At 36.2% G+C, this 101,112-nt stretch overlaps 18 protein-coding genes and 1 non-coding gene across 32 annotated transcripts; 3 read left to right on the top strand and 16 right to left on the bottom strand.

Annotated features, from left to right (window-relative positions):
• The first annotated feature begins 242 nt into the window (after positions 1-242).
• LOC131020782 (mitochondrial adenine nucleotide transporter ADNT1-like) lies at positions 243-4,852 on the top strand. 2 transcript variants are annotated; one of them, XM_057949801.1, is made up of 8 exons: positions 243-756; positions 1,337-1,385; positions 1,643-1,806; positions 2,847-2,884; positions 3,212-3,324; positions 3,420-3,533; positions 4,028-4,372; positions 4,459-4,852. In XM_057949801.1, exons 1-8 carry the CDS (start codon positions 599-601, stop codon positions 4,540-4,542), a joined length of 1,065 nt encoding a protein of 354 aa, XP_057805784.1. In that variant the 5' UTR covers positions 243-598; the 3' UTR covers positions 4,543-4,852. The 2 variants fall into 2 exon arrangements, with proteins under 2 accessions (XP_057805784.1, XP_057805785.1); XM_057949802.1 differs by lacking the exon at positions 243-756 and adding an exon at positions 1,459-1,557 and having other exon boundaries at positions 1,342-1,385.
• Positions 4,853-5,502: 650 nt separating this feature from the next.
• On the bottom strand, positions 5,503-7,752 carry LOC131020784 (uncharacterized). Of its 2 annotated transcripts, none has more exons than XM_057949804.1 (2): positions 7,113-7,752; positions 5,503-5,751 (listed from the first exon to the last, which is right to left on the bottom strand). In XM_057949804.1, exons 1-2 carry the CDS (start codon positions 7,412-7,414, stop codon positions 5,688-5,690), a joined length of 366 nt encoding a protein of 121 aa, XP_057805787.1. In that variant the 5' UTR covers positions 7,415-7,752; the 3' UTR covers positions 5,503-5,687. The 2 variants fall into 2 exon arrangements, with proteins under 2 accessions (XP_057805787.1, XP_057805788.1); XM_057949805.1 differs by having other exon boundaries at positions 5,503-5,738.
• Positions 7,753-8,824: 1,072 nt separating this feature from the next.
• LOC131020780 (mitochondrial carrier protein MTM1-like) lies at positions 8,825-12,041 on the bottom strand. 2 transcript variants are annotated; one of them, XM_057949798.1, is made up of 10 exons: positions 11,545-12,041; positions 11,101-11,172; positions 10,860-10,967; positions 10,290-10,349; positions 10,019-10,189; positions 9,819-9,918; positions 9,605-9,696; positions 9,378-9,527; positions 9,193-9,251; positions 8,825-9,094 (listed from the first exon to the last, which is right to left on the bottom strand). In XM_057949798.1, the coding sequence occupies exons 1-10, from the start codon at positions 11,770-11,772 to the stop codon at positions 8,959-8,961; spliced, it is 1,176 nt and encodes a 391-aa protein (XP_057805781.1). In that variant the 5' UTR covers positions 11,773-12,041; the 3' UTR covers positions 8,825-8,958. The 2 variants fall into 2 exon arrangements, with proteins under 2 accessions (XP_057805781.1, XP_057805782.1); XM_057949799.1 differs by having other exon boundaries at positions 11,101-11,167.
• Positions 12,042-13,023: 982 nt separating this feature from the next.
• Positions 13,024-14,259, bottom strand: LOC131020779 (pathogenesis-related genes transcriptional activator PTI6-like). The gene has a single exon (XM_057949797.1). The coding sequence runs from the start codon at positions 14,087-14,089 to the stop codon at positions 13,250-13,252; it is 840 nt and encodes a 279-aa protein (XP_057805780.1). The 5' UTR covers positions 14,090-14,259; the 3' UTR covers positions 13,024-13,249.
• A 1,292-nt stretch (positions 14,260-15,551) lies between these two features.
• On the bottom strand, positions 15,552-18,901 carry LOC131020777 (ubiquitin-conjugating enzyme E2 28-like). Of its 2 annotated transcripts, none has more exons than XM_057949793.1 (5): positions 18,679-18,901; positions 18,497-18,593; positions 17,763-17,890; positions 16,958-17,062; positions 15,552-15,890 (listed from the first exon to the last, which is right to left on the bottom strand). In XM_057949793.1, exons 2-5 carry the CDS (start codon positions 18,564-18,566, stop codon positions 15,747-15,749), a joined length of 447 nt encoding a protein of 148 aa, XP_057805776.1. In that variant the 5' UTR covers positions 18,567-18,593; positions 18,679-18,901; the 3' UTR covers positions 15,552-15,746. The 2 variants fall into 2 exon arrangements, with proteins under 2 accessions (XP_057805776.1, XP_057805775.1); XM_057949792.1 differs by having other exon boundaries at positions 18,497-18,589; positions 18,679-18,828.
• A 1,348-nt stretch (positions 18,902-20,249) lies between these two features.
• LOC131020778 (ubiquitin-conjugating enzyme E2 28-like) lies at positions 20,250-23,409 on the bottom strand. Of its 3 annotated transcripts, none has more exons than XM_057949794.1 (5): positions 23,160-23,409; positions 22,977-23,069; positions 22,234-22,361; positions 21,407-21,511; positions 20,250-20,568 (listed from the first exon to the last, which is right to left on the bottom strand). In XM_057949794.1, exons 2-5 carry the CDS (start codon positions 23,044-23,046, stop codon positions 20,425-20,427), a joined length of 447 nt encoding a protein of 148 aa, XP_057805777.1. In that variant the 5' UTR covers positions 23,047-23,069; positions 23,160-23,409; the 3' UTR covers positions 20,250-20,424. The 3 variants fall into 3 exon arrangements, with proteins under 3 accessions (XP_057805777.1, XP_057805778.1, XP_057805779.1); XM_057949795.1 differs by having other exon boundaries at positions 23,164-23,356; XM_057949796.1 differs by having other exon boundaries at positions 22,977-23,074; positions 23,161-23,289.
• A 2,174-nt stretch (positions 23,410-25,583) lies between these two features.
• Positions 25,584-27,622, bottom strand: LOC131020776 (NDR1/HIN1-like protein 6). The gene is made up of 3 exons (XM_057949791.1): positions 27,477-27,622; positions 26,593-27,315; positions 25,584-25,946 (listed from the first exon to the last, which is right to left on the bottom strand). The coding sequence occupies exons 1-3, from the start codon at positions 27,506-27,508 to the stop codon at positions 25,931-25,933; spliced, it is 771 nt and encodes a 256-aa protein (XP_057805774.1). The 5' UTR covers positions 27,509-27,622; the 3' UTR covers positions 25,584-25,930.
• Positions 27,623-28,734: 1,112 nt separating this feature from the next.
• Positions 28,735-32,722, bottom strand: LOC131020775 (common plant regulatory factor 1-like). 5 transcript variants are annotated; one of them, XM_057949786.1, is made up of 13 exons: positions 32,523-32,689; positions 32,311-32,419; positions 31,585-31,695; positions 31,395-31,439; positions 31,176-31,274; positions 31,028-31,108; positions 30,706-30,869; positions 30,518-30,566; positions 30,407-30,455; positions 29,901-30,118; positions 29,535-29,621; positions 29,226-29,351; positions 28,735-29,137 (listed from the first exon to the last, which is right to left on the bottom strand). In XM_057949786.1, the coding sequence occupies exons 3-13, from the start codon at positions 31,648-31,650 to the stop codon at positions 28,931-28,933; spliced, it is 1,191 nt and encodes a 396-aa protein (XP_057805769.1). In that variant the 5' UTR covers positions 31,651-31,695; positions 32,311-32,419; positions 32,523-32,689; the 3' UTR covers positions 28,735-28,930. The 5 variants fall into 5 exon arrangements, with proteins under 5 accessions (XP_057805769.1, XP_057805770.1, XP_057805773.1 ...); XM_057949787.1 differs by lacking the exon at positions 32,311-32,419 and having other exon boundaries at positions 31,585-31,750; positions 32,523-32,722; XM_057949790.1 differs by lacking the exon at positions 32,311-32,419 and having other exon boundaries at positions 29,901-30,115; positions 31,585-31,750; positions 32,523-32,722.
• Positions 32,723-38,522: 5,800 nt separating this feature from the next.
• Positions 38,523-39,901, bottom strand: LOC131020773 (uncharacterized). Its single transcript, XM_057949784.1, has one exon. The coding sequence runs from the start codon at positions 39,501-39,503 to the stop codon at positions 38,646-38,648; it is 858 nt and encodes a 285-aa protein (XP_057805767.1). The 5' UTR covers positions 39,504-39,901; the 3' UTR covers positions 38,523-38,645.
• A 1,532-nt stretch (positions 39,902-41,433) lies between these two features.
• LOC131020774 (eukaryotic translation initiation factor 1A) lies at positions 41,434-42,766 on the bottom strand. Its single transcript, XM_057949785.1, has 2 exons — positions 42,351-42,766; positions 41,434-41,844 (listed from the first exon to the last, which is right to left on the bottom strand). Exons 1-2 carry the CDS (start codon positions 42,603-42,605, stop codon positions 41,662-41,664), a joined length of 438 nt encoding a protein of 145 aa, XP_057805768.1. The 5' UTR covers positions 42,606-42,766; the 3' UTR covers positions 41,434-41,661.
• A 1,222-nt stretch (positions 42,767-43,988) lies between these two features.
• On the bottom strand, positions 43,989-48,198 carry LOC131020772 (BTB/POZ domain-containing protein POB1-like). 2 transcript variants are annotated; one of them, XM_057949783.1, is made up of 6 exons: positions 47,719-48,198; positions 46,926-47,048; positions 46,162-46,283; positions 46,014-46,077; positions 45,407-45,686; positions 43,989-45,121 (listed from the first exon to the last, which is right to left on the bottom strand). In XM_057949783.1, the coding sequence occupies exons 1-6, from the start codon at positions 47,978-47,980 to the stop codon at positions 44,290-44,292; spliced, it is 1,683 nt and encodes a 560-aa protein (XP_057805766.1). In that variant the 5' UTR covers positions 47,981-48,198; the 3' UTR covers positions 43,989-44,289. The 2 variants fall into 2 exon arrangements, with proteins under 2 accessions (XP_057805766.1, XP_057805764.1); XM_057949781.1 differs by having other exon boundaries at positions 46,926-47,069; positions 47,719-48,149.
• A 5,059-nt stretch (positions 48,199-53,257) lies between these two features.
• LOC131020771 (F-box/kelch-repeat protein At3g61590-like) lies at positions 53,258-55,720 on the bottom strand. Of its 3 annotated transcripts, none has more exons than XM_057949779.1 (2): positions 55,314-55,720; positions 53,258-54,739 (listed from the first exon to the last, which is right to left on the bottom strand). In XM_057949779.1, the coding sequence occupies exon 2, from the start codon at positions 54,565-54,567 to the stop codon at positions 53,299-53,301; it is 1,269 nt and encodes a 422-aa protein (XP_057805762.1). In that variant the 5' UTR covers positions 54,568-54,739; positions 55,314-55,720; the 3' UTR covers positions 53,258-53,298. The 3 variants fall into 3 exon arrangements, with proteins under 3 accessions (XP_057805762.1, XP_057805761.1, XP_057805763.1); XM_057949778.1 differs by having other exon boundaries at positions 53,258-54,585; positions 55,314-55,719; XM_057949780.1 differs by lacking the exon at positions 55,314-55,720 and adding an exon at positions 54,740-55,307 and having other exon boundaries at positions 53,258-54,585.
• A 1,991-nt stretch (positions 55,721-57,711) lies between these two features.
• LOC131023638 (uncharacterized) lies at positions 57,712-58,533 on the bottom strand. Its single transcript, XM_057953183.1, has one exon. The coding sequence runs from the start codon at positions 58,531-58,533 to the stop codon at positions 57,712-57,714; it is 822 nt and encodes a 273-aa protein (XP_057809166.1).
• Positions 58,534-64,267: 5,734 nt separating this feature from the next.
• Positions 64,268-68,849, bottom strand: LOC131020763 (BAG family molecular chaperone regulator 6). The gene is made up of 3 exons (XM_057949771.1): positions 68,574-68,849; positions 66,111-67,939; positions 64,268-65,725 (listed from the first exon to the last, which is right to left on the bottom strand). The coding sequence occupies exons 2-3, from the start codon at positions 67,824-67,826 to the stop codon at positions 64,397-64,399; spliced, it is 3,045 nt and encodes a 1,014-aa protein (XP_057805754.1). The 5' UTR covers positions 67,827-67,939; positions 68,574-68,849; the 3' UTR covers positions 64,268-64,396.
• Positions 68,850-69,744: 895 nt separating this feature from the next.
• Positions 69,745-73,079, top strand: LOC131020766 (UDP-D-xylose:L-fucose alpha-1,3-D-xylosyltransferase MGP4-like). The gene is made up of 4 exons (XM_057949773.1): positions 69,745-70,433; positions 71,125-71,286; positions 71,664-71,879; positions 72,525-73,079. Exons 1-4 carry the CDS (start codon positions 69,924-69,926, stop codon positions 72,732-72,734), a joined length of 1,098 nt encoding a protein of 365 aa, XP_057805756.1. The 5' UTR covers positions 69,745-69,923; the 3' UTR covers positions 72,735-73,079.
• A 1,613-nt stretch (positions 73,080-74,692) lies between these two features.
• On the bottom strand, positions 74,693-74,764 carry TRNAG-UCC (transfer RNA glycine (anticodon UCC)). The gene has a single exon. It is a non-coding gene; the product is annotated as a tRNA-Gly (tRNA).
• Positions 74,765-75,464: 700 nt separating this feature from the next.
• On the top strand, positions 75,465-78,563 carry LOC131020767 (protein ABIL1). The gene is made up of 9 exons (XM_057949774.1): positions 75,465-75,960; positions 76,535-76,617; positions 76,912-77,062; positions 77,132-77,231; positions 77,308-77,397; positions 77,498-77,582; positions 77,690-77,742; positions 77,838-77,914; positions 78,157-78,563. Exons 1-9 carry the CDS (start codon positions 75,868-75,870, stop codon positions 78,307-78,309), a joined length of 885 nt encoding a protein of 294 aa, XP_057805757.1. The 5' UTR covers positions 75,465-75,867; the 3' UTR covers positions 78,310-78,563.
• A 1,434-nt stretch (positions 78,564-79,997) lies between these two features.
• LOC131020762 (uncharacterized) lies at positions 79,998-86,744 on the bottom strand. The gene is made up of 14 exons (XM_057949770.1): positions 85,976-86,744; positions 85,653-85,739; positions 84,947-85,050; positions 84,452-84,502; positions 83,947-84,118; positions 83,352-83,660; positions 82,896-83,099; positions 82,292-82,771; positions 81,991-82,191; positions 81,699-81,887; positions 81,263-81,426; positions 80,971-81,123; positions 80,793-80,871; positions 79,998-80,704 (listed from the first exon to the last, which is right to left on the bottom strand). The coding sequence occupies exons 1-14, from the start codon at positions 86,417-86,419 to the stop codon at positions 80,267-80,269; spliced, it is 3,075 nt and encodes a 1,024-aa protein (XP_057805753.1). The 5' UTR covers positions 86,420-86,744; the 3' UTR covers positions 79,998-80,266.
• Positions 86,745-94,889: 8,145 nt separating this feature from the next.
• LOC131020765 (delta(8)-fatty-acid desaturase) lies at positions 94,890-97,670 on the bottom strand. Its single transcript, XM_057949772.1, has one exon. The coding sequence runs from the start codon at positions 96,511-96,513 to the stop codon at positions 95,158-95,160; it is 1,356 nt and encodes a 451-aa protein (XP_057805755.1). The 5' UTR covers positions 96,514-97,670; the 3' UTR covers positions 94,890-95,157.
• Between the last annotated feature and the right edge of the window lie 3,442 nt (positions 97,671-101,112).

Genomic DNA, 101,112 nt, shown 5'->3' with positions numbered 1-101,112 from the left:
CTCAAACTCAAATACAATATTATCGAGTATCACAAGAGTCGAACTTGAACACTCGAATATTTAAATGAGCTAAGCTCGAACCTAATAATATTTGACTTGACTCGACTCGTTTACGGCCCTAGACTCTAGGGGTGAATAAATAATAAAATACTAACAAGATACTTTTATAAATATTTATTGTTTACGAAAAAAAAAACATCGCCTATTTTTAATTTTTTTTTATTATCTACAAAATGCGAGGCAAAGCCAAAAACGGCCTCCAATGTTTTAGGGTACAACCAATAAAGCGAGGGTACAATCGCAGCGAATGAGAGCTCTATAACTGTAATAAATTATCGTTAAAAATCAGGTGAGAAAGTCGAGCAAAAGAAGCTCACTCTTTTTTTCATTTCACACAAACGCCGTCACTCCACACACAAAAACACACTCACTGCGTGCCGCATTCGCCTTCGCCCCCCAACCTCCCGTCTCTCCGCCCCCACAGCCCGCCGGCGCCGCGTCAAGGCGTGTGGATTGCTGTTTTCCAATTGATCGTCGACCTAGGGTTTTTCTCAGTGTTTTTCTGATTTTTATTTTGAAATTTTATTTCGGGGATTTGATGGCGTCGGAGGATGTGAAGACGAGTGAATCGGCGGTGTCGAAGATTGTTAATTTGGCGGAGGAGGCGAAGCTCGCGAAGGAGGAAATCAAGCCTACTAAGTATCAAGTTTATAGTATCTGCAAATCTCTCATCGCTGGTGGCGTCGCTGGAGGAGTGTGAGTAATCTATTTGCTTTCGATTGTTTATGACTGTGGATTTTTATACGTGGTTATAAATTTTTAATTTTAGTTTTTTTTTTTTCCCCTTGTGGATGTAGGTTTTGATTATATGTTTGATTGATTCAATGAATGTCGTTTCAGAATTGTTTCTCTCATGTTTTGGTATGAAATGATTTATTTATTTTTTTCCTTCTATATTTAGATTGCTGATCCTCGGCAGCGATTTTGAAGAAACTCTGTGATTTAGAGTTTCTGTTTGTTGCTCTTTATGCTTGACATGAAAGTTTCTATTTGGATTCATACGGCAGAAAATTGATACCATTAGTTCACTAAAGTGTGCTCGAACCAATTTTTGTTTGTCTTTCACCTTTTTTTGATGTACTGAAACTTTAATGATGCTCTCTTCTACTTTGGAGGAGTATATTTGAGGTGGAGCGGGAATAGAATATATGTGGAGTAATCTTCATAATCCATATAGAACGACTGATAATAGCTTTTTTGGAAGAAGTAATTCTAGCTCTTTTCTTACTGATGCAAAACATCTTTTGGTATATGACTTGATGCATGTCTATTGCAGGTCGCGAACCGCTGTAGCTCCGTTGGAACGTCTGAAAATTCTGCTTCAGGTAAGTGATGATAAGTTTAGAAGCTCTTTTATAATCTTGGATTCTAATTGGTTGTGTTGATTTAAAATTATAGTTGCAAGTATGACGACGTGGTATATACATGGGTTGTGATTTGATGTACTCATGGGTTGATAAATATATTTTGAGGACATACTCATGGGTTGGTAACTTGGTATGATTTGGCTTTATGTGACACTTTAATTTATATTAATAGAGGAATATCTGGATGATGTATTTTTGTTCTCTCCCTATGTCAGGTTCAAAATTCACAGAATATAAAGTACAATGGTACTATTCAAGGGTTGAAGTACATATGGAGAACTGAGGGATTTAGGGGCTTGTTCAAAGGGAATGGCACTAATTGTGCTCGAATTGTCCCAAATTCAGCTGTAAAATTCTTCAGCTATGAGCAAGCATCCAAGTATGCTCCTGCGATATCACATAATATTCATAATCTGATTTCATATCTTCCTATTATTGTATGCCTTAGATGATTGTGATTATATTTTGTTTTTGTGCCTATTGAAGAATTAGTCACGTCATTTATTTTTTATTTTTTATTTTTTATTGATATATATGTTCTGTTTTATGTAATTAGAAAATGTGAAGCTTATTATCTGGAGAAAGTATCTCATGACACATTCTTATTAAAGGAAAAATAAAATCTGATGAGATCATTCGTCAATTGAAGTACTTCGGTCAACTAAATTCTTAAAATTCTTTCCTTGTTTCGAAGCAGAAGATGCCATAATAACTGGTTTTCCACCTGTTTCTTTCTGGTTTATGTGATTATTGCACTGCTGGAAAGTGTTATCTGATTGTTTCCAAATATAAAAATCTTTCTTTTAACTCTATACGATAATGTGCATTGGAATTTTGACATGTTTATATGCTGACCTGGTGTTTCACATTAATCAAGGAACTTCTACTTTCTGAAATGCATATTAACATTAGAAAGATAACCATGATGCTGTGGAGCAACGGCTCAATAGTAGGAGAGTTAAGATTTGTGAAAGAAAATGCTTTATATATATATATTCAGACATAGGATTGTCTCCTACCATATCTGATTATTGGCGTCACCAACTTGATTTTATCGCTAGTGTGATCATTGACCGATTTTGCTCTCTGTATCATATTCTCATACTTGTATCTATTGAGCTGCTCTTGGTGTTTAACAGTTGTTTGTAACATTTTAATGCCTTGTAGCATGGTCAACATGTCCTTTTGGCTATGGTGATATTCATTTTTTAATCTTTAGTAGCTGCCTAGGTGGCATGTCTAATCCCCAGGAAAGAGTTCAGAACTTTAGTTTTCTAGTATCTTTATATTGGTTGTCTTGCTAATGAGATACAGTTGGGGCTAATCTGAACATTGGTCATTGGTAGCTATTTCTCACAGAATGTGTTTTCTTTTCCTTCTTGTCACCCTTTAAGTTTTTTATTTTCCTTTTGGTTGCAGGGGTATATTATATTTATATCAGCAACAAACTGGAAATGGTAAGTTCATTGTTCTTGTGCTACTTTTTATAACTTTGCTTTCTCTTGTCAGCCAATGATTGACATTGTAATTCTGGATACCAAACTTTGACAACCTTAGGAACATTGAGCCTAAATGAATATGTTAATATAGAATGGTGTATCCAACAAATCTCATAAAAATATTTGTGTATCTTTTTTAATTTAATTATTTGTACCTTTTCCTTTGGGGGTAATACTAGCTATTTTTTAAAACTTTACCTTTTCCTCGGTGTTCTCAAGTATCAAATGAGAAACATGAGGGCTGTATGAATGTTTGAATAATAACATGTGAAATTGATCTTATAGAGGATGCTCAGCTGACTCCTGTGTTACGCCTGGGTGCTGGAGCTTGTGCTGGAATAATCGCCATGTCTGCCACATACCCAATGGACATGGTTCGAGGCAGGATTACGGTTCAGGTATCATGGGGCCTCAGTCTCTTTAGATGAAAAAGAAGTATAGTAATCTTGGTTGTAATTTAAGTATGATAACCTTTTATTTTTCTCTGCTGCAGACAGAAACGTCTCCTTACCAATACAGGGGAATGTTTCATGCATTATCCACTGTGCTTCGAGAGGAAGGCTTTCGTGCCCTATACAAGGGTTGGCTTCCTTCTGTCATTGGAGTTGTAAGTGCTGAAACAATTAACAAATTTTCTTGTGGTTTAGAATAAAAGTAGTTTTACCTTGGCAGATTGGTTGTCAAGGAGACAATAAAGAGTTCGTCCATTTTCAAAGAAGAAAAAGTTTGTGAAAAACTAATATCTCACTGTCTCACGATTTAAAATTGCTTCTTGCAACTGATTGCTAATTAAATTAAATGCTGAAAGCTACTTCGATGCCTGATAGCAATCTGAAAGTTTTATTTTGTCCTTGGATTTTCGAAATAAGTCAGCAGTTGTTTAATCGGTAATTACTACTCTATATTGGTTCTGTTTAAATTCTCTTTAACTACTTTTTTTTTAATTCATACTTAATTCACTTTGTGACTGAATCTGTTTGATCATTGTTGCTTGTGAACAACACCCACATCTTTGAAGAAAAAAAAACTTGCTTTTCAGCTTAACATGATCTCATTTTGGATCTTCTTTCGGTTCTAGAGTGCTGATATATTTGGTCGCAGGTTCCGTATGTGGGTCTCAACTTTGCTGTGTATGAATCCCTCAAAGATTGGTTAATCAAATCTAAAGCCTTTGGGCTTGTTGAGGATAACGAATTGGGTGTTGCGACAAGGCTCGCCTGTGGGGCTGCAGCCGGCACAGTCGGACAAACTGTTGCCTACCCACTCGATGTCATCCGTAGGAGAATGCAGATGGTTGGATGGAACAACGCTTCCTCAATCGTCACCGGTGACGGGAGAAGCAAGGCGTCCCTCGAATACACAGGTATGGTCGATGCTTTCAGGAAAACCGTGAGGCACGAAGGCTTCAGAGCATTGTACAAGGGCCTGGTCCCCAATTCAGTGAAGGTCAGTCTCCATACACGAACTCTCTCCCATTCTTCTGTCACCTAAGAATATCAACACGATGCTAAAACTCAGAAAACGTTTATCAGGTTGTCCCATCGATAGCTATTGCATTTGTGACGTACGAACAAGTGAAAGTGTTGCTCGGGGTAGAGATTAGGATATCCGATTGATTCATCTTCGCGGAGTGGTGTGACGTCTCACTCTGTTATTTTTGGCTGAGGGGAGGAGGAATTAGTGTTAGAACCCTCTTCTGCCGAGAGCGAGGGAAGCCGCGTGCCGTTCTAACCTTTCTGTGTTCATAGTTTGCTCAGTAGAAATGCTGTCTGAATAAGATTAGTGCAGAAGAATGATGCCAATAATAGCTTCTCTCTTTATGTTTCTGGTTTTATACTGTCGCGGGTGAATCCTTTTGTTTTTGTCTCAATGCTATATGTTGAGGTTATTAGCTGATTGAAAATATTTGGGGTTTTTTCTCTTTAATATGGATTTTTACCCTTTTCGCATTTCCGTTTGAAACAAACATATACTACTATATTAGGGTTAATTGTCCGTAAAATACCGAATTTTCGTTGAATTATAGTTTTTGTACACAAATTTTAAATGGTAGCGTCGTAATTATCGGAATTTCATGAAATTCTGGTTTTGCATATATAAATTTTAAAAGATAGCGTGGTAATTACTGAATTTTTTATCATATTCTGATTTTGTATATAAACTTTAAAATGTAGCGTGAAGATAAATTATCGAACTATTAATTTAATTTGATTTTGGTACCAATTGAGATTTCGGTCAAATTTAATGCTCATATAATTAGTTATAATTGATGTGACATAATCGGCGAGGCAATAAAACGATGTATATGATGGCACATTGCAATTATTATTCAAAAATTGTGTAAATTTAGATTATTCGACTAGCCATGTCAGTAAAAAATTTAGTCGGAGTGTCAATTGGTAGCAAAATTAGATTAGATCAATAGTTCGATAATTACTGTGTTACTTTTTAAAAATTTATATGCAAAATCAGAATTTGATTAAAGTTCAGTTCATTAATATCATACTACCTTTTAAATTTTATACTCTACTTTTTGAATTTATATACAAGATTATAATTTAATAGAAGATTAGTAATTATCACGTTCATACTACATTTTAAAATTTATATGCAAAATTAAAATTTGATAAAAGTTCAATATTTCACATGCAATTAGCCCAGGTATACTATGATGATAGATTGAGGAATAATACATTACATAACACTAAATAATGCCAAAAATAGATTGTAGGCGATGATGCATATAGTATGATATATCGATCTATCTACATGTGTTTCTATGTCGTTTACGCATCACAATCTTCTGCTGTGCCTGAAAACAAAAACTACCCGATTTGATGAACTTATTATAACAACAGAGCTAAAATCTTCTATTTATCTATCATTCAATGATGGATTAATCATAGTAATATATCATAGAAATTGTTATTATTATTTTTTTATTTTTTATATTTTTATTTTTGACTTGGGGGAGTTGGGGAGGAGGAGCAGTGGGGTTTGAATCCGGGACCTCACTGTTTAAAGACAGGAGGTCGCATCGCTTGGTGTCCCTTTGAGGACTATTATTACATTATTACTATAAGAAAAGTTATTTCATAGTCTATTACTCCCTCCGTCCACAATTTAAAGCCCTACTTCTCCTTAAATTTTTGTCCACAATTTAAAGCCCTATTCTGCTTTTTGTACCTTTTTACCCTCTCTCTTTATTTAAAATTACTACCATTTGCCACTAATGGACCCACCTTACAACACCTTTATTATTTTTATATTCTATATTTATTACACTTTATCACTAGTGGACCCACCACACAACACCTTTAACACTTTAGTCAACTACTTTATCACTTTAGTCAACTACCCTTTAATTTTATCCACATCACCATTTTCAGCTTTCTTAATCTCCGTGCCCACATCAAAGTGGGGCTTTAAATTGTGGACGGAGGGAGTACAAACTAGTGACATACCATCGCGATTCACGAAACAGTCGCTATTTTACAGTAGTACTTGACCCATTCGATATAGTTATGTATTGCATAATGATTTAATTAAAGAAATGCTTTCTTTTCAAGATGGATGAATCAAATTTAAGAAATGCTTTCTTAAACAACGAAAAACTTAGTTGAACTTTTGCAATTTCATTCTCCAACTCCTTCGACACAAACAATGAATGCATGTAACATATACGCTAAGATAATTTTGAAGCAGCAGAATTTCGAATTATTTTTCTGTTGCTAATTTCATCTTCGTGTTCTAACACAACGAATGCGTGTTGTGTTGTGTATATCAATTAATGATGCTTTATGAATGTGTAAATAAGGATTTAAGATGCTCTTAGTTATGTATTGCATAATGATTTAATTAAAGAAATGCTTTCTTTTCAAGATGGATGAATCAAATTTAAGAAATGCTTTCTTAAACAACGAAAAACTTAGTTGAATTTTTGCAATTTCATTCTCCAACTCCTTCGACACAAACAATGAATGCATGTAACATATATGCTAAGATAATTTTGAAGCAGCAGAATTTCGGATTATTTTTTTGTTGCCAATTTCATCTTCGTGTTCTAACACAACGAATGCGTGTTGTGGTGTGTATATCAATTAATGATGCTTTATGAATGTGTAAATAAGGATTTAAGATGCTCTTAATAATAAAAAAAGGATTTAAGATAGAAGTAATTAAGCACCTGCAGTCTCTGATCTTAGCTTGAACCTTCGACGTCTGCTGCCGTTCAAGAGCACGGCTGAATCCGCTCACTTGCTGGCTTCTCGCGGGGAAATCCGATCTAGATCCACTGTTTTTACCTCTGATTCCACTCTCTCTCTCCTCCAGATTCAGGCGCTGCTCGTCGCGATCAGATGGTGAGAGAGAAGAGAGGATCAGAGCAATATTGATCGCGGCGAGAATACTTTCGCTGTTCGTCTCCAAATCTTCATCGCTCTTCGCCCGCTCCTCGTCGCACTCTTCGTCCACTTCTCTCTCCGCCATCTCTTTCCTCAGGAAATACGCCAACAACTTGGATATTTATAGCAGCACCAGCTCGTTTGAAGTTTTTTAGGCGCTTTCACCCGATGATCACAACGAAGAGATGAATTTCTAGGGCTCATTAATCATGAACGTTTTCAGGAAAATGAACAGAGAAGATGTGTAGATATTTTCACCTTTGATCAACGCTGTTGCGGTGGAAAATGGACTAATTGTTAATGGCGGTTGATGAAGTATTTGTGGTGTTAGTCAATAGTCAATTATCTTTTTTATACGCATGGTTTCCGAATTATTAGTTATATACTAATATAGTATTTGATTAAGTTCTTAATTATAATTGCTAATTGGATTCGAAATTCAAAATGCGATTTACTATAATTAATTTGTTTCTTTGTAGGATCTGCACCACATAATCATGGAATCTTAAATGCTGATCAATTTAAGGTTGGATATCCTTGCAAAATAGGAAATTCAGAAAATTAGTCGAATTTGAAATAGCCATAATTAACATAATAATTAATAATAAGTTGGTAACATAAAAATTACTGCTATTAATCAGAAGATAAATCGCCTGATTACGGTTGGTGAATGCACCTAGGCTTGTTAAGTAATTGGCGGTAATTAGTATTTATTGAAAAAAAAAATCGTGTACGTGTGTTGGCAAAGCGGTAAGGGGTTAATGTCTAAAGTATTTAAATTTCTTTATTTAATACTGTTAATTTACAAAAAAAAAGTACTATTTTCTTTTGCGCGAATTTGAATTTAAATAAAAAAGGATTAATTGCATATAAATTACTTTCTCTAAATTTCTTTATTTAATATTGTTAATTTATAAAAAAAGAAAGAAAAGAAAAAAAAACACTAATACTTTTTTATTGCGCGAATTTGAATTTAAATAAAAAAAAGAATTAATTACATATAAATTACTTTCTCTGTCCAATAATAAAACTATAAGAGGAAGTGACACAAATTTTAAGATAATAAAACTATAAGAGGAAGTGATAGAGATAGATTTTAAAACGAAGTTATTGAATGTATTGAGAATGGTAAAAATGTGTTATAATTAGTGTTATCTTATTTCAATTAGTATTGGAATAGTAAAAGTAGGAATAAATAAAGTATTAATATGTAATAATCCAAAAATAGAATATAATTTTTTTTTATGGATAAAAAAAACTATCATAGACAGAGTCAGAGAGAGTACTAAACTTTCGACAAATTCTCATTTTGTATACAAACTTTAGATTTATATTAAAATTACTTAATTATTTGTATATTTTTTTTCTTATTTGCATATTCGTCTATTTTTCAGAGTGGTGACATAGCATAAATATACTCATTTGACATAAATACGAACAAATTTAAATGTATCACAACACAAACACATTAGAGGGATATAATACACAAAGCCAATTTTGTAAAACAAGGCATCTCATTTATTGTAGTAACAATATCAGCAGTTGTTCCTTTATTCAAACAATTCCCATCTTCAACGAGACATGAAACATGGCCAAATTCTGCCTATTTTGAACTATATAGGTGTAGGGTTACTTCTCTTTTGACTGTGTATAAAGCAAGGCATACTTGACAACTTCATAAAAGGAAACCACAATCCCAACTGAAGGCCCTGCTCGTCCTACTCGAGGCCCAGCGCCTGCGAACAATCCTCTAACGCCTCCGTCCCTGTGTGCGTGTGCGTGCGTGTTAACGGAGAAGACGAAGGAAACAATAGTTTCACACACTCAGAAATCAGAAATTCAGAAAAGAGTAGTGATGCATACCTCCAAATTTCAGCCAATGTTTTTCGTATAGTCATGTTGAGGACTCGCGTCGGATCTTTCTGGAAAAAGCAAGAGAGGAGAAATCATATATATATATATATAATGAACCAAGGATGTGCCACTAAAAGCAGTATTTGTACTTAGCAAATTTCATGTAAAGGTGATGAAAAAAGAGACCACCTCACCTCAATTTGCTGGCGGGTCCTTGCAACGTCTAGAGGAGATGTGGCAGCCGCAGCGAGGCTTCCTGCCACGAAACCAGCACCAAAATTGGCACCCAGGACACAGGAGGCACTAGCTTCCTCACCTATACTGCTCAAAAATTTCCTCCGGAGCTTTTCATGAAGCGGCAAAAGTGTAAGAGACGAGAAACCTAAGTAAATCCAAGCAGAGACAGAGTAGAAGATCTTACTGGCTCTAGAGATGACCAGCAGACAGCAGAAAATGGAACATCACGAGCAAGTTGCACACTGAGGCCAGTCCATAATATGCGGTAGCTTTGAACTGAAGAGAAAAGTTATAATTACATATTTACATATATGTCGCCTTGATTGTGTGTAGAGCTTACAAGCAATCCACACAAGAATATAAAGCAAAATAAGCATTAAGGCAAAAAGCAACCGTACAAGCTTGACGACTATTAGCAGTCCTGAATGGAGAGACAGCACCCGTCAAAGTTTTCCAGACTCCAGGAGGCTTCACATCAGCTTGCATGTGTTTGAATGCCTGTAATTCAAATTTTCAATTAAACAGAACATTTAATGCCCAACCGGAGATTAAGAGTAACCGAATAACAATTCTGCTCAGAATAAATTGTATGTATTACCTGCATGCGTGTTCTTGCAAGCTCGATAGGATAGCAAGTAACGCAAGCTACCGAGCGTGCTAAGGATCCAGCGAGTAGGGGAACATATGGCGTCATGGTTGGAGCATTGTGTGATGCAAGCTCTTCCATGTGGTTGCGTAAAATATCATATAGTGGCATATAGATTCCCACCTGAAACAATGCCGTAAGGATTTTGAAGAAAGGGACTAATAAGGGTTTCCACAAAGATGTGGATGCAAACACTCGCATAACATCTAAGAGAAAAACTTACTGAGGGAATCGCCAATGCTAGACTAGCATTAGTTCCTCTCCACAATCTTGAGAATCCTTCCTGGAATGTTCCCCTTTGGTTAGTTATGTATACAAAGATGACGACGTGCAAAGAGTGCCCAAGATAACATGCAAAAATTATAATAACAATATATATAACATGCTCACAACTAGCTTCACAGCAACAACACTTCAGCTTTTCTCAATAGATATCAAAATTAACAACAATAACAATATATAAATGAATGAATATATTTACTACCTATATTGCTATACAGAGAAAGGGAATAAAAGTCTAGGTTGCTGACGGACCAGTGTAGCTTCCTCTCGTCAACTTCATACATCAACAGTTCTACTCTACCCAACTGGATTAGAAACTATGTTAATTATTTCTTAGATGCCAAAAATGTATTCTTCATCATCCCATTCACTCAAAGCCCATAATTGCAAAAAAAAAAGCCAGAAAGAAGAATATCAAAGAAGAAGATTCTAAATATACTATTTAAGAATCCAAACCACCTATGAAGGATATACGAGAGGAATCAATACATTTCCAACACAAATTACCAACCTGCCGAATCACTTTGTATAATACATCCAATGTCCCTCTATAGCGCGTGCAATCTGGAGTGCACTTTGGTTGAGTGCCTGATGGCACAAACCTCCTGTCTTGCAGCATCTGGATATATCGAACGCAAGTCAAATATAAAGTTCATGCCAAGATATGAAAATTTTTGGACATTAAATGAAGGAAGAAACAACGGTGTCACAAAAACATAAAAGAAAGAAAATGATACAATCCGGCAGATTACCGTGTTTGCAGAGCATTCCGTCTCACATAATCCACCATACGGAACTCCAGCTGCTTGAGCTTGCAGCCTTGTCTAGATTAAAACGCCAAAATCAATCAAGCGCCCGCAACGACGAAAGACCAAATAACAAAGAGAAAAACAGCAAAACCTCACATTTATATGAAATGTTTATGCAGTCATGGCAATGGCATATTAGCTAATTCTGCAATTCATAAGAAAATCTGAACATAGCAAGTTACAATAACTAACATCACTCAATTACAGCAATATTCCTTGAAAGATTACTACTTAAGCATTAAGGAGTAATCTAGGCTACCATACACCAATAGCAAATGCATCATAAATTCCAAAAAAAAAAAAAAATTGCATACTTGAGTTATCTTGAAATAAATTGAAGACGTAGATTGATTCAAATTAAACACAAGGGCGAGCCCAAACCCAGACCTTAGCAACATCGAGAGGGTTGACGATGGCGGTGGAAATGACGGCGGCGCCGGCGCCGGCTAATGCCCTTTCCCCAAAACTCAAATCCACGTCAGAAATATTGGAATTCCTCGACGGCTCCCGCGCGAAGGACTCCTCTTTGGGCATGTTTTTATCTAATTCCACCTTTCTTGTAGCCGTTGCCATTCCTATCCATGAAGGCAGGCCTTGTCTCGGCGAGCCCACCATATATTTGTGAAATTGTGTGACCGGAAACTTCCAATAATTTGGGAAAGATTTAAAAGGATCAAGAAATTAAGGAAGTAGCTAGCTGCTTTTCCTAATTAGTGATGACGAGGGTTATTTGATTTCAATTGAATTTTAGGAAGTTGAAGAAGAAGAAGAAGAAGAAGAAGAAAGGTGGGGAAATAGAATACGTGCGTCATTGATGGCGTCGAAATGAGGGCGCCAAAAACTCGGAGAGGAAAGCCCACTCGCCGATTAATTGAGACTATTTTAAAAAAAAAATTATTAGAGTCTACGTATTTATAAATTATAATTGTCAATTACCTATAAATATGAATTTACTTAAATATTGATTTTTAACATTATTTTCTTGATCACAAAGTACATAACTTTCTAATTTTTTAAAATTTGGCTTCGATTAGAATTTATCTAGATGCAAGTTCGTAGGGAAAAATGGTTCTAAAATTAAATTTTCCAAGAAAAAAGATAGTATTACAGTTTAATTGTCTACAATTATACCATTTAGTTGCGGTTTATATTGCTAGAACTATAGTGCTAAGTGCTAACATGAATTCCAAAAAACTAAGCTAAAATATGAATGTATTTTATATATTTATAGATAATATTAACTCTATTTATAGAAGTAAATTAAGATGACTTTCTGATTTTTTGTTTTCCATGGTAATTTACACTGAAAAAACCCACGTTCATATATATGAAAGCTAATTCAATATTTAATGCTATTGTAGGGGCTCAAAAAAAAAAAATCCTATTGTCGTAGATAGAATAAATTCACGTGGTCAATTTTTTGGAATAAGAATCCGAGTTACGTGAGTATTATTCTACGAATCCGTCCCTATCCAGCAGACCGGAAAGATACAATACAATACGATATTCGTGAGTATTATTCTACGAATCTTGAGTCATTTTTTTTGGACACGAGAATTAAAGAATTGAAGATTAATTTTTTAAATGTGTATATAATAAAGTAGAAAAATGATTAGATAAGTGTGTATGTAATAAAATAAAAAAATGACAAAAGTAGAAAATACACAATTAATTAAGGTAAGTTTAATTAGAACCCCTTATTTTTTTCCCTAATTCTTACTATATATAGAAATGGCTCAAAATTCGTGGGACGGCCAAAAAAAAAAAATTGACTCAAGATTCATGGATGGAGGGAGTAAATTTCCATAAATTAGAGAAGTAAAAGTTGTGCAACGAAAATAAAAAATAAAAAATCTTACACATTCGAACGTAATTAAGTGTTACATTATTGTAGAAGATGAGTACATGATGGTACAACAAATATACACTTGAAACATATCGCAAAAAAAAAAAAAAAAAAAAAGACATTGGTGAAAACCAAATTATTATTAAAATTCCAAATTTGCATGCATTAAGAAAATATGAACACTAAAACATACACGTACAATAAAAATAATTACATATATATGTACCCAAAATAATTAAATTGGACTTACCATGCTAGTAGTTCATTGAGGTCCCACGCAAAATCATCACCCAAATCAATGTCAACACAACTAAAATCATCATCCAATACTTGCTCCCTCAACCTAATTTCATCACAAATTAATTGTGACCTAAAATCCAAATCATCATTCAACATATATTCATCGCCCAACGATAAAAAATCATCGCTGCTGAATAAATCCTCCTCCTTCGGATCAACGGATTCGAATCGCGAGCACGATAATTTCGCGTCGTCGTGTTTAGAATCTCCGAAATCAAACCGAACTAATTCGCACGCATCGCCATAATCTTCGGCCGGCGCCGCCGCATCCGTCGACGGCGGAGTGAAATTAGTCACGGCATTCGCGCCCCGTATTTGAATCGCCGCCGCGTCGTAGATCATCGCCGCCTCCTCCGCGGTGTCGTAGGTCCCCAGCCAAACCCTCGCCCCGTGCCTCGCTGGATCCCGGATCTCCGCCGCCCATCGCCCCCACGGCCGCCGCCTGACTCCGCGGAACTTCTTCTCTCTCCTCTCCGTCTCCGTCGCCGGCGGCGGCCGCCTCTTCTTCTTCTCCTCCTCCTCCTCCGCGTCACTTTTCATCGTAAGAGAATTCTCCTTCTCAAACCTAACCTCGTTTACGTGCTTTTTCACTCGACGGAAATATGGATTTTCAAGCTCGTCGTTGGATGAATCGGTGGCGTCGCAGTCGGTGACGGAGATCCTGACTAAACGCGGCGTTTCGCGGCGGCTGCATGGCTTGCTCGACGGCGGCGACGGCGAGCAGAATTTGGTTGTGAGAGTTTTGTGGATAGTGTATTTGATCGGCTCTGTGATTTTCGATTTCATAATAAATATTTTTTTCTTAATTTTCTCGCATCACATGAAAAATGATAATTAGAAGAAGAATTTGTGTGAAATTTTAGTGCAAAAATATTAGGTGAATTGAGTAAATATATGAGTGGGAATGAAAGGAACACGAAAGTTGAGAGGAATCCCCAATTAAATGGGAAAGTAAGGTTTAATTAAATACTTTATTGAGTCATATTTGTTTAAAGTAGGGGTGGGAGTCATAAAAGTTTATTTTTTAATTTCATAAATTTTAAGTTCGAAATTTCACAACGATTCCACAAAATAATAAAATTTGACTATTTTATAAGTAAAAAAATAATAATAATTACGGTCTTAACTCTTATTAGCTGCGCCCTGTTTATAAATATCATTTATATGGGAATAAATCTTATCTTAAAGTAATGAATTTGCTATAGAAAGTTATATACTAGTAAGTTTATAGCCCATTTTAACGTCATTATTCCAAAATTAATTTTAGACAACAATGCTATTGTCTAAATCGATCTTAAAAAATAAATTAAATGAAATAATAGGTGCTTGCACTCCAAGTTTCTAAATAGCGTTGAAAATATCAACATGCATTGACAAATATCCCATTTTGACTAAATGTCTTATTCTTGATCATGTAAGCATAGTTTAGTCAAGTTAGAAAAACAATTTTAATACATCATTTTTTTATTTAAATAAGAAATTTAACGAGAAAACCTTTTTCCATATATTTTCTTTACATGCATCCGTGTCCTCCTTTTCACCAACATTTCTACAAAAAATGAATAAATCATTAAAGCTAGTAACATTTTGAAGTAGAACGAGGTTTTAGAGAATTGTATATTTTAACTATTTCTTTTGAAGAATAAATCATAAAAATGCGCATTATATAATTACAAAAAAATTACAACTAATAAGAAATTCATGTTTGCATGTAAAAATCTGACGAAGTAATTCAGCTTTCCGACTCCAAATTCTCAATTATGATCCAAATTAAATATTTCTACAAAATTTCCTTTTGTCCTAATATTAATAAAGTAATTTTTTAAGACAAAAACTCCCGTGCGCGCCATAAAAGTAATAATTTTTGTGCTTAAAAAGAACAATTGTAAAAGAAAGAGTTGCTATGAATAAAAGTGAATTATACAAAAAAGTAACAATATTTTAATTAAAAGTAACAAATAATATGATTAAAAATTTAAATGCGATAATTGCACTTCGTGACACAATTTTTAAAATTTCTATTTATCCAATCCAAAAATAAGTGAGAATTACAAAAGTGATATTAATAAATGTGACAATATTAATGAATAAATCATTAATATTCAATATTAATGGTTGGGCTTTCAAGCAGATTGGGCCACAAACCATGCGACCCATTTCATATGCAGATTGGGCTTTCAAGCAGACACAAAAGCATTGAAATTGGTGTAATTCAAAGCGCAAAACAAGACTGCAAAATTATCTAAAATGAAATCAAAACAAGAATTGATGATAATAAACCAAATCCAGTGTCTCTCTGGATAGATATTCAATATCAACAGTTCAAACGCATGATTTTGCAGCAGTTTTCAAGACTCTTATACATCAGTCAGTTGCAGGAACAGAGAGAAACAACACATCATTTTTTACATAATAATAATGCAAATCTAAATTCTTGAGGGCATTAACCCATGGCATACTTCTGAGTCCAGCTCCGAGCAGTTTGCTCGTACTTGGCCCTATCCGTCTTGTACATATGAGCGATCTCAGGCACCAACGGGTCGTCGGGGTTCGGATCCGTCAAGAGTGAGCAGATTGAGAGCAACACCTGTTATAACCAATCACAATTGAAGCAGACAACATAGTATAAGAAACAAAGTGTAAGAGTGCTGATTAAGGAGGCGTTTGGCTAAGCTTATTTAGAGGAGACGTTTCAAGAGCTTATAAGCTAGAGAGAAAATTCTAATTGGAGAGGTGAAACTGAAAGGGTATATGATGAAAATAACATATCATTGTTATTGGGGTATAAGATTATGAAAAAAAAAAGTTGGAATTGGGGGACTTAGTTTTTGGGAGCTTATAACATGTTTAGAGCATCCGCAATGGGCTTACTTGATAGCCTACTTGATAGTGGAGGATCACATTGAGTAAGTAGTGCTGCATTGAGGTTACTTGATTTTTTTAGTTTTTAAAGAGGAGAAGAGAATTAAAAAAAAAAATACATCACTCGTGTATACAGTATACTCGAATGATCGAGTAGGCCTCGAGTAAGGCCCCCCGCAACGCTCTACTCGAGTAGGCGCTCGAGTAGATGCGTTGCAGATGCTCTTAGAAGCTTATTTTGCCAAACACTTTTCAAGAGTTCATTCAGTAGAGGCATACGGGAAAATTGGTTAGACAAACATTGAGATAGGAATTCAAGTAAATCTTACACATTTGATTGAATGAGATGAATTCAAGTCTAGTTCTTGCATGTCAAATCTTTGTGCATAAGTTATTTTTTTTCTCTTGGAAGTTGGAACCATAAAATTCACATTCTAGCTTGACTTTTTCTCTTACTAATTTCGTCTTCTAGGCAAGATATCATCGGGCCAAGAGAGTTTCTTAATCCTTTGCACTTCGTTCCAGTAAAGAAGACACATAACAAATAGCAGAAGCCACATAAAATTTGTCATTTTCGAGAAAGTCATTTTTCCATTTTGCAAGCGCACATATCTTGGGACACAACTGCTTCAACAACTTGGTGACTGGGGTGGGAGGGGTTGGGGTGGTGTAGGGGACGGGAGAGGAATGTCCTATCAAGAAGCTAAGAATGTTCTTATAAGTTGTATACGTGAATTTTTTTTTTTATACTAAATGACACAAGAAAAAGCACCGAAGGAATACAAAAGTGACCTTAGATATTGTCAAGGCGGGGCTCCACTGCTCCTTCAAAATGTCGAGGCATATGCTACCATTGCTGTTAATGTTTGGGTGAAAAACCTTTGTCCTGAATGCAACCTGCAAAAGTTCACCCATAAGAATAATGAGGAGACACGTCGGCTACACTCTCAAGCATGAAGTTGCTGGGAACGTTAGAAGAGAAGCCAACTAGAAGCCTTTGTAACAAATTCAATAAACAATTTGGGGAGCTCTTCGGTACTAATTCAGTTTTCAGCTTTATTTAGCACTGTATGCATTGATCTACATAATACATACAATACAGACAGTACATTACGAAAAAATTTCGAGCAGTGCAGACAAAAACTGAGGGGATGCTTGGAACAAGAATGAGATGAATACGACAGTGGTAGGGAATGGAAGAGGGTATGGGTGTCAAAACTATCCCCAAATTATTTAAATCAAACTTTTTCATGAAAATATTCAAATCAAGAATATTATACTGTAGAGAAACAACGACCAGATACGCTCAAGAGTCGGGAGAGTTGAGAACAAAAGTGAGATTCGCATCAGAATATGATAGCATCAAACTCTAAAGCTCAAAACACACAAAGTATTAGACACAAAATCATCACCATTAGGGAACATACGAAAAAATGGCTCGTTGCAAATTTGCAATACAGCGGTCAGAAAACTAACGGCTACTTGAGAATTCCATGGTAAGCAACCAAACTAAAATTCAAAAATCAAGATCAAAGACACGGAGAATTTTCATATAATAATGATTTAACAATTTCAGAAAGAATCTAACAAGCCACACCTTCGGAGGCTTGAAAGGGTAATCGGGGGGGAAATGAATAGTGACTAAAAACACTCCTCCCGCATACGGACTATCCTGTGGACCCATTATCGTTGCCTGCCAGTGAAACATGTCTTCACCAACAGGTCCTGTTACAATACCAAATGAGTATGATTTCCAACTAGCAACCACAATAGTTAAATAAAGAAAAGGTACTTTATAAAAACACGACTCGACATCAAATGATTTATGAATGGCTTCACAAAGTTGCAAGTTCGATATGATCTGAAAACAGCATAGCTCCAATTAAAGTGTCTTAGAAATTTTGCAGCAACCTTGCTATCATTAAAACACCTAAAATTCTAGTCTTCCCCACCCCCCACCCCCTTACCTTCTTAGCAGTTGGGTTGGCCTTCTCAACTTCCACTCAACATCAATGATTACAGTTAGCAAAGATTTTTCAGAAAATGGTCAAAAACAACAAAATTAGCCAACCCCACAAGGCATCGTGCCATCTAAAGATTATTTATCGCAAGATTTTTACGAGACAAAATGCATAAAACATCCAAAGTAACCTTGGAAGCCCAGATGAAAAAAATGTCATTTTCTTGCACATATACATTCGAATGTCATGGATCCACCCTTAGAATTCTCAATCAGCAAAAAAAAAAAATCAATAACCAACAGAAAACGCATATAGACTCGCCAAATAAATCTAAATTAAAATTAAGGAAAACCAAAATTGAGAGAAAGACCTGCGCTGCAAGAAGTTGGGGGATCCTTCTGCAAATCCTTGAGCTCCTTCAAGATCCGTTTGGAAGCCATCGAAGAAAAATCCGATCTTTTGACTATCTTCGAGAAACCCAGAAAGAAAAATAAAATCAAATTGAGAGATGTAAACAAGGCAAAAACGCGCAGCGTTTGGTGAGAATTTTACCTGCCGAGGGAGAAGAGAGAGAGGCGAAGACTTGCTCAGTTGATTCGCCTTTTTGCTTCTTGTTCAGCTGCCGCTTCTTGATCTTGACGCGATGAAACTGATTTTGAAGAATATAAAATTAAAATATAAAATTAAAATATAAGTGCAAGATTTTACTATACTTTTTTTCCTTCAAATGATTGGACTCTTTTCATTTGATATCGGGTTGTCTTGTTTCCCCTCCAATAATTTGTTAATACACTTCACAAAATCTAAAATAAATAAAAAAGAATGTAAAATATGACATATTTTATTTAGTTTGTTGTTATTTCAATAAAATTAAATTTTATTGAAAAGGATTAAGCTTTTACATAAGATGATTTCGTCCACTTGAGATATATTGACATTGTCATTGTACCATATTAATTTATTGTCTCGCCTTCAAATTTTTATATTTTTACTTATTAGTTATTATGTTTTAGTTTAATTTTGTGATTATTAGTTATGCAATCCAATTATACTATATAATAATTATTATCATTCAATTTCACTTTTATTAATTAATTACAGGTTGATAAATTTAAAGTCATGATATGTAGTAATCTTTTAAATTTTAAAATTTCTTAATTCATAATATTATACTCCCTTTGTCTCCCTATTATTGTCCCACTTATTATTTTAGGTTGTCTAATTATTATTGTCCCATTTCCATAAAAAGTAATAATTAATTCTTTATAAGGTGTGAGTCATACCACTTTTAATTAATTTACAATTTTTTAAAAAAAATCATGTGCCCAAATGTTTTGGGACAACAAAATGGAAGGAGTAATGAATATTATTTTTATGAAAAATATACTATTAAAATTAGTGATATAATAATAGGAGACGATACACACATAAAATTGTGGAATGATTTTTCAGAAAAAGAGAATAAATTATTTTACCCATCTCCGCAAAAAGCATGTTTTTCGGGTCAATTTTTGTTGCTATGTTATAAAATGAAAAGCAAAAAAATAAAAATAAAAAATAAACGACAAGTGAGTATTGATAAATAAAAGTAATAATTTTTATACTAAAAAATAACAATAGTAAAAAAGAAAGTTGCTATGAATAAAAGTAGATTATACAAAAAAGTAACAAAATTTTAATTAAAAGTAGCAAATATTATGATTAAAAATTTAATAGCTACTTCCCCTCAAAAAATAAAATAAAATTACTAGCTACAATTGCACTTAGTGAAACAATTTTTAAAATTTCTATTTATCCAATCCAAAAATAAGTGACAATTACAAAAGTGATATTAATAAATATGACAATATTAATGAATAAAAGTGATAGTTTATACATACAAAAATAAATAGATTGGATTCGGATACGATTTTAGGTCAAGGTCAAGTCGGACTTGAGTCTGAGTCGAGTCCGATCCGTGCGATCCTTTTTAGTAAACGTTCCAAAATTCGGGCCATAAACCATACTAACCCATTTCATATGCAGATTGGGCTTTCAAGAAAACACAAAAGCATTGAAATTGGAGTAAATTCAAAGCAAAAAATAAGACTGCAAATTTACCTAAAATGAAATCAAAACAAGAATTGATAATAAACCAAATCCAGTGTCTCTCTGGATAGATATTCCATACCAACAGTTCAAACGCATGATTTTGCAGCAGTTTTCAAGACTCTTATACATCAGTCCGTTGCAGGAACAGAGAGAAACAACACATCATTTTTTACATAATAATAATGCAAATCTAAATTCTTGAGGGCATCAACCCATGGCATACTTCTGAGTCCAGCTCCGAGCAGTTTGCTCGTACTTGGCCCTATCCGTCTTGTACATATGAGCGATCTCAGGCACCAACGGGTCGTCGGGGTTCGGATCCGTCAGGAGCGAGCAGATTGAGAGCAACACCTGTCACCACAGACAACATAGTATACGAAACAAAGTATGAGGTGTTTGGCTAAGCTTATTTTAGAGAACTTATAAGACACGTTGCAAGAGGTTATAAGCTAGAGAGAGAAAATCCTGATTGGAGAGAGATGAAAGTGAAAGGGCGTATGATGAAAATTTCACTTATAACATGTTTAGAAGCTTATTTTGCCAAACACTTTTCAAGAGCTTATAAGCTCAACCAAACACCCTCTAAGTCGGAAATTTCATTCAGTAGAGGCATACGGGAACGCTGGTTAGACAAACATCTGTGTCTCTTAGAAGTGGGATAGGAATTCAAGTAAATCTTACACTTTTTTTTTTCTTTAAGGGGAAGTAAATCTTACACATTTAATTGAATGAGATTAATTCAAGTCTAGTTCTTGTGCACAAGTTATTTTATTCTCTTGGAAGTTGGAACCATAAAATTCACATTCTAGCTTGTTCTTTTTTCTCTTACTAATTTCGTCTTCTAGGCAAGATATCGTTGGGCCAAGAGAGTTTCCTAATCCTTTGCATTTTGTTCCAGTAAAGAAGACACACAACAAATAGCAGAAGCCACATAAATTTGTTATTTTCGAGAAAGTCATTTTTCCATTTTGCAAGCGCAAATAAGGAAGGCGTGCCATCTTGGGACGCAGCAACTGCTTCAACAACTTGGTGAGTGGGGTGGGAGGGGTGGGAGGGGTTGGGGTGGGGCAGGGGAGGGAGAGGAATGTCCTATCAAGATGCTAAGAATGTTCTTATAAGTTGTATACGTGAATATATATTTTTATACTAAATGACACGAGAAAAAGCACCGACGGAATACAAAAGTAACCTTAGATATTGTCAAGGCGGGGCTCCACTGCTCCTTCAAAATGTCGAGGCATATGCTACCATTGCTGTTAATGTTTGGGTGAAAAACCTTTGTCCTGAATGCAACCTGCAAAAGTTCACCCATAAGAATAATGAGGCAAGTCGGCTACACTCTCAAGCATGAAATTGCTCGGAACGTTACAAGAGAATCCAACTATAAGCATTTGTCACAAATTCAATACACAATTCGGGGAGCTCTTCGTTACTAATTTAATTTCCTGCTTTATTTAGCACTGTATGCAGTGATCTACATAATACATAGAATATAGACAGAACATTACGAGAAACTGTCAAGCAGTGGAGACAAAAACTGAGAGGGATGCTTGGAACGCGAATGAGATGAATATGATGGTGGTAGGGAATGGAAAAGGGTATGGGTTTCAAACTATCCCCAAATTCTTTAAATCAAATTTTTCCTGAAAAGATTCAAATCAAGAACATTATATTGTAGAGAAACAACAACCAGACACGCTCAAGAGTCGGGAGAGTTGAGAACATAATTGAGATCCTCGTCAGATTATGATAGCATCAAACTCTAATCTCAAAATACACAAAGTATTAGTCTATTAGACACATAAAATAATCACCATTAAGGGACATAAGAAAAAATGGCTCGTTGCAATACAGCGGTCAGAAAACTAATGGCCAGTAAAGTATACCATACAGACAATTACTTGAGAATTTCATGGTAAGCAACCGAACTAAAATTCAAAAATCAAGAACAAAGACATGGAGAATTTTCATATAATGATGATTTAACAATTTCAGAAAGAATCTAACAAGCCACACCTTCGGAGGCTTGAAAGGATAATCGGGGGGGAAATGAATAGTGACTAAAAACACTCCTCCCGCATACGGACTATCCTGTGGACCCATTATCGTTGCCTGCCAGTGAAACATGTCTTCACCAACAGGTCCTGTTACAACACCAAATGAGAATGATTTCCAACTAGCAACCACAATAGTTAAATAAAGAAAAGGTACTTCATAAAAACACGACTCTGACATCAAATGATTTATGAATGGCTTCACAAAGTTGCAAGTTAGATATGATCTGAAAACAGCATAGCTCCAATTCAAGTATCTTAGAACTTTAGCAGCAACCTTGCTATCATTAAAACACCTAAAAATCTACTCTTTTTCCCCCCTTTTACCTTCTTAGCAGTTGGGCTGGCCTTCTCAACTTCCACTCAACATCAATGATTACAGTTAGCAAAGATTTTTCAGAAAATGGTCAAAAACAACAAAATTAGCCAACCCCACAAGACATCGTGCCATCTAAAGATTATTTATGACAAGATTTTTACAAGACAAAATGCATAAAACATCTAAAGTAATAAACCATGGAAGCCCAGATGAGAAAAATGTCATTTTCTTGCACATATACATTCGAATGTCATGGATCAACCCTTAGAATTCTCGATCAGCCAAAAAAAAAAAAAAATCAATAACCAACAAAAAGAAAAAACGCATATAGACACACAAAACAAAGCTAAATTAAAATTAAGGAAAACCAAAATTGAGAGAAAGACCTGCGCTGCAAGAAGTCGGGGGATCCTTCTGCAAATCCTTGAGCTCCTTCAAGATCCGTTTGGAAGCCATCGAAGAAAAATCCGATCTTTTGACTATTCTTCGAGAAACCCAGAAATAAAAATAAAATCAAATTGAGAGATGTAAACAAGGCAAAAACGCGCAGCGGTTGGTGAGAATTTTACTTGCCCAGAGAGAAGAGAGAGAGGCGAAGACTTGCTCAGTTGATTCGCCTTTTTGCTTCTTGTTCAGCTGCCGCTTCTTGATCTTGACGCGATGAAACTGATTTTGAAGAATATAGCACTCAATATTAATTAATTATTAATATAAAATTAAAATATAAGTGCAAGATTTTACTACTGCTTTTTTCCTTCAAATGATTGGACTGTTTTCTGTTTTCATGTGATATCGGCTTGTCTTATTCCCCCTCCAATAATTTATTAATACAATTCACAAAATCTAAAATAAATAAAAAAGAAGGTAAAATATTAAATATGACATATTTTATTTAGTTTGTTATGATTTCAATTAAATTAAATTTTATTTTAAAGGATTAAGCTTTTGCATAAGATGATTTCTTCCACTTGAGATATACTGACATTGTACCATATTAATTTAGTGTCTCGCCTTCAAATTTTTATATTTTTAATTATTATGTTTTAGTTTAATTTTGTAATTATTTGTTACAGTTTATACAATCCATTATTCTAATTATCATTTAATTTTATTTTTATTAATTAATTATAGGTTGATAAATTTAAAGTCATGATACGGAGTGATCTTTTAAATTTTAAAATTTTAAATTGTGTGTCTAAAAGTTTTGGGACAATAATAATGGAACGGAAGGAATAATGAATTTTATTTTTATGAAAAATATACTATTAAAATTAGTGATATAATAATAGGAGACGATACACACACACATAAAATTGTGGGATAATTTTTTCAGAAAAAGAGAATGAATTATTTTACCCATCTCTGCAAAAAGCATGTTTTTCGGGTCTTTTTTTGTTGCTATGTTATAAAATGAAAAGCACAAAAATAAAAAATAAAAATAAAAACTTGTTTTAGACGATGTTTGCCGACGACGACAAGTGAGTTCGTAGCCACTCGAGTGATGACTCGTCTTCTTCCCTTATCCATCGATGCGATTTAAAACTTAAATAGAAAATAAAAAACAATATTTTTTCTATCAGAAAAGGAAAATGACAAAAAAAAAAAGGAAAAGTGTGGGTATATTAGATATTAACCAAATTGACTATTTTTATTACAATTTTAAATTATGAACGGCGCATATGTTGGAAATTAGTTTTGAGATTGATTTGCCAATTTTTTTTAATAACGATGATATTTAGTTTACTAAAATTAAATAAGATTAAAAATAAATTCATATTTAGTATAGGGATTATGGCAAAAAAATACACGAACTTTGAAGAAAATTGTAATTTTTACCTAAACTTTCAATTAAGTCAAAATATACATGAATTTATATTTTTGTTGCAATTTTCACCTAAGTTCGACTTTCAACGAAATTAGAGCTTAATTGACAATAGAAACCTCACCTGATCTTGGTCTAACGTCTGATGATGATGAGTATTTAGAAACTCGGAGGTCTAAGAAATAAAAATTTAATATATTTGACTTAATTTCGAATGTCAATTAAGCTTCAATTTTGTTGAAAGTCAAACTTAGGTGAAAATTGCAATAAATATAAATTTATGTATTTTTTGACTTAATTGAAACTTCGGGTGAAAATTGTAACTTTTTTCCAAATTCATGTATTTTTTGACAATAACCCCTTTATTATATTAATACATATAATAATTATATATATAGGTGACAAACTACAAAGCCCACACACGCATCTTCCCAACAAATTAAAATATATAGATACGAGCATTATTGACGGTTAAATCACACAAATTAAAATTACACATAAAAAGTTATTGTCAATCACCAATTCATCTAAATATCTTTGGCACGACTCATTGACTAATTATTACTCCCTCCGTCCACGAAATGAGTACCCATTTGTGGACGGCACGGGTTTTAAGAAATGTATGGAGTGTAGTGTGAATAGTTTAAGGGTCCCACTTTTTTGGTGTATTAATTAAAGAGATGTGTGGGGTACACTTGCCAAAAAGAGAAATGGGTACTCATTTCGTGGACGGACGAAAAAGGAAATATGGATACTCATTTCGTGGACAGAGGGAGTATTTTTTTTGACTTGGACTCATTGACTAAATTATTAAAGAGATTCAAAGAATCTGTATCTCAATATCAATTGCAAAATCAGATTGGAGAATATAAATGAAATATACTCCATATACATATAGATAGGAGCGTTTAAAAATAGTGTTAAAATTTTTAAAAAAATTGTCAAAGTTCGTACTTTATTTTTCATTTTACCCTTAATTTAAGTCTCAAAAATAAATCATTCAATCCACACAAAATATTTCCCACCTTCACCAATAACCACAACGTGAATGTCATGCCAATCTCAAATTCCATAAATCAATATATATATAAATTCCAAATAATGAAGGCTTCAAATTTACACAACTCGAAAGGTTGGCCTCTCATTTTAGCCCACCAATTGGATGTTCATATAATAACTCTCACCTTTTATTTATTAAACAAAAGGCAGCCCATCAATTTTCTTGGACAACCCAAGCAACCCACAACCGGAAACAACTCACTCATATTATGCAAATAATAATACTATTAGAATTAATTTAATTTTTCAACCCACTATCACATCAAATTACACAATTCAATTATATACACACACACACACATTATCTTGCTAGCCACGAACATTAATAACTAACAATCAACTTAATTGGTAATAATTAACAACGTTATCAACATGATTAACCAAGATTTAATTAGTGCGCTCTAATCCTGTCTCTGATAAGCTCTCATCTCCTCCCATTTGTGAATCATACACATTTATTCAATTTATGAACACCCTGCATCAATCAAGAAATCAAATTACACCCAAATCACCATTAATTATGCAATTATTCAACATCAATTACTCTCACCGTCATGATCACTACTTAGTTAAACCCATATAAAATCCTAGTATAATTTTCAATTTTACTAATTTAATGACAATGAAGTATGTTTCTCATTAATTCAATTAAGTTTATCATTAATTCAATTAATAAGTCAGGAGTTCGAGTTCGTGAGTGTGGGGATTATAATTAACTTAAAAAAATTTGCTTTAATTATTAGAATAGAAACTGCACTTTTGAAATCATATGATCAATAATAAAAGGAAAATTCATTACAAATTATTTCTTCCATCCATAAAAAAATATATATATTTTTTTGTCATTTTGGATCGTTCACAAAAAATAGTTATTTGTTTGCCATGCGAGACGTTCACAAAAATTACACGATGAGCTCATTTCTCAATACAATTAATTATCACTAATCAATTATTTTTATTTAAAACATATGTATGTCTTCTTTTAGAACTATTTTTTTGTAAATAATATAAACTATTTTTTATGGACGGAGGAAGTATAACATAAACTCGAGAGTAATCAATCACAATTAACCTAATTAATTATCACTAATCAATAACAAGAACCGGAGAAACAAACATACCAATTAAACACCTTTATTCTGCACTTAGGCTGCATGGAACCACCACCTCTCGGCCTCACTCCGCCGCACACAACCACCACCTCCACCGGCGCCGTCGCCCACCGCCCGTGCCTCACTCCGACCCCACTCCTCATCTCAGCATTCACCACCAAATTCCCGCTCCTGAACCCCTTCCTCAGCACCTCCGCGCTCCGGCCATCGACGACCTCCCCCTCAACCTTCACCGCCAGCTTCAACGTCGTCACGCCGCCCCTCTCCTGGCTGAATCCGGCCACCCGCCGCTCGCCAAGGCTGACGTCGCCGCCGACGGCGCTCAGCGCAACGGAACTCCTCCCGTAGACGACTCCGAGATTCCGATTAGGGTTCCTGATCTCGACCTCCACGGTGGACGCCGCGTCCAGCACCGGCTCCCCGCCGGAGGCCGTGCCGACGTTGAAATCGGAGAATCTCACCGATTTCAGGCGGATTTGGGGAAGCCGCGGCTGTAGCCAGAGGTAGAAGGTGAATGCGGCGGAGGCGGAGACGAGGATTAGGATCACGGCGGCGATGCAGAAGCAGCAGCAGCAGATGCGGCAGCACGCCCTCCGCCGCCGCTTCAACGGCGGCGGAGGATGCTGCTGGAGGTGGATTTGAGCGCTGGGGTCTCTGTAGCCCGGTGGCCTTCGGAGAGGCAGCGGCGGCGGCGGCGGCTTCTCGGCCGACATTGTTGATCTCGATTTCAAACTACGATAAATTTGATAATGAATCGCGAAAGCTTAATTATGTATCGAGGTATTTAATTAACACTATGATTAGTGAATGAATTCAGTGGGATTTAAAGCAGATTATGAATTAAAGAGACATAATTAATGAAGAAATAATTGCAGATTATGAATTAAACACACCTGGGATTTGGATTTGGATTTGGTTGCAGCATTAATTTTGATATGGATATATATGGAAACTGAAATGCGGGAGTTTAGATGTTTTTTAGGCTTATTAGATTTTCAAGAATCAAATAAAATAGCAAATATTTTTGGGGCTTAATTTATGGGCTTTTGAAGATTGAGATTTATAGTGGATTCGTGTATGTGTGTGCGTGAGAGAGAGAGTGGCGGCAAAATACTTCAACTAACTGATTTACCAGAAAAGAGGTGGCTATCGAGTTTAGTAAATAATGGTTGCGTCTTCTTTTTTGATCTTCGTTAAATAATAAGCTTCATCTCTTATCTAATCTATTAATGTTATAATTAAAAAAAGGTATATTAGTCTGTAAATACACTTTTTTTTTTTTTTTGCATTTTATCTAAAATTTAACATGATATTTATTTTTTGCGCAGAAATACATGAACTTAACTCTTATCTAAAAGAGAAGTTCACCATAATATAATACTCCCTCCGTCTCACAAATAGCTTTCTCTTTGGGGACGACACAAGTTTTAAGGAAAAATTATAAAGTGTATTGATAGTGGAGAAAAAAGTGTTATAATTATTATTGAAAGTTTTGAAAATTTGTTATAATTAGTATTGAGAGTGGTGAAAAGTGAAAAGTAAAAATAAATAAATTATTATTAATGGTGGGATAGTTGTCCAAAAATGAAAAGAAAGAATGAAAAAGTTATTTGGGGACGTCCCAAAAAGCAAAAAATAGGAAGTTATTTGTGGGACGGATGAAGTATTATCCATCATTAAAGTGAAAATAATTTTCCGACATTTAACACAAAAGAGAAGTTCACCATAATATTATCCAATCATTGAAGTGAAAATAAGAAAGGAAAAATAGTGAACTTCTCTCGTGTCAAATGTTGAAAAAAAAAAAAGACATAGCCCCGTTTGATAGGGGATATAAGCCCTATATTACTTGTTTATCTCTTCTTATTGTGTGTTTGATAGAATAAATACTTAATCACTCAAGCCCGCATTTAGGGCAAGGCGCCCACCCCTAGTTTTATAATCAAGATTGTACAGTGTTATTATCTACAAAAAAAAAATTAATAATAATAATAAATCCGAACTTTCATATTTTTTTTTCTTCAAAAAGCCACTGTACAGATTTTCTGGCAAACTCATAATATGCTATAGTTTTAGTACTGAAAAAGTTGAGTATAGATTCAATCCCCAAGTAACAAATATGACATCAAAATAAACCAAAAGACAAATAAATCCCCAAAAATGTAAAACAACTGCTATTGCATGAGACATTAATGAACTCAAATTTGCATTTCTCTCCAAAACTAATCATTAGTGTGAAAAATATATTTATGGGGTTTCTCACATTTCTCATATCAAAAACTAATCCTGTGCTTGCAAAGATACCTAAACCACAAGATCAGCTGATAATCAAGATAAGAAAGGTAGATCAACCGGCAGCGACAGCATCGAGCAGCTGATGAAGCTTTGCTGCTCGGCTTCTCTGCTCGTACGAATCACCATCCTCATCCCTTCTCTCCGTAGCACCATTGCTTTCAACTCTTGCGAGTAGGTTCACTGTGTCGACTGGTTTTGGCCTCACACCGTCAATCTTGAGGAAGTCTACTTCTCCCGGTCGAGCATCTTTTAGCTTCTCCTGCAAAAATCAATACGTTTTCCATGAGGTTCGGGTTGGCCATGATAGGGTAAAACTCGAGGATCAGCTAAGAGAGGAAACATCATACCATTAGTGTGCCGTTTTCAAGCTCTAGTTTCTTGGAGAACTTCATGAATTCATCTAACTCGGATTTCAGAGTCATATTCTCAGTAATTAGTGTCTGAACTTTGGTGGCTAGTTCCTCGGCCTCGGCCTAGATCAAAGAAAACACATTTTTGGAGAAGATGACTTCAATATTCAAAGAGACAGTCTCGTATTATAAATAAATCATGAAAACTAAATATATGTCGAATGACCTAACTATCCATACGTCGGTTTAACCATGCCTCAAGATTATTTTCATCCATACAATAAACTCCAAGTCATAGACTCATACCTGTTTTCTCAATCTCGATCTTCTAGCAGATTCTCGATTCGACTGTTTCCTCTTCTCCCATTTCAGCTCCGGTTGATTCGGTGTACCCTGATAGAGACACTAGTGAGGAACCAACTTGTGGATGACAGTCATAAAAATTAAACAATCTGAGGCTAAATTTATGCTATGTATTTTTAAGCCAATTCAGTGAGTGGTTCCAATAAACTTTCAATGATAACCATAGCAGTTTAGACTGGTTAAGCATCAGTGTTGCGATTGCCAGTTTCAGAAGATCAGCATACTCCCAATAAATTTCACTAACTAATATTGAGTACGAACAAGCACAGACGACGAGGGAGAGAGATTGATCATAGAAAATGGTGAGACCTGCAACTGGGCTTCATTTGCAATAATTGATGACTGCGGATTACAAGCTGCTACCGGCTTCACGTCCAGGATAGAAGAACCCTTCAGTTCCGGAACAGTACTTGCGTTTTCCTTTGCTTTTGCTGGTGTATATGCTGGATGAGACGTCTCTTCCGTACTTCCATAACCTCGACCAACATCAGCACTGCCCTTTTTCTGGTCCTTGTCACCTTTTGCTGCTGAAAGGTTGAATTATTTTACAACAATATGAAACAAACAGACACTGCAACTACTTCATTGAAACCGCAGCAATAAAACATTCGTTTAAAAACACCACCACCGATTTCTGTCAGACAAGACATCCAAAAGTTTCAGAAGATTGAACATGCTTGACTAAATAATGGGGACACTAACAGAAAAGTGCTGCTTGTGTAACAATTTCTCTTGCCTAGGAAGGCATAAGATATAAACTTCAACAATACAAATAAAACCTGAGATGGTTAAAGAAGATGATAACAGAAGCTTACCGCTCTTGGGAGATCCTGCTCGGCTTCTCTTCACGCCACTCTGACCAGCCTAAAATAATGACAACATATTAAGAGAATTCTTCAAACAACAGGCACCATATTGATTCTTACCTCTGCTGTAACTTCGTTTGTTCCATCACTGGAATCGTCAGTCACCTCACTGTCATAAAGAACAAGGTAAAATAAATCGATAAGCAGGCTTGCGTTTTAACATCTTTTAAACAATTACCCACCGCAAAGTCTATACCAGTTCTAACACGATAAAGAGAAATATCTTTTTAGCTAAAGCATCAACAAACCTTTCCGACAGTCTACGATCTGGTCCATGTCCACCACCATCAGCATTTCCATTCTCGATTGGAACTGCAAGCCCCTGAGAATCTTTCGACTTCTTCTTCACAATGCCTCCATCGGTGTTTCCTGATGACTCAGCTGGTGTAGCCATGCTAAACGAAGTACCAGCCTATATACCCATCCATTTTATAAATTACAACATTTTCTCTTTTGGATAGAAAAAGAAACTTAAAATGATTGAAATAAACAGCAGCAGCAGTCAGCAAACTACAAGCTTGAGTTTTACAAGGATGCCGCAGATCTAGTCTAAACATACGCGAAACTTACCGTCGAAACTCCAGGATGCCCATAAGCACCTTCATGAGAATAGTATCCTGGGTATGAAGCCCCATAAGGAGGTACCATATACTGAAAATAAAACAAATTAGTACGTAAAGGAAATCGAATAGGCTTTTACTTGGCATTAGGAGAGTACCTGTGGAGGCACCATCCACATATAAGGTGTAGGGATATGAGGAGAAGCAACAGCTGAGTTAAGATATGGTGGCACAGCGAATTGGGGACCATAGTAAGCCTGAAGATTAATTCACCAATAATTAAACATCAATAAACCCTCACATATGATGAAAGAAAGCTTTTGACCAATTATATTGCTGGCTACATGAATTAAAGGTTTGTAGGGAGATCTCATTACTTGCATCATCGCCCAGTCGGGATACACAGGAGCAGCACCCTGGTCCTGAAACAACATAAGAAATAAACCATAAAGGCTCAGCATTGATAGTTCAGTCTTGAAATGTGCACTAGTAATGAGCATAGTATACAATTTATTTTCGTAACAGATAAAAGAAAACAGATTCCGAGGGTAGTTATTCCATACTCACGTTCGCTGGTGACGATGGTTGTTCAACTTCAATTTTACAAGGCTTCCCTTCTTCACTATTTCCCATGATAATTACCAGTTGCAGACCAAATCAACAGCAATTGAAGAACACCTTTTTAATTTGAAACAAAGTCAGTATGAAATTCAATGTTCAAGCAAGTGAAAACCTGCACACAAGGCAAAATACATATAAAATTATATAGTGCTCAGAATATTAATATCATCTTAAGATAACTTCAATTGGCTAGGCCAGAAGCTAAAAGATTCGTTCTTAATAACATGAAATCCAAAAATAGTTAAAAAGCTACTACCTTTTTCATTGCCATCAAAATAATGAAGATATACAGAAGTTTTAAAATGTTTTCAAAGTTCAATTTTAGATTTATTGGATAAATAAACTGTTTTTAGATTAAATCCTTTTTTCTTCCAATACCTTATAAACAAATTAAGCGATGATATGATCTTCTACAATCTACACACAATATTTGTAAACTTCCTTCTAACTAATCCTCAACATAATCCATAAATGAGTTTTGTGCATTAGGCCCTTCTTCACTTATGATGAGTAATAGAGGAAGCAAGGGCATTATAGTCCTTTCACTATTTCCTTCAAGCTCTGGCAACAGTAAAAAAATTCCAACATGAAAAACCTTCAAAAAATTTGTCGAATCCATCCTCAAGAAAAATTGAAACCCGAAAAGATAAATTGAGAACTTTAAGAACTTACAAATCTGTTTATTGACTGCTCTAGACATATAAACTCTCTCTCTCTCTCATATATACATATTTGTTCTCTGCATCCAACAAATTCAACAATCCCCAGAAAAAACCATAACCTGAACAAACGATTTACTAAAATTTACAATTAAAACAAGCAAGAGAGAGAGAAGGAAGTAAATTTTTGAGTTTCCAAAAATCCATAGTCAGAGCTTGACGTACCTCGGAAAATTTTAGGACGGTATAGAGAAAAGGAGAAATCTATTGAACAAAGCTGAAGGCTCTAAACTGCATTCCTCTGTCTGAACATAGAGAGTGGGTGGATGGATGGGTGAGAGGAGGTTGCAGTGAGGGGAGGTTTTAGTGAGAGAAAGTTTGGGGGAAAGAAGAAGAAGAATAAGAAGGATTTGAGCGCCAAAGGCAAGACTCCACGCCACTCGACACGTGTACTTGTAATTGTAGAACACGTGCCAACTAATTTGACTTTGACCCCACTATATGCAACCAACGTCATAATTACCACATTAATAAACTTTAATTCTTTAAATATTCTTTAAGTGAGTTCGTGTCTCGATACAATTATAGAATAATTTGGAATTGAAACAATTGTTTGAGAGCCAAGTGTAAGAATAATAATTTAAACAAACCAAATAGATACTATTAGAAGACTACAAAGTACAAAAATTAAAGATGTACTACGTCTCCGTCCCAAAAATAAATTCTTATCTTTTTTTGGGGTGGTCTTTAAATACTCCCTCCGTCCCGCTCCAAATGTCTCTTTTTTTTTTGGCATAGAGATTAAAAAAATGTGTATAAAGTAGATAAAGTGAGTATAAAATAAATAAAATGAGTTGACGGAAATTATTTAAATATTAAGTATATAGAGAGAGTGTATTGCCAAAAAAAAATAAAAATGAGACATTTGGAGTGGGACAATCCAAAATAGAAAATGAGACATTTGGAGTGGGACGGAGGGAGTAACATTCTATTCATTTTAGGACACTATCACATTATTAATAATATTCCATTTATTCATACTTTTCACCACTCTAAATATTAATTATAACACATTTTCATTATTTTCAATATTATTTACAATACTTTTTCACTATTTTTAGTATACTCAACAACTTTATTTTAAAACTCGTGCTATTCCTTCCTAGAAAATTAGAGAAAGTATATGTTAATCATTCGGTTTTATTAATACAATTATTAAGAAAATTATGTCATTATCGACTATCAGTTATTGTAATATTAAAAAAATAGTTTTTTTTTTTTTTTTGCAAAATATAGCATAATAATAACACATGTATATAAGCGATTATGAATTTGAATCTTTTCTATATGTATGTAGGGTAGGGTTAATATAAAAACCCCTCTTAAGATGAAAACTATGAACCAATTTAAAGCCATTGATTTAAATAAAATAGAGGGTTGAAATTAAACTACAGATGCACAATTTCGATTGCATAGATGCACAGTTTCAATTGCATAGATGCATAATTTTGATTTGCTTGAGTATTTTGCATTGTTGGTTTCAATTGCATAAATTGCATATTTTTTAAGTGTACAGTAAAATATAATAGATGCACAGTTTCTTTTGTTGACTAAATCCTAAGCATTAGATCTAATATTTAAAAGGTCAAGATTAGATTCCTAGTTCTCATTTTAACAGAGGTTTTTATTAGAACATCTTCCTATGTATGTATGTATGTATATATATATAGGGACCCCTATATATATATAATACTATGTTAATTTAGTCATTTACATAATTTGTGTAGTATAAATATTTTTTAAGAAGTCTTAGAATTTTGTGGGGTGAGTGGTGAGACGGCATGTATCATGCAGCATTTAAGAAAAATGTTTTGTTGGTATTTAAAAAAGTACACTCGATCAAGTTGAATCTTCAACGGAATATTAAAATTATGTATTCAATTAAAAAGTAATTTCAATTGAAATTCATTATAGTCAAATTTAAGAGATTTTTAACGTTTCAGTTGAGAAATTATTGCCACTTGGATGGTTTGCTGTTAAAATGATTTATCAGTTAAACCCCTGGGTGATATTTATCAGTTAAAATGATGAAGATAGAATTGTATAATATATTATATTTTTAATTATTGATTTGTCTTGTTGGTCAAGTTAGTTTGTTTCCTTTTAGATGTTTAGGGTTTTATTATAAATAGGAGTTTTATTTATGTTTTAGGGGAGTCGAATTGAGAGTTAAAATGTAGAGGGTGAGATTGTTCCCTTCTCGCTGTGTTCTTCCGGTATTCATGAGTGAATCAACGGATTAACCCTTATTGTACGTATTCCGGCATACAATGGTTATCAACGGAGTTCGTAATATCAAATATATTTCACGCTTCTACCTACATCAGTTGGTATCCAGAGCCTTGCTACGCTCCTACGCGATGTCTCCCCGTCAATCAACCGTTCAGAATGTTCAAGATTATCTCCAGCGTGACGACGACCTTCTGTCTCAACAATTCAAGGAATTACGTGCACAGAATCGAGAGATCTTTGACTTCCTACACGGTCAATATGATCGACCCTATGCCGAACATCATCAAGGACGTTTCCGATTCGAGGACGAATCGTTTCAAGGATGGAGAGAATGATGAAGATAGAATTGTATAATATATTATATCTTTAATTATTGATTTGTCTTGTTGGTCAAGTTAGTTTGTTTCCTTTTAGATGTTTAGGGTTTTATTATAAATAGGAGTTTTATTTATGTTTTAGGGGAGTCGAATTGAGAGTTAAAATGTAGAGGGTGGAATTGTTCCCTTTTCGCGGTGTTCTTCCGGTATTCATGAGTGAATCAACGGATTAACCCTTATTGTACGTATTCCGGTATACAATGGTTATCAACGGAGTTCGTATATTTATCAATATCAAATATATTTCACGCTTCTACCTGCATCAGTTGGTATCCAGAGCCTTGCTACGCTCCTACGCGATGTCTCCCCGTCAATCAACCGTTCAGAATGTTCAAGATTATCTCCATCGTGACGACGATCTTCTGTCTCAACAATTCAAGGAATTACGAGCACAGAATCGAGAGATCTTTGACTTCCTACACGGTCAATATGATCGACCCTATGCAGAACATCATCAAGGACGTTTTCGATTCGAGGACGAATCGTTTCAAGGATGGAGAGAATGATGAAGATAGAATTGTATAATATATTATATCTTTAATTATTGATTTGTCTTGTTGGTCAAGTTAGTTTGTTTCCTTTTAGATGTTTAGGGTTTTATTATAAATAGGAGTTTTATTTATGTTTTAGGGGAGTCGAATTGAGAGTTAAAATGTAGAGGGTGGAATTGTTCCCTTTTCGCGGTGTTCTTCCGGTATTCATGAGTGAATCAACGGATTAACCCTTATTGTACGTATTCCGGTATACAATGGTTATCAACGGAGTTCGTATATTTATCAATATCAAATATATTTCACGCTTCTACCTGCATCATTAAAACACTTATATTAATGCTTAAATTGTGCTCTATTCAACAAAGGCACTTTATCAGTTGCAAGATAAATATTCAAAAATTAATAGAACAAAACCCGATATTTGGGGGCTAAGGAAAATGAATTTGACCTATAATTGATACCATAATCTTTTATGCAAATTAATTAATTAAACCCCAGCACCAGTCATATAGGCGACGTGTATGTTTTTGGGAAAAATTAACTGGATTTCATGAAGCCTTTGAAGTCCAGACGGGACCCACCCGAGAAAGTGCGATTGGTGGAAACTTCGATTGGAATAATGGTTGTGCAATTTATTATTATTATTATTATTATTATTATTATTATTATTATTATTATTATTATTATTATTATTATTTAAAAATGTTATAGGTTATTATTATGAAATTTAAATGGTGGGAAAAAAATTGCTGTATAATTGCTATGAATTAATGTTTATGGAATTACAAAATTGAGGGAATTATTCAAAGATTATGATGAGAAAGTCCCATTGGCTCATTCCATGCCGCGCACAAGAAGCTATTAGTTGTCCACGTGTCGCACCACAAGCATCACAACGTGGCAATTCCTGGTTGACCATGTTGGCATGTTTAGTGCCGTCGGATCTGCCTTTAATTATTTAAGTTTAGTTCAATTATATAATTCTAATTTTTAACATTAATTATAATTATGTAGTTTTAATTAGAAAACTGTATGTATTCACATTAATTAATTAGCATCTTTAATTCAAAAAAAATAAAAAATTAGCATGTTTGCTGTTGGGCTTATCCATGTTTGGGCTTTGTGATTGGGCCGCACAAAGATTTTTTGGGCCATTGTTGGGCTTATGCGACAGTTGGAATACAAAAACATGTGAACTCTCTCTCACTGTAAAGTCTTCCCTAATTAGAGTTTCTTAAAATTTATTTAGAATTAATTAAGTTTTAACATAAATTAATCAGAGCTAACATCATTCTAATATCTCTTATAAGTATTTGTTTCAAAGAAAACATCCACGGTGCAAACTTCAGTCTATAAGTAGCTAAATCTAGCATTCAAATCCATAGCTCTCCCTACCCAACTAAAAGAAAAAAAAATTACTATATAATATCTCATCTCATAGTGTCTAAAAAATGAGTCAATAGAGTGAGTATTACTCCATTCGTCCCACGAATCTTGACACGTTTGGTTTCGACACGGGAATTAAGGAGTTGTAGATTAGTGTTTTAAGTGTGTAGTTAATAAAGTATAAAAGTGATAAAATAGGAGAGAAAATGTAATAAAAATGATAAAGTAGGAGATAGAATGTAATAATTATTACATTTTTTGGAAATGTGTCAAGATTCGTGGGACGACCCAAAAAGAAAAACGTGTCAAGATTTGTGGGACAGAGGGTATATTAGACAAAATTCAAAAAATAAGCCTAAAAGACAAAACACAATCCACATTGGCCCAAACTATATATAGATATGACACATGATTTATGGCAGGATTGGGTTTGGATAGATGAAGCAGTATGAGCCTCAAATTGATGTTGAAATAATCAAGGCCAAACCTTTTCTTTGAGATTGTGTTTTGTAATTATATTAGTATATTAGCTTTGCTTGGAAAGATTAGTCACATTAATTAGAGAAAAGTTTATATATTTAGTGTGCAAAAAGGTAATGTAAGTAAAACACTTTATGTAGTAAAAATATTGATCAATTATATGATTAGTTTAGCATAATATCTTGTTTGCATCATTAAATGTTGTGACAATCTTAAACAGGAACTATATTTGGATTAAGCTCCAAATTTGAGCACTTCTCTCTCCCACCAAAAAATAATACTATTATTCTAAAATCTGATCAAAATCAATTAATTTTGTCTCAGTGTGGAACGTGACTCTTGTGCAGCATCATTTTCACTAAGAAATTAAAGCTATGACCTATGCTGTCTGAAACTATGCAATGTCTCTGGTTTCAAATTAATCCCTTATTTTCCAAACTTTATTATTGCCATCAATCAAGCAAATTGCTATTCACATGGAACAAGACAAATATATATATATGCATATTTTTATCACTGACAGCCTAACTTGGTCCAACAACTATAAACCTTACCTTTCCAAATCAGAAAAATACAATATCTCCTTACCGACAATCACACAAAATAGAGCACAAACATTTGCACCAAAACTTAATTATGTTGTAATTAACAAACTATCATGCAACAATAGTATAGTTAATGAAGATGGATATTACCAAATGCCATATATAGCACACAAAATGGGACTAAGTTATTGTCGATGTACTAAACGACATAGTTGGATGACACTTCAGCGCTAATCACGATATCATTAATTCGTCGAAAATTGGTTGAAAATTCGTATATTAAGGCACAATTAGCCCTTGTAATAAACTAGCTAGCTAGCATACAACAATAGTATAATGAAGATAGATATTCCCAAAATCCATAGCACACAAAATGGGACTAAACGACATAGTTGGATGACACCAAGGGTAAAAAATCATATATTAAAGCAAAATTAGCCATTGTAATAAACTAGCTAGCACACAACAATAGTATAATGAAGATGCATATTCCCACAAGCCACACAAAACGGGACGAGTTACTGTCGACGTACTAAACGATATAGTTGGACGACACTTCAGCGCTAGTCACGACGACATTAATTCACCAAAAGTTTGTGTATATTTAAGTGCAATTAATTAACCCTCTTGCAACAAACTAGCATACAACAATAGTATAATGAAGATAGATATTGGCACATGAAAACACTAACATAGGATACAATACATCATCCAAGAAAAACACCATATTTCACCATTTCACATGAACCCAATTAACAAAATTTGATTAATATCTCAAGGAAGATAACTATTTTCAAGAACTGGCTGTGTCCTAATACCTGAAGCAAAAGGCATTCTGCTCCTCCCAATCCACATAGTCTCCAACCCTACACACCTCTCAGCTTCTTGCTCCATTTTCTTGATCTTCTTCCTGTTCAACCTCTTCCATCCCACCACCACCAAAACCACCCCCACCAACCCCAAAGCTCCCCCCCCAACCCCCACCACCCACCATTTATAACCCCTCTTCGCCTTCCTAGGCACGACGAGGGAGAAGTGGCCCTGCGCCCTCACCACGCAGGAGCTCCCCCTCGTCGTGCCTTCAAGCTCCAACCTCCCATCCCTGTCGAACCTAACGCACCTCGTGGCCCCGCCCACGCCTCCGTAGGCCACGCCCGAGAAGTTGAGCAGCAAAGGATCGTCATCACCACCCCCCCTCAGCTCAATGGCCCCACTCCCATTGGAGTCGTAGGCTAGAAACCCTAGCACAGGTGCAACGAAGGTGTGGTTGGGCACGTCGTAGTAATGTGAAGACCAGTTCCCAAGATTCTGATACACTAAATCCACTCTCCTTGTGAAGGGCCGTGGCAGCGTCCGAGCCGGGATCGCCACGGCTCCGATGGTGAGCCCTTTCCTCCACAGGCTGCGCCGCCGCACCCGGGCCACGGCCACCTCCACGCCGGAGAAGTTGGCCGGAGGGGCGACGTCGTACACCTCCCCCGACCGGAGCTTCTTGATCTTCTTGAACGCGTAATCGTAGAGAAATGAATCCCTCTCCGATGATGATATTGATGATCCCTCAACGAGCTGCCATAGCCATGCATTCAACACGATGAGAGCGATGACACAATCCCTTCTGCAATTGTGCCCCATCAAGAATATCTAATGCCATGATCATTGGAGATCGGTGTGGGGGTGGGGGTGGTGATCTTGAATCGAGGGTTTCATAATCATTGGATTGATTGATTGATTGGTGTATTATATATATATATATATATATCTATCTTTTCAAGAGTTTTCGACACTCTTTTTTGGGGGGTTTTGATGATCAAATGGGAATTAATGTGTATCAAGAAAGGATTAATTGCAGCTATGGAAAGATTAATCGATAAATCTCGAGATAAAAGTTGAGAAAGCAAAAGGAAATTAAACGAAAAGGATCGGGAAAGAAAGGCTTTGTGTGGGAAATGTGGATTGTGATATACTAAGTGTCCACATTCGTGTGCTGTCTATTTTAAGCTTCTTTTAATTGTAGGCTTCTTCATGATTTTATGTACACATTTGTTTTTTTTTTTGAGATAAACATTCGTTTATTTTTTATTTTTTTAATAAGGGAATCTTATTAGATATAAATAAATATGTTTATGGGTATGACTTTCCATGTTTGACGTCGGTGGCACATTCAACATTTTTATACATTACACATTAGTATGTCCTATTCGTGGCTTTTATTTCATAAAATTAAGCTCGCGTGCGTGACACACAGAATTTGAGTATAAATTATTGCAAAAATTCCTGTACATCTCGTCTCAACTCTCATGTATGAGATGCGTGTGAGTAGGGTATAGCGTAAGTAAAAATATAATTTATCATAAATAAAAGTAATAATTATTGTGAGAAAATGTATATCTTTCCACATATCGATTACGAGGGTGTTTGACTAAGATTATTTTAAAGAGTTTATAAGCTGTTGGGGCTTATAAGATATAGTTTCTTAAGAGCTTATAAATTGTCAAAGTGTTTGGATAATTTAGCTTATAAGCTAGAGAGAAAAAATTTAGTTAGAGGGAGAAAACCGAAAAGAAACAGAATTAGAATAATATATGATCAAAATAAAAAATTATAGTTTAATTATTTTTGAAAAATGAATGTTGCTTATAAGATAATGAAAAAATAAATTGGAGTAGAGAAACTTATTTTTTAGGAGCTTATAAGCTCTTTGAGCTTAATTATTTTTACAGCTTATAAGTTCTTTAAGAACTTATTTTACCAAACGCTTTGAATAAACTATTTTAAAGAGCTTATAAGATCAGCCAAACACCCTCTATATATTACTTTGCATCACAACAATAATTACTTTAAACTATTCATATTTTGAAACAATATTTTTCTTCGAATTATTCATATTTTGAAATAACATTTTTCTTCATATCAATAATCACTTTTTTTTTCAAATTATTCATATTTTGAAATAATATTTTTCTTCATATAAATAATCAATTTTTTTTATTTGATCAAATAAATATAAGTTCTCCTCAAACAAATATAAGTTCTCTGCCTCCGTCATTCACATCCACCGGTGCCCTCAGCTCAATTTTTTGCAAATGTTGCAAATATAAATCTTTCAATCTTTTGCAATTACTACAACCTCAATTTTTTTCGTCTACATGCAACTTGCCAGAAAAAAAATAGGGGAGTTTCAATTGTAAATATTTAATAGATTGTTTTATCATTGCAACGTTTGAAATGTCATGTTGTTGCAATTTAACCTTCGAAAGTATTATCATGTATAAGTGTTTTGAGTTTCAAAAGTGGCAAACTCTTAATTACTTTTATTAGGAAGTCAGACCAAAATATAATTTTGGAAATTCATAATTTTGGAAATTCATCAGCACCAAGCCCAGATAATGTCAGATTTTAGTGCTCTATCCAATAGGTGCTCTACTTTGATTTAATGTTGGATAAGCTATTACATATGTGGTGAAGTAGTAAATGAACATATAAAGAGGTTAATTGCAAGATTAGAAATTCATCAATATTGGAATTCAATTGAGCTTAAAGTTTCAAGAAAATTCACAGAATCTCAAGCAAAGCAAGTGTATATATATATATATATATTGGTTCAAACGATGCTGGCTGATGAATAATTTAAATGAAAATTGTAGCTCTCCCATCACTGCAGCTAGAGACCAAATAAAGCTTTCACCATATTTCTTAAAAAAACATTAGACATAAGATAAAAACCCCCATAAAGAATACAAAGAGGAGGCAATGTGCAAGAAGATGGCCCTTACAACATGAGGTGGTGGATCTAGAGTTTGTCAATGTCTTCGTCCTCGAATTCAATGTAGTCGTCGCCGGGGCCATCGTCTTCCTCGTCGAGCCCACCGGCGATACCCTCGTTCAGCCTGGTGTTCTCCGGCAGCTCACCGTACGCCTTCAACAGCCTAGCCTCGTCGGGCATGTATTTCAAGATCACATCAGCCTTGTCATCCTGTTGCAAATGATTAGATGAATGGCATTCAGAAAAATGTTTTCAGGGTTTGAATCAGTTCTTGCTCTGTTCTATTGCAATTTGAAGGTTTTGCAGTTTATAAGATTATGAACATCATCTTCTTCCTTGTCTTTCACATATTAATTAGAGATTATGAATCTGATACAAACACAGTAAATTAACGCCATAACCAATTGAACTGTAGATGCAATAAATAGAACAGTAAAACCCCCCAAATCAACAAGGAAATCATTCACAAACAATCCAGATAATACAGTTATGTCTTTTTGCAGCTTCACGTGTATCAATTTCGCTACCTATTGCATAAAAACCAGAAAACTACAAACAAACAAAAAATCCAAAAGTGTTAAATACTGCACACACACACACACATACAAACACACCGTAGGCGCAAAATTCCCCAATTCAAGCTAGGAACAACCTAAACCACCAATCCGAAACATGAAAATGTAAAAAAAAAAAAAAACCTAAATCAATCGATTAACCTGATAGTCGCGGAGGCCGACGAGGATGATATCACCGGCGGCGATCCAGACCTTCTTGTGCATCTTGCCGCGGATATGGCAGAGTCGCTTGACGCCGTCGATACACGTGGCCTCGCAGCGGCCGTTCCCGAGCATGCGCATGACCTGCGCGTATTCCTGGCCATCCTCCTTGAAGACGAGCTCTCTCTTCTCATCGTCGGCCTCGTTCTTTCCCCTCTTCCGATTCTTACCTCCCTTTCCCTTGTTCTTCGGCATCGCTGGAAAAACCTAAATCGAGCGGCTGCCCCCTTTTTTTCAGCTGATTTGTTGATTTTTCCCCTTTCCTTTCTACTGTGTTATTATCTGTTAGAGAATAAAGAGATTTGTTTATATAATTTTTGGCTGCGTTTTGCGGTTTGCGTGTTTGTTTTTGCCTTTTGATGGGTAGCGTTGGAATTACGTGGTTTCCACGCTTGGCTTGGCCCATTTTCTCTATTATTGGGCCTTTGGGCCCATTGCTATGTTTCTCACCATATTGTTTCAAGGAATATTTTTTTTTTGGTATTCGCACGTAAATACACAATTTTTTTGTATTTTCTGAAATTTAATATAATTTTTATTTTATACTTATAAATACATGAACTTGACATTTTTTCTGATTTTTTTTGCATTGGCAAGAAAAAAATTTAATGTACTATTGACGTCGAGATCGAAATACATGTTTCAATCTAGATAAGTTAAAAAACTGTAAAAATAGCTAGACAATGCTCAAATATAGCATAAATTGTGTAAACAAAAATAAATAAATTAGAGTTTTTTTTATCGGGTGTCAAAAATAAATAAATAAAATATTACGTGTATTTGTGAGTAAAAAATAAAAAGTTATGTTAAATTTCAAAAAGAGCAAAAAGTTTATGTATATATAGGCGAATATCCCTTCTTTTTTACCTTAAAATCCCCAAGTTGGATATTTTATTAAGTAATATATCAAAATGTTTTAAGGGTAACAATTCGTATTAAAATATGGACGTGTTATTGGGATTTTTTTGAGAACATGTAATTTTATTAAGAGAGTAAGGATTGATATTTTGATTAGGGGTACGTAAAAATTAAACATTTGGAAAGATTATCCATCAATTTTATATATCTAGAGTGTAGTGGTTGATGCATTACACTTGGACAATTAGAGAGTTATATTTTTCAAGAAAATAAGAAAACACATCTAAGAAATTATCCAAGTATTGACCCTTTGATACAACTTGTTACTCAATATAAAGTGATATCTTAATAGAGATCTAAATTGTGCAATTCTACCACGAGACATCCAATTTAAGGTGAAGGAACATTAGATATAAGTGATGAGGATAAAAATGTGTATAGCAAATCCAACTGAATCTAACCGATAACCGAGCTCAGCCACGATTATGCAGGATTTGACGCTATCTTGAAGCTATCACATATACGACAAAGTAGAGGATCGACTTGAAGGCGTGGATATACTCGAAGAATTTTAGTTCTACTTAACTACAAACAAAGTCCTATTCCTACTAGAATTCTCAATATCTATAAATACATGTAAAAATTATCCCAAAATTCCAAACCCTATTCACGTTTTCCTCGTTTTTTGTTAGAACTGTTGTTTTTAGCATAGCAATAAGATTTGAGAATTTTGCAAGCTTTGATTGCATAAAAGATAAATAAGATACATGGCACCTTAAGCATCTCTATAGAAGCAAATTAGAGCTCCTCAAAAAAGGCAAGGCTTGCCAAGACAACCCTATTTACAGCATTCAGCATCATCCACATCATCTCTCTATATCACACAAGTATACAGCCTGCCTCTTCATAGTAATTGCAACATTCAACTCAATTTATAAATATAAGCAAAAGCCTCAGCATGCCTTGTACCTCTCTTGGAGCTGAAAGAAGAAGGATTTCAAGATCTCTCTCTCTCTCTCTCCTACGACGAGGGCGCCACCTCGCGTTTGATGGTGAGCTCAGCTCTAAGATGGAGTATGTCGTTAATGAAGTAAAGACTGTCGTCGGCCATGAACGAAGTCCACGGGATGCTGAATAGGTTGCGATATCCAACCGCCTTGCCGCCGGTGAATGTGTAGTTACCCTTGTATTTGCTGATGTATTCTTCTGTGGGTTTGGATCTGGCGGCGAATTCATAGTCCACGGCGAATGAAACGGAACCCTTTTCTTGCATCCCTAGGAAGAGGCCGAAGCAATGAAACGAGCTCCCTTGATCCATGTTGCAATGCGCGGATAGGAAGAAGCCTTGCCCGCCCAAGTGGAACGCTTGAGAATACACCCGCCCTGACGGGAACAGATTCGAGCACTCGTCCCGCTTTAGATCTAAGTAGACTACGCACTGCTGGCGTGGTAGCTCAAACTCGACTACCTTGACCGGCCTGTACTTGTACGACCGCTCCACAAACCGACGGCTAGAGGATGATGACTCCTCCACGGCATGTATTCTCTGACGATGTGGGGCCTCTGCCTTGAAAAATAGGGCATCAAGCACAGCTTTAGTAGCAAAATCTTGGTCGAAGTCATTGCAGGTCAGAACTTTCCTAAGCTTCCGGGAAGTCATGTAAGGGAAACGGATATAGCGACCCAAGCGTGTACAGAGGATGTCCCGCCGCTCCTCCAGCTTCTGATAGTGAGTCCTGGTCCACTTTAGTGCAAAGTCGTAAACTGCATCCTCTGAAGCCACCTGAAGATCATCGCTAGACAGAATTGCCTCAATCCCAGCAAGAGGCAAATTCATAACCTCATCTTGGAACCTGCTCCCGGTATAAAAAATATAAGTAAATGCCGAGCAGGCGCAGAGTAATTAATATAGCTAGCAGACAAGTCAAATGATGATTAATAAAGAAACAACCCATTCTTTCATATTTGCATGCAAGATTTAGTGATATTTTGATTAAACACGAAGCCTGCCATATTCATTCATCCACAAAGCAAAATAGGACAAAGAGAAGATGAAAAGGTTAAATGCAAGTTTCTTTCTTCTTTCTAAAATTCTTTGAAGAGAGGCCCAGTCAAAGAATAGGGGCAGAAGAACTTACTTTGATATATCTTTATAACGTCCAGCTAAGAATTGTTTTGCTGCATCAGTCAGTGGTTGAACTGCATCAGCCATAAGGACACTAGAAGGAAGATCCAGATACAGTAACGCAGACTCTGGAGTCATGGGCAATGTTCTCAATAAACGACTGCAATGTCTCATGCATGAAGCTACCTCGAACTTATCAGCAGCCATTAGCACGTCTAATAGAGCAGGAGCTGTATTGGTGCTTAACGTGTTGCTATACATAAAATTTAGGAGTTCCATAAGTGCAGCTTCTTCTGTTACAATGAGAAATATGTTACTTATATTTGAACAGTAAATGCAAATAATGACGTAGATAAACTCCCCTACTAAAAACTGTTCTAGAGAAAAATGGGCTATTACTATATGCAAAAAAGCAGCAAACTATAAACCAGCAACAATATCCGGGAAAAGGAAAAAAAATGGAAGGAAATGCTAACAAAAACTGAGGGTTCTAAGTATCACCGTGACTGAACAAAGAAATTGAAAAAGCATTTTTGGAACCAAAATTGCAACCAACAGCCTTAAATAATTTTGTAATAGAAGTAGCTATTTATTTTTGCACAATGCACCTGATCACGTACCTGAGGCATTAATTCGTAGGGTGACATGTCTCTGTTCTGATTCCATCATACCATTTGAGAACAACTGCAAAATGAAGAGAGGAATAAGAAAAGTGTACATTAATTCTAATAAAGAAAAGAAAATGTTAGAAACTAAAACTACCAGTACCTTATAGAAAAATGGACTCTTGGCTGCTAAGATGGGAGAGCTAATATGCAAAGTTTTCACTCTGATCACTCTTGAACCATCTTCAGACCAATTTGAGTCATCGCTATGAACAGCTTCATCCCCTGCAATGGTGACATACCAAATATAAGTACCAACTCAGAGCAGAAGGAATAAAATAGACCATTAGTCTCTGTCAGTAGTTGGTGTTCAAGATGTAAGCAACTTCATGGAAACAAATGTGCATTTCCATCTTGTTAAATATGAGGTATAGTCAAAGTAAATCTCTAACAAGAGCAATGAAGATAAGTCACTAGTTTAATTGGATAACCATACATGAAGAGATTCCTAAATTTAAGGCAAATAGAGACACGACTTAAGCAAATTCAATTTTGGGACGAGCAATCTTGCAGTTTATGTTGCAACACCAACAAATTCTTCATCGGGTTTTCATTCGTTAAACAATAGGCCACACCATGTAGATGATTCGATTTCTGTTACTCCTATCTGATTTTCTAGACAAACAGGGCCAAAATTGGCCATGCTGAATGCTATTGATGTATTTGCAAAGAACATTTTCAGTACGTGCTTCTCTGCTGTAATAACTCACATTTTCCGTTCAGACTTAACGATAATCAATTACATATCCTAGAATGTTTATAACAAGAATCATATAATTAATTACAGTGTCAGAGGATAATGATCAACTGGACCATGAGTCCACGACGAAGAGTAAATGGTGTAGAAATATAATTTCAGTTTAATACCTGATGGAGAATCTTCTATCATTGGAATCTCTTCCTCATCATGATTCTCATCACCAACGCCATCCTCAGCTTCGGGCTGACCATCTAAAATCTGCTCTTCAGGGCAGTTGTTGATATCCAAAGCTGCAAACGAGTGGTACATGTCTGATTAAGATGAGCACAACCCATACCATTATAAGAATGTGTATAAACCAAATATACGTGCAGAAGGGCATCAGGAAATCACTCATGCAACGCACATCACTGTCACTAATATTCTAATAGAGAAGACTAGTTAGTCAACTATAAAAGCATTAACATAGATCATTCATAATAGGGAAAATACTCAGCAACAATCTATTCTAGTTTGTCTGATTGAAAGGACCGCATGATTCTACAGAACAAGAATCAAATCCGCATAGATACTCATTCTCTAACGTCACATTTCATGTCCGGTGCAATCAACAAATTTAATTTCTTCCATGAACATTTTAAAGAAGGAAAATCTTCAATACCACATAACAAACAGCAGCTCCAAAGTCAAATAACTATTTTCTTTTAACCAATACTTATTTTTGTTTTGCATCATTAAATTCCTTTAGGACATAAATTTACAGATATTATGCTATATCTTCATTTTCGACCTATACCTAATCGGAAACAAGTCAAAATACATCCCATGGATTTTAATTTAATTTAAAAAAAAGCTTGAATGACGAAAAAACAAGCAAACAACGAGAATTCATCAAAACACCAACAACAATCAAAACGCACAATAATCATCAGTGAGCTACGTTGACTAAAAGCGGCTCACCATTCTCCTTCCTAGCTATGTCCCCACGGCGCCGCTTGCTCTTGCGCAGCGCCCAATCAGCTAGGGTTTTGCAACCGTCGGGTTCGGGCACGGCGTCGGCGCAATCGGCGACAATCTCGATTCGAAGCACGCGGTCGGAGAAATTGCTGTCGTTGAAGGCGAAGCCGAAATCGGGGTCGCGGCTGCCGCTGGGGGAGGAGCTGTATGCGGAGTCCATGACGGTGGCGCTCGGGTCGAACAGATCCAGACCCGAATCCCTCATAATTGCGGCGTTTTCTCTCTCTAAAACCTTTCTCGTTATCCACTGAGAGGAGCAGTGTATAATGAGAGAGGAGCGAGAGAGAATTCACGGATGCGAAGTTGTGTTCTGTGTTTTGGGTTTCAAAGTCTTCTTCCTGATTTGCCTTCTGTTTTGGGCAAATTGCTTTTTCTTTTTTTGCTATATATTTATATCAATATTTTCAAAAAACAAATCCCTTTTTTTTGGTTAAAAATTAAAATGTTTTTTCTTTTTTCTTTAACTTTGTAAACTATGATTGGTGGGAAAAGTTTCCTATTTTTGTGAATATCTAATTATGGTAGTAATAGTTGGATGCTTGTCCTAATTGAAATCAGCTGCCTTTCTAATGTTAGAATTCCTTTAAATATTTAGAGTTAATTGCCTATAAATACACGAACTATACTCAAATTTTGATTTTTGACCAAATCTATTTTTTTGATCAAAAAATACATAAACTTTTACTCCCTCCGTCTCATTATTAATGGCACGTTTTCCTTTTTGGGTTGTCCCGTTATTGATGGCACGTTTCCTTTTTTGGAAAAAATAAGGGGTGAATTAAGCATTAAAATACTCCCTAATTACCTTAAATAAATCATAACTTTATTCTCTCTCTCTCTCTCCTTCCCCCTACCAGTCGCCGCCTGCCTCCCTTCTCTCTTCAAACATCATCGCCCGTCGCCTCCACCGCCACCACCGCCCTCGCGCCCCCCCACCACCCGGTTCTCTCTCTCTCTTTCTCCCTCTCTCCTCCCCCCCCTACCAGTCGTCGCCTGCCTCCCTTCTCTCTTCAAACACCACCGTCCGTCGCCTCCACCGCCACCACCGCCCTCGCGCCCCCCCACCACCCGGTTCTCTCTCTCTCCTCCCCCCTACCAGTCCTGCCTCCCTTCTCTCTTCAAACACCACCACCCGTCGCCTCCACCGCCACCACCGCCCTCGCGCCCCCCCACCACCCGATCGCGCGCCGTTCATCTTCTCCTTCCTCCAGCGCGCCGTTCATCTTCTCCTTCCTCCCGCGTCGTCCTTCCACGTCGTCCACGTCCGCCGTCCATCTTCTCCTTCCTCGAGCGCGCCGCCCTCCTCTAGGGCTCCGATTTGTGGAGTTGTGGATTCGAGAGGAGGCCGTGGATTTGGGAATATAGGGCTCCGATTTGGGGATTTAATTTCGAAACTTGTTTGGAATTAATTTCGATCTGATTTCTGAAAAATTTGTTTGGTTTCTTCGATTTGGTTTCTTCGATTTCTTCGATTTGGTTTCTGCAATTTCTTCAATTTTGGGAAGAATTTTTAATTTTTGTTTGGTTTCTGCCATGGAGAAAGGGAGAGAGGGAAGGGAGAGATAGGACGGGGGGAGGAGCCGACGAGGCGGCGCTCGCCGGCGCCGGCGCCGCCGTGTACCGGTGAGGCAGAGAGAGAGGCAGTGTGTGTGACTGTGTGTGTGTTTTTAATTAAAATAACACTACACATCTAATTCCCTTAATTCTACTTTTCTTAATCTCCGTGCCGAAAAGAAACGTGCCGTTAATAACGGGACGGAGGGAGTATATTTTTAGAATTTGGCCGGAGCCGAAAGTTCATCGGCTAATAAATTGATTATCTGAATTCTGATGAGCAATCCGAAGGTACAGTTGGAAAGCTTTTAATATTATCTTTCTAATGATACTTATATTATTGGGTTTTGATAATCGAAAGTAGTAAAAAAAATGGCATGAAAGTCGAGGTCACAAAACTCTATATTTTTTCCTTTTTTCAACCACTTTCGGTTACTAAAACCCAACAATATAAGTATTATTAGAAAGACAACGTCAATAGCTTTCCAATTGTACCTTCAGATTGCCCATCAGAATTCAGATAATCAATTTATTAGCCGATGAACTTTCGGCTCCGGTCAAATTTCAAAAATATAAAAGTTTATGTATTTTTTGACCAAAAAGATAAATTTGGTTAAAAACCAAAATTTGTATATAATTTGTGTATTTAATTATAGGCAATTAACCCAAATATTTATATCAATAGATATCTATAATTTATCGAATGTTGTCATTATCGAAGCAATGTATTTATATTATTCTTTTTATTATTATTGTTCAATTGCTCAATTCCACCTATTTTCCATTTTTTCAAACAAATAAATTATATAGTCATCGTCATCATTATAACAATTTAGGAGTTTTCTCCTACTCTTTCTATATTTTATTTTTTATATATTCAAAAAAAATGTCAATAAACGATGGATACACCGTTGAGTGTTTGAATAGATCAATGGTTATCTTCCAAATGAAAGAGAGTTTGAAAAAAAAAATCATCAATTATGACTCATTTTACAATTTGAACACTACTAGCAAAAGTTACAATTAAATACACAAATTATATTATTTTTGCAATTTAAACTCATACCCATTTTTGGTGACTCGAACTCAAAAGTTGGCAATTCAATACACATCCTTGGATTGTTTTATTAATGTGTGTTCAATTTTTCTTTAATTTTTGTAATAAAAATCACAGACTAAAAGTTTAGTATTTGATGTATTTGGGGGTAACGGTAAAATGAATTTCAAGCTACATCGAAAATGAATTTTATGTAACAATTCATCAAATCGTTTCTATAATAGTATATCTCGTGTTGCAGAGTTTATTATATGAATTTCGATCATGTGTAATATTACATCATTGTTACAAATATATATATATATTTTTTTTTAAATCGTATATTAAATCCCATTTGGCAACAAATGAAAGGGTCCATTTTGGTTGGCAATTTCTTTTTCATCCATTACCAATATATAATCATAATAATCTATAGCAGTCTTTGCAAATTCAAACGTTGATGAAATTAAATGCTTAAAAACCCACTGGGATTTATCAACCAACTCAAAATAGAATATGAGAAGAGTCACAATAATTAAACTATGAAAACAAAAACTCGTATTTAGGGTTGATAAGTAGTTGAGCAGACTTTGATAATAATAATAATATTATTAAAGAAGAATTAGGCGTTGCAAATGGGCTAGAATTGAATTGACTCAGCAACAGGTAGTTTTCTTCCACTTGCATTCTTGCATGACTCATTGACTTGGTATTTTAGAGTTGAAATCTATACATATATAAGTAACTAAAAAAATATAATATAGTCGTATTGAGATTTAGTGTACCATACTTGATGTATGGTTTAATTTAATTTTATGATTATTAACTAATTCTTATTCAATCTAATAAGGGGTAATAGATTGATAAATTCAAAGTTATAGTATATAATATTTAAAAAATTTAATTTCTTTGAAATAAAATAATTCTTAGTATTATAATAAATTTTATTCTTTTTAAAAAATATTGTTAAAATAATTGTGACATACCTAAAATTGTGAGTCAAAATTTTTGATGTACATTCATTTGCTTTGGTTTTGATGTACATTCATTTGCCTTGGTTTCTTAACTTAGTTTATAGTAGTATCATCTCTTTTAATGTATGTAACTTATGGTTATTAACGCTAAATACATCATTTTTTTGGGATAGTTTGCTTCTGTGCATAATTTTAAAATGAGTCAAAAATACATTAACTTTAATGTTATATCAATTTTACCATAAATTCAATGTTTAGACATTCGAACTTTATGAGAACCTTACGATTTTCAGGTTTAGAGATGTTCTATACGATATCTTTTAGAGATGTTCTATATGATGTCATTTTTTAAAACATCTCATAAGCACACGTCAATATTTCGAATTGTTACATCAGTTTTAATTTGAGCCAAAATTAAATTTATAACAAAATTACTAACATTAATGTTTATGTATTTTTTACTCGTTTCAAAATTTATATTCCCTCCGTCCCGCGAAGCTTGAGCAGTATTTTTTTTTTTCGGATTTGTCCCGTGAAATTTGAACATTTTTCTTATATGACAAATGTTTTTCTTTTATTCATATTTTTAATTTTTCACCTACTACACTTAACATACAATTTTTGTAAAATTCGTGTCGAAAAAAAATTGCTCAAACTTCGCGGGAGGGAAGAAGTACGCAAAATCAACTCTCATAATTATTGTATTTGAATACTAATAACTCTTTAATTTATTTGTGCTAAGGTTTTGAGGGGTTCGAAAAAACAACTTTGTTGGCAACTTGGAAACATTTCCAAGCTATAAAGCCATCATTGGAGAGTGCATTTTCAATATCGAGATGATCTCTCTTGATGCCCAAAAATCACCATGCTTTGCCCCAATCTCCTTTTAATGATATGTCGGTTTTATTATTTAAAATTTAAATGTATAAAAGAAATGGTTATTATACAAATTACATTTATACATGTTTCCATACCGGGCAAATTAAGTAAATTTCTTACAAGAATAATCAATTTTAACCATTTTCTAGTCATGATTAATTGTGCAAATTGTTTTTTAAATTTTTACAAAAGTAAACAAATTTCCACCTAATCCCATTCCTACATAAATATTTGTATGATTGCTGTTAAGCTACTATGTTTACCATAAATTTAATTTTTGTTCAAATTAAAGCTGAGGTCGATCAATTCAAATTGATATTGATCAATGTCAAAAATAAATTCTCAAAATTAAACAAATAAATAAAGAACATAAATTTAATTTTTGTTCAAATTAAAGCTGAGGTCGGTCAATTCAAATTGATATTGATCAATGTCAAAAATAAATTCTCAAAATTAAACAAATAAATAAAGAAACTTAAAACGCCGCATGAGCACGGCACTGGACTCGAAATTAAATAAGGATGCTGATGTTGGTCAATTTAAAGTGATATTTGATTTTTTTTAACAATATATTAAAATCTCAAATTAAATTACTCCCTCCGTCCACGAAATGAGTACCCATATTTCCTTTTTCGTCCGTCCACGAAATGAGTACCCATTTCCCTTTTTGGCAAGTGTACCCCACACATCTCTTTAATTAATACACTCAAAAAGTGGGACCCTTAAACTATTCACACTACACTCCATACACTTCTTAAAACCCGTGCCGTCCACAAATGGGTACTCATTTCGTGGACGGAGGGAGTATTAATTATGAAAAAAAATTAAAAATACATTTTCCACAATGAAATTTAATTTCCTACACGAAAAAGTAGGCCGCCGATTTTTTTCAGCACAAAAATTAAGGAGAATATATAAATTGGATAAAAATGATGGGATCCACAATTTTTCGAGAGTTAACTATTGCTTTTGTGGAATGAATTGTTTTTAGTCAAATAACTCAAAATAGAAAACGAGTCATGTTTAATGGGATGGAAAATGGGATGGAAGAAGTAGCAATTTAGCATTGTATAAATCAAATCAAATTCTTGAGTATAAAGAATAATGTAATCCACCACCATAATCTAAATCTAAAACAGAGGGTTCAAAGCAAAAACCAGTGAAGAGCTGCAGCGGAAACCGCTTAGCAACGGGGCATTTCTGCGACCACTTCCACTGCTTGTGACCTAAATGGAAGACGAGGAGCGCCGGCGCGCCGTAGCTCTGTATATATATGAGCTCGTCCGTCCCGCTGCTCGCAAACACGTCGTCCAGCTCGCCGAATCCCTGAAAATACTTGTGCGGCATCCGCGCCACCTCCTCCCACGCCCTCCCGTTCAACGCCCATATCCCGATGCCCTTGATGATCCCCGGCCGGTCGGGCTTCCCGATCCCGCCCACCATTATTAGCCTCTCCTTGAGGTTCATCAGCCGCCCGCACGTCAGGGGGCACGGCACCGGCACGAAGCTCCTCATCAGGGAGCCACTGCCGCCACGCCGGGGCAGCCGGCTCCCGAGGTCGTACGTCACGATGCCGTGCCGATTGTCGGGCCCGCCGCCGCCCGTCGAGTATATAAGGAAGTAGAGCACCCCGCCACAGATGACGCTCTCGTCGCCGCCCCTCCACCCCGTCAGGACCTCCGTCAGGGCGGTCGCCCACGTCGTGGCCTCCGAGTCGTAGAGGTGGATGGACAGGTCCCACTGGAAGAAGTTCTCGGGGACTTGCTTCGACTTGACGATCGAGACGACGTAGCTGTGGGACGTCCGGTCGACCGCGACCGCCAGCGCGCTGTAGTCGGAGAATTTGGGGCCCGGGGGCTCGTCCAGCCCCTTCCAGCTTCTGGTTATCGGGTTGCAAACGTAGAGCTCGCTCCTGCTGTCGTTGTCCATGAAGCACACCAAGCCACACGATGAAACGACGAACCAATTGGATTTCTCGATACAGGGGAGGTCGATGCCATACCACTTCCGAAGGACAGGATCATAGGCATAGCCAACCGGCTCGTCCGAGCTAGTGAACATAAAGTACCACGGCCTCACGCTAAATACTCGAGCACTATTCCACAAAAACCTCTTCGATTTCACTATCTCGTTCCACCTTTTACACACACAGCCGGCCCGAAAGATGCTGGCAACCGGGAGATACGCCAATATCCTTTCTAACAGATCATCGGGCAAGATCAAATCCAAAGTAACTGCACAAACATCGTTTTCAGCCTCATCATCAAGCTCCGAGAACGAATCCAACTGCACAGCATCATTTGTCGACTCATCCGCGCAATGACTGGCCCACGAAGTTTCTCCTTCCATGAGGAAGAATCAGATAACCTACAATAGAAACACATCCTATAAAATCGCAATAGAAGCACTCCTCATAGTCATAGCTAACAATCCACACACACACACACACACACAAGATGTTCTGCTGTTCATAATCACATTGTACTGCCTCGAGAGGCTTAAAGGATGCAACGAGAGACACCTGCGAAAACAACAAACAGCTGCTGTGAAGTTACAAAGACAGTTTGAGTCGACATTTCCACATATTCTTATCAATTCAGAGTCAAATTATCGATATAGAGCTAAACATAGTTAGGTCTACAGCTACTCCTCATGGAATGAGACGAATTCGGAGTTATTTCGAGATGGGGGGCTTTTATAGTAGTCGTGAAAGGTAGCCTTTAACAAACAGAAAAGGAAAATCAAGACAAACATCAACAACAGACAAGAGAATTTGACAAGAAACTCACAAATAATACATCTTGCACCACAAAAGGAGAATAGGCAAAACTAATGAAATAAATAAAGAGGCAAGAACAACTGGTTGTATTTAACCTAGAAACGCCACAAATTCAAAGAAGTTAAGATTACACCGTCAAATTATAACAAGCATTTGTCCAATTTACAAACAAAAGCTGAAAGAAACTTCAATTATATCAAATTATCTCATAAATATGGCGAAATAGGAAAATTAACCATGACGCAATATGAATCTATTGAACGAAGCACCGAAATCGAATCTAATCCCAGATGATAAGAAGCACAAAAAACAGTACCTTCACCGAAAAACCCAAATGGGTGCTCCTAAATTGCAGAAAAACGTGTAGATTCCCGGCGAAGAAGCGGCAAAATACACATCGATGAGCACAAAATTGGGGTCTTTTTCAGTAGGGCAAAGAAAGGGGTTGAAGAAGAAATGGGGTTAAATTGAGTGACAGTGAAGAGAGAAGGGAAGGGCGTGTTAGCTGATAAACACGAGAATAGATGCAAATGAAAATGTGTGTGTATATATACAATGTTGGGGAGAGGGAGAGAGAGAGAGGAGGTTGTTGTTTCTTGTTTGAATTTCCTTTCACGTTCAAGTGGTGTTTGCCTATACGACAGGAAGAAGAGAATGAAAGAGAAGGGCGGTCTTTTAATGGGCTTTTGGCCTTGCTGATCCAGACAAAACCAGAGAAGAGAGAGAGAGAGAGAGTTAAATTCCTTTTTTTCTTTTTTCTTTTTTTTTCTTTTGAGATATAAAGGGAGATGTTAGCATTTAGGAAATACTACTAGGAGTAATATACAAGTAATTACAAAAAATATACTCCCTCCGTTCCGGTCAAGACGCTACATTTGCTTTTCGGCACGAGATTTAAAGAGTTGTAGATTAATGTTTTAAGTGTGTAATAATAAAGTGATAAAGTAGGAGATAGAAAGTAATAAAATAATAAAATAAGAAAGAGAAGGTAATAAAGTGATAAAGTATGAGAAAAAATGTAATAAAAAAATATTTAATTAGGGTTAATTAAGTGTTTAAAATTTCTTATTTTTGCCAAATATAGAAATGTAGCATCTTCGTTGGTACGGCCCGAAAAAGAATATGTAGCATCTTGGACGGGACAGAGGGAGTATAAAAAATAAGTAAACAAAATATATATAAAAAATAAGTAAAATTGATTATTCACTTTGTTTGTACGAGAACAAAATATTCATAACAATTAAATGAGATATAATTCTAAGTCTGTTATCTATGTGACTACCCCCAAAAAAAATTGATTAACGTAATCGAACTTCATGTTAAGTTGCTTAAGGCTCTATACTTCAGCATTTTTTGAAGTAAAAAAAATCTCAATTTCAACTATTACTACTGATTCTGTAGGTGTGAGTCACGTTAATTTAGTTTAATGTGTATCAAAAATGGCGATCGAAGTTGTCATGAATTTAAGAAAAGAAATTAAGGAAAATTTTGTTTTTGAAAAAGAAAAAACAAGGGTTATTGTGTTTTGGACATAATCAAAAGGCAAATAATGTTGTCTAACCACATCAACACCCTCATCATCCCTATAATTTTGTCATCAACTCTTATTTCCTGTCTTTTTATTTAATCTACTTATATCATCTTGCCATTTTCTTTATTCAAAATCAAACTATTTGATATCTTGTCTTTATTTTTCTAAAATGAATAATATTACTATTTACCAAATAAAATTATATAAAAAATTTACTATGTTTCAATGGTATTGTTGGATCCATTTCCTACTTATTTCCTCACGAAACCTTAGGAATACTTGTATTGAACAAATAAGCTAGTATTTATTTATTTATTTATTTATTTATTTTATACTCCTTAAAAATTTAGATTCCAAAAACAAAAAAAATGGGTGGTGGAATAAAGTTACTCCAATCAAATTTGAATAACACCCGAGATTCAATATCCCACTATTTTATGAGAAACATACATAAACGGACAACAATCCAATAATAAAAACAATTCAATTGTTTTTCAAAATGAATAGTAATCATTTTAATTACATGAAATTTGTGTGGATGACCTAAAAATCAGGGTAAGCATAAACCAACCAATTACTAGTGGAAGACAACATTATTTGTTTGCACATTTGATATTTCACTGTACAATTTTGGCACTTCAAATCTTGTGTGATTGTGACTATCTCTTGTAATTGGCTACAAAAATAATTGGAATCATTATTGAATAACCCTTTTTTCTCGTTTTAGAATTACTCCAATATGAACAACTAGTTATGAAAAGCACTACACTCCAATATTTAAAATTTTAATTGATGATAACTTTACTTTAACAGCAAAATTAAAGAAGGATAAGCAATAAACATTAGGTATGCAGTCATATTGATTGATGGAAAAATTAGCACCTAAAAAAAATTGATTTTAGTTCCCACAAAAAAAAAAAAAAAAACTAACTTGTTTTTAGAACTCAACCAATTAAAAGAAGAAAAAAATTACTAAACAAATATACGAATCTAAAATCTCCGACTAATAGTTATTACAAAACATATAATTTTCTTTTTTTATTTTTCTTTTCTCAAAATATCACTAAAACAGGAAGTGAAAAATAAAGAGCCTATTTACTGCATTTAACGGCTAACCGATATTTGAAGCGATCACAGCCGTCGGTTTCTACAGCTCAGCAGGAAGACGAATCGGGGCCGTCGATCAGCGGCTCCCTTCGGAATTATCCGGCCACGTGTCAAGATTCTGATTGGACGGACAGGATGGGATCTTCCTCGCCACCATCAGGCCGCAGAGCAATCCCCCGCCGTTGGATTTCGCCCCCTTCATCTTTCCCGCCAATTCTCGGACGCAGTTCCAGTCCTTCAACGCCGTGGAGGCGGCCGACGAGGACGACGACGTCGTGGAGTCGGCGTCGGCGTCGGCGTCGGACAGATCGCACGAGTCCCCGCCGGAGGACTGGTGGCTCCGCCTCGAATCGCTGCGGCTGAGGCTCAGGCTCAGGCTCAGGCGCCGCTGCCTGCGCGACTCCCGCGCCTTCCTCTCCATCAATTCCCGGAAGCTGACGGCGGGGACCTTCTCCAGGATCGGATAATCGGAGGAGCAGTAGACCGCGGCGGCGATGTTGAGGACGCCGAGGAATCTGCCGGAGGGGCGGCGGATCTGCACGGCGGTGAAGGCCGGGGTTCCGGTCGGGCTCTCCGGATCGCGGGCGCGCGGCGCGGCCAGGCACGTGCCGATGAGGAATCGCACGGTGCCGATGAGGAAATCCTTGATGTAGCCGACGGCGAAGATCTCGACGGAGACGGCGGAGGTGTCGCCCGAGACGAATTCGTCGGAGACGCGGAAGAGGAACTTGTCGTTCCAGGTAGGGTTTTCGCCGCCGAGCGAGTCGACTCGGGTGCGGAGCTTGGCGGCCGGGTTGACCCAGGTTAGGGCGTAGGTTTGCATCTTGCGTAAGTTAGAGGGCGGCGCCTTCAAACCCTGGGCGGATATCAGGTTGATCTCAAGAATCTGATTCGCCATCTCTCTTCGTTTGATTAATCTCTCTCCAAATTTCTTGCCTTAAACGGATGCATCACTTGCATATACACGCATTAATTCAAGAAATATTTAGAGAGAAAGGAGAGAGGGAAAACACGGGAGGAGAGAGAGAGAGAGGGAGAGAGAGAAGTGAATTGGCGGATTTAGGGATTCAAATTGAAATTCTTTATGGGCGTTATTGTAACTGAATTTGATATTCAATTATTGTGACGAGTTTATTCGACGCTGCGACCAAATGTAAAATTTTGATTTAGCAAATGTTGGAATACGCGTCAAAAATAGAATCTGAAATCAAAATGAGAATTATTTTTAGTTAGGATTTAGACCATTTTTTTAAACAAATAACTAAATTTAAATACCACTTGTAAAATACTGTGTCTGTGGTCGTGTTTAGAACATTATTATTATTATTATTATTATTATTATTATTATTATTATTATTATTATTATTATTATTATTATTATTATTATTATTATTTCCGTCCACTACGATAATGCTTCATAGGGCTCATTAGCAAAGGGTCACTTCCTTTTTTTTAATGTCCCATTAATATTATTACAACTCAATCCATAAAAAAATTAAAATAAAAAAACTTTCACCTAAAAACTTGTGGGCCCCACTAATTAATCTCAAGAATCTGATTCTCCATCTCTCTTTGTTTGATTAATCCCTCTCTAAAATTCTTGCCTTAATTCACTTACATACACGCGCATTAATTCAACAAATATTAGTGAGAAAGGGGAGGAAGATGGGAGGCGAGAGAGAAGTAATCCTTTTATAGAATCTGCAACAAATATTCAGAGAGAAGTAATCCTTTACGGAGGATGGGAGGAGAGAGAGAGAAAAGTAAAAAGATAGGAAGACGACGGGAGGAGAGAGAGAGAAAAGTAATCCTTTCGTACGGTATAACTAACCTCTGCATGCAATGTGTATATTTGCATGCAGACCCCTAGCTGCCCCGTATATATATAAGTCGTGTTATGAATTGATATTTTGAAAACTAAAACGCAAATATGGAGCCACCAGGAAGAGCGGCCCTCAATGGCTTGAAGAGATTGTGGCCTCCGCCAACTGACTTCAAATGGGAGTATCTTCATGATCTATTCATTAATCTAGGCAAAAAGAAACTGGGGTAGCGTGCGCGTTTGGCGGAGGAAAAACGGAAGCTGGAAGAGCTTGCGGCTGAGCGTACGCGGATGGAGGCTGAGAGGCGAGCACGGGCGGAGCGGCAGGCATCCATCCTCAAATACACGGCGGCGGCGGTGGGGTACATTGCGTAGAGGCTTTTAGGAGGCGGAGGGGGAGGGGGAGTAGTACGTCGTGCAGAATTCGAAAGGGGTAATTTTTTTTTTTCATTTTTTACTGCATTTGGCTGTATGTGTCGATTTCTCAAGTAATGCGGACTTGGTTTTTGCTTCGATTCCAACTAGGGCTGCCAAACCTTGCGGCCCGGCCCGGCCCAACCCAGTGGGGCCTAAAATTTCAGCGGGCCTCAAAAAATGAAGCCCAGTCCAGCCCTATAAGGGCCGTCGGGTGGGTCGGGCCAAAACGGGCTAAAAAAATTGATAAATTAATAATTATATATATTTTTTTTACTTCCAAAAATTAATAAATTAAATCAAATTTAACGAAAAAAATTGAAGACAAATTCGATGTAACAAATAACAACCACCAAAATAATAATACAAAAATATTACTCCCTTTCAAGTTGAAATAAAGTAAAAGGACCACCAAAATGTTTGGAAGCTTAATCTCGTTCGTAAGATGCTGAATTAGAAAATAATCTATTTTTATAATGATTAGTAGACTAAGAGTATAAAACTAGCATATTAGGAAAATGTAATTAAATGATGATTTAAAAATTCTAATTGGCTAATTATTACTTATTAGACTTATTTTAGTTATTATATTGGAAAAAAAACACATATTGTCTATAAACTAACCGATCGGCCAGGCTTTTGGGCCCGTGGGCCGCGTGGCCCGACGAGCTGCATGGGTCGGGCCAGATAGGCCTGATTTTTTTGGGCCTAAAAAATCCTAGCCCAACCCAGCCAAAACTACGGGCGGGCATCAGGCCGGGCCACTTTCGGCCATTTTGACACCTCTAATTCCAGCTGAATTTGATGACGTTGTGTGGATAGATCTGTAATTTTGATGTGTTGTTGAAGTGGGTTTGCGAGATTGAATGCGTGAAAATGTGTTTCTATGTGCGAAAATATCCGATGTTGTGATTTGCGTAAATTATCATAGTGATATTGCTGGAAGCTCGATCACAGTGATTTTACATATAAGAGATTAAATGATACACTAATCTGCCGACAGATGTCGCTGGAACAGAGTGTCTGCTTCGGTGGATGCGTGCGGACGAGGAGGAGGTCTGGCGGGTGAATGACGTTGCCATGCATCATAGACCGCACCAGGATCAATCACTCCTTGGTTGCGGCGGAGGTGGAGCCACTCTTCGCGGAGGTCACTAGCTTCCCAAAGCTGCTGCGCACCGTCATTACCGCCAGCAAGAGGTTGCGTAGACTCGGCCTTTTTAATTCGGTTATCATTAGGATCAATCCCGGCCCTCCGGGGCTCCTGATTAGCATTGATATTTACATTGAGGTTTCTGAGATGAATTTCCAGTTCACCAATCTAGGGTTCTATCTTGAAGCTCAGGTAGCATTTTCGAATTCCTTAGTCTGTTTCTTACCAATGTTCAATGCTGATGACATGTTAATTGGCTGAACAATTTTTGATAGTTTTGGTGTTATTGATTTAATAAAATTATCGATCACAGTGATTTTACATATAAGAGATTAAATGATACACTAATCTGCCGACAGATGTCGCTGGAACAGAGTGTCTGCTTCGGTGGATGCGTGCGGACGAGGAGGAGGTCTGGCGGGTGAATGACGTTGCCATGCATCATAGACCGCACCAGGATCAATCACTCCTTGGTTGCGGCGGAGGTGGAGCCACTCTTCGCGGAGGTCACTAGCTTCCCAAAGCTGCTGCGCACCGTCATTACCGCCAGCAGGAGGTTGCGTAGACTCGGCCTTTTTAATTCGGTTATCATTAGGATCAATCCCGGCCCTCCGGGGCTCCTGATTAGCGTTGATATTTACATTGAGGTTTCTGAGATGAATTTCCAGTTCACCAATCTAGGGTTCTATCTTGAAGCTCAGGTAGCATTTTCGAATTCCTTAGTCTGTTTCTTACCAATGTTCAATGCTGATGACATGTTAATTGGCTGAACAATTTTTGATAGTTTTGGTGTTATTGATTTAATAAAATTATATTTGTAGCATATATACACCAATTTGGCTGAACAATGTTCAATGCTATTGATATCTTTTACAAAAAAAATCTTGGGCCCATTTCAAGAAGATGGGAGGCGAGAGAGAAGTAACTGTAAGGCTTCTAGAAGCTCCCTGGCGCCCCAAACGGTTTTAACTAATCTCTGCATGCAGCCCCTTATCCCAAATTCCACATCTATAAATACACCCGCCATTTCGAAGTTAATTTGAACTAAAACGCAAAGATGTCACGACTTGGCCAGGCGGTTTTGAACGGGCTAAAAAAGTTCTGGCCTCCACCAACCGACTACCAAGGTCATAATGTGCATGATATGATTGTGGATCTCGAGAAGCACAAGTGGGAACAGCTTACTGGAAAGGCAGAGTACGAGCAGAAGACGAAGGATCTGGAGCTCGCTCGTATTCGACTGGAAGCTGAAATGGCGAGTGCTCGTGCTCGACTTGAAGAGGAGTTCGCTGCTGATCGCCAGCAGATGCTGAAGCAAATTTACGCCGAGCGCAGGAACCTCGCATACGCGGCGGCGGCGGCGGGGGATACGTGGTCTGGCGTCTCTGGGGGCGTGGAGGCTCGGAGTAGTTTCGCTTTATCTTTTCACATGAACTGTTTTCATTGTCATTAGTTTTTTTCCGATCGTCTGCGAAGATCTCGACAGATGTGTTGAATTCTTTAGTTTCATTTGTTGTTTTTTCCGATCGTCTGCGAAGATCTCGACGCATGTGTCGAATTCTTTAGTTTCATTTGTTGGTTACAATTCTTGGAATATTAGGCGCGAGAACATATGTACGTTTTTCTGGTTATTGCTTCAGTTTTCGCTATTGTGAATTACTCCCTTCGTCCACTAATTCAAGACCTACATGAAAAAATACAAGTTTTAAGAAAAAGAGTATTTTTATTAGTTGAGTGGAGAAAGAATCCCACAAAATATATTGTTTATTGGTTGAGTCTTTTCGGCACGGAGATTAAGAAATTGAGTGTTATGTTTTAATTGAGTGTGGCCCACCAAAATTAGTGAGTAATTTTTTTAATTTTTAGAGAGTGGCCAACAATTGTTGACTTAATTAGTGAGTAATTGTTGACTTTATTAAAATAAACTTTTGTCATTTTTAGAAAGTGACCAACAATAGTGGGACAAACCAAAAAGGAAATGTGGCCAACAATATTGGGACAGAGGGAGTAGTTGAGTGGAGAAAAAGTGTATTGTTTATTGAGACTCACCAATTAAAATATGAATAAAAGTTACTAAAAATATTTTTAGTAATTTTTGCTTGATTCATAATTGAGTGTTTTTATCCTCAAGAGTAGGATTTCTCTAATCCCACCATTTTCACAGGATAAGAATCAAGCAAATTAGTTTGAATGATAAAAATAATCAAGGGTCTTAGAATATACTAAAATTTCAATCCATCAAGTAAACGGCCTTATTATTTTTATTTATCAAGGCTAATCCTTCAAAGTAGGTGGAATTGAAAAAATTCTACTAATCATGCAAAATAAACGTCTCCTTTTTAATAATACTACTAATTATCTTTTCTTAGTCCTAGTTTACCCATAATTTCACTTGCTTGCTCATAATGCAAAAAGACATTCTAGAATTTGTAGGTTAATAAATAAATAAATACATATTTTAATATGATATGATAGAAAAAAATTCAAGTAAAGCATATCAAGTTCTATCCTAGAGTTAGGTTAGAATAAGAATGATTATTTTCGTGTGAAATGAGAACAATAGATAAGCTAATATAAATTCACAAATTAGTTATTTGTAATATACGAACATTTAATTTATTTGATAAATTTTTCGCCCCTCCAAAATTCAAACCCTATACATCCATTACAAATAGTTTATTCATGAATTTATATTGATTTATGCATTATTTTTTTACACGATAAATTTAAATAACTTTAATATCAGTCACAAAATTTAAATATCTAACATTCTAAATTCATTTTTATTTCACATCATATTTGATTATTCTCACCAAGTCTTTTCTCCTTTTCCTATAACTAAAATTTACTTCAGTTGTAATTTACTTGGGTAGTGCTATCCATACTATCTATAAATATAATACCCTATATTTTAAATAGTACTCCCTCCGTCCCAAACGAAATGACATATTTCTTTTCGGCACGTAAATTAAGAAATGTGTATAAAGTAGATAAAGTGAGTTAGTTGAAATAATTTAAATATTAAGTATAGAGAGAGTGTATTGCCAAAAAAAAGAAATATGACATTTCGTTTGGGACAGCCCAAAAAGGAAAATAGGACATCTCGTTTGAAACGGAGGGAGTACTTATCTTTTCCAATAGTGTAAGTTAATTATTGTCACAAAGTTACATGTATGAGTGATTTAAAGTTAATTGACTCGCCTATTTTAAGATGTTAGTATGATACCATCCACATGTTTAGTGTTGAGAACATAATCAAGCATCGAATTTACTTTCCAATTGTATCATACACAAGACTTGAGGAAATATGATACACACAACTTGCACAAGAAACACACATTACACACAGTATAAACAAAGCCAAATACACTTCTACACGACCAGCCCAAGTGCCCCAAAGGTATCACCTTTTGTGTTGCATGATGCTCTTGGAGCTCTCAACTGTTTCACCTTGAGTTTCTTCTTCCTTGATAGTTTCTTCTCCAAGTCCTTCACTCTACCAGAGAGACTCGAAATGGCCGTCAGCTGCTCGTGCCCCGCCTTTATCAGTTCCGCCACCATCTCTCTCAGCCGCTCCTTCTCCTCCATCATCTTTCTACTCATTTCACCTTCACCTTCACCTGCATCTATACCTTCTTTTCGCGGCGGGTGATTGGTGTCGACAGCACCTTGTTCGGAAGGGTCGAGCTTGTCAGCAATTGGTTGTTGAAACATATGCTCGTTAGGCTCGGATGCTGCATCTCCAGTTTCGTTATCTGCTTCCTCCTCCATTCCATGCTTCTCCGAAAAACCTCCTTTTTCAGTTTCCTGAGTTTCCACAGTTTGGTGATTCTCTTCGACAGCAATAGGCAACCGTGTGAGCGAGGCCTCTAGCTGCGGGGACTGATCAGCTTTGCTTGAATCTGCTTCGGCTGCTGAATAATGGTTTGTGCCTTCTGCAGCACAGATGTCATCAAGTACACCTCGGGGCAGCTCATGATCCTCGGTTTGTGCCACATTTGTAGCCCCGGCTGAGGAGTCGCCCAGCAGAGACGAGAGCTTGGAACCCTGCCCAAGAATGATAGACTCACGGTCCTCTTTAGCAATTGAGGTCTCATTATTCTCAAGCACTTCAGTGCTCTTTTCCTCTTCCTGTTTTGTTGTCGGGCCTTGCGCTGACTTGACACCTTCATCCACAGAGCTTTCTGCAGCTTCTGCCCCTATTTCTAAACTTGCTGCTTCATCAAATGGATTTACAGAGCTTTCTGCAGATTTTGCTCCTATTTCAACACTTGCTGCTTCCTCAATCGGCTTTGCGCTCTTTTCATGTTCATCTTTTTCCGTTGGGCCTTGTTCTGACTTAAGACCTTCGTCAACGCAGCTCCCTGAAATTACACTTGCTGCTTCCTCAATCGGCTCTGCCCCTGTTATTACACTTGCTGCTTCTTCAGTTGGATTCGCCGCTGGAAATTCTGGCCTCTCTGGGTCAGATCCTCCTTCAACCTGGTTCTGTAAACCAACTGGGTCGATTTTATTGCTGTTCACGGACAACACAATATCTTCACTTCTGCTCGACGAATCTTCCTGATCATGCCTCATCAAAGACTCCTCTCCCGGTGAATTTTCAGGTTCTTTGCATATTATTGTATCTAGTTGCTCCTGAAGACTCACAAGTTCTTTCACCACAGATTTTCTGACTTCCCTGATGCTTGGATGCAGTCCCTAGAAGGAGAAAAAACAAAATTACAAATTATCGCTTACATTCAATTAAATTTAGACTCGCACAGAATTGCAACTCAAGAAGATGACTCCATTTCTTACAGTCAGAGAAAACCAATATGATGATTTGAAATTAAACTCAAGACCCTAAAGCTATATTCAAACATAGCCTAGGAGAAAGATATACTTTCACACTAGGTTAGAACAGATGAAAAATCTACCATGATAAATTACACAAAATTTCCAGTAAAAAGCAACCATGCGTTGATAATACACCATGGAAAGATTGGCGTTCCAATAAAAAAATCAAGTTGTCAGGTACTAGGCAGTGCCATATTTGTACAAGTTCCTCAAACATAAGTGTGTCTTCGATGGTGAGTTTACATACCTGGATTGTGTCCAATCTTAGCAGAAGGTTCATTATTGTTTCCGAAATAATGTTCTTCTGCTTCGCACGGCTTTGGATATCAGAAGATGACTCCATTTCTTGGATGAGACTCTTCACATCAGCTATCTCCGCTCGCACTCTGGCTATTTGTCTCAACTTCTCTATAGGTTTCCACCTTCTGACATCAAAGCGACGATATGCTGATTGAATAATGACAGCTGCTTCCTCCTCTGACAGTTGTCTGCATTTCTTTCCTTCATCAGCTTCCTCAGCCTGGAACGATTCTTCTTTCTGTCCTCCGGTGGGTAAGGTATCTTCTGATTGTTCTTTTCTAGCTGCGTAAGTTTCACTATAGTTCCGTGCTATTTCTTCTGCTTGCTTCGTTGAAATATCATCCTCGGATTTAGCAGGTGGCTTCCCAGGAGTTTCAACATTTACATTCGTAGATTTCTCTAACGAAGTATTCCCATCAACAACTGCAATAGCTTTCTTGTTCGTGCTTTCCTTAACTCGTACTGGAGAAGGACTTCTAACTGCTTCATTGGACTTCACCTCCAGCTTTTGTTTGTCACCGGGAGGACTTGGAGACCGTGATTTTGCATTTGCAGATTTCTTCCTTGGCAAAGGATCAACTCTCAGGCAGACAGGAGGTAACTTGGATGGTTTTGGTGGAGACGGAGACTTTTTCTTTGAACCTTCTACAGAAGGTACCCTTTCAACCTCATTGTTTCTCTTCTCACCATTGTCAGTCCTGATTTTTGCAGAGGTATCCCCTTCTTTTTCCAAGTTTATGGAACTCTCTTTTCCGACATGTTGTTCAACTTCCTTCACTGGTATATCTTTCACCCTTGAAGCGGAATGGTTGCCAGCATCTCCTCCATCGACATGATCACCACCAGACCCCTTCTCTGGTTCCAAGCTCAGTTTTGCATGGCCATCCTTCACCTCCTGATTTTCTCGTTCTGTGTCATGAGGCTTATAAGGTATCCAGAAGAATGGAAATTGAAAATTTCGCTTTCCATCATCTTGTTGAGAAGTCAACCCCGCGTCTCCCTTTTCCTTCAAAGATACCACATTGTTCAAATCAAGAGGAAGCCATCCATTCCATGAAGACGGCTGCTGTTCCACAGTTTTTCTATTCTCAGGCTCCTTCACATCTCGGGAGGTATCTTTCCTCACCTCCGTGCCCTTCACCTTCCCGCCGTCATTGTAATCAGGTGGAAGCCACACATTTGGGGAAGGTGAATTCTTCAACTGTGAGGGAACCAGAGAAACATTTTTCCTTGCTTCCCTTTCAGGTTCTTCCTCTTCAATCCTCACATTTCCCTGTTCTTTCTGATGTAGTGGCTGATTGCGATACCCACAGCAATGATGATCCACAGGCACACCCTTTTCATATTCATATCTCGGACGGTCCATCACAGGATAAGGTGGAGGCAGCATGTAGTGAACCGGGTTATATGGATAATGCCCGGGAAAATGATGTGGAGGAACATGAGAATACGGGGACCCCCACGCGCAGTGGGCCGGCATATAAGCATGGTTACAGCAAGCATGGCACGCCCCTGGGGGAGCATAGCCATAGTTGCCGCCCCAAGGCCAGCTCTCGTAACTCATTGGAGGCCGAGCTTCCATTCCAGGGTAACCGCAAGGCCTATAATGTACTTGACCATTCTGATGGGGATAGGACTGCATGTTCATGTACACAGGTTCCATTGCCAGTAATCCAACAAGCCTAGATTGTGATTATGAGCCTCTTCTGAACTTTCACAAGATGATGCGTTGACAAAGCTGAATAATAAAAGAAAAACAAAACAAAGCAAATACCCCTGCAAAGCACATATTCCTTGATTAAGTTCAACTCATGAAGGCATAGATAGTAAAGATTAGTAATTGATCATAACAGAAGCCCCTAATTAAGTCAACAAAAGAAAGAAAAAACAAAACAAAGCAGATATCAAAGCATATAATTCTAGATTAAGTTCAACTCATGAAGATATAAACAGTAAACATTAGCAATTGATCAGAACAAAAGTCCTTAATTAAGTGAACAAAAGAAAAAATAACAAAACAAAGCAGCTATCTCCGGCAAAGCATATATTGATTGAAGTTCAACTCAACTCATGAAGAAATATACAGTAAATATTAGCAACTGATCATAACAAATAAGTAAACAAATAACGATCACTTATAAATAACGACATTAACAATACAGGTAAAGGTGCATTTATGGTTTCTAAACAAAGATTCAAGTATAACACCATTTGCAATAGATCAATCAAACAGAAGTTTATGCACATACTCAGACACTAATCAGAAAATGACAAATAATATCAACTCAATGAGCAAAATCATAACCACCAGTACTAAAATGTAAATCATAATCAATCAAACTACCTTTTCATCAACCAATTACACAAAGATATAAGAAAATCAAAAGAAAAGCGGAGTAAAATCGCTTACAATTAGCAGATGATCTCCCCAAACAGTCCACAGATCCCAATGACTTAGTTTCCGGCACAAAAACGATCCACGAACCCGAATAATCGAACGAATTGCCTCTTCGAAACCTCGAGATTTCTCTTTAGCTGGACGTTGATTTCTGTTTAAGCTGTGGGAATGAAAATCCCAAATGCTTAAATACCTCGCAATTTCCATGGCTTCGGTGTTTCGATGGATTTCGAGATCCTTCGCGCGGCAACGGTCGAACTGTCTAGAGAGAATGTTGTATATTTTCTCCTGCCACGTGTAATGATGTTGGAATGGAAGAAAGGGTAGTGATTCCATGTTGGTGGGTGTACACTAAGACCAAAGCTGAGAGGCGTTGATTTCGCCTGAATAATAAGAGTAGATGACATGGCGAGTTTTTATTGGCTGATCAAAAGCTATGTGTGATTCTTTGATTGCAATTTCAACAAACAATAATAAATAATTAAAATACTTCTTCAAAAAATTAATTGAGATTATTTTTATGCTATCCATACCTAGAAGACCCAAAAAGAATAAGATGCACAAATATTTTGATAATTTGAACTTTGAAAAGCACCTAAAATTCTTGATATTTCGGTTGGGAGCCATTATAAAAAAACTGTCATGAATTTAAAAAAATATAAGGAATAATTGAAAATACTAATTAATGTCATAAATTATATTAAAAAATCACTTCCTCCGTTCCAGCTAAATTGATCAACTTATTTTCTGCACAAGATTTAAGAAACTAATATTTTAAGTGTGTTTAAAAATAAAGTGAATTAGTGATTAGATGTTTCATTGCTTGTATTTATTTTATATAAGAAAATTAAACTGGTCAACTTAATATAAATGACCTAAAATGAATATTGATCGACTTAGTAGAGACGGAGGGAGTATTAGTAATGTCTCTGAATTTAACTTTTAGTTCCACAATATTGATGTAGCTCGTTGAATATTATTTATTTAATAAAAATTAATTATTATTCCAAAATACCAACGAGTCACATTGATATTTTGGAATTCAAAAATGAATTAGGCACATTTAATTTTACGAAACATCGAAGGCTCGTGACTTTAATTGATGTTTTTGATAATTTAAAATATTTTTAAATAAAAATAAAAGTAATTCATTTAAAGTGATATTTTCCAATTATTTTATGTCGTGAAATGGGTAGTATGTAGTTCGATTTGGGCCGATCCATTTATCCCACCGTCGCAACCTCTCTCTCTCTCTCTCTCTCTCTCTCTCACAGACACACACAGTTTGAGAATTCAATTGGATTTCTGCTGATTCAATTGAATTTGAGCTAACTTCAAATCCATAGGCAGTAATCACAATTGATGTCAAAGAAAATGTCAGCATTTCTGCATCAGAGGCCACTCTACTCCCCATCACCGGAATCTTACGATTTGTCCCCTAGATCCCGCGAAGATCACCAAAAAACCTCCGCCGCCGCCGCCTTCCTCAGCCGCGGCCCAGCATTGGTCGTCCTCCTCCTCTCGCTGCTCATAATCGTCGGCGTAGTGTTTCCCTACGTACAGTCCCCCAGTCCCCTCGTTTTCTTCACTACCAGGAGCTCCGATTCCAAGTGGCGGAGCTACACGCTCTCCGATGCGGCCGCCTACGTGGCGAAGAACAACTCGCTGATTGTCTGCGCCGTCAGCGAGGCGTATTTGTCGTTCCTGAACAACTGGCTGATCAGCATCACGCGGCAGAAGCATCACGAGAAAGTTTTGGTGATTGCTGAGGATTACGCTACGCTTTTCAAGGTGAATGAGCGGTGGCCAGGGCACGCGGTGTTGGTGCCTCCGGCGTTGGAGGCGGCGGCTCCTCATAAGTTTGGTTCTCAGGTAATTTATGTGAAGTTCGGTGTTAAAAATTTTGTTATATTTTGGTCGATTTCCGAATGAACTTGTGATGTGTGGGTAAATCAAACTATTGAACTTGATTATGTAAGATAGGTTGCTGTTGGAATGCTGAATAACTTTATCCAATAGCTTGATACTGATATGATGATTTTGCACTGTATATAGCAAACATTTGTATGCATATATGGGGGTATTATGTTACATTGTTAGATTAGTATATGAGATTGTGGCTGTTGATGCAATAACAAGGCTTTTTTTGGCTTATGATAAGTAATTGATGATTTAGTTCCTTAAGGGGGCGTTTGCTTTTCATGATTGAGTATTCTATCCTCATTACTAATAGTATTTCTTCAATCATGCTCTTTCAATGGATGCGGATCAAGCAAAATTAGCTCAAATAATAGAAATTATCTAGGGCATTGGGATATCCTAAAGTTCCAATCCATCTTAGTAAACAATGAATTAGTGTCTATACTATTTTTATCTATCTAGGCTTGGTGAGAATTTAAATGCTTATCATAGTTTAGCTTGGTAAATCTTAGTTACTGAACCTTAGTGATCTGCTTAGGTACATGATAGGATTTTGTGTTTCCTTGGAGTTACGGTGCTCCTGCCTATTAGCTATTTCCTTTTGTTCTGTGCCCTGCCCTAGGTAACATCCTTTGTTGTGCAGGGCTTCTTCAATTTTACAGCTAGAAGGCCCCAACATCTCCTGCAAATTTTGGAACTTGGCTATAACGTTATGTACAATGATGTTGATATGGTTTGGTTGGCAGATCCATTTCCATATCTTAAGGGCAAGCATGATGTGTACTTCATGGATGACATGGCTTATGTAAGTACTTTCCCTGCTCTGCTTCTTAGTCCAAATTTATCTGTTTTGAAAGCATTCGTTATTAGTTTGCGGCAAGCTAACCAGAATTAGATTTAATCTGTTCTCAATTGGTCTTTTGAATACATTCTCTAAGGACTCAAAGAGTGGGTACCTTTTCCTTTAGGAATTTGTTTGTGGTCCCTTGATATGATTGTTCAATCCAGAGTCCATCTTATGACAAATCCAATAAAAAAATTTCCTTAAGTGTTTACTTGATCGAGATAATGGAAAGATATTGAAACAGATTATTCTAAGGTTGTTCTGCAATGAGTTAGTATCAAATGGAACTATTTCTCTTGTGTTAATAATGTTCATTTTCCTCCCAATGAAACTTCCAGGTGAAACCTCTTAATCATTCTCATGATTTGCCGCCTCCAGGAAAAAAGGGTCGTACGTACATCTGTAGCTGCTTGATTTATCTGCGCCCTACCGTTGGAGCAAAATTACTTATGAGGAAGTGGATTGAAGAACTACAGGACCAGCCTTGGTCTAGGGCAAAGAAAGCCAATGATCAGCCTGCCTTTAATTGGGCATTGAATAAAACTGCTGGGCAGGTAGATATGCATTCTCTATTACTACTTAAGTTTTCCTTCTTGCATCAGATACATCATTAGATGCATGTATCTGTGCAGTTGCTGATCAGTTCCGATTCCGAGAGCATCATGCATATAATTCAGTTTCCACTCTTAACTTCTCTCTAAACCAGGAGTTAGGGAGAGTTTAGTGGTGGTTTCTGTTATAAGACCTCTAGTCGTTATTGGGTAGAAGTGGTAAATATATATGTAGAAAATTAATCAAGATGTACCTCTCTTCATCTCTCATTCTTTTAAGCTCTAGGCAGATTGTCAATCTAACTTGTGCTGAGGTAGCGCTCAGAACCATATACACTCGACGAAACTAGAGCTGCTACGCCTTATTAGTATCTGCACCATTTTACCGAGTTTTAAGCTGCTACTCTTATAAGAGTATCACCAGCCAACTTGTTACAACGATTTACGTCAAAGTCAATGTTCTGAAACTGTTTAATAGTCACCTTAGGATACTATTGTTAAGAAACTTTTCCAAATTTTCTCTCTTCAATGTCGCTGCTTATCCAATTGCTTGCTCTTTATTTCGCTTCACATCATTATCTATCATCAATTTCTTGTTCTCTATCAAATAATGATCAAATAATTCATGCTGTTTGATCCCATTTTCAGGTGGATGTTTACCTGCTGCCTCAAAAAGCGTTCCCCACCGGTGGTTTGTACTTCAAGAACAAGACATGGGCGCGTGAAACCAAAGGGATGCACGTAATCATTCACAACAACTACATACTTGGTTTCGAGAAGAAGACCCAGCGATTTCGCGACTATGGTCTCTGGTTGGTCGATGAACACGCTGGTGAGTCCCCACTCGGCAGGTTATAGTCAAGTGAGCTTGTCTCATGCTACACGTAGCACATTTAGCAGAACCGAGCTCGCCTATATGAACGGCTTGAATTCTGTCGTTGCGCAATAGAGAAGCCGAGGATCTGAAAGATTGTGAGGCCAAAGCTCGCAGATTGCTCCAAGAAGTTTTCCCCTTGTGCGTTGTTTGTGTGTGTTTTCATCGGCAATGCATAGTGTAACCTTAGCTTTCTTGTTCATTAACAAGATGCATTTTATCAGATATACAAAGCATTTAAATTTTTAGCACAGATGTAAGATTCTTTCAAATTCTGTCTGCAACATTTTTGGGGAGAAATATCTGAAATGTCACAAATTATTCATTTATCCGATCGGAAACAACAAATAATGCTCGAACTATGAAATATACTTCACCACATTAAATTTTACACATCAAAGTGAACATTTTGTTGCACATTTCATACACACAACAAATCAAAATTTTGATAATTTTGGACTGCTAATTTTGAGTTGGGCTTAATATATAATACATGGCCTGTATATGATTTTGGTTAAATATGTAAACTTAGGTTAAATAGCAAGCAAAAGGTAAGTTAAATTTGAAAGGGTTATTAGCGTCTAAATATATTAATTTTGGGAGTAATTTGATTTTGCACATGAATTTTGAAATGAGTAAAAAAAACATACTGATTTTAATGTTTTAACAAGTTTACCACAAATTCAATTTTTCCCCAAATTAAAGCTAACGTGACAAGTCAGGACGTCCGATGTGTACTTATCGGATATTTTAAAAAATGACATCGTATAGACATCTCTAAGCGAAATTATTATTTAAAACGTTCGAAAATACACATCGATATTCCGATTTATCACGTCAGGTTTAATTTGGGCAAAAATTAAATTTATGATAAAATTATTACATCATTAAAATTCATGAATTTTTTTGACTCTTTTCAAAGTTCATATGTAAAATCAGACTAGCCTTAAAATTGATGTATTTAGATGCTAATAACCCAATTCAAAAAATGATTTCCTTTTGCGTTAAATGTATCATTGGATGAATGTTATTCATATCGAGAGCTTCCAAATTATTTTTCATTTTCTATGTATTGAATTAGGTAGGATTCGTACATATGACCTTTCAATTGTGTAACATCTATTTCACCATTTAGATCACAAAAATAATGAGATGTGGAAAAGGTAGGTGCGACCATTCCTAATCATAAATGGACAACGCATGAATACCGGTCCCAAAAAATCACACTCTATTATACCATAAGTGGTACAAAATTTTGGACATATAAAAAAAAATAAGTACGTTAATTAAAAATGATAGGACCTACACTTTTTAAGAATTATTAATTTTTATTATTTATGAAAATAAGTCACTTATAATATAACAGCCTAAAATAGAATATATTAATGAGACAGAGAATAATTTTTTAGTTAAGTTGCAAACTGAACACAAATTATAAACCTATTACTCCCTCCGTTCCATTAGGCTTGTCCAATTTCTTTTGGACATGTTTATTAAGGAGTGTATAATTAGTGTAGTAAAAATGCATAAAGGTCTGCAGCCATATTATTTATAATGTAAAATCACTATTAAATATAGAAACATGACAAGATCAATGTGACAACCCAAAAAGAAAAACATAATAAAATTAATGGGATAGATGGAGTATTTAATAATCCTAAATTTTCCTCGAACATACGCCGACATGATCGATCGAATTTTCGTACGAAAACATACCTCTAACCAACAAAACAACGTTGTTTTGGACTAAAATTAATGATAAAATAATTTACAATCTTTGAAAATAATGGGAAATTAGATACAATTAATGGCAAGGACTTCCATTCACCACCAATGAGTAATAGTAATGTGATTTATTTATTTTTTTCAAAAAAGAAGAAGAAAAAGGCAAGGATATTTAGTTTATCTTTTCACAACAAAATATTTTGAAAAACAATAAAATTGCGTTTGCCGGGAGTCGAACCCGGGTCTATTGCTTGGAAGGCAATTATCCTAACCGTTGGACTACAAACGCTTGTTGTCAAAGCTAGCTTACATTATTTAATTAATCTTTATTTTCCTAGCAAAATATATCACAAAGAGCACCCCTAATAATGATTCATGATCATGAACTCATATTTCAAACAAATTGTATAGAAATATAAACTGAGAGAATTGAACCAAGTGATATAGGCAGTCATTGATACTAAATTATGCTAATTATCCATTCATCTTGAATTTGGATTTTGTGTTTGAATACAATTTACTAACTCAGTATCCTATTCATGTTTATACCAAGGGACACTTACTTTTAGGGGGTGTTCTTTTTTATTGTAAATTTATCATAAAAATATAAGAGATAAAAAAAAACGAGGCAAGCAGAATGAGACAGAAGAAGTATTTCTTTTGAGTAAGAATACTAAGGTGTATCGTATACGTGATTTAGATATAAAATGAAGGGCATATAGCGCTAAAATCCAGGTTATAACCGTAACTTTCAAATGTTAGTGTAAAATATATGAATTTTCGATTGATTCGGATAAAGTTACAAATAAAAGTAACTTTTAAAGGTACTTTTATATCAAATCAAGTAATAATAATATAAATATAAATACTAATAATTTTTTTTCGTGACAAATTATGTAATTTATGATTTATTTATATGGGTGTTATTTGTTATTTATTGCATCTACCAAAATAGAAAATGGCTAAAAATGTGGACCCAAACCTTGTGAAAAACATTAGTACAAAATTGAAAGACCCACCGATTGAATTCAACTACCTTTCTTCCTCCCTTGTGCCCCCAAATAAATACCAACGACGTCGCTTTCTTCCTTTTCCTCTTTCTCTAACTTCCTTCCCAATTTACAACTACACCTCACTCACTTCCGGCTTTGCTTCACCAATTCTCACACACATTCACCAAATTCTCACGCACCTACATTGGTTGCATTCCGCTTTCACTCGCTTCACAAATCATTGCGTAATAATTCAGCATTTCTGTTTCCGGAGATTTTGTTTCGCGGTGAACAAGCACTTTTTTTTTTTTTTTTTTTATGTGTGTGTGATGGTGTTGCGGATTTGATGATTGAGCTTCAGGAGAAGTCTCTCGAGAGCTGAGCGCAGCCTGTGTTATTAATGGAGGCGGAGAGAGCTCGAGCGGAAAACCGGAGCCTCAGGCTCGATGGAGTGGCAATGGAGAGAAGTAAGAGCTTTGTTACTGCATTGCAGGTGAGATTTTGTTTGTTTCTGAGATTTGGTTCGAGATTGTAGGATCAGATCTGAGATCAACTGCGCTGTACATGCGTGGTGGTTTGCGTTTTTGCTTGGTGATTTCTGGTTGACTTCAGGTTTTAACGGAATTTTTGAGTTTTGTTTCGGTATTTGACCTTTTGGTAGTGGAGAAGGAGGAACGAGGAGATGGAATAAGATGCTGTAATCCTGGTTGTCTTTAGAAATTAAGCTGGAGAAATTCAATACATTATTTCATTAATTTAAACTTCGATTTCAGCTCTGGTGCTTTTGCCTGTTTTTGTAGGAGTAGGTGCAATGTTTGTCGTATATGTGATGTGCATTGTTATGATACTTAACATTGGAAGATATAGATGAATTATTAGAAATTGCTACTTGATAGTCTTGATTGATTGCCGGGTAGAGAATTGCTCTCGGAAATTGAACGTCGAGGCATCGTTCTCTCGTCTCTCTGTATGAATTTGCTCTATGCTTGATTCATTTGCTCATGGTTTTACTCATTTTTGGGAAGTAGTATTTAATTGTTGTTGTTTGTACTGTTATACCTATGCAGGAACTCAAGAACCTCAGGCCCCAACTATACTCTGCTGCAGAATACTGTGAGAAGTCTTACCTTCACAGTGAGGAAAAGCAAATGTGAGTCCACTGCCATCTTATCTAAGGTTTGTGTTTGGCTTGAAGGATTTGAGAATGGATTCAGGAATTTAAATCCATTCATTTCAACTCATTGTATTTCAAATCCGTCATACCAAGCTCAATCCATAATTTCTGATGTTTCTAAAGATCCTCTTATATGTGTGTGTTTATCGATCCAGAATGGATTACTGACTTCTGTAGTATTCAGCATGAGTTGCTTAAATAGCTGTTACTGGATCTGTTTTCTATAGGCCATGAAAGTTCGAACTTATAATTAGTATTGTTTTGCATAAGGGTGTTGGACAATCTTAAGGATTATGCTGTACGAGCTCTAGTGAATGCAATCGACCACCTTGGTACTGTTGCTTACAAGTTGGGTGATATCCTGGAGCAACAGACATTGGACATCTCATCAATGGAGCTGAAAGTTACATGTCTAAATCAGGTAGGTCGGAGAAGATTCTATGATAATAAACACATTATTGAGGCTCAGAAATATGTGTTTTCTATGTAGCAACTTCTGACGTGCCAAATATATACGGAAAAAGAAGGTCTGAGGCAGCAGCAGTTATTAGCTATCATCCCAAGGCATCACAAACATTATATCTTGCCAAGTAAGACTAAGGACTGTATTTGCTGAGTTTCTATTCCTTTTAATTCTCCGTATTAATTTGGTTTTACCCGAGCCAGATTCTGTGAACAAGAAGGTGCACTTTAACCCACATATTCAGACTGATCCTAGGCAACCAACACTAGCAAGAGCCCGTATTTATCCTCCAGGTGGCTGATATCCTCTGCATTTAATGGTGGTTGATTACATTGAGCTCTGGAATAATATATAACTGCCAGGTTAACTTGTCTATACTGCGTACTTTTTTAGGTGCTACAGCTGCAAAAACTCTCTCTTGGCATTTAGCATCTGAAACCAAGTCGACTTTGAAAGTCCCTGCACGTGGTATTATAAGGTTTGTCCTAGAAGTTTTTGTTATAATCTCATTTGAATTACGATTGCTCAATCTGAGCAACAAGTGGTCAAACACATAATGTTGATAACATATGCTTACTTTTTCAGCAATGAAAACTCGCAAACATATGGGAAAACTTCCGGGGCGGCCAACATGTTAGGTATGCAAATATCACAGTGGAACTTGTCGCTCTAGTTAATGCAATATTATCTAGAAGAAGTATTTATTTTGTCAAACTTATTCTTTACTGGCTAGATATTGAAGAGAATGCACGGATGAAATCCACACCGGCTTCAAGTGTAGCGATGCAAACACTGGGTGTTGTACAACGGGTAAAGTTAAAAATAACTCCAGAAATACTGTATATTGAATTGTACACTCAGGCTCTGATCTTTTAGATTTCTTAATTTCGGACAATTAGACCAATTGAACTTGTGTTATGTACATAATTAATGATTACATGGAGGTTCTAGCTTAAAATCATTTTCATAAATGAGAGCTTCACCAGACAACATACAACTGCTGTTTTTGTTTTGTCTGTTAGAACCTAACAGTTCGCTTCATTCACTTGCAGGATGCTTTTGAGGGCTCGAAACCTTTGACTCCATACCGGTCATTTGACAATCTTATTCAAAGAGGAATAGTTCGACCTCCTGTTCGCAGTAGGAGTGTCCTCTCAGCTTTCTTTGTCAAACAAAAGACCCCAAGATTGAGGACGGGCGCGTAACCCCTCGACCAAACTACAATCTGGATTTTAGATCGTTTCAGATGTTTCATCAGGTTAGAAGCTATCAATATGGACCTTTTACTTTGATCAATCATTTAACTAGCAGGCGTATCGTATCATCCAATCTTTCCCTGTTGTGCATCAATAAACTAGCAGTAAGGTAGAGAAAATATTTGAGGGTTTCCATTTCTTGATGTTATCATATGTTGTCTTGTACATGTTGATTTGATCAGACAGTTCTGTTTTCACGTGCATGCTCGTTGTTGGTTGATGATAGAATCCCTTTTATTACAATTATGTTATTGTGTAATATTTTGTACTAACATATATTGCTATATTTTTTTCTAAGATAAAATACTGCAGTAAAATGTTGATTTTATTTAATCATATCGTCTTTGTCTTAGCGTGTCTTGAATCGATCTTTATGGATTGAATAAGTCATCGTCATATTGATATAAATTAATTAAACATGATTGTGCCAAATCTCCTATTTACACGCCCTATTTCTATAATCACTACTTTTATAAAAATAATAAGAAAAATCTATAGCCACTCCCTTTAAAAAAAATGTGTACCTAATGAATGACTAAAATCTTGCCAAAATATTTTTATTTAATGATTATTCATATTTACATAAATTTTTCATCAAAATATCTAGATATTTTTCTTTCAAATTTTCAATTAGTCTTGAAAGGATTTTTGAAAGTTTTAATTACGTTTTACTGATTTGCATTTCATAACATATTATTTTGAGGTAATATTTAAGAGATAAAATTAATTAATACTATAAATTATAGTGTCATGATTATGTTATAATTAACTCGGTGCCATTATATTGGGGGTAACTTTTGGCAAAAATATATTTTTTATAATTTGTGTGCACAATGCTAGAATAGCTTTTGGCAAAAAGATATCGCTCCTTTTTTGTTTTCCATTATCTAAAGCTTGCATAGAATCAGAAAACATTTATTCTACACGCCACGTTTGATGTTCATTCTCATGAAAACTATTCTTTTTCTTGAGTTGACATTCTGATGAAAAGTTGGTTGTACATTGTTACACTTCTTCGAATTTTTTCATCCAAAATTGGTGTTAAGTCAAATCTAGCAATTGAGACATGCACTCTAAAATAGATACAGAAAAGGTGAAGCCCAACTCCAAAACCAAACCATGTTGCACGTGTTTGGGCTAAATTAGCGTGGTACAAAAACAATGGCCCAATGGGCTCAAGCTGCGGCCCGACCCAAACGACCAATTTGATGGAAAATAAAAGGTTAATTTATCAAAACAAAAAATAATTTACTTGAAACAAATATGATCAAAGCTCGAGCTTGACAAAGCGAAAAAAAAAAAAAAAAGCCACGGTCATGTTGGTTTAATTAGACACCGTTTACTTTGCATGATTGAATATTTTATTTTTAATAATAAGATTTCTCCAATCTCTTCAATAAGATAAAATTCAAACAAAACTAACTCAAATAATAAAAAATACTCAAGGGCTTGGGATATCACACAGTTTCAACCCATCGAAGTAAACAAGATATTAATCTTACTATTTTTATCTATAAAAACTTATCCTTTAAAGTAGACGCCCTCTTAAAGTACTATCCAATAAAAGAAGATCTAACACAATACGTAGATTTCGATGACATAAAAAATAAAAAATAAAAATAAAAAAGCAGTTAATATTTACCCACACAAGCAGCCTAGAATTTCCCTTTAAACTTTTTCTCTAAAGGTACAACAAATACCAAATCTCCAATAGAGGAGAGCTGATACCATAGAATATAGTTATAAACTAATCTACCATTTACAAGTCACAAAAAAATGACCAAATAAAGAAGGTAAGAAATAAAGAATTAAAATGGGATGCAATCCACAAATCTTAAAAATCCTAAAAGAATAGAAACAATGGCTACCCAAAAGAATTAGGAGAATTACTATGAAAATATCAGTGCTACCTCAAAGCAAGAACCGTCGTGTTCGTGGCCTCCTCCACTGCGGGCTTCACATACTTCCCGATCACCTTCTGATGAGTTCGTCTCCGTATCCGTTGAATCTTATCTTTACTCTGCTGCCTCCTCTTCTCCTTCTCTCTATTCTTCATATTCCTCTCCTTCTCATATGTACCTTGCCATATTACTTCACCCGTTGATGGCCATAGCCGTCGTCTTTTCAAGTGATCCGTGTCAGATTCCTCGGCTAAGTCCTCATCTATAGCTTTGAGAGTGGAGAACTGAAACCACTTGATCCACATCCGACCTCTCCGGCCTTTCAGCCCGTGTTGTTCTTGCATAAAACCCGTCTCTGGGTCGACATAAACCATTCTTCTTGCACTATGGTATGCCCAAACGTTTACCAGCAGTTCGAGCAGACGAGAGTAGCAATGCTTGTCCTGACACATTTCAGATAACATATATATTTCGAGAGGATTTTCAGAACAAAACATTCATCTACGTGAACCCCAGAAACGCAGAAAGTACCTTCGATATGCCAAGACAACAGAGCCCGGTTTTCTGGTGATCCTCGTAAAATTGAGCATCGAGTGCATCCACGAAGATTCTGCAAATTTGAAAAAGCAATAACTTGTTAAAAGATATGTTCGGCAAGAAAGTGTTTTGTTCAAATTTTATCAGAAGAGGATTTATTAAAAGTTTGAACCTTGAAAACATGACGAACTCCAAGAAGGACTTAGTAGGAAGAGCCCAGGAATGCATGACAGACCAAGTGCCCTCGTTCGAAGGCATAGCCGGCAAAGAACTCAAGTTATGTTTTATTCCGTACATCTGTTTCAGAGCCTCCGAGAACACAAACCTAACAGCCACATAGCAAAATAAATCAAACCTAATTCCATGCCAATATTTTGAGAAATAGCAAATTTTCAACATAACTCCTGCTTCGTGTGGGATGAGATGGACTCGAAGATGATAAAGATCAACACAAGAATACTTACTGGCAATTCCCGGCATTTATTGCATTGCAGAATGACCAGAAATCCTGTTTTAACGGGTTTCTTGGGTCCTTGTCGAGCCGGGCCCAGAAGTACAAAGTGTCCCCATGTCTTCGTGCTTCTACAGCGCCCAACAACGATCTTTCAGCAGTCTTGGACAGAGATACCTGTTAAATTATTTGTGTTAGACATGGATCAGTGTTTGTTAAGGAATAAACCGTACAAACGAGTATTTAAAGAGACTAAGCAAGTAACTACAAACATCTCGATTGCATATTTGGATTGAGCCTAAGTAGATAATTATTTAGTTTCTTATTGGAATATCAATTCAACAAATAAGTTACTATTTTACAAGACAGTCAACAATAACAAAATTAGTGACGAAACACGAGTTAGCCACGTTATGCTTAAAGAGCAGAATAAAGGCCCGAATGCATACCATGCGTGCTGTAGCTCTCCAGGACTGAAATCCTATCCAAGCATTTTTGTGGATGCGGTCAATCCGATTAGCAATCGCGAAAAAGGCTCCATATTCTCCCAAGACATCTCGATAGTAGGCATTATTCAACAAAGGGAGACGAGAAGGGGCATCAACATCATCAGCTCCAGGTCTTCTACCTCTCGTGGACTAGACAATGCATTTGCACTTGTGTCAGATTGACAGCCGAATAACTAGTAAGCTCGCAGCAAACATGAAAAAATTACGTTGTGCTTGAGTTGAGAGTACTCACCAGCCCAAGCCCTCTATATAACGAATTGCGGTGCAAGAAGGGCCAGGTTCCTACTCCAAAGTAAGGTTCGTAAATACATAGCGGTTGGCCAGTCCTTTCAAGTTCTCCTTCGTCTCTTTCGTGCAACGTACGATCAGTCCTCCTGGCACTTCGATATATTTCATCCCATGTTCCTCGAGGCTGATCTGTTCTATCCTTCAACTGCATCAAAAGAAAGGGTTCATCAAACCAAAGAAGCTCAAGCACCAAAATCCATCATGCTCGATTGCATATAAGGTGGCAAAAACCAGATTTTACTTACCTCTTCATCCTCCCTTTTCTTTCTCATGTAAGCAATATCCGTGTACTTTTGCTCTTCCCATATGGAATACAAAAAAGTTTCATTTGGTGAAATCAAAGCCACAGAATTCTCTCCGTTGGTATGATTAAATAGCTTCTCGATCTTGTCTACCGATTCCATGCCATCTTTGCTAGGGGAATGGGTATCTGCAATAGCTTCAAAAAGATTCCATCGCCACTGAGTTTTCAGTTTGTTGGGAATGCTTTTGGCAGCCAGGGGAAGAGCTACTTCAGATGGGAGTGTGAGGATGTTTTCCAATAGTGAAGAATATCCATCCACGCTTTCCGATACCATTAAGTTTTTAGCCGTATGTTTTCCAATTGATGCAGCATTCCGAGCTACAAGTGAGAGTTTACCATTTGAGACCATTTGCAACAAGACCCATGTCAGAGCCCTCATATCATCCTTTGGGAAAAGGTAGCCGTTTACCTTGTCACTAACCTAAGATATTCATGAATCCAGTTAGTAGGTCAAATTATAAAATAAATAAATATGTACTCTGTTTAATCTATCAATCAAGATGATAATGACATAGGATTCCATCAATCATGCTACATATGCTTACATATTTCCTTGTCGCGGGTAGATCTGGAGCTACTATAGGTTTCTCGAAACACATAGCTTTCAGCAAAACACCAGGAAAAGAATGCTCTTCAAGGAAGGATCCATATACTACGAGATCAGCTGTACTTATCACAGTGTCGATGTTTTGGTCCATAGCAACATGCTTCACCGTATCCTTTGGATATCCAAATTTTAGGGCAATGGTCTGCAGCGAGGAATTCAGTCCATTAGTATGCAAGGAAACGAAAAAATGGGAGCCTCCATTCATTTCACCAATGGCATTTTTACATTAGTGTGATGGTAACTTCTGTAGTTTTATCAAAGCGTTAGTACCTAAACTAACTACCATGCATACATAAGTTTTTGTGTGTGTGTGTGCTTGCACCTTGCACGGTCTCCGTGGATGCTAACTTAAGTTACAAAGTGCTAGCAGTTTGAAGATAAATTACAGTCTCACCTCCACAATACTACTGTAGTTGCTAGCAGAGTCGCCAGCCGAGATTATGATTTTAAGACGAGAACGTGAATCGCCGAAGCCCATATATAGCGGGTGCAAAGCCTTTAACACAAAGGCATGCTCGAGCCACAATCCTCTATGTGATAGTTGACTTCCCACAACTGCAACAACAAAATCATCTGGTCCATACTCCGTACTCAGGGGTATATTCTCACTTACTAAAGCCATTTGCTTATCGGCTTTCCAAGCTTCTTCAGGGGAGCCCGGGATGACGAAGTAATTTCCAGGATCGCACACAGAATACGCGATCTGCGTTGATTTAGAAATAGGTCATGCAAATCACTGTAGCATATTATCATTTTTATAGATACACTCAACAACAATTTTCATTCATGAGAATCAGAATCTGTTAATGTTCACATGGCAACAAATTATTTTCAGGCTTTGTATCATCGAAAACCACTGGAAAGAGAAAACTTGAAAGTTCACTCCTAGTAATTAATTAGGGAGTCTTTTTTTTAGTTGGTAAAATAATAACCATAAAAACAAATGTGCATAATATAGTTTGGGAAGATAACAAGTAAATCGTGGTTACCGGCAAAATATAGTTTGGGAAGACAACAACGGTGGCACGGCTGAAGTATTTTCTCCACATATCAATCAGCTCACTTTGGCCATTTGAAACATATTGTCTTAATCGGTCCGCTAGTGTCTGTTCGTGGATAGTCCATACAACAGGAACAGTTTTGAAAGGTTCCTGCATAAGACTGTAAGGAGTAAAACCTTTTATGTTATTGGCAAAAGATATGGTCAACGACAAAAGTCAAATTGTCGTAAGGAAATAAATTGTTAAATTGTTAATAAGAAAAGGAAGCTATTTATAACAGGACAGAGTTTGGAGAAATGGGGTCTCATAGAGAAATAAAAACGAGCAAGTGTATATGTTAGAAACAATTCAAAGAATAGAACTATAGAAGGGAACAGTGATACAAAAATGGTTAGACGCAAATAATATGTGAGGGAACTAGGGGCTTAGATCAAACAAGAAAAACGTTGAGGGTTTTCAGAAATAGATGACAAAATGAAATGATGTTGCTTACCAAGATAAGAATCCTGCAGCATTAAGAGAATTCACAAGAACAGCATTGTAGCTGCAAAAAGAAGCAGACGATTAGAACGTATACCATCATTTTTTGCCTTCTTTCCCAAATCCCCCAAATTTCCTCTTACAACTGGTGCAAGAGTGTAGATGACATAATTCAACCCCAACAAGAAAGTTCTTAACCCAAAGTCCTTAAAATTACATCAAACAACAAAGATTAATTGCGAGTTTAGAACTTTATGAAGACTGAATAGTGAAAGAAAACAATTGGAGAAAAAGAATCAAAGAAAAAATGTAAGAACATTAAGAATCGATATAAGTCTATGATGAATCTCTTTGCCAAACGGACAACACAGAAAGAAGTTATTTTAGAGACATCAGAATAGTGGGCAGAGTTGAGCTTAACTACAGTCATAAATTTCAAATATTATAGCAGCTGAATCGCAAAACTAATGAAGAATTTATTGACAAGCTGAGGGAAATATATGCATACTTCAGCCAATCTACAGCAAATTTCATATCCTTGTCGGCTGCATTGACGGTAACACTTAGATTTCTCCAAATGGCATGTGCTGGACCATTTTCCAGAGTGAAAACCTGGAAAGACAAAGGGTATATTAATGGCTATTTCAGCTCAAGATATAAGTCCATAAATATTGATTTAGTTCCTTCGTTTCAGATACTATTTGTGGCGTTGTTATCACCTTTATCCAAACTGCCATCTAAGCATGAAGCAAAAAATATGATTTTGTACTCCAAAAGCCTCAATACACAAGTATTCAAATAGGAAATGTAGAATAGTAGAGGTTCCAAGAAACGCAGTCAGCAGCATCAGATCAAGTCAAGGTTAGGTTAGACCAAAATACTATGTAGAGCATCCGAAGTAATATTATCGATCTTGTCTCCATCTCAACTCAATAAGGTTACTCGAGCAAACATATGCGCGAAATTCTTACAGCATTTTTCTTGATGCATTAACTACTGAGCATGATCTTATTAGAAAAAAGGTTGAAACAATCAAAAAAGCTAAATGATCTTTGACAAACTTGACCAGTAGTCAATTCTACTTCTATTCAAGTGGCATAGGCACAAAGCCACCCATATCCCATCTTGATTACAACATAGAACTCGCCCGGCTCCTGTACACATAAATTCGATTACAAGAAGCATGAAAATGCAGAGAACTAATCAATTATCACCTCAATTTCATATCCAATCTCCAGCAAAGCAGTAGCAACAGTAGCCATTAGTATTTGATGTTGATCAACCCATAGATCAGCAAAAACCTACCAAAAACAAAAAACACATGTCAAAGCTGCACATTTCCACTACTTCACTGCTCACACATCCAAGCAGCTAAGCTAAATTCACTAAATACAAAAACTAAATAACACAAACACACATGCAGACAGTCAACCCTAAAACACAAAATCCCAAATAAATAGGAATCAAATTCACAAACAGCTCATGAACTACAAACTAAACAAAGTAAAAAAAAAAATCAAATCTTTACAACACTCACCAAAGCAATCTTCGGTTTTCTGTATCCAAATCTCACAAATTTACCCTCACTCGCAACACCACCTTCCCTCCGAAACTTCTCAACGATTCTCATAGGCTCAAAATCCAAATCTTCACCAAAATCCAACTCCTTCAGGAACGACAAATCCTCAGAATTAACCACCCCAAACAAATCGTGGGCTTTCCCAGATTTATTCCCATCTTCAATCACCGAGCCCGGCAAGAAGAAAATCTGGAAGAAGAAGACGAAGAAGAAGAAAACAGCAACCGCACTAATCAACTGCAGGTAATCAATCTTCTTGAAAAGGACAGCTCTCGCAAATCTTGATCTGCTTCTTTGCCCCGATAATCCAATGCTATTACTGCTGCTAGAGCTCCTGACAGATGAAGAGCGCTGCAAATTATGATCCCTCTTCAATGCCAGCCCAGTTTCAAGTGAACCCATTTACACTCCCATAAAAAGAAAACCACCAAAAACTCAAATCTTTATAGCTCAAATCTCTTCTACACCTACATACTCGTTTTCAAGAATATCGGAATTCACCCCCAAAAATATGCAAAAAAAACAAACAAACGGAAAAGAAACAGCGTTTTGGGATGATGAAAATGATGGGGTTACTGCAATTTTATATTTGACTGAATTGGAATTATAGACTGCCTATTTTATTTTCCCTTTTTTTTCGCCTTTTTCTTCTCTTCTCTCTCAAGAATTCAAGTAGACATTAGCTAGCTAGTGAGTCTTTCTTTTTTATTTCTTTATTTTTATTTTCTTTTTCTTTCACCGAGAAAAAGAAGGTTTAAGAGTTAATTAATTGCTGACGTGGCCGATTTAGTCATTCTTTGTCAAAGGCATGCATATATATAATTATTATTTTATGCGATTGAGTGTGTAATTTGTAGGATGAGAGAGAAAATAATATTTTTATTATTATTATTTTTTGTTGGCAATTAGAGAGAGTGAAAACCTAGATCTAGAGATGGTTTGTCTGTAAAGTAGGTTGGAATGTTACTTGTTTATTAGCTTAATTTTTCCAAACAATATATATCTAATATCTGGCATATTTAGAGCTGTTACATTTTAGTAAAAAAAACATGTGTATACATCTGAAGATAATTATTTATTCAATAATTGAAATATTAAAAATTATTCAAACACTGAGTTGCTACATGTGCTGCTAGCCTGCTATGGATAAATTACTCGGCAATAAAAATAAAAAGGATTAGGAATGTAAAAATCAACCCTAATTGTGGGATTCTTAACTAAACAAATAGGTAAAGTTTTATTAATAATAAGGGATATTTGCCGTAAAATACATGAACTTTCAGTAAATTTTGATTTTTCCCATAACCTTTAAAATTTGAAAAAAAAATACACCATCTTTCGATTTTTTTCTAATTTCCCCATCAGTATGAAATAACTCCAAATAGAAGTTGATTTTAGAACTTTTAGCTTAGATTTGTTGATACCTAAGCCGATGCATCGACTTTATTATGCCACATTTATTATCCGTCATGCTTAGGTATCAAAAAATCTAAATCAAAAGTCCTAAAATCAACTTTTATTTGGGGGTATTTCATACCCATGGGAAAAATCAGACAAAATCGAAATGTGGTGTATTTTTTTTCAATCCTTTAAATACAAAGGATATACCAGCAAAACCAATAAATCAAAATCATTGGCAATTACTATGTTTAATTAATAATCACCACAATGAATTCCAACTTGATAGTAGTTTGGTATTTCATTTAATTAAATTGTCTAGTTGTTGACCTATTAACCACTGATATCGAGCATATTAATTAATTGCGAAATGTATATTAATAGTCTTTAAAAAGTCATTATATTAATAAGTAATTAATAATTATAATCTGCGATGAACGTATAACTTTGTTAATTATTAATTTAGCAAATATCAGGTTATTCATCGTGTGTCCATTGTTTAAATACGAAATTAATTAATTAATATATATTAACCACGTGTCAGTCTCCCATATTTAACGATAATATTAACATCTCCAAATATAAATTAATGGTTACTTGTATGCAATTGTGCTACAATAAATAAACGACAATAAAAACTGCCAATTTCTGCAAGTACACTAGTATAATAAATTGCATCATGTTCCTGAAAATAGAAAAACAACTGTTATAACTTATCATGATAAAGAAAGCATTAAATCGTTCCAAAATAGAAATCATTAAATGACACACGACATTAGTATTTAGTAATAATCCAACAAAGTGATAAACCGTCTATATAGATATAAGGATTCACTATTGCATCTTAAAGTTTACTTTGAATATTTATATGCATAATTATGAGTAAAATAATACTACTAGTTTTAACACTAAAATAGCGCAAAATTTTAATTTCATCCTCAAGTATATGCTTTATTATATAGTAATTAAAAAATAACATTTCAAAAGATACTTATCAACACTACTAAGTAGAATACAAAAAAAAAAAAACGTATGCTAAAATATGGAACTAATGTCACAGCCCGCCCTAACTAGGGATAGTTAGGCCGAGTGATCCGCGACTAGGGATGGGGTTAAAGAAGAAGGGGAAGAAAAGGGGCGTCATTTTGTAGCCGTAAAACTTACTCATCTTAATAAAACTCGTCATTTTTATTCATTAATACTCAATTGAAAAAGTCTATGAAAGACAGCATAAAACTTAATTAATATCATTAATCAAGTTATACATCATATGAAACCATTATCTTAAGACTCAAAGTATGACATAACATACTATAACATCAACATTTTGCAGCGGAAAGTAGCTAGACATATGTATGAAGACATATTATAGACATGTTAACTATTTATTAACAACCCTGGAGACTCCGCTCATTGCAGTACCATCATCACATCAGCTCAACCTGCACATTTAGAAAACATATGCAGGGCTGAGTACAAAAGCACTCAGTGGGCACGTATGCCTAGGTATAAAAATACATGCTTCAAAACTGTAAATTGTCATGCCATCATAAATAGTACAGCAAGGGGGTTTTTCGCTAAAAAGGCCCAAGCTTACTAAATTCATTTGTGATTCTTAAGGTTCGTCTGCAGACTAAGTTCTCTTGTAATCTATCATATCTGGAGCTGTGTGCCGGAGAGGTGGCCACCTCTCACGGACACTTGACCGGCCAACCCGCTAGATGACTCACGGTCACTGGTGTACACTAGCCAAGGCAGGATAGCTATCAACTACTCAAGACCCGAATTCGATTGCATCATTGGCAAAGCCAAAGCAGATAGATATCATACTAAAATTTAAACATTTTATGGCAAGACAATACTTGAAATAACTTCAATTCAAATATTTTGTCCTGAAATAACTTGCTTGAACGTAACATTTAAACTCATTTGATATATATGAAAGTAATGCCCACCTGATAAGCAAACCTTTGCTATAGCTTAATTACTCCTGAATAGCTTTTACTCTCGCGCCTGACCTTTAATGCGAGAATATAATATAAGACTTTAACTCGATGATAATTCTCAAATGAATGAGAATGTATAAAATAACTATGCATGACTTCTTATTCTAGTGATTATTATCATGAAATAATAATTCAAGAAATTTTACTATTAATCTTGACTATCGGATTAAAACTCGTTTTAGGAGATTGAATTAATAAACTTAATTAATCCACTCACTTCAGGGTTTGTTAACCCACTTATTAGCTAATAACTCATTCTAAATTATTCCATAAATAGAATTAACTAAGTCCAATTAATAGACTAATCTAAATTAAAATTCAATCGGGCTAAATAAATAATGCGGTAATCTACTGTCCAATTAATAAAAGAAACTGGGCCTGGAAACTATTTAAGAGGGACAACCCACCTAATAAAAGCATTAGTCCAATTAATTAACAGCTTCAGCCCAAGAAATTCACCCTGTTTCGGCCCAATCAAAACTGACTTCTTCGGCCCAACTAAAAAAAATAGAGGGGCCCAGACCAAAGGAAAAGTCAGCCCAAATCCACTCCCTCTCTCAAATTTTCGGCTGCAACACGCAGCATCTCTCTCTCTCTCTCAATTTTTCGCCTGAAACTCATCCCTTTTCCTTCTCCATTTCTCACCCATGAAATCCGCCGCCTTCATCGTGGCTCTGAGATTCCGACGAGGTCGGCCACCGCGTCTTACTCCAGGCGTCCTTCAATTTCCATTCATTTTCTTCATTGTCATTCCTTCGAAATCACAAAGATCGAGCCCTAGCTTTCTCTCTATTAAGTGAAACCGTCGCCGCCGCTCCTCTGTAATTCCGGCGGAGCCGCCGCCTTCAACGGCTCTGCCCTCTTTCCTCTAGTAACATCAAGTGGAACTCAAATCAGGGCCAAAAATCTCCTCGCTTTCTCAGTCTCAACGAAGACACACAATTGGGGAGGAAAGTCGAGCCCCGGTTTCTCCGTCTGAATCGCGAGTCCCCGCCCTTGTTCGACGCCGTCGCGTCCTCCTTGGCCGGAAATCGCCGCGCCGCTGAAATCTGTTCTCTGCTCAAGAATCGAGCTCTAGCCTCTCTCTCTCTCTCGGTTCAGGCGAAGTCGCCTCTGCTCAGCTGGACGACCTCCGTCTCCTCTTCATCGGTCAGCGTCGACGTCATCTGGTACCCGTCCCCGATTTAATGAAATCAGGTACAACAAAATACTACTTTTATCTTTCCCTAAAATACTAGATTCAGTTTCACTAAATCGAGAAGGAATTTCTCATTCTATAATCTATGTCTTTCATGTTACTAGAGCAAGGGGAAGCATCATAGATTGGGATTCAATATGTGTAAAATATACTATGGATTAATCTTATTACAGCAACTCGTGGTTTGCTTATGACCATATGTACGTATATTACTCATTTATGCACTCTGCATTCCATAAAACTGAGCATGCTTGTTGGTATGAATGTGGACTGGATAAACTGAGATAGTATATACCTTGTGAGGGTTTAGCGTTTCTCGTTGTTGTTGTTGGATTTAATCCTGTGGATATTTACTGAAACGAATCATGTGTTGTTCCCTTAATAAATGCAGGTGAACAAGAATGGTAGTGGAGGAATTAAGACAAGGCTTACCTCTTGAAGAAGTGCAAGCAGCAGCAAATCAACTCTCTTTCTCTCTCTCTCTCATTTCTGGTTTCTAGTGTCCAAGGAAATGAGTGAAGGGATTGTTGGGTGTAGTATAAAGGGGTAGATAGGCTATCATAGGGTGGCTGATAGAGGGTGGTTGAAAGACCCCTTACTGCTCCAGCCGCAAGCGCCGCAAGCTACAGGGGAAAGGATGGGACATGAGTGTTATCAGAACTACTGTTGTTGCAGCTATTTTATTCTATGTGTACACACGCACCTTTCTCTTTCCCTTCCCCTTTTTCTTTTCTTTATGGCTGCGTGTACTAGCTATATGGTAGGAGTAAAGTGAAGAAAATCCTTCAGTCTTCGGTAAATCTATATCTTGTGTATCTGTAATACTAATCTCGAGTTTTGCTAATAAAATTGCATGTTTGCAATCAAACATTGATTATTCCCATTAATCACGTATCTTGAATATCGATCTCTGGTCTTGCTAATATCATGCATCTCATTTAAAATAAATCTGAAAAAAATGTAGATGTAATTTGCTTCCGAAGTTAAAAAAAAATCCACGACTCAAGTAATAATAATAATAATAGAAAAATAATTCTATTGTGATTAATAAATAACATGACTTAGATAAGTCAGTTATGAATCTGAATTGAATAATTATTGGTTTACTCAATAATTCTCATCGCGGTTTTACTCACGCGAAGCTAACTGGCTTAGTAATAAAATAATAACCCTGCTTCAATTAGAATATAATCCAGTGTCATAAGCTGAATTTAAATCATAAATAATTACTGGACTTCATTTACTGAAGAATGCGATAAGTAAATATCGCATTTACTTATCTTAATCATAGAATAAAAGAGCGGGCTATTACAACTAAATGATATAGTTTTTTGTTTAAAATTATATATACTACGAACCCTACCTTTTACAATGAATAAAATGTATTTTCATAAATAAAATTTGAATAATTACCGTCAATATTCTATTGTCATCAAATATACGAAGATCGAATTTAGCATAAATTATATTGTATAGATAATAATATTTTCCTTATAGGGTGAGAGTAAATCTTGTAGCACAATATTCACAATCTTCGATGTTAATACATACGTGTAATATACTAGTAGTATTTATGTTAGGTCATATACATTTTTAAATCGACACTCATAACATTATTTGCTATAACAAGTAAACTTATCATTTAAAAAAAAATTCACACGCAAAAGAAAGATGTCAAATATAGCACGTCACGAACTACTATTATACATTTATACTAATCATACTTTTTTTTAAGAGGATCAATAATGATTCCTCATTTCTTTCCTGAGACTACCCACAGTCATGACACTCACCCAACCCAACCTTACTCCACTTTTTAATAAAATATTCATTTTTCTTTCATCCACCTACACAACCCACAACCTAACACAATTTTTACTCCCAATGGTGACACCAACCCAACCTACATATTTTTTCTTTTCACTTTATTTTTAAATTATCTTAATATCTAAAATAAAATATAAATATAAATTAAATATTTATTTATTATATTTAATAAATAAAATAAATATTTTTTTAAACAAAATTGTAATTATCTTATAATTAAACATTGTCATATATTATAATTGATATTTAACTCAATCACAAAGGAAGATTACAAGAATTAAAAATACAACTGAAATTAAATATAGCAAAATACAATACGTGCAATTTAAAAATACAATTACAAAATGCAAATTACATAAAAGAATCTTGATGGTTAGGATAATCTTGGGAGTTTTGATGATTTTGAGAATTTGGATAATAATAATTGGGATGATTTGGATCCATAATAGAAACAAAACGGTGAGAAAAAAATTCAACCAAATATGAAAAGAAGAAAGAGAAAGTTTTTTTTTGGATGTGAAAATGTAGTGAAATTGGGCTCTATTTATAGAGCTAAAAATAACAAAAAAATTAATATAATTTTTATATATTTTTTATGCAGAAAAATAATTATTAAATTTTATCTATCATAAAATTTAATACACCAATACTAATTTGACAAGTGACAACATCTAAACAAAAGAGAGAGGGCGACCTGCAGGGCGGCTGACAAGCTGGGTTATGGAAAAAGCATGACTTTTCATTTATTTATTTTTGCTCTTCAATTTGTCGTATACGGGTGACCCTCGCCGAGGGTCACCGTTGGGGATAGCCTGAATGACTTGAACCCATGACTTATTGATTTATACTAATCATACGAGCTAGTGTTTAGTAGTAGTACCTTATTCGATAGTAACGATAATAATTTTATCACCCATATAAAATAAATAAACAAAAACTACACATTTTTGTGTATATTAATTATTTTGTCCATAAAATCAAATTAAAAATATATAAATAATACTCCCTCCTTCCCATTACATATGTCTCATTACTTTTGGGTACATAGATTAAAAAATGTGAAAAAAATAGATAAAGCAAGTTTGTGAAAATTATTTAAATATTAGGTATAGAGAGAGAATAAATGTTCAAAAAAAGGAACGAGACATTTGTAATAGAAATCCTATTATGGAAAGTGAGACATTTGTAATGTGACGGAGAAAATACTACCTTAAAATATTAATGTTATTATTAAAATTCGGAACTTGGATTGCTGGCCATTTGGCAGGCCGGCCCGATGTAAAGGAATAAATTACTTTTGATTTATTTGGGCCTTTTAACTTTTCTGAGCTATTATGCCTTTTTTGGGCCAAGAAACAAATGGGCTTACTTTTGGGCCGGCCCGAAGAAAGGAATAAAGTTTGTTTTAATATTAAAATATATAGAATACTTTATTTATAATTCCGAATTATTAAAAACCCAAAAACATATCCAATCCAGCAATCCTCTTCCTCCCTCGCCCCCCTACAACGATTCTCCCAAATTCTCTTTGCAACACTACAAAATTAAAAAAATCGATAAAATGTCGATTTGAAGAAGCTGAATCCTCACCTAATTGAAGCTGAAAATTTCTTCCTTCACCGGAAGAGTAGCTTCGGTGAGATCGAATCAAAAAATTAGTAACAGAGAAGCAGAGTGATACGTCGCCGTTTAACTGAGGAGTGAGAGTCTCGATGGGGCGAGGTGGTTGCACGCGCAAGTGAAGCAGAGCGATTAGCGCTACGGCGCCGTTTACTTGCGAATTGGTATTAAATTTTGATGTGATTTTTGAGCTGAATTAGGTAGACAAAGGTTGGATATTTTTGGTTTGTGGAATAAAGTAGTAGAAATAGAGGAAGGGCTGAAAAGAAGTTTCTTTCCTTTTCTGTTTCTTGTGGAACCAAACTTTGTTAAGAGTTAAATATAATTGCGATGTGTGAGAAATTGGGTGACATGAAAAAAGAAGTAGAAAAGAGATATAAGAGGAAGAGGTGAAAGTGAGTTAACATTGTTGTAGTTTCTTTCTCTTATTCCTCTTTCTTGTAGAACCAAACTTTGTTGTAGTTAAATGTGATTGCGATGTATGACTTATAGTTAAAGAAAAGGCAAAATCTTGAATGGGTTTGTTGTTTGAGTAGGGTGAAGTCGCTTATACCTATCAAATTACTATTACCAAACTCATTTTATACGAATGAATGTTCACATCTGTAATTGCCTCTCTATGCTCTCCCTTTGTTTATGAATTCTTGATTGTGTTTGGGGCAGGCATGATATGATCTCCAGAGACGCGATGAACGCGTTTTGAGGCTCCCGGGAGGGTCTTTTTCCGGCAGCCGTGGAGGCGAAGACGATCATGGAGCCCAAAAAATCCCAACTAGTTGGTGTGGAGCAACTCATTCAATCAATTTTTGGTGACTCTGTAACAAAACCAACGAAACTCGTTTACTAAAATATGAATAGTCTGCTCCAAACAAGTGTGGAGCTTTGTAAGAAAAAGAAATAGATAACGTATAGAGATCTATGCTAAGGAACAACTTCAAACACATGGGTTATCACAAGCTGTTCCAAAAGAGTTGATCAGCTTCTTACAAAAAATAATTTCAAAACGGGAAAAAAAAAATAGAAAAAGCAAAAGGCAAAGGGATGAGGCAGTGTGTGAGAGTGAGTGTTGGTAATGGTTATTATCCTTCTCCTCATCCATGGGTGTTGACAGCTTCCCACAGCAAGTTCCTGGGCACCATGGAGAAGTCGCGGGCCTCGACGGCGGCGGCGCGGAGCGTCCGCAGCGTCCACTTGTTGGCCTCCACGAAGGTCAAGCTCCGGTAGGGCAATTTGTGCTTCTTACACAAATCCCTAATGATTGGGGAAACTTTCCTCAAATGGCACCTCGGCAGCCTGGGGAAGAGATGGTGCTCGAGCTGGAATTGGAGGCCGCCGAAGAACCAATCCATGTATGATGGGCAGTCGATGTCGATGGTGCCGGCGGTCTGCTTCTCGAACCAGTTGTTCCCCTTGGGCGGGCCGACGTAGACGTCGGCGGCGAAGTGGTTGAGCGTGAACTGGATGTGCTGGATGGAGCAGACGCAGAAGCTGGCGAGGACGAAGAGGACGCGCTCGGTCCAGTTGGGGAGGCAGGAGACGAGGAGAGGGAACCATGTCCAGAACACCATGATTCCTAGGATGTTGAGAGCTCTGTCGGGGACTCTGCGCTTGGAGAGGAGGAGGAGGAAGGTTTGGAGGTAGAGATTCACTCTGGCGACGCACATCACGGGGTAGTAGGTGAGGTGCTGGTAGCTGATGAAGAATCTGGCGATTGGATCGAATTCGAGTTTCCGGCCGTAGAATTGGGAGGTGAGGTTGGTGAAGAAGCGGGAGGAGACGGCGAGCATGGGGAGGTGCTGGAGGTCGGGGTCGTAGTCGAGGCTGTTGCAGGCGATGTGGTGCGCGTTGTGCGTCCACTTCCACCACGCAATGCTGATGCCGGTGAGGCAGTTTCCGGTGAGGATCTGCGCCAGTTTGTTGAATCTAGGGCTAATCATGATGTTGTAGTGGCCGGAGTCGTGCCCTAGGTAGGCGACCTGCATCCAGATTAATCCGAGGAGGCCGCCGGAGAGAATGTGGGTGAGGAAGCCGTCGCAGCGGAGGACGCCGTAGAAGCAGGCGGCGAGGAGCACCGAGACGAAGCAGAGGCTGTAGATCACGCCGTGGCCTTTCTTCTCGAACAGGCCGGATCTGGCGAACTGCGTCGCGAGGTTGCGGTAGTCGCGAGACATGTCGGAGACGTGGAAGTCGCGGAGGTGGTAGCCGGTGAAGAAGTTGTCGAGGTGCTTCCAGGCGGAGCCAGGGTGGAAGGCGATGAACGCGTCGGTGACGTCCTGGCCACCCAAATTGAGGAGCGGCACCTCGCCGCCGGGGTGCTGCTTCGCCCAATCCGTCACGTTGTAGACTTTTCCTTGGATCGAGAGCCACAGATCCCCGGGTTTGTTGTGCTTTCTGAGCTCATCGGAGGTGATGTACTTCTTACCGTCGGCAGCGTAAGCGGCGGCCATGGTTGATCGATGCGCCACCACTCTCGCGAAAGGAGGAATTTCAAATTTGTATCCGTGAGATTGTAGATCTCAATCGGGAGACGACGAGATCTGGAACCAGATAACCGCCTGGAGATCCGGTTTCTCTCTCCTCCTTCAAATCTGGTAATTTGAATCGGTGAACGTTATGCAACAGCAACCAACACAGATAGATATTCACAGTTACTGCTTAGTATCTCGTAGGCACATCGGTGTTTGAATCTGAAAAATGCAGAAGCGATATGGAATGGTGAGTATATGCAGAGAGAGAAGGAGAGAGAGAGAGAGGGAGAAGAGGTCGTGTGAAGGTAGAATGCGCGTGGACAGCGAATCATGCGGCGAAGCAGTGGTTGAAGATATCTTTGGGGTACGTACACAACACAGCCTGCCTCTCACTAATTAAAGAAGAATTAGTGATCCTATCAGGAATAACCCTCTCTTTTCTTTCTTCTGCTTCTTTTCCTAAGTAAAAAAGGAAAACACCTTTATTTCAAATCTATATAATACTAGTATAACAAAATTATATATACATATATATATATATATTGAGAGAGAGAGAGAGGACATGCCTTTTTGCTTTTTTTGTTTTCTTTTACTTTTACATCTTATTTTTTAGAATTAATTTTTTGAAATTTGGATTGAGTTAAAAAAGGTGATTGGCCAATAACTTGATTGTCTCGATTCTGATGGGCAATTCGAAGGTACTGTTGAAAACATCTCGATGATAGCTGTCTAATGATATCCATAATGTTGGATTTTGGTCATCGAAATTGGGCGAAAAAATTCATGAAAAATTAATGTCATGAAACTCTATATTTTTCTTTTTTTTGACAATTTTTGGTGACCAAAACCCAATAATATAAGTGTTATTAGAAAGATAAGGTCAATTGAAATCTAATGAAATCTTCGGATTGCCCATCGAACCCAAAACAATTAAGATATTAGTCAGCAAATTTTGGACTGTCAAGTTCTAAAAAAATAAAAATTTATGTACTGTTTGAACAAAAAAATAGATTTGAATAAAAATCAAAAATTGAGTATAGTTCATGTATTTATAAATAATTAACTTCTTTTTTTTTAACTTGGTGTTGCTAAAAAAATCACTACTTTATCTAATTTTGATTTTTAATACTTATTCTGCCCATGATAAATTTGTCACTTCCATTTATATTAACAGTGTCTACTCATCATTAAAGTGAGACTATTAAAATTGGTGTCACTCATGACTTCACAATATGAATAATTTTTTTATGGAGAAACGGAGTATATTTTGTAAATTTTTGCAATAGTAACATTATTTTTCAATTTGTAGCAAGATAAACATCTTCAAAATTTTCCGATAACTTCAAAAATGGCGTGGCATATTTTTTTTTCGACGTCACTAGAAAACATGTTAATTGAGTTCCAAATAGCGTCATCATGAGAAGCATGTATATTTTTATTTCAAATTGAAAAATTGTGTGTTGAATGCAATAATTTATAAAATACTATGTTAAAAATCAAAATTATGTTCTATATACTACAAATACTAGAAAATGACATTCATTATCGAAACCTAAATAGGGGTCTCAAGGTTGCTTTAGCCTGATATTATTTCATAAGATAATGATTTTGAGAACGACATTAATTATACATTAATTACATAAACCTAAAATTGGATTTCAAAATTTCTTTCTTATATTTACTTTTTATGGAAAAATTGAATAAAGAAATATCTTGGCGATTAGTGCGCTACTGGATAAGCTATAAGTAACGATACAAAATGTTAGTAAAAAGTAAAATTTGACGCTGGGATTAATTAATTAATTAATTTAACGGCGACTAAATAAACCTATAGTATTTATGTGGATGGAAAAGTTAACGGTGACATATATTTTCGTTAGCTGTTGAAATCAAAATCGTGGCCCTCTATGTTGCCAGATAGAATCTGGAATAGATGAGGTGTTCTTGTTTTCACGGTAAGGCCGGTCACTCTCATTAAACTTTTAATAAAAGCAAAAATATCTATGTCTTATAATATAATTTTCAATTTTTTTTCACTACTTTATTCTATGTCTATCTTACCACGTCCATATATTTTTATTCTTATGTAATATCATCATAATTTAAGTGGCAAAATTAAGGCATTCAAAGGCTCTCCTTTATGAGAGGTTTTGGGTTCAATCCCGCATGTATGCAGGTAGTTTTCCCATATTTATATGATGTAGTGATCTTTGGGTTCAATCATTCAAATACTCTCTTTTATGAGAGGTCTTGGATTCAATATCGCATGTGTGCAGGTAGTTTTCCCACGTTTATATGATGTAGTGATCTTTGGGTTCAATCTCGCCTGCGTACAAGTAGTTTTTCCATCTTTATGTGGTGTAGTGGTTCCGTCTCCATGCGGTTATTTTCTTTATGTGGTGTAGTGGTTCCCTCTGCGTGCGTGCGGTTGTTATCTCACCTTTATATGATGTAATGGTCCTATCTGCGTGTAGTATTTTTTTTTCATTTTTGTGTAGTGTAGAGGTCTTACCTGTGCACGAGTGATTTTTTTAATTTCTGTGTAGTGTAGAGGTCTTGTCTGTGTACGAATGACTTATTTGATTGTAGTTAGATACCTCTTGCAAATTTGCAATCCTAATTCAAAAAAAAAAAAAAACAAAAAACAAAAGACAATCTTTTTTTATAATAGTAATTGGTAAGCCCAATATTGGCGTCCATATCACGGCTTGTACAAATTTTGAAAATCTAAAATTTAACATAATTCAAAAGCCCAATATAGGCATTGATATCAGCCCGTGGCATAAGAAATTTAATCTAAATATTGAGTTTTGGTTAAATTTACGATGAGAGATATAAATTTTTGAATTTTCAACTTTTAAATTGAAGACAATATAAAATATTGATTAGAGATTAATTAAAAATCCAACTGTCGTGGCATAAGAAAATAAAAATAAAACGAAGTTGAAGAGTTAAAATAAAAAATTGGCTCTCTTTTAGTTATCATTGTTAAAGAATTTATATACCTGAATTCAAAAAAAAAATATAGAACTATTAAGCTTTGTTTTATAAAATTTGATTTGTAAGTATATTATATGTTTATCTTTACTCCCTCCGTCCCGCGTAGCTTCAACAGTATTCATTTTTGGATTGTCGCACGAATCTTGAGCACTTTCCTTATATGGCAAACACCAATCATATAATAATAATAATAATAATAATAATAATAATAATAATAATAATAATAATAATAATAATAATAATAATAATAATAATAATAATAATAATAATGTTTCTGCATGCTCTATCCTAAGCAGAAAGATGATATATATGAAGAGCAAACACAATATTCAATTCTGTTTGTTCTTCAAACAACACATCTTGTGATGACAGAATTAATCAGACAAAGTTTCTTGGCGATAGATTCGATGTTATCTCACAAAGATAAATAAAAACAAAATACGCAACTCTTAATGCCCACTACCCAATTAGTTCTTCATCACTATTCTTCTTTCAATTGTGACTCCATATATCGAATCTCATTTTCACAACTCGACACTACTAGAAAATGCTATTTCAATCACATAAAATTCGGTCGTTAAAACTGAAAACTCGATTTTAAAAATTGATTGATCAGGGATCGTTATTTGGATGATCGTTTCGTCTTATAGCGACTAAAAATCCGATTGTTAATTTAATGATCGATTAACGATTGAAAAATTAATCGTTATAAGAGCATCTGCAACGCTCCTCGAGTAGAGCGCTCTACTCGAGTAGGGCGTTGCGGGGGGCCTTACTCGAGGCCTACTCGAGCCTTCGGGTATACACGAGCGATCTATTTTTTATTTTTATTTTTTTTTAATTCTCTTCTCCTCTTTAAAAATCTCACTCTCCTCTTTAAAATTAAAAAAATCAAGTAGGCTATCAAGTAACTCTAATGCAGCACTACTTACTCAATGTGGTTCCCCACTATCAAGTAGGCTATCAAGTAAACCCATTGCGGATGCTCTAAATATCGAAGAACATCGAAAATTTTCACTATTTTTTATTTTTAACAATTTGTCTCACAAGTAATTAAAATGGTGATTTATTATATATTGAGGGGACCTTTTAATTTGGACTAAATTTTGTTGGTCCTTGAATTAATCCTTTCAATTCCTGGCGTTTACTTGTCCTTTCCCCAACATCTAGGGACCCCTGTCTCTGATCACAACAAATTTCAAATTCAAAATTCAACTAATTTAATTATTATTGTGTGCACATGAAGAAATTTAATACTCCTAATTAATAATAATATTGTAATATGATATACATCCCTAGCTGTTTGTCCCTCACTCACTTCTCAAGGCTAATTAATTCAATCCCATAAGCCTAATCACCTCCTTGTTTGGAACAAGATAGCATATCATTAGGTCTCATGTTCCTTCCCCACTCCTTCCTGTCTCAAGATTTGAATTTTAATGTTAATAATCAATCCCATCACTAACTATGAGCTAGCACGAAGTCTCTCGAACTCCACACCGAGACAAACATTAATTCAAGATTTGGGGATATTGTACGTGTTAGAACCGGGTACACGAACGAGATATTACAAAATAT

This window comes from Salvia miltiorrhiza, chromosome 4 (genome assembly GCF_028751815.1).
Source record: "Salvia miltiorrhiza cultivar Shanhuang (shh) chromosome 4, IMPLAD_Smil_shh, whole genome shotgun sequence".
Classification (NCBI taxonomy): domain Eukaryota; kingdom Viridiplantae; phylum Streptophyta; class Magnoliopsida; order Lamiales; family Lamiaceae; genus Salvia; species Salvia miltiorrhiza.
Note: the sequence above shows the minus strand (reverse complement) of the source record. Positions and strands in the feature narration are given on the sequence as shown.

Excerpts from the sequence above, each read along its gene's own strand:
- LOC131020782 (XM_057949801.1), top strand. The coding sequence starts at position 599 with ATGGCGTCGGAGGATGTGAAGACGAGTGAATCGGCGGTGTCGAAGATT. Across the intron at positions 1,807-2,846 it reads AGCTATGAGCAAGCATCCAA|GGGTATATTATATTTATATC; the intron begins GTATGCTCCTGC and ends TTTTGGTTGCAG. Across the intron at positions 3,534-4,027 it reads TTCCTTCTGTCATTGGAGTT|GTTCCGTATGTGGGTCTCAA; the intron begins GTAAGTGCTGAA and ends ATTTGGTCGCAG.
- LOC131020784 (XM_057949804.1), bottom strand. The coding sequence starts at position 7,414 with ATGGCGGAGAGAGAAGTGGACGAAGAGTGCGACGAGGAGCGGGCGAAG. Across the intron at positions 5,752-7,112 it reads GCTAAGATCAGAGACTGCAG|TTTTTGTTTTCAGGCACAGC; the intron begins GTGCTTAATTAC and ends CAAATCGGGTAG.
- LOC131020780 (XM_057949798.1), bottom strand. The coding sequence starts at position 11,772 with ATGGTGGGCTCGCCGAGACAAGGCCTGCCTTCATGGATAGGAATGGCA. Across the intron at positions 9,697-9,818 it reads TGCTAATAGTCGTCAAGCTT|TTCAAAGCTACCGCATATTA; the intron begins GTACGGTTGCTT and ends TTTTCTCTTCAG. Across the intron at positions 9,528-9,604 it reads GCTGGTCATCTCTAGAGCCA|CTCCGGAGGAAATTTTTGAG; the intron begins GTAAGATCTTCT and ends CTTCATGAAAAG.
- LOC131020779 (XM_057949797.1), bottom strand. The coding sequence starts at position 14,089 with ATGAAATCGAAAATCACAGAGCCGATCAAATACACTATCCACAAAACT.
- LOC131020777 (XM_057949793.1), bottom strand. The coding sequence starts at position 18,566 with ATGGCTTCCAAACGGATCTTGAAGGAGCTCAAGGATTTGCAGAAGGAT. Across the intron at positions 17,891-18,496 it reads CCCAACTTCTTGCAGCGCAG|GACCTGTTGGTGAAGACATG; the intron begins GTCTTTCTCTCA and ends GTATTGTAACAG. Across the intron at positions 17,063-17,762 it reads ACCCTTTCAAGCCTCCGAAG|GTTGCATTCAGGACAAAGGT; the intron begins GTGTGGCTTGTT and ends GAACTTTTGCAG.
- LOC131020778 (XM_057949794.1), bottom strand. The coding sequence starts at position 23,046 with ATGGCTTCCAAACGGATCTTGAAGGAGCTCAAGGATTTGCAGAAGGAT. Across the intron at positions 21,512-22,233 it reads ATCCTTTCAAGCCTCCGAAG|GTTGCATTCAGGACAAAGGT; the intron begins GTGTGGCTTGTT and ends GAACTTTTGCAG. Across the intron at positions 20,569-21,406 it reads CCGCCTTGACAATATCTAAG|GTGTTGCTCTCAATCTGCTC; the intron begins GTTACTTTTGTA and ends CTGTGGTGACAG.
- LOC131020776 (XM_057949791.1), bottom strand. The coding sequence starts at position 27,508 with ATGCTGCAACCAAATCCAAATCCAAATCCCAG. Across the intron at positions 27,316-27,476 it reads AATCCAAATCCAAATCCCAG|TTTGAAATCGAGATCAACAA; the intron begins GTGTGTTTAATT and ends AATTTATCGTAG.
- LOC131020775 (XM_057949787.1), bottom strand. The coding sequence starts at position 31,650 with ATGGGAAATAGTGAAGAAGGGAAGCCTTGTAAAATTGAAGTTGAACAA. Across the intron at positions 31,275-31,394 it reads CCGACTGGGCGATGATGCAA|GCTTACTATGGTCCCCAATT; the intron begins GTAATGAGATCT and ends ATTAATCTTCAG. Across the intron at positions 30,119-30,406 it reads AGCAGGATCTCCCAAGAGCG|CAGCAAAAGGTGACAAGGAC; the intron begins GTAAGCTTCTGT and ends TCAACCTTTCAG.
- LOC131020773 (XM_057949784.1), bottom strand. The coding sequence starts at position 39,503 with ATGGGGCACAATTGCAGAAGGGATTGTGTCATCGCTCTCATCGTGTTG.
- LOC131020774 (XM_057949785.1), bottom strand. The coding sequence starts at position 42,605 with ATGCCGAAGAACAAGGGAAAGGGAGGTAAGAATCGGAAGAGGGGAAAG. Across the intron at positions 41,845-42,350 it reads TCGGCCTCCGCGACTATCAG|GATGACAAGGCTGATGTGAT; the intron begins GTTAATCGATTG and ends CATTTGCAACAG.
- LOC131020772 (XM_057949781.1), bottom strand. The coding sequence starts at position 47,980 with ATGAGGGATTCGGGTCTGGATCTGTTCGACCCGAGCGCCACCGTCATG. Across the intron at positions 47,070-47,718 it reads CATAGCTAGGAAGGAGAATG|ACATGTACCACTCGTTTGCA; the intron begins GTGAGCCGCTTT and ends CATCTTAATCAG. Across the intron at positions 46,284-46,925 it reads GATAGAAGATTCTCCATCAG|GGGATGAAGCTGTTCATAGC; the intron begins GTATTAAACTGA and ends TCACCATTGCAG.
- LOC131020771 (XM_057949779.1), bottom strand. The coding sequence starts at position 54,567 with ATGGAAGGAGAAACTTCGTGGGCCAGTCATTGCGCGGATGAGTCGACA.
- LOC131023638 (XM_057953183.1), bottom strand. The coding sequence starts at position 58,533 with ATGGCGAATCAGATTCTTGAGATCAACCTGATATCCGCCCAGGGTTTG.
- LOC131020763 (XM_057949771.1), bottom strand. The coding sequence starts at position 67,826 with ATGGAACCTGTGTACATGAACATGCAGTCCTATCCCCATCAGAATGGT. Across the intron at positions 65,726-66,110 it reads TAAGATTGGACACAATCCAG|GGACTGCATCCAAGCATCAG; the intron begins GTATGTAAACTC and ends TTCTCCTTCTAG.
- LOC131020766 (XM_057949773.1), top strand. The coding sequence starts at position 69,924 with ATGTCAAAGAAAATGTCAGCATTTCTGCATCAGAGGCCACTCTACTCC. Across the intron at positions 70,434-71,124 it reads CTCATAAGTTTGGTTCTCAG|GGCTTCTTCAATTTTACAGC; the intron begins GTAATTTATGTG and ends TTTGTTGTGCAG. Across the intron at positions 71,880-72,524 it reads TGAATAAAACTGCTGGGCAG|GTGGATGTTTACCTGCTGCC; the intron begins GTAGATATGCAT and ends TCCCATTTTCAG.
- LOC131020767 (XM_057949774.1), top strand. The coding sequence starts at position 75,868 with ATGGAGGCGGAGAGAGCTCGAGCGGAAAACCGGAGCCTCAGGCTCGAT. Across the intron at positions 77,232-77,307 it reads CAAACATTATATCTTGCCAA|ATTCTGTGAACAAGAAGGTG; the intron begins GTAAGACTAAGG and ends TACCCGAGCCAG. Across the intron at positions 77,915-78,156 it reads CACTGGGTGTTGTACAACGG|GATGCTTTTGAGGGCTCGAA; the intron begins GTAAAGTTAAAA and ends ATTCACTTGCAG.
- LOC131020762 (XM_057949770.1), bottom strand. The coding sequence starts at position 86,419 with ATGGGTTCACTTGAAACTGGGCTGGCATTGAAGAGGGATCATAATTTG. Across the intron at positions 81,427-81,698 it reads GGAGAGCTACAGCACGCATG|GTATCTCTGTCCAAGACTGC; the intron begins GTATGCATTCGG and ends ATAATTTAACAG. Across the intron at positions 80,705-80,792 it reads GTTGTCTTGGCATATCGAAG|GACAAGCATTGCTACTCTCG; the intron begins GTACTTTCTGCG and ends GAAATGTGTCAG.
- LOC131020765 (XM_057949772.1), bottom strand. The coding sequence starts at position 96,513 with ATGGCCGCCGCTTACGCTGCCGACGGTAAGAAGTACATCACCTCCGAT.